Source organism: Bacillus rossius, chromosome 7, assembly GCF_032445375.1.
Source record: "Bacillus rossius redtenbacheri isolate Brsri chromosome 7, Brsri_v3, whole genome shotgun sequence".
NCBI lineage: Eukaryota > Metazoa > Arthropoda > Insecta > Phasmatodea > Bacillidae > Bacillus > Bacillus rossius.
Genome location: NC_086335.1, coordinates 40851158 through 40974666, shown reverse-complemented (window position 1 = coordinate 40974666; position 123509 = coordinate 40851158). Strand labels below are relative to the sequence as shown.

The 123509-nt window shown below is 37.9% G+C and overlaps 2 protein-coding genes across 24 annotated transcripts; one reads left to right on the top strand and one right to left on the bottom strand.

Moving 5' to 3' along the window:
- The first annotated feature begins 48773 nt into the window (after positions 1 to 48773).
- On the top strand, positions 48774 to 66612 carry LOC134533882 (adhesive plaque matrix protein-like). The gene is made up of 6 exons (XM_063371643.1): positions 48774 to 48850; positions 55745 to 55811; positions 57733 to 57899; positions 60258 to 60393; positions 62095 to 62290; positions 63782 to 66612. Exons 2-6 carry the CDS (start codon positions 55787 to 55789, stop codon positions 65121 to 65123), a joined length of 1866 nt encoding a protein of 621 aa, XP_063227713.1. The 5' UTR covers positions 48774 to 48850; positions 55745 to 55786; the 3' UTR covers positions 65124 to 66612.
- Positions 66613 to 71888: 5276 nt separating this feature from the next.
- On the bottom strand, positions 71889 to 122340 carry LOC134533881 (cytoplasmic dynein 1 intermediate chain). Of its 23 annotated transcripts, none has more exons than XM_063371618.1 (15): positions 121941 to 122340; positions 117985 to 118113; positions 113517 to 113725; positions 111180 to 111298; positions 109494 to 109529; positions 103686 to 103751; positions 96951 to 96971; positions 84526 to 84573; positions 82143 to 82328; positions 80939 to 81095; positions 78431 to 78685; positions 78140 to 78257; positions 76910 to 77141; positions 75254 to 75681; positions 71889 to 74566 (listed from the first exon to the last, which is right to left on the bottom strand). In XM_063371618.1, the coding sequence occupies exons 2-15, from the start codon at positions 118081 to 118083 to the stop codon at positions 74399 to 74401; spliced, it is 2142 nt and encodes a 713-aa protein (XP_063227688.1). In that variant the 5' UTR covers positions 118084 to 118113; positions 121941 to 122340; the 3' UTR covers positions 71889 to 74398. The 23 variants fall into 23 exon arrangements, with proteins under 23 accessions (XP_063227688.1, XP_063227690.1, XP_063227694.1 ...); XM_063371620.1 differs by having other exon boundaries at positions 82143 to 82304; XM_063371624.1 differs by lacking the exon at positions 84526 to 84573.
- Between the last annotated feature and the right edge of the window lie 1169 nt (positions 122341 to 123509).

The following is a 123509-nucleotide window of genomic DNA, read 5'->3' as shown; positions in this document are numbered from 1 at the left end:
GTAAAACGATATTTATTTTTTCAGCATAAAGATTTACCTGTAAGTAAATATTGTTGAAGTTTAGTTTTGTAAGGTTACCGTTTGGTTTTCCGTCGTGAGGCACGACATGACGAAATTAGAAATAGAATCTACTTCTTGCGGGACGTCGCGGCGCGTATTTCATTGTGTTGACGTCACAGAGCCCTTGAATTTCATTGGCTGACGAGCGTGTCGGGACTGTCGAGTCGTGTTCGTCGTGGCATTGTGACTCCAGCTTTACGAATTAAAGTGTAAAAAAAAAAAAAATATATATTGTGTTGGACGTAAATTATTACCTGAAAGTACAGCTTAACAACCATTACTAACGTATTCCTTTAAAATGCGCTATTTAACTACGAAGTATTTTTATTTCTAATCCGACGTAAATCAATACCTGAAAGTACAGTTTAACAATCATTACTGACGTATTCCTTTAAAATGCGCTATTTAACTACGAATTGTTTTTATTTCTAATTCTCCAAGCGAATAATCCTGGGTACGCCCCTGATCAGTTCTTAAACTTCCTCAGCGTGGTACTTGCAGTAGTTTGACCGGCTTGGGGTTGACAATATGGCGATGACGACGTGACAAATGCCGTCTCCTGGCAATTTCTAACTCCGTGCACAAAACAGTGAAGTTTTGACAAAGGCTTGTTTTCTTCACAGACTTCTTTCGGCCTTCGTCTGTGATCACGCTAGGTGACCCTTACGTCCTGCGAGAACTCATTCACAGAAGCCACGCAGATCTCCCGCGCTGACAGCGACTCGAACACAAAGGCTTGTTCATTACCGCGATGACTAGAGAAGAGTGAGGCTGGTGTTTGGAAGTAACTACTCGTCACGAGGCAATGACTCTCCTCGGCATAGTTCCGAGCACCTAACAGGAGGGTGACTACCTTCAAGGTACGCGCGTGGCGTTTGTTTGGACGAAGCTGAAAGGAATTCGTTGGCTTAGGTTTAATGCGGTGGGTAATTACTCACTTTTGCCTCCACCTACAGCAAAAAAAATTTTGCAATATTTTTGCGCAGGAGCCAATCACAGTTTAAATCTAAAGGTAATGAGCCATGGGAAGAGAAGTTGGGTAAGCACGTTCTATAGGTAAGATTACGACGGCCTTATAACTAAAAAAAATAATTAAAAAATAATTAAACCGATTTCTCCTTACTTCACTAAATTTTGTCAGGCATTGTGGCCAAAAAAAATATAAACAGTATGTAAAAGTGTAAATCCTCCTATTTAAAGTGTATTATCGTAGGCGATGAGTTCTTGCTGGTTTTATGTTGTTATGTTGGCTACGAAATTATATTGCCAGAAATATAAAATTCATAACCATAATCGTTTGGAATAATTAAGTGATTTCCAGTTTTATTTATGTTTTAAATTTGCTAACCTATTTTAGGAGTTATACTTAACAACAGAAAAGTGTAAAATGTCCGATGTTTTCAGCCAGCTTATTGCCGACATTCAAATCAGTAATGCACAAGGATTTTCACCTGAGACTAATAGTGAATGGTAACTTCACCCTGAAATCTACGTAAATGCTCCAAAAAAAGAAAAACTGTTTCAAGATGATTAAAAATAATAGCGGGTAGTAGTATAGGTAAGTAAGGACTGGCTTCCATATTCGAAGTGAAGATTTCCGAAAACTTTTCTAACATGTAGACTTTAGGTGGATAGAACTGGATTTTTTTTTACATGCATCGCATTTTTACTTGTTAAATGTTAGTAGTACAGTTTAATAAAATAACACTTTCAAATCAAATTATTGTTTGTTTTTGTTTTGTTTTCGTGATAAATATGAATTGTCAAAAAAAGCCCGGGGAATAAATGTTATACTCTTGGGTTTCGTGTTTTCTAAACGACTGTAATTTTCTTTCGTTGGTTGCGTGTAACGTTGCTGCGACGTTGCGTTCCTCGCGTGGTTCAAGGCCTATCTACAATGGCGATGTACCAAGTTGTGTCCGACCAACACGCGGTTCACGAGACCATCTGACATCATGGATGGTGTGGACAGTTATATGAATCTCCCTGGTATGAATACATTGGTCAACTTGAAATCTTTGTCCCAATCAGTGTCCTTTCGTATCATAGAAGAAGCATCCTCAAGATATTTTCTGTTTCCCTATTTTAAAAAAATTAAAAAGAACTATCCTCACGTTCTTTGAAAGACTGATTTTCAGAAACAGAAATACAATCGCGAAAAACCAAAAACGGCTTAACACACGAATTCATTTTTGGCAGTGCCATTATAATTATTTTATTAGCATTCAATATTGTCTTACCGAGTAATTAAATACATATTGTCTAACTCCCAAAAATTCCACAAGTAAAATAAATATACAAAACTTAGCTACGTACTCAATTAAAATGCACGAAAACAATCGAAGAACACTTATTTGGGTGCTGTGGTGACTTTTACGAATCGGTGGACTGGGACATCATTCACACTAGGATAAGGACACGGACCATCAAGTTTCACGAACCCGGCCTAACTGCACGGCGGAAGAGATCCGGAACGGCAGGTGCGCGCGCGCCGGATCTTGTTCTCTCAGGGTCGCCGGTGACTAGCTTCGCGCATCGCGACCCTGTCGGCCGCCGAGGCAACTAGCGGCGCTCACCGCGACCCTGGCGGCCGCAGAAGCAACTAGCGGTGGGCACGGTCCGTCACCGCACAGGTGGCCGGGTGGGGACGAAAGACGCCATCTTGGTTCCAACAGTTTTTTTTAAATGTGTAAACATCTTAAGCTCTCGGTGTACGGCATTTGGTAGCAGTAATATCATGAATTGAGCGGAAGTCGCATGGGACGGGAATGTGTAACCACGGTGCTGCCATCTGAGGCGAAATGTGCGAAGTTCGCAAAGCCAAAGGATTACTTTAAAGTATTAACTGTTTAATATATTTAAAAAAAAAGTGTTTTGATAGAATTCCTTTCGTAATTTTCTGAAATATTTTCCGCTTTTATCGGGGCCGTTTCATTATATAGTTTAACCTTTCGCTCTGCAAATCGAATGCGATAGTCGACGTAGCGGCGGGTGCGGAAACTAGGTGTGATTCGCGACCATTAATGTAGCCAAAAACACTATTTGTGTATACTTATCACATACGGCATTATTTCTGCGTTACATTTCGTGTCCGAGGTCAGAGTTTCGTATTATAATTGTATTTGCAACGTGAGAACACATGAATTTGCCCGTTACCGAGGTTAGATGTTACACATCATTGGCGAGTACTGAAATACTCGCTCACTTTTTTTTTGTCATAACAATTACCTATTGTTTGATTTTCTATTTAATGAAATAACTGCTTCAAACCGTTTACTCTGTGATGTTTTTTGCATTTGGTATTGAATGCCTTTTTTTTGTAATGACTACAACTGTAATAATTCCCTCAACAGACAGTTTCTTATGGGTATAGTTTCAATTTATAAGGTTAAAAAATAATTGTGGCATAAATCCCTTATATCAATATGGCGTATTTTGGTCCCTCTCCCTCCCTCTTAAAAGAACGTAATAGGGAAACTCTATACTAACATAAAGAGTACAAGGATGCTCATTTAAATAAATTTATTTTGTTTCTCCGCGTGTAGCAAGCATTAGGTGGTAACCCGGCAGTGCTGTGAACAGAAAGTTCGACTTGCTACGAAAGTCCGAGAGGAAACAAGCGATCGGAAAACCTGCAGTCGAGGACGAGTAGCTACATCCATCGACACCCTAGCTACACCCCACCTCACTCACGACGTAGGTTAATTTAGTGTGTATCTTAGCTTTAAAGGTAGGCTTACCAGATGTTTTCCTAGCCTTGCTTAGAGCTATAGTGTAGTGATGTTCGGGAGGAGACCATGTTGCGGAGGGGTCTGTAGCGTCCAAGGGCGGATCCAGAATGATGGACAGGGGAGGGCCAAATTAAATTTTCTAATACAATTTTAGTACAGTTATAATTGAAATATTTAGTACATTTTATTTGTGGTTCTAAAATGTCACATTATCTTTAGCACTGCAGTAAAATAATACTTTAGTAAGTTTTATAAACTATGATAAGGAATTAGGAGAAAAATTGAAATTATTCAGGGTTCGGGGTGGGTGGGGCATGCCGCTATGCCCCCCCCCCCCCCCCCCTTTTCTGTATCCGCCAGTGAAAGCGTCTCAGGCCTAAGCTTGTAGCAACCAAAATGCAATTGGACCATGACCAACTTCCGTACGCTAGCTCCGGCTGCCCAGGTATAACCCGCACACACACAAGTAACCCCGGGCTCAGTCATTCGGGGTTCAATTATGCAGGCAGGAGATGTAAAGGACAAATATTAAATATAATTTCTTTTGATAGTATTCCCCACGAAAATTGTATGAGCGTAGCTTTAGAGAGAGCAGGGTAAATACTAACATGTGTTTATTTGCCTCGACCACAACCCACTCATTAACTGCCATGAGGAAGTTCAGCCCGTTTAAACTAAAAAGTAATAAATGCATTAAATATTGTTACGAACGTGAGCAAGGCCGCGACACGTGCAGGTGCACAGCTGGCTGACATCATGTGGCCGCGCAACATGAGACGTTCCGCGCGCACCTGGGTCGCCGCTTCCCCTCCCTCCAGCCCTCAGCTCCCCGCGCGGCGCTGTTAGTTTGACATCCGAAACCTGACAGCTGCGGAGTAACGCGAGCCGCCGACACGTGTTTCGAGAGATTTCTGCCGTCGGGTCGGCGCGGAATGACGCGACTGGCCCCAGCCGCGCTCGTGATTTATGGAAAGCGTCTGGGCTGATATATAAGACGAGGGCGCCGGCCTCATAGTCAGAGTTCAGGCGGGAGCCTTCCCGCGGCGGAGTTTCCGGGGCGATAGTGCCGCGGGTTGGGCAGAGTGGCGAAGTCCCTGGACGAAGGTTCCAGGGCGAAGAGTTCAGTTCCGGGCTATTGTGTTGCGGGCGCGGCGGAGTTCCGAGCGAAGTTCCGAGCGAAGTTCCGAGCGAGGCGTCGAGTGGGATCTCGGTGAAGGGGAAGTGCGACGGCGGTGACGGAGTGCGGCAACGGAGGACCACGAGGGGTGTTGCGGCGAAAGTTGCGCCAGAGGTGCGGCCCAGCGAGGTGTGCGGTGTGTAAAAACGAGTGACTGGGGAAGCAACAGTTTTAAGTGCAATTGATTATTTGCCATTTTAGAAGATTATTTGAAAGTGACATAAGTAGTGGCCATCAATAAAACTGTGCGTGATAAAATCTTTAATTGGGCTATCCTTTACGAACCCCGTAAAATCGTAACAATATCATAAACATACAAATTTCATGGTATAAATGAAAACTCACAACCTAACAAAAACTCTAAAGTTTGTATGTAAAATTACTTTCCAACCTACTGATATTCAATATGTGATTGCATATCTAAGGTAAATCAACAATATGTTGGGGAGGGGAGGGGGTTGGAGGGCGGGCAGGGGTCACAAGGTAATTTATGACTATGCATGTAATGTGTAAGTTGTATGAAATATTACAAAACAAAATGACTTTTGACTCCAGTACGCTTTGAGGACCACTGTATTGAATATTTCTGTACATCGAGACCTCCATAATGAAAATATCTACATAGCTGACAAAACCAACCCCATCGAATTCTGTGAAATGATTCAGAATATATTATGGTTTTTATATTCTCGTCATGCGACCATTCCAATCCTCTTAAGGTTTGGTCCCACAAGCCATATTGATTATTTCATTTACCTGTAAATTATGCATGTTATGTTTCGTGTCAAATCGTCTCAACATATATTAACTAAATATTACCTAAAAGCGGTACAAATTCTCGCAAGTATTTGTAATTATGATCACTTGCGTTTCCTTTTAAAGCTAATAATTATTTTTTGGTAAATATTTTGTGAGGACATTTGCGTACCGACAGCAAATTCAGGCGCGCTATCGGAATAGGAATACATAAAAATTCCTTCATTAAACGTGATAACAAGAAAACGATGTAATCTGTGTGTGAGACCGGGCCTTAAAGCCTCAAGGACCCCGTCCAACTGCAGCTATTTCACTAATTTAAGGCATTGTGGCAGAAGACTACCAAGGCCGTTTCTGTCACTCCCGTCAAATGCATCATCATCTTTATCCGCACGACACTGAACTGTCAAGAAGCGCAGCGATCGTGAGGCGCGTGACCCCGAGACAACTGTAGAGGGGGGGGGGGGGAGGGGAGGGAATCTTTCAGCACTCGCCAGTGATGTTTGGGACGCACCACAACGCCAAAATACACTCGCCGAAAAATGTCATTGCAGAACAGCCATAAAGGTTAGGTTAGGTTAGACTAGGTTAGGTTAGGTTAGACTAGGTTAGGTTAGGTTAGGTTCGACTAGGTTAGGTTAGGTTAGGTTAGGTTAGGTTAGGTTAGGTTAGGTTAGGTTAGGTTAGGTTAGGTTAGGTTAAGTTAAGTTAAGTTAGGTTATATTACGCTAGGTAAGGTTAGGTTTGGTAAGGTTAAGTTTGATTGTGGTATTTCGGCGTTAAGGTACATTTAAGAAACACACACAAATTCATTCAGTTGTTATTTCGGCGTTGTGGTACACAGCAGTTTTCTAGCTGTAGGCATTGTGGTCAATTTTGACATTCGGCGTTATGGTATTTCGGCGTTGTGGTAACGACCCATGTGTAAACATCTAACCTCGGTAACCAGCAAATTCACGTGTTCTCACGTTGCAAATAAACTTATAATACGAAACTCGGACACGAAATTTAATGTAGAATTCTTTAAAATAATGCCGAGCGCGATAAATACACGAAAATTTTGTTTTCAACTACATATCTCGTCGCGAATCACACGTAGTTTCCGCACCCGCCGCTAGAATTCCCCGTCGGAGCAGAAAGTTCAAACGTCTCTGTTGCCACATACATTTTGTGTGAAAATACACTTCTTTTTTTTTTCAGTGAGCGTTAAATGTAGACAGCATTCCTGTACGTAAAGCATGGCATCAGAAATAACTATCAAATAAATAGTAATAACTTTTTATCGTTTCCAAGTCATCTTGCGACAATTAGTGTACGTTTACACCTGAATGCGTTGATTTATTGTGTTCAGGTAAAACTACTATCTAAAGTGTTAAAAGTAAAATTGATATGGTTGGTAAATTCAGTGATATATCAATTTACTTTGCCTTGTAGTACTGGACACACATGCAGGTACCGTACCTGGTTTTCTGTTTTCAGACACACGCAAAAACATAGGTTTTCTGTTTTCAGACACACATGAAAATGGTTAACACAATAGGATTTGTTTTTATTATTCATGATAAACAATTGGAGCAATTTTACAATCCACGCGCTACGCTGGCGGTCTGCTACTTAAGCCGAGGCCACACAGAAAGCTACGCTATGTTCGCGATGTTCGCTATGTTCGCGGCGCCAGGCGGCCAGACAGGGTAGTCTAGTTCACGACGTCAGAGAGACTACATGCAGTGGGATTCGAGTGATGATTCCGACGATGATAATATCCTGCTGCCTCTCACAGTATGTGAAAGTAAAATGAAATGGGTTCATGAATTTAATACAAAAACAAAACAATTTGAAGAATTTTTCATAATTTGATGAAGCAGTTGCTAGTGAGGACGAAACAAAATTTATGGATTATTTCAGGATAAATTCAAGTCAGTTTGATAGCATTCCCTTGGAATCAAATCCAGGCATTGTCCTGAGTACCCTGCCTTCTATATTCTTCCATCGATTTATTCCATACCTCTGAATATTTTCTTAATCTTTCAATTAACTATTCCGTCGACTTGACTATTTTAAGCACATTTCTAAAATAAAATGAACTTCATAAAAAACAAATTAAGAAGTACAGTACAACTGCGCGCGAAAACAGATGTTTTTCTGCACATACGCCAAGTCAGCGACGCGACGTTTATAGAAATAGCTGGAAAGCCAAAAACTCGGCGACGTCGCCAGGATCGCCAACATAGCGACCACGGCTTCGTGTGGCCGGTGAAACCTGAGATGCAGCGTAGCCAACATCGCGGACACAGCGAGAATAGCACCCTGCGTGACCGCAGCTTTATCTCCGCACCATAGCTCTTGTCATGTAACTTGTTTCAGATCTGACAGTCCTCAGAACAAGTACTAGTGAACGCTTATTTCCCAACTGTCACTCATAAAAAAATAACGCGTTATTTGTTCGCGAACACCATTGACAGAACAACAGTAGTAGAAGGATGCGCAAGACCACTGGTTTATACTTTTGAGAACTGGGACAAGTTTCATGACACTGGCTGTATCCGTATACTCAGGGATGCGTTCATTACACACACATTCCTACATCCCTTAGAAATTCAGCCGCAATGTAAATGACGTATTTCTAACGGATGGCTAGTATCAGAATACATTTTCTGCCAGCATCACATGTTGGTAGCTGGTCGAGATTAATGTGCACGTAACCATTTTGAGTAGTGATGTATACGAATATTCATCAAAACGCAAATAATGACCAATTTAATAATAATAATAATAATAATAATCGAGCATGGATCTTATAAATGTTAGTATTCAAGATAAAAATTTTGTTTTTAAACTTAAAATATTAAAAAAAATACTTATAAAGAGCGTTAAAAGTTTAAGTTCACCTTTTGGTAATTTTCATTAACGTTTTTATTTGTCTCTATTTGAGTTATTACTTACGATTATAACGTTTCAAACAAACACCATGCCAAAAATGTTAAGTAAGATTATATATGTACAAACAAAATAAAACGCGATTCCGAAGCTAAAGGCTGTAGGGACGCATACCGAAGTATCTCGAGTTTAGTGGACGCATGCAGACATGCATCGGCATCCCTTGTGGGAATTCGGAAGCAACGCAAAGACGGCCGCGGAGCATCCAAGCGAGCAGCCTTCAGGCGCTGGGAAAGGAGCGTCACAAGAACAGACGGAGTCCAGCAGCACGACTAACGACAGCGGCGGTGAAGGGAGTCCCACGGGACTGCTTGTTCATCTGGAGTTACACGCGCTCACGCAACATGCCGGTCTCTGCGATCATTCCCACTAAATCCGTCGTTTTTGCAAATTTTACACGTCACAGCATTGTCAACGATATGTAACACGAAGGGTATAATAAAATAGCATGCGTGGAGTTAGGAATCGTCAGAATATGGCATGCTGTGACGTAGTTGAAGTCACTTTTTATATCACCATCGTCATATTGCAACACCCAAAACATCGTGAAAATGGTTTTACGCGTCTTACGTCTTAAATGTTTTTCGAATGCACTGACAACGGATGAGTAGTTCTGGTTCCGTATTTTGTGACTGTGGAAATGGCTAAATGTCAGAGTAATGTTCAGGCATGAAACATTCGGAACAGATTCTTGAAAGCACTGAAGGAACTTGCATTACACGGCTTTTATTGTACAATATTATATTCCAGCGCACTATTAAGGTGGGTATACACATGTTGCAAACGACCGTTACGTAACCAAAATGTGCACGTGTGGACGGGACTCGTTGCAGTGTTGCGTGTCAAAACTTGACACGAAGATACGCAACGGACTCGATCTGTCATTTGTCTGTCTTTCGCCGTCACATCAGAGGAAGTCACAGCTCGACTGAAGAACCAGTGTGGACAGACGGCATGTATTTCTTCTTCATTTTTCGGGCCAATCGAACACAGAAAAAAAAATTCGAATTACGTCGGATATGCATTCTCGTAAAGTTCCTTTACGGTCCACTGCCTGAAACTTCAAATAAGCCAACAAACTCGAACCACCGTACAGCTTCCTACTTGCAAACCCACTTATGATGTGACTTTCTCTTCTTTTCGACGTGAGGTGAATAAAACGAAGGGCGGCCGCTGCAACTTAATCTGCGCACATGGCTACTGATAGACTGCCCTTCTGGCGTATCTACGGGACGAAAAATTTGTTTATGATACGGATACTCTGTAACAGATGAATGACGCGGTACACCATGTATTGCCACTCGGCGGATAGCATGCAAAATGTGGATACCCACCTTTATGTTGCACGTCGCATATCACGATAAGGACTGTGGCGGCCGGGGTCAGCCAGAGTTCGGACGAGACGTGGCAAATGCCACCAATAACCGCCGCTGTGTTTCGCAACGTCGCGTCGTGACTACGCAAGGCCGTTTCCCCCTCCCCCCACACACGGTGCCGCGTCTTCATCGGCGCCTGACCCGACCGGGAAGCAGCCCTGAGACACTCGGAGGTCCGGGAACGAACCGACCACAAACCTTATTCTGCGCTTATAGAAATGCGAGTGCGGGGAAAGGACAGCTGCAATAGGTCAACCAGGTTGCAACGGTCAAACACCGGTACCGGCAAACAGACTCATATGTTAGGAATTGTCAGGAGACGGCATGCTGTGATGTAGTTGGGCTTTTTTTTTTCTAACCTCACAATCTCCATATTGCAAAGGTGGAAACACTGCGGAAACGATGCTTGGCCACGCCAGATTGATGGTTTTAGAATTTCTTTCGTAGAAAAAAAAAACAGTAGAATACAGTTATTTTAAAAATGTTAATTTGTAAATTGAAAATAAATATTCAAATAAAATTACAGAAAATTTTATCTTTTACCTGAAAACAACTGCATAGCTACACCACGCGTAGGCATTAAAAATAAAACTTTATAATAGTACAACACTATCTTTTAATACCGTGTGTCATTTCGTGTTAAATATTTTACTGTTAAATCTTTAACATTAGTCAGCTCAATAAGATTAAGGTTTGTATGTAGTAAGTATTTACAGACTGATTTCAGTCGTTTAAGAAAAACAAATATACAAATACATATATGTTTAGTGTTATAATGTGTATTTTTAAATAATACAGATTAATATTTTAGTCATGCAACAGAAGTATAACTTATGTGTGTACAAATATTTTTTTTTGTATACGAAATATTTAAATTTTAACATACATTTTTCCATTTTTTGTTTTAAAATCAATAATATACAAAATGTTTGAATAAGTAACAAGGGACAGATATGCCAACTATTCTGATTTCATCCGGCACGAAAATGCATGGAAGTAACAACGTCTTACAAGAAGTCGTTCATGCACTCACGTAAACGGAGGTATGTATTGCCAATAAAAGGAAGGGGAAAAAAAAGCCAGTCAGGAAATACTTGAAGGAAATGAAAACAACCAACCGAAAATAATATTACTTAAAATTTAGTAGTGCAATATGTATTAAATATTGGTTAATCATGATGTATATATATTATATATTTTTTCTAATGATTGTTTTTAGCTTGTGTGTTGAATACAGGTACAAGAAAACAGCATCTTAGTTGAGCTGCACGTGGGTGAATAATAACTAAATAGGGAAAGTGTACGTGTTTGAAATGCGGCTATTCAAGCAGCACGTATCCCGGTAGGGATGTGGCCCCTCCCGCGGAGGGGGGAGAGGGTGGGGGGGAGGTCGAGGGAAGGTCGCAGCGCGCGTCCCGGATGCCAGGGGAGACGTCACGACGCGAGCCCTGCTCATCTTCCCTGCACCTCGCTCACCTTCGCGTTGCCACCCGGCACCGCATCAAAAGTCAAGGTCGAACACCGCAGCCTCGCGCGGCCTCTCATTTTAACCACTTTTTTTTTTCTATGTTTCGCGGTTTCCCCATCCTCCCCGCGGGTCAAGATGGTTTATTCCTGAGCCGATGACAACTCCTCGGGGCAGACGGAAACAACGGTGACGCGGCCACGGCATTGGAGCTGAGCTGTTGGCAACCTTGCGTGTTGCGTTATTTGCGGGGAAGAGTAATATTTACAGTTGCCGCCAGGTAATGACAGACCACGTGCCAGGAAAAAAAAAAATCATACAAACATACAGTTGCGGCTTGCAAGAGATTCCCCCCCCCCCCCCTCCTTCCCCGTCAGTGGTTTAAGTTGGCTGCCTGACTGGGCCTCCAGACAGCGTGCAGAATTCCAGGTGCTAACGCACCAATTACAAACCACCTAACTCGCTGAATGAAAAATTTTACAAGGAGGGAAGGGAGGGAGAGAGAAAAATATAAAACTTTAAACTCAATCCTTACTATTATTAAAACTACTAGTGTGAAAAAAACACGCTTTTATGACAGTTCATTGCATTACAATACTTGCACGAACGTTTTATATTATTTGTTAAGAGATTACTAAAATGGGAATTGAAAAATTCTCGGTTGTAACATTCGGAAAGGACACAAAGAAAAAAATTACAAAAAAACTTAATGTAAAAATTTGCAATATTGGAGGTTTGTTAATTAGGTTGACGATGAAATATCAGATTTAAACGTATGGCGGATTTCTATGCACATTCAGACAATAAAAAACATCGTTTACAATAAGTTTACAGTGTTAAGTTGCAAGTGTTAAAATCGTACTGATTTGTTTTTTCTGTGACTGAATTTCACTGATTAAAAGGGCCCCACATGAGTAGCCACTAATCCGCTGTACATATTTCCAGCCCGTGGGAGGGAGGAAAACAAAAATTTCGTACGATGACAGGACACAGCTTACTAAAGAGTACCACGAAAGTCTCCCGCTCGACGTAATTAAATATACGTAGTTCGAATGAACATCAAAGCGTAACTACAGACCACTTGGGGAGCTGTTATGTATCAATAGCCTGTAACACCGGAAAATTGGTTTGTTCAAAGCCGATCAAACCAAGCTTTATCTTCCTAACACTAAGTAGATATCTCAAAATGTATGCTAATTGAAATAAAAATGGAAACAATAAATTGTTTTGTAAAAACAATATTTTTGAGATTGAAAAAAGTAAAAAAAAAAAATTAAACTACACGTTCCAGTTTTCAGCAAGTATATATTGCAATAAATGTTTTGTTTTTTTAATGTACCATAATCTACGTTAGTATAAAATTCTAAGAAACGTTCACGAACCGAACGAAAAACGTCCTCGGTCTGAAAGCAGGCCAAGGAAACCGACGGCACCAGGAGGATGATGGAGTGTCTTCACTCCCCAGCACGTCATGTTCTGTCCGGAGGATCGTGAGCGCCGGGGAACACGACGCCGCGTTTAGCTGCGCAACGGCCGTTTTCCGAGATCCGCCTTCCTTTACACAGGAAAAAAACATTTTCTGCACTTTTACAAAAGATTCCTTCGGTAGCCAGTTGCCAAGAAACACGCTGTTAGAAATTACAGTAAATTTACGAACTTTTCAACGAAGAAATTTACTGGAATAAACGAAGATAAATATATATATATTTTTTTAATTTCAGATAACTGAATCTTCGTATAAAAAAAAAACTACTCCGTTTTCGACTTCCTAGTTTTCTGATCCGCTGTAAACAGGGTAAACAGGCAAAAGTAGGGAAGAACGGCGTTCTTGCTGTTGACTTAATTGTTTCTAAATGTTTTTTTTATTGTTTACCAATATGATTCTTGTAGATTCGTGCTGAGTGTTAAGCGAAATCATTACCTGTTACTTTACAAAGATAACCGCAAATTAACGATAATTAGTGGTAATTTTTAACCAGCGTTGTTCGTAAAATTAAGGTGAAAATTTTTAACACCGTAGATGGTAAAACTACAAGAAATATATCGTAACTTTGTACAACACATGGCTATGATTATTTTTGAATATATGAAATACGTTTTTCGAGATAATAATGAGTATTGCTTACGAAAATTAGCGCATAATTTAATATTTGAATTGGTATTTCATTAAAGCATAAATTTTTTAAACCATGTAAAAAAAATTAATATTCAAACATTTGACTATTTTGTTGTATTACGTATATTAAAGTGTGCAGTCAATATTAGAAAGCTATTCAGGGTACGGTCTACAAATATCTCTAACTATAGGAGGTACTGGGACACCACAAAGCAAAATGCCCGGGAAAGAATCAGAACCCAGTATTACTGAGAAACCCTATTTTGTAATGACGAAATGCAATGCAGCACCTTCAGACACGCAGAGCATTCATGATGCATTACGCTGTGAGATCTCTCCACGAACAGTGGTGAATGCTAGCTAGCTAGAATGCATAGTGTTCATGATTGGACCACAGTTGTTTGAACACGCCCCTCTGCGACCGTGAACCAAGTAAGCGAACGAGTTAGTCCCTATTAATGAGAACAAAAATGTTCACACTTAGAAAGCAGCCAATGGAAATACAAAAATTTGCAGAGCAAACTTGAGGCTTTGGAACTTAGCCCAACGCCAAACTAACTCGCGAAATTCCCGGGTCTCCAGTGAACGCCATTTGAGAAACTGCTGAGGTGCATGCTTTCAGTATCGCCCCCTGCTGGAGCCGCGACAGCGCGACGCGACGGCGCGACGCGACACGACACGACGGCCGCGACGGCAAATATCGCGTGAATGTAAACAAGTGGTTCTCATCCACGCGACAAACAAAAGTACACGATTAAAAGAAAAACAATTCCCCAATACATACGTAACAATCATACAACAGCAATCAACGCTTGCTGATTTTTTTTATTGACATGCTTGAGAGAAACATGTTTAACTCAAATTTAACATTCAAAAAAATCACTGTACGTGAACACATTTCAGAGATTTCACACAAAAAAAGATTTAGAAAACAAAACGTCACAAATGTATGAGTAATAATAGTAGGTACATATTATCAACGCTCCTGTTTAACCATCCATCGGAAACAATATTCTGACGTTTATTTCAGTAACGGTGGGAATAGAAAATATTTCTAACAGAGAAGACTGTCGCATCCCGAAATTTTAAGTCGCACTGACGGATGTGTCGAACGTGATTGGCTGTGAAAATATTCGCGTTCGTCGCATCGTGCCCTTCGCGCCGCTGAAGTCGCAGCGCGATTCTGACCAAATATGAGTTGAACCAAAGCTAATTTAACGCTCTCTGTATTGGCATAAATATTACACAACGTTGATGATAAATATCAAAACCAAAGCTAAGTTTACACAGGCGATGAATGTATCAATTTTATATTTAGAAGCTGAAAAAAAAACTCACGAAGTTAAGCTAAATTTACAACGTGGTTCGTGTAGCTTAACACCAAGTCAGTAGTGTAGTTATACATCGATTGGTGTGTTAGAATACACATACGCATGTTGGAGTGAATAAAATAAATATTTTTTTTGAGGTGATTTGTGCTGCCACCAATATTCGTGTAAAAATTTCACTTTTTTACGGTGTAAAGTGAAGCCTGCCTGTAGTCGCAAGCACGATGCAGTTGTGGGAACCACAAGCCTGACTACGTGTTCGTCCTCTGCCAACTTCCAACTTGCAGTCGACCTGTCGCGGAGACTGTTCCCCGAGCCAAGCAGATCAGGCGGATAACGGCGCCATTGTTGTTGGCGTCGTCTTCCGGCGGGAGAAAGCGCCCCTTCGACACAACAACAATAACTACAGCCCGTCCGCCATCTGGAAGCACTAGGCCAAAACTGCGTTGGGACAAGAAAGTGGCCATTCTTCCTGCTCGACAAGATTCTTACTAAATACATTCAACTTTGCTTTACGTCTGTCAAATACGAAAGTATTTACACAATCAACCAGCAAACCCCACGTTCTACGCCAATTTTTTTTTTTTTAATATTGAAAGTGTCTGACCTCACCATAACCCAACACTCTTAGATAAAATAAAAATATTTAAAAATAAAACATTATTTGGATGAGTAGGGAACGAGAATAGCATAAAAAATGGTAATACTTAAATTTAGACGAGTGTCTACATAAACAAAATTTAGGCATGTGGATGTTAGCAGAATATCTACTTGGCTTTTGAGACTACACACAGTCCAATATGGAGCAGCAGCCGTCAGCAAGACGTCTGAGAAGACTGAGATGACGTCTCCCAAGTTTCAATGGTAAATGAGGTTAGGGTTTGGCAAGGTACTGATTGTTAGGTGTATGAAATGATACCTGGTAAACCCGTCTGCCTTACATGTCAGAACATGATTTAACTTCTTCGGCCAACCCGCTACCCGTGCCTTACGCACTGTTACGAGTGGGGGGAAAAGGGTTCATAAGGATTGCCCAATTAAATTTAAATAGTTTTATTTGTTGCTAATATTTACATTACTAATTAAATCACCACACTTAATGTGTGCTCACAAATCACTAAGTATCTGTCAAGTTCCACAGTTCGCACTCCTCACTGGAGCTAGGCTCGACAGTGGTTCGCCCCTTACCACCCGCCTGTCCACACACAGTCTCGCGCCACTCGGTCGCACAATCACGGTCGTGACGGGCACTCCACTCACTCGAACACACGGCGGCCGAACTAGGGCTCCCTCGCTGGCCGTGATCATCAAGGACTCCGGCACGCCGCGGAGGTCGAGTCGAGGATCGTCCGATCAGCTACACCTCCCTCCTCTCATGTTACACTGCTACACTCACCACAATCTAAGGCACATCAGCTTATTCAAATATTAAGTTTCCGTGGCGGTACAACTTGTCTACCAGTCCTTGTCCTTTTCCCCTCAGTGAGACTGACACCTGGACTAGCAGAAAAGGCAGTAGGAATCGCAAAGAAAAATAATAACTCGCTCAACACATTGTACTTATTTGAGACGTGGTTCCTGACTGCGAGAGGTCCTCGGTGGCCAAGGAGAAGCGCTGTGACGGAGCATCCCAGCACCAGCACGAGCGCCGGTTCGGTGTCCTGGGCCGGTATTCCAAGAATAAGCACCGGCACCGCATTGTTGGGATGCAGCCGTAACCTAACTCGCGGGCCGTGTTCCAGAACGTGTACTGCCCGTATCCCTGTAAGGTATCAGATCGGCAGCAGTTTTAATAAAAGGTGCCCTGCGCGAGGCTAGAAACTGGTCCCATCGCATTCTAACGGACGTTTGGCAACCATCGATACACTTGTTACGGCAAATCTCCTATATATATAGCACGAATTAAATGGTGTTATTCTAATTTTCTCAAGTACTTTTTTGTTGCTATTATTTCTCGTTATGACCATTAAGTGTACAAAATAAATTCCAGGATAGGTTCGCCACCTAAAGTTTCATATGGCACAACAATAAGTTTGGTACGTTACCCGATATTCACGAAATTGAATATATACGAGTTAATGACACAAGACGTGGGACCGCCATCTGGACGAAATCAACTAAATGAGCTCTTCGCATGCGCGGAATTTGAACAACAAATCGGCAACAGATAGCACACCAAAATCCGTTCCCTAAAAATAAGGGTCTGGCCGAGTCCTATGTGCACTAGGAATACAGATTATGATTTTACGTTTCTTTAGGAGCTTCGTATGTGTTTAAAGAAAAACAATGACATGTAATTTTGCCGCATTTGTAAATAAATTTGAAGTAGCTGAGAAAGTATAACCCAAACAAAGGCATTTGTCCCATAAGAAAGCATGTTTTAAATGTTAAGCGCGCATTTTAATCCAGGATATTCGTGCGTTATACATTTTATTCTTCAGGCAAGGTTTATTCTCTAACATTTTTTTATCCAGTATTTTAATTTTATTTTATGTAGATTAAGCAGTTTAATATAAACAGTAAAACTTTTACTAGTTTATGAAAGTAAAGAAAACAATTTTTTGCACACTTTCATTAAATAATATTATTGGATCACATAAAAATAACAGTTTACAAAACTAAATAACAATGCTTGTATATACTGTCTTTAATACTCACTTGACATTTGATACATGCTTTCGTATGGGCGAAATACACTTGTTTAGGTCCCGCGTTGTCAATTAATTTGCCAAATGCGACAAAATTACAAGACATTGTCATGTATTTAACATACATAAAGTTCCTAAATAAATGGAAAATCAATATCTGTGAATGAAGTTTTAAAAACGTGATGGAATACGAATAATATAAATTATGTACGTAACGCCCATCCAATACAATGTTATGATTGGGTGTATCGACTACTAGCGCCGTTAGTTCAGAAGCCGCCGCGAGCTTCACGAAACTGACAGATAATGAAGGGAAGTTGCCAGTCCTCTCTATAAGACCGTGCTCCAACGAACGAGATAGTGTTTCATGGAGTGGGTGTCTGTGCTAAAACTGAAGTCAGTGTGGTTAGATATTGGCCAGCCAAGCATACAGTAGCTTTATGAAGGCTAATACTATTAGTTCAACAGCTTGTAAGGAACTTGCTAGGAGGAACCATAAACATGTTATCATGAAGTGGATAATTGTTAAACAAAGATGTGAACAAAATATTAGCAAGGAATTGTTCAACTTCATTGTAACCACAAAAAAAATTTAGCTGTCGTTCTCTTTCTAACTCCAGTCATCAACATACCAAAGACTGCACACACTAACCTTCCAAAATCATCTTACCACCAAATTCAGAGTTATTAAATTCAAAGCATCAATTTGACGCAGAACATAAGGTAATGTGTTTCCGATGGTAATTTGGGCAATTAAGCTGTCTAATACAGGGCCTAAAAATATTTAAACTGGCAAACCCGCGCGCTCATTAGTCTATGAGCGAGCGATGGAAGCTGATGAAGTAGAAGGGAGAGGAGGGGGGGGAGGCGGTCAGCAGCCAGTTGGCGGGGATAATGTCGGCGGCCGCCCGCGGCGAGACGAACCCGGTTGGCCGTGAGATAGCGCCTCGGCCCCGCCGCTCATCCCCAGGGACCGCTTTCACTTTCCTCGACCCTACCCCCACCCCGCAACCCTCCTTCCCCTACACTGCCCCTCCCCTGCTCCCTGCTCGCCTGGCACGCACTCCGCCACTCCGCGGTGGGTACAGCGGGCCAAGGGAGCGGTCCTGTGGGAGCCTTGTCCATAGGAGGGCATGTTCGTGCTTACTTAAATACCTGCAGTCGTGCGTTCAACTTTTGACGTGAATACGTCTTTAAAATTGCTTCCATAGTGGGAGGAAATACTAAAAACGAATGATGACAAAATCGGGGGATACCGTTTGGTGTCGCAGCTACATATCTTATCATCTCCATCCAAAATTTAATTACACCACAGGATAGCTAAAGATTCAAAGAATTCGTTACGCTAAGTGAGGACTGTGACGCATCGCGCGCGGTGGAGGGCGAAACGCCGCCATTTTGAGGTCACTTTGCTGCGTTTCGAGATTTCCATTTAATATAACTTTTGACTCGGATAAGCTAAGACGTTCGTTTGAGTCAGCTCTCGTCAAAATCTATCGATTTCATATATAAAACTATTATGTAAAACAGTTACAGTGAATATATATGGTGTTAAAATAAAAAAAAAATAGCGTATTTTATATTTTGTATAGAAAATATTACCTGTTACGTACACGTATTCACGTTCAACACACGGCCGTGTCCATGACATAGCCACACCCCATTTTTTTCTTTAATCAAAAGTGGTATTGAATTACTGTTGTTAGATATTTTAGAGACAATAAGTTGTGTGAATATTTCGAAGCCTACCTCCGACTTAGTTATTGTAATTTCTGTTTGTACGACATCTCGCGATAAGTCTTCCTAGAGCAGTGGTAGACACAGAAATTTTATTTTTCGTGGGGGGCAATTGCTTCTACACAGACTCGCTGTGATGTGTGTGCCGAAGGTGTGGGTGCACCTAAAGGGAACTCGACCGTTCATAAAACACAGACGATGCCACAGGCTTTTAACACGCAGGTGGTCTCTAAGAACATGACCCTACTCATCATTGCGCGCAGCACGACGAGAATACTGCACGCCCGCTCACCGCCTTGCTCACAGAGGCGACTGCGTGCTTGATGTGCGTGCCGGAGTCGCCCTTAGCGCTTCCTCAGGGCTGTCCAAACCAAGAGCGTGTACAGTATTTCATTTCGTTGAAAAGGGGGGAGAGTATAGATAACTTTTCCCGCTGTTTGCTTTCAAATTATTTCCATTTGTTCGTATGAATGATGGATGTTTCAGGACTTCGTGGGGAGGGGGGGAGATATAGAACCCACCCCATCCCTTCTTGCGTACACCCCTAAGATGTGACGTTATTGCACGTAACACATTTCATATTCATCTAGTTCGCTCAGTTATCACCAACGGTATTTTACACTAGCATTCTAAATATGAAAAACGAAAATATAAATAACATTAACTCCCAACTCATAACATAAGAGAGCAAAGAATTTTCCAATAATTTTAACCACGATTCTTGCTGATAAATTACCATGATGCACGACTCAAATGCATGCACTGTCGCACGAAACTCTCCAACCTGTTTCAATCTCCTTCCCTGCCGTGACCACATCCTGCCGGTACAGTCGGTCCATTATCACCATAGATACACGATCCCTAGAAATGCTACCTGCATAATTTAGGGCCGACAACAGGTTACTGAATATTTAAGTTTACCTGTCAGGGATACGAGGAATGCGCGAGGCACCACTACGAGAAACTTCTGGTTATTAGTACATCCTCTCTTGTCGCAGCAATACACTGCAACGAAAAGAGCTACACGTGCATGTCACTATATTTAACGGTCTTTAATCCGGGATACCTGTGGTTCGCGTTCAGATGTTTGAAGTGAAACTTCTTTGCTGAGGGGGTAATAATTTTCGAGCATCTGGTGAGGGAACCGGGAGAGGAGGGGAATAGTTAGTTATATGGGGGGGGGGGGGGGGGGGCGATAGAGTAGACGGCATGGCACAAACCTTTGCACCCACTTTTGCACTACTTTTTGCTCACTTGCACCCTTTTACTCACTTTTGCACAGACTTACACACTTGAGCACTTGAGCACTTGCCCACCTGCGCATTAGAGCATTCGCACCCTCGCGCTCTCGCACACTTGCACTCGCACTCGCGCTATCCTCACTCCGGGGCCGTTGGCGCTGTCGGTGATCGCTGGAGCAGCCTTGAGCGGGCTCCACGTGGCGGCATGCGGCTCAGGTTTAACAATGCAATGCTGTAGTGAAACTGTCCTTAGCCCTCCATAACAAGAACAGTAACGTCCCCGATACTCTGTGGGGGGTCTTAAACAACTGGCAAAAATTATAGAAATATTTACTTGTAACTCGCGCAGAAAACCAACTCGACCCAAACACCGCCCACGATCCAAGAGCCGGGCCAATTAATAATAATAGCAGAGATCTTAAAAGCAGAATTAAATTGTAACGCAATGTGTTCACCAAACAACACCTTTAGTAGGGGCTTGCTAAATACTGAAATAATTTACAAATTAAATGTAATTAAATGCTTATCTGTAATATTTTTTTCTATAGGTCAGCTTATTAAAAATTGTTTTTAAACGCCAGAGAATTGTACATCAATTTTTCTTTGGTATTTCCTTTACAAATATGTATATTGAAAGTAAATAATCAGGTAAAGTCGTTAATCCGGGATGGCCGTTGCGTGGTTTTGAGCGTACCGGATTAATGAACTTTCTCTATATTTTAAACCAAATCTGTAGGAAAGCGGTCCGTTGAAACTATTCTACTGGCAGTCCGGACAAGCAACAAGCATCCATCAAGATTCCCAACCTGCTTGATGTTTAAGTCCCTGTCACACTGTCAAACTTTCGCTTCCAATACCTTCCCATATGTTGAGTCAAATAAAGTTGGAGGGTTATGATGTCACCGAAAACGTTACTAGTGCAACCACAAGTTGGATGACTTGAGTTTCCAAAAAATATGTAACACAACACATAGGACGAGTTCTAAAATATGTTGGATGTTAAATGCAATCAGCCAATCAAAATAGTGCCTACTGAAAAAGTAAATAAAGTTCGTTTCCGTCACGATTATTTAAAATAGCGAAGAAAACATTGGTGATTAAAGAGGTTATAAAAGGTGCAATCACTGAAATATTGTTAGTATAAATGTTGTGTGCGAAATATATTTATGTGTAAAAAGGACATTATGTGTCTATAACTTTAAAAAATCACTGGTCATCAATTTTATCATGTAAGGTATTTTTGTGTGTTAAATTCATAGCTATTTGAAAATTTAAAAATGCTCAAAATGCATAACAAATTTAAAAAAAAAAAAACATCCCGCACTGTAATACATTATTTAATTTCAAAATAAGATTACAATTCAAAAGTCCGAAACAGCTCAAACCAAAAATAAACTTTGATAGTGTTACAGGATTTAAAACATATTTGAGGTTATCTGTCCGAATTTATTTAATGGAGAAAAGTTGGAAGCCATTTTCTATCCAATACTACCCCTTCAACTCTATTGACAAATATAGTTTTAGACAACAATTTGACAGTGTGACAGGGTCATAAGCGGGGGGTGGTCCTCATGGGAGGGGCACTGCCCCCTCCTCTTCGCCATCAGCCCCCCTTCCCCGTTGAGCGACCTAGCCTCGCGGCTGCCACGGCTCGTTTTTCCTGTATCAGAATACACGTCCGGCGCGATCGTGGGTCAGGTTTCACAGGCAGATACAGGCAGATCCAGGCTGGCCCCAACACCTGGAGAATACACCAGACCACCAAGTCATGTCGTTCATCGACAAAATAAATTTAGTAATTTAGTGATTCGCTTAACGTCTTAACGTCCAACGGTGCAGGCGAAACATCAGTTGCCATTGACCATAATTACAAGTTCGTAGCTTTCTCTCTCTTTTCTCTCTTTTCTCTCTTTTCTCTCTTTCTCTAGCTCTTGTCTCTCTCTCTCTCTCTCTCTCTCTCTCTCTCTCTCTCTCTCTCTCTCTTCACACACCTACACAAACACATTTATAAATAAAATTAATGAAATGGTACAAAAATAAATGTTAAACTGATTTAGCATTAAGGCACCCAACTTTCAGATGTTTCAACTACGTAAGTTGTTGTAGCAAATGTTTTCAATGCAAAATTTTTCTGCTATACTGCTGTGTGTAGTATTTTGTTCAAACCTAAGACTTTTATCAGTTTTAAATTCATTGAAAATAAAACAAAAAAAAGCATTTAGTTACACATAAAAACACTTTCGTCTCTGTGAAGGAGTTTTTTTTTTTAAATCTAATATAAGTTAGAGAATTAGGACTGTGGTTAAATTACGTAATTTTTTTTTTTTAGTTTTAAACCCATTGTATTTATTATTACAAGCTTTTTATATGCTGCAGCCTACTAAAATTTACTTTATGAAAGTATTTATCATGTAATCACTTTAGAGATATACAGTTTAAATAAATTTACATTGTATCGTATTATAAGAAACTATTAACAGTTAAAAAAATTTTATGTAAATAGAAATGCAAGTGTGTATATGTATGTGTACGATTATTGCGTCTTTTGTATCCCATATTATTCGACACCATGTGAGATCTAAGGAACTAGTTAAATAAAAATAATAACAAAAATATATTTTAAATATTCTTATGCATACAACTGCAGTGAACGTAACGAAAAACTTCCAGCATATAAAATAGTAATCCCGTTGTACAAAGCTGCACACCGCACTACGAAAAGACGATACTGTACCAAATGCTCCAGCGAGCGTCACCCTAAGCGCTCTGCCGATTCGTTGTCACACTCCCGCGATGGCGGAGTTCCAACAAGAAACCACTCGAACTAAAACATCCAACGCAAACGATACAAAAAAAAGAAGAATAAAAAATAAAGACTTGATATCACAAGATCTAATGACGTTAACACGCGCCAACCCCCGAACCACATCCTCACTCCCTCATTCCCTTCCCTGTTGGCTCTATGGTAGGGCAGTAATTGAGTTCGGTGTGTCTGTTGGGATCTCTTAGGCCCCTATATAACACCCTCTTCACACACCGTCTCCAACGAGCAGAGTTCCAGCAGAAGGGTCGGGAATATCTCGACGCAAAGCCTGAAGATATTTGAGTTCCAGGAATACAAGCATTTATCACACCTTCAGTGTTATTTCGCCTAGAGGTACATATTGTCCTAGATATCCTAACTCTTGCTTCGGGACTGCATCTGAGAAGTAAAGATAAAACGAAGTAAACTTTGGCTGAACTATTGGTCCATTTCTGGACACAGCTTCCTTTAGCTCGACACGACAGTGGGCAGTGTCATCGGCGCTGAGAGAGTCCGCGCCGAGCAGAAAAACACTGCCAATTTGTATTGGGGTTACGGGCCGCGGTGCCCAACTGCTGGCGTGAATTAGGTCACGCGTAACTTGAATAAAGTATGAAGTTGCTCTTCGTTTTCTTGGAGATTGACTTAATACTTTAAAATGGTTCCGGTAAGTGGTTCTGCTATGTTCATCGTTCCCAGTACTTCGCTTTCTAGGGCGAATTAATAATGCCCCTCCGCGCGATTCCATTTGATCACTTTTGGAACTCTATTCAGTAACATTGTTTGAACAATGAAGTACATTTAAGTACACGAGTAAAGCCAGCACTTCAGAACCCTCATGTCCACTCTGGAGGAAGCTACTCGCCGGCGACTGTGAAGTGAATAAAGGGTTTTAACCTAAAGCTGGCCTCAAAATTATCCGTCGCGTCTGTCCGTCACTCGTCCGTCCGTCAACAAGCCGAGCGATTCACAATGATCCGGACGCCCGTCATAATATTTTTCTACTTGGATGCTGCAAGGCTTATATTTTTGAGGAATTTTATCTTGCAAAGGTTTGCCATTTTGACGATCATGAACGCTAAGCACATATAAATTATAAACTCTTAAATATATGAATATATATTTAAATATATTTTTGAGTTACCGTGCATTATTATTTAATTTTGTGTTACAGACAATTTTTGTTTCAAATATCAAACCTAAAACGTTTTCGTAAGCAAGTTAAAAATGTAATACGAAAGCAGCTTAACAAACAAAGTAAAAAAAAAAAACTTTTAAAATAAAGACAATGCTTTTCAGACATTTTTGAGGTTTTAATTTCATCCGTCCATCGAAAGTTAAAAGCTTGGCAAGGTTTTGATGGACGCATTTTATTTTTCGGGCCATTTGATCGGCTGAATGTCACGTGATTGACGGACGGATGAGCCGGTTCATTGCGAGTCCAGCCTAATTGTGCAGGACTTGCTCAACCAAAACATTTTCTAGAACTCTTGCCCCTCGGGTATCTCTCAATAACTGTGCAGATAAAATAATTTCCTAGCTATAAATTTTAATAATATTAACTGTAAGCTTTGTAGAGTTTTTGTTCAAGGTCACAATTAAAGAGTAACTCAAACAGTTTTAGAGCATGAGCGAGGGCTGCTTTGTTGTTTTCTCGCTTGCAGTGCCACCTGCGCAAAATGACGACTCCTGAGCGTAAAGAGTTTTGTGTTCTGCTATTTGCTAAGTGTGAATCTGTCATTTCAGCCCTCCCCATTTGAATCTCTTTCTACGAGAATGGTTGAACGTTGAAGTCCCTGACCGTGTGACTGGTCGTAATGGTCGAGACGACAGAGCTCTTTTTCGCTGGCCTCCACGTTCACCTGACATAACGACATGCAATTTTTTTTTCCTTTGGGGCTTTATCAAAGATCGTGTCTACGTTCCACCGCTACCTAAGGATTCGCCAGAGTTGAGACACAAAAAAATTGAAGAGGCTATTGCTTCCATTACTCCGGACTTGTTAACCAAAGTGTAGGAAGAATTGGACTTTAGGTTGGATGTGTGCCGTATAACTAAAGGTGCACGTATTGAAAATTTGTAAAAAAAAAGTTAGTATGCCTTCAATTTGAGGTATGATTTGTCGTAAATAGTGTAAATTAAACTGTTATAATAGGCCATTGTAACTGAGACATTTTTTTACGGTCACCTAGAATTATGGGAGTGTGTATAACACATCCAATCTGCAGAGGTTACCAGAGTGCGAGGAAGACGTCTGGCATCTCGCCAACATCCCCGCGGCTGGGGGCAAAGACCCCTACAACCCCCCTCCCTCCCACCCTTCATCCCTCCGGCTGGCCTTGAAATGTTTCTTTCGCAGTTTTGTTTCTCGTCGTCGCTACAACTACTTCACACCGCAGAAGACACCTACACTGTTAAATTCTCGAAGAACGCAGGTTACACATTATCTAGGAACCTTCGTAAATTAATCGTTATCTTCGTCAATTAACGAGTACTAAGTTTTCACTTTAAACGTGAATCTACAAGAATAAATTTGGTATACAAGCAAAACATTCAAAAAATGGTTCGAACTACTGCAAAAACACAACTACATATTGCCTCCGCGTGAGTGTTAGTGACACCGAACATACACGGATTTTGAATTTCGTTGTTTGTACGAATAATCAGTTATCTGAAATTACGACGAACTCTTTGTTTATTTCAGGCGAATTGTTCATTTAATGGTACATTTATTAAATTTACCAATGGTGTAGCCCAGTCGCTTCTGCCATTTTGCATCTTCACCCTAACTTCTCTGATTTCATTTTAACTTTGTTCATAGTATAGGCTACACAGATTCTAGATTTCGTATTTGTAACTTGCAATAGGTGCCAGCCTCGTCAAAAAATATATTGCCGATAGTATTTTTTTAAGTAAGTAGTTTTCTTCTTAACTTCCTTCTAAAAATTTTTTATTACGTAAATCATAAAACTAATTTTGTCAAACTCTAATGCGAAAACTACGAATAACAGAAAAAATACAAATATCAATTTCTTGTAATATTACAGAAATATTCTGAACATTATTTATAAATGTTATGAGTTTTTAAGTGTATGTTATGTTTTGTTTTGGAATTCACCTATGTGTTAAACGTCCCACAAATTATTCACAACAACGCATCACAGATCAAATTAATAAATATACATATATCCGAAACTGAGTAATCTGTTTTCATCACGATAACGTTATCTTCAGCACAATTGTGTCGATGTATTTATACAATGATCATAAATAATGATTTAAGTATTGTACATGTAACTTAAATAACACAGGCCTGCATTTTTCGAATTTTTGAAAATTGTCTCACATTTGGTGGCTGAACTTTATATTTTTAAGTGTGCTGAATACAAATATGACCATGGTTTTTTTCCATCACGTAAGGTTTTCCTACAAAATGCAAATAAAAATTAGGAGAAATAATACAATTTTATAAATGATCAAGAAACTTCACTTTATTTTTATTTATCATAAAATTTATTGTTCATAAATCACTTAGAGCGCTTTTAACACCATTTACTGTATGATATGACCAATTTGTATGTTTATTCGTCTTCATTATGCCTCATTCTCTTCTTTTTGAAGCTCCTTTTATGGCTTTCTCGTTTGTAGACTTTGTCCGGTAAGTCCCTCTTCAGCATCCAACAGTAGTCAGCAATCATAGTAATGTTCCATCGACCTTGATACCTCCTTTCCATTTCTTTCACGTCTTGGTGAAATCTTTCACCCTGTTCCTCACTCACATCTCCTAGGTTTTGTGGGAAGTAGTCAAGATGGGAATTCAGGAAGTGAAGTTTTAAACTCATCGAACAACCCAGATTTTTCAGTTTAGTCAGCATATTCTCTACAATGAACATGTAGTTAGGGTCCTTATAATTTCCTAGAAACTTGGTTATTACCTCTTTCAAAGAAAGCCAAGCCTCTTTTTCTGTTATATTCATTTTCGTCTCAAACACATCATCTTTCATCAACTTACGAATATCAGGGCCGACAAAAATGCCCTCTTTCAATTTCGCCTCAGACAATCCTGGAAACTTTTCTCCCAAGTATTTGAAACACGGGCCATCTTTTGGCAATGCTTTGACGAATTGCTTCATAATACCCAATTTAATGTGGAGTGGGGGCAGAAGAACTTTCTCTGGTTCGACAAGATTTTCTCTTAACACGTTTTTAACTCCTGGTACTAATGCTTCTCTTCTTGGCCACTCCTTTCTAATCCAATGTGAACTTTTGTCTCTACTGTCCCATTCACATATAAAGCATGGGAATTTTGTGTACCCTCCCTGCTGTCCCAGTAACATCGAGATCACTTTTAAATCTCCACAAATCGTCCACATATGTTCATTATAATTAATCTTTGACAATATCATTTCTAAATTTTCATAACGCTCTTTCAAGTAAACAGAGTGGGCTACTGGTACTGATGCATACTTATTAACATTGTGCAGAAGTACGCCTTTAAAACTTCTCTTTGACGAGTCAAGGAAAAGACGCCATTCATTGCTATTATACTCAATATTAAACATACCCATTAACGCTGTTATATTATGGCAGTAAACCAGTTCCTCATGCTGAGTGAAGAATGGAGTGAAATGTTTTTCACGGTTTCTGTACCAGTAGAAAGAAGTACCTGGAGCTAATAAATTTTTTTCTTTCAGTCGAGAAGATAGCAACTCAGCAGATTCTTTAGATAAACTTAAATCCCTGATCAAATCGTTCAATTCACATTGGGAAAACAGTTGAGGTTCACTTTGAGGTATATAGAATTCTTCATCACCTGAAACAGTGATTTCTTCTTCAGATGTTTCTGGTAGTGATATATCATCTAATGACTTTGGAGCAACGGGTACTGGAATATCTGGACCATGGGGAACAGGACGCATAGCACTCTGAATATTTGGATAAAAAATCTGTTTCTTATTAATCAAATTGTAACCTTGAATATCGCAAGAACAAAAATAGCAATCATCTGAATGATTACGAGGCTCTCTCCAGATCATGGGGATTCCAAATCGAAAAGATTTTTTCTTACCTTGGGTCCACTGACGAAGTTCTTCTACACAAATAGAACACACTTTATGTGGTGCCCACGATTTGTCTTGGTCCCCTAGCTTCATACCAAAATAGGCAAAATACGCTGTTTCACAAAATCAGTAATATTTCTCTGTTGTTTTTTCACAATAAAACTTCCACAAATATAACAAAACTTATCAGGAGAAACACGACATCCTCTGGAGGTCATTTTATAAATAAATAAATAAGTCAGTGGTCAAAAAAACAAAAAACACACACAAACAAAACCAAGAGCAAATTAGATTTTATACGACTGTAAGACCACGTTAACTGTGTCAACACCAAGGGAACCTTCTTCTTCTACCTTGATAGTTATGGCCTTGGGGGGTACCCGTTCAGCCAGAAATGAGCGTGTCCTTATACGAAGCTTTTTTTCTTTTATCATATCTTATCAATAAAATCTCTGTACAATTCGTCCATATTCGAATCATTATCATGCCCTAATCAATCAATTTGTAGCTTGTAAATAACACCCATGCCTTACCCGGGACTCGAACCCAGAACCCCTCGCACCGTAAGCCGGTGTGCATCCGACTACGCTACGGAGGTCGGCACACCAAGGGAAGAATGATAGAAGGAAAGTAAGAAGTGCTATGAACGAGAAGGACAGAACACGAAAAATCCTGTTAGAACCTGATTGAACATGTTCTTGGCTGTCTGGCGGCCAAGAACCTCTTCACCCTGGCTGCTCTCATTCCTCTACCGAAAGTCATCTTTATCACCTGCTCTTGAACTTTAGTAGTATAGGAAAGTATTTCCGGGCGCACGGCGCTGGCGCGTGGAGCCAGAGCCGGTGTCCGCCATCTTGGATTGTGACGTCACGGCGGCCATCTTGGATGAGCGTAACGGGACACAGCGTAACGGGACAAGTTTGACCTTGACCTTTGACCCTCAAAATTCGCCAAAATTGGGCAAAAATTGCCCAAAATTCGTCAAAATTTACATTTCTGTGGAAAAAAATTCCGCCAAAAATTTTCAAAAAATTCCACAAATTAAAAATTTCTCTTTTCGAGGGAAAAATTCCCATTTCGAGGGAAAATTTCCCGTTTTTATTCCTCAAAAATCCCAGCGGCTAGAAATGTCCTGATAGAGGCTTAAGCATCCTTAACTCAAGCCTCAGTTAAGCCTCTGACGTCATCATGGATGATGATGTCACCGCTGCAATTTCCGTTACGGTCGCCATCTTTAACTTTTTTATGTATTACCCGATTTTAATGAAATTTTTTTTAAAAATTATAAAAAAAATTAAATAATAAAATTTTAACAAAATAATTATAAAAAATATACTTTTACGACACGGAGTTCGGAGTCCTCGGTTCGAACCCGACGAATGCAAAAAAAATTAAAAATGGCGACAGGCTCCTTCCTCAATGGTGGTTGCAGGCAGACTGACTCCCACCACTTTTTTCAAAGCATATATATCGTCACCCAGTATGACGTCACGTCCACCATCTTGAAATTTGGACGCCATCTTGAAAATCTTTATTTATTATCCGAATTTAATGAAAAAAATTCCAAAATTCATCAAAAAATTAACGTATTTGAATTCTGTTTGATTATATCGATGTACCTCCTTGGTTCGATTCCCGGCGAGAGTAAACGGTCGATCCTTCCTCCATGAAAGCTACCTAGACTGATCTAACACCAACAATACCAAGGTATATATCGTCAACTGGTATGACATCATGTCCGCCATCTTGTCTTCATCCGCTGGAGACCACCATCTTGTTTTCGTCTGCTAGAGTGTGCCGATACCATGTAGTATAATTATCTGGTCACCATACTTTTGTCCTCAACTGTTGACATTGAACATTGACCTTGACCTTGAACTTTGACCTTGACCTTGAACTTTAACCTTGACCTTGAAATTTGACCTTGACCTTGAAATTTGACCTTGACCTTGAAATTTGACCTTGACCTTGAAATTTGACCTTGACCTTGAAATTAGACCTTGACCTCGAAATTAGACATTGTCCTTGAAATTTGACTTTGTCCTTGTCGACCATCATGGATCCGACATTTTATGTTCAGTACATGCTACCAGGAGCTACCACCTGCTGGAGTACGTCATAGTGTGTGTGTACTTGTATTATAGAGTACATTTCCATCTGGATAATTTTATTCTAACCCGCTACAGTGCAGTAATCATTTATTATGGAGGTGCCCTCCGCCATCTTGAAATTCGGCCGCCATCTTGAAATCATGTAATAATGTAGCTAGAAAAGCGGGAAAAAATCCAAAATTCATTAAATAAATCACTCATTAATTTACATATTGATTCGATCGATTCCCGTCCTCGGTTCGATCCCTGGCCGATACAAAACAACTTTAATTAAAAAAATACTAAAAAAGTGTTAGGTTTGAGAAAATAAAAACACCACAAGTTCTATTAAAAAAAATTTTTATTAAATAAATTCAATACACTACTACAAGTACAAAAAAACACTGACAAATTACCAAAGCCTTTTGGATTCCTCGATTCAAACAGTCTTCTTATTGTACGGACTAAGCCTTTTACATGACTTTAAATGTCTATCCGATCCGTTCATCACCGCAGCCAGAGACGGACTGAAGTTCATAGCACCTATATATAGTCTCATTAGCCGATACAACACATGAGTCAAATCAATAACCATGTTCATTATACTTCTCGGAGCATTTTTTATAATGACGATGTAAGCTGTCGAGACGTGAAATTAGTTTATTACATTTTATGCACTGAAATTGTATTCTTTGAACATTATAAGAACAACCGCTTCTTTCATGTCTGCGAGCATTTGAGGTGATAGTAAATGATGCACCACAGTATTTGCACTGATGCGAAGTACGCTCTTCATTAATTGAAGTATTCAATGCTGATGAAACTTCAGCTGATGGTGGAACAGCACATATCGAAGTCTCCTCCAGTGTAGTCAGAGACGTTGCCAACGGGATCTGCTCCAACATCGTCGGCGCCGACGTCATGGTTCCCGTAGTCGATGGTACATCATCCATCGAGTACGACGTTAAAGTCGGTAAAGATGCCATCGAAGTCTCAAGAACAAGCAATTACACGTCTTATGCACCAGAAGAAACAAACTAGGTGATCCGTACACCGTCGACGGCAGTAACAAACTGAGTGTCCTGCTGTCTAGGACTCGTTTATATACATTAACCGGTTTTAATAATACGCTAGTCAAATCAAGAACATTTTACTAAAATACTAGAGTCAAAACAACATTAAAAAAATAGAAGCACCATCAAAAAAAAGTAAGCACACTTGGAAGCACCTTCAAAAAAGGAAAAACAATAGGAAGCACCGACTACGAAAAGGCAGCACATATGGAAGCACCGACTACGAAAAAGCAGCACATTTGGCAGCACCGACAACGAAAAGGCAGCACATTTGGAAGCACCGACTACGAAAAGGCAGCACATTTGGAAACACCGACAACGAAAAGACAGCACATTTGGCAGCACCGAAAACGAAAAGGCAGCACATTTGGAAGCACCGACTACGAAAAGGCAGCACATTTGGCAGCACCGACAACGAAAAGACAGCACATTTGGAAGCACCGACTACGAAAAGGCAGCACATTTGGAAGCACCGACAACGAAAAGGCAGCACATTTGGAAGCACCGACAACGAAAAGGCAGCACATTTGGAAGCACCGACAACGAAAAGGCAGCACATTTGGAAGCACCATCATCGAAAAGACAGCACATTTGGAAGCTCCATCAACTAAAAAAAGGCAACAAGGAAGCACAAGTTACGAGATCTAAGTCTTAGTTAGAAATCAGAATACAAGAAATAAAAACATTAAATTCTTATAATTTAAATTATTTATTTTATTGCTTTATATTATACAAATGCAAGTAAAACAAGCCATTATTGTATGTAGCCAGCATTCCTCAGTTCCTTGAGTATGAAGGATATTTCTTTGATGCACGAATAGTTTCCTGCACAAAGCGAACCATGTAGAAGTCTTAGCCGGTCAACCAATATGTTTGGATCTTTCCATGATGTGTAATCAATCTCTTCTACCACCATCTTCCTTGCACCTTTATAAATATTATGATCTCTGGTGTCTTCCGTTTTACCACTAACCTCAGGGTAACTTTCATGTTTGAGACGGTGATCATCACAAGCTTGATCAGATTTATTTAATATATCACGTCGTTTCCACCGTTTCGGTCTCAGGACACCGCCACATTCTTCGATCTTGGCAGCTTTAGGTGCTTCATCATAGTCTATGTCTTTGTCAACAGCCTCAGAGTCACTGTAACAATCACCGTAGAAGGAATCGTCTTCACCCAATTTACCGTAATAATTCGATGTTGATGATGTTGAAGTGTCTTCATCGTCTTCATGCTTCCTTTTTAGGAGTCCATAATTTTTACAAAGTAGGAAAGATCTACTTGAATTCGGCTGGAATATATTCTCACTTTTCACGTTAAGGATTCTTCCATTGTCTTCATTCTTCCGTAAATCATCAACCTCCTTAAATTTAAGTTCTTTGTCGAGATCGGAAGAGCCAAGAAAATTATTGTCGTAATGCAGATCACTCTTCCTTAGGATGATAGATTCATCGTTGTCCTCTAGCTTGTACGCAGGCTTGGCGCTACAAGTTCTGCCATGTCTTTTTAGGCTCTCTCTCCGCGTAAACGACTTGCTACATCGAACACAACTTATCATATTGCGCAGTGGATTTTTAACACAGTCATTCTTTTCGTGTTGTCTTTTATTCTTTCTCAAGATAAAATCTTTACTGCAAAACTTACACCTATGTTCTTTCGATACAGCGTCAGATCCCAAATCAGAATTCATATTAGTTACTGAGACTAATGCCAGATACCAATTGAGTGTTTTAAATTAGATCCAATACTTAAATAGAAATTTTTTCATATTTCATCAGCGAGAATTAATATATCTCCTGCAAAAGTACTTTATGCATGTAGTTCTGCTTTTCAACAACAGATGTCGCCACATGTTGCTTGCAGGTAAATAATATTTAGTTATTTTATGCGGGATGCGGGATGCTCACTAACGATCGCAAAAGAAGGATGGCTTCGCTAGACTCCAAGGAAAAGGAAGTTCGTCTTGCATGTTGGTGCTCCACAGATGTCTCATGGCATAATATTAATTTGACTGAGTAATGATATGTGTTAATTCCACCTTATAAAAATATTGCAAGTTTTGATTTAGTAGCAGAAATTATCGAATTAAATGTAACTCCAAATAAAATGACATGTCTCATTAGACAAAAAAAAAATCCATGCAGAGAGCGGTTTCTCAGAATAGTCAGAAACACTTGAAGAAACCACAGGAATGATTGCAAGAACACGAGAAAACCCATCAAAATACTGACAAGAATAATGAGGAGCACACAGAGAAAACCATCAAAATATTGACAAGAATATTCAGGAGTACACGGAGAAAACCACCATAATATTGACAAGAATAATCGGAAGCACACGGAGAAAACCGCCACAAGTTTTCTTTGTTATCATAAAATTACAGAAAAAAATTAAAAATAAAAAAACACAACAAATTCAAAAACTGATTCTGGCTTGGACTAGAACTCTATCTTTGCTCAACAATGAGAAGTTCACAAGCTAGCATAATCAGTTTTTGAATTTGTTGTGTTTTTTTATTTTTAATTTTTTTCTGTAATTTTATGATAACAAAGAAAACTTGTGGCGGTTTTCTCCGTGTGCTTCCGATTATTCTTGTCAATATTATGGTGGTTTTCTCCGTGTGCTCCTGAATATTCTTGTCAATATTTTGATGGTTTTCTCTGTGTGCTCCTCATTATTCTTGTCAGTATTTTGATGGGTTTTCCCGTGTTCTTGCAATCATTCCTGTGGTTTCTTCAAGTGTTTCTGACTATTCTGAGAAACCGCTCTCTGCATGGATTTTTTTTTTGTCTAATGAGACATGTCATTTTATTTGGAGTTACATTTAATTCGATAATTTCTGCTACTAAATCAAAACTTGCAATATTTTTATAAGGTGGAATTAACACATATCATTACTCAGTCAAATTAATATTATGCCATGAGACATCTGTGGAGCACCAACATGCAAGACGAACTTCCTTTTCCTTGGAGTCTAGCGAAGCCATCCTTCTTTTGCGATCGTTAGTGAGCATCCCGCATCCCGCATAAAATAACTAAATATTATTTACCTGCAAGCAACATGTGGCGACATCTGTTGTTGAAAAGCAGAACTACATGCATAAAGTACTTTTGCGGGAGATATATTAATTCTCGCTGATGAAATATGAAAAAATTTCTATTTAAGTATTGGATCTAATTTAAAACACTCAATTGGTATCTGGCATTAGTCTCAGTAACTAATATGAATTCTGATTTGGGATCTGACGCTGTATCGAAAGAACATAGGTGTAAGTTTTGCAGTAAAGATTTTATCTTGAGAAAGAATAAAAGACAACACGAAAAGAATGACTGTGTTAAAAATCCACTGCGCAATATGATAAGTTGTGTTCGATGTAGCAAGTCGTTTACGCGGAGAGAGAGCCTAAAAAGACATGGCAGAACTTGTAGCGCCAAGCCTGCGTACAAGCTAGAGGACAACGATGAATCTATCATCCTAAGGAAGAGTGATCTGCATTACGACAATAATTTTCTTGGCTCTTCCGATCTCGACAAAGAACTTAAATTTAAGGAGGTTGATGATTTACGGAAGAATGAAGACAATGGAAGAATCCTTAACGTGAAAAGTGAGAATATATTCCAGCCGAATTCAAGTAGATCTTTCCTACTTTGTAAAAATTATGGACTCCTAAAAAGGAAGCATGAAGACGATGAAGACACTTCAACATCATCAACATCGAATTATTACGGTAAATTGGGTGAAGACGATTCCTTCTACGGTGATTGTTACAGTGACTCTGAGGCTGTTGACAAAGACATAGACTATGATGAAGCACCTAAAGCTGCCAAGATCGAAGAATGTGGCGGTGTCCTGAGACCGAAACGGTGGAAACGACGTGATATATTAAATAAATCTGATCAAGCTTGTGATGATCACCGTCTCAAACATGAAAGTTACCCTGAGGTTAGTGGTAAAACGGAAGACACCAGAGATCATAATATTTATAAAGGTGCAAGGAAGATGGTGGTAGAAGAGATTGATTACACATCATGGAAAGATCCAAACATATTGGTTGACCGGCTAAGACTTCTACATGGTTCGCTTTGTGCAGGAAACTATTCGTGCATCAAAGAAATATCCTTCATACTCAAGGAACTGAGGAATGCTGGCTACATACAATAATGGCTTGTTTTACTTGCATTTGTATAATATAAAGCAATAAAATAAATAATTTAAATTATAAGAATTTAATGTTTTTATTTCTTGTATTCTGATTTCTAACTAAGACTTAGATCTCGTAACTTGTGCTTCCTTGTTGCCTTTTTTTAGTTGATGGAGCTTCCAAATGTGCTGTCTTTTCGATGATGGTGCTTCCAAATGTGCTGCCTTTTCGTTGTCGGTGCTTCCAAATGTGCTGCCTTTTCGTTGTCGGTGCTTCCAAATGTGCTGCCTTTTCGTTGTCGGTGCTTCCAAATGTGCTGCCTTTTCGTAGTCGGTGCTTCCAAATGTGCTGTCTTTTCGTTGTCGGTGCTGCCAAATGTGCTGCCTTTTCGTAGTCGGTGCTTCCAAATGTGCTGCCTTTTCGTTTTCGGTGCTGCCAAATGTGCTGTCTTTTCGTTGTCGGTGTTTCCAAATGTGCTGCCTTTTCGTAGTCGGTGCTTCCAAATGTGCTGCCTTTTCGTTGTCGGTGCTGCCAAATGTGCTGCTTTTTCGTAGTCGGTGCTTCCATATGTGCTGCCTTTTCGTAGTCGGTGCTTCCTATTGTTTTTCCTTTTTTGAAGGTGCTTCCAAGTGTGCTTACTTTTTTTTTGATGGTGCTTCTATTTTTTTAATGTTGTTTTGACTCTAGTATTTTAGTAAAATGTTCTTGATTTGACTAGCGTATTATTAAAACCGGTTAATGTATATAAACGAGTCCTAGACAGCAGGACACTCAGTTTGTTACTGCCGTCGACGGTGTACGGATCACCTAGTTTGTTTCTTCTGGTGCATAAGACGTGTAATTGCTTGTTCTTGAGACTTCGATGGCATCTTTACCGACTTTAACGTCGTACTCGATGGATGATGTACCATCGACTACGGGAACCATGACGTCGGCGCCGACGATGTTGGAGCAGATCCCGTTGGCAACGTCTCTGACTACACTGGAGGAGACTTCGATATGTGCTGTTCCACCATCAGCTGAAGTTTCATCAGCATTGAATACTTCAATTAATGAAGAGCGTACTTCGCATCAGTGCAAATACTGTGGTGCATCATTTACTATCACCTCAAATGCTCGCAGACATGAAAGAAGCGGTTGTTCTTATAATGTTCAAAGAATACAATTTCAGTGCATAAAATGTAATAAACTAATTTCACGTCTCGACAGCTTACATCGTCATTATAAAAAATGCTCCGAGAAGTATAATGAACATGGTTATTGATTTGACTCATGTGTTGTATCGGCTAATGAGACTATATATAGGTGCTATGAACTTCAGTCCGTCTCTGGCTGCGGTGATGAACGGATCGGATAGACATTTAAAGTCATGTAAAAGGCTTAGTCCGTACAATAAGAAGACTGTTTGAATCGAGGAATCCAAAAGGCTTTGGTAATTTGTCAGTGTTTTTTTGTACTTGTAGTAGTGTATTGAATTTATTTAATAAAAATTTTTTTTAATAGAACTTGTGGTGTTTTTATTTTCTCAAACCTAACACTTTTTTAGTATTTTTTTAATTAAAGTTGTTTTGTATCGGCCAGGGATCGAACCGAGGACGGGAATCGATCGAATCAATATGTAAATTAATGAGTGATTTATTTAATGAATTTTGGATTTTTTCCCGCTTTTCTAGCTACATTATTACATGATTTCAAGATGGCGGCCGAATTTCAAGATGGCGGAGGGCACCTCCATAATAAATGATTACTGCACTGTAGCGGGTTAGAATAAAATTATCCAGATGGAAATGTACTCTATAATACAAGTACACACACACTATGACGTACTCCAGCAGGTGGTAGCTCCTGGTAGCATGTACTGAACATAAAATGTCGGATCCATGATGGTCGACAAGGACAAAGTCAAATTTCAAGGACAATGTCTAATTTCGAGGTCAAGGTCTAATTTCAAGGTCAAGGTCAAATTTCAAGGTCAAGGTCAAATTTCAAGGTCAAGGTCAAATTTCAAGGTCAAGGTTAAAGTTCAAGGTCAAGGTCAAAGTTCAAGGTCAAGGTCAATGTTCAATGTCAACAGTTGAGGACAAAAGTATGGTGACCAGATAATTATACTACATGGTATCGGCACACTCTAGCAGACGAAAACAAGATGGTGGTCTCCAGCGGATGAAGACAAGATGGCGGACATGATGTCATACCAGTTGACGATATATACCTTGGTATTGTTGGTGTTAGATCAGTCTATGTAGCTTTCATGGAGGAAGGATCGACCGTTTACTCTCGCCGGGAATCGAACCAAGGAGGTACATCGATATAATCAAACAGAATTCAAATACGTTAATTTTTTGATGAATTTTGGAATTTTTTTCATTAAATTCGGATAATAAATAAAGATTTTCAAGATGGCGTCCAAATTTCAAGATGGTGGACGTGACGTCATACTGGGTGACGATATATATATGCTTTGAAAAAAGTGGTGGGAGTCAGTCTGCCTGCAACCACTATTGAGGAAGGAGCCTGTCGCCATTTTTAATTTTTTTTGCATTCGTCGGGTTCGAACCGAGGACTCCGAACTCCGTGTCGTAAAAGTATATTTTTTATAATTATTTTGTTAAAATTTTATTATTTAATTTTTTTTATAATTTTTAAAAAAAATTTCATTAAAATCGGGTAATACATAAAAAAGTTAAAGATGGCGACCGTAACGGAAATTGCAGCGGTGACGTCATAATCCATGATGACGTCAGAGGCTTAACTGAGGCTTGAGTTAAGGATGCTTAAGCCTCTATCAGGACATTTCTAGCCGCTGGGATTTTTGAGGAATAAAAACGGGAAATTTTCCCTCGAAATGGGAATTTTTCCCTCGAAAAGAGAAATTTTTAATTTGTGGAATTTTTTGAAAATTTTTGGCGGAATTTTTTTCCACAGAAATGTAAATTTTGACGAATTTTGGGCAATTTTTGCCCAATTTTGGCGAATTTTGAGGGTCAAAGGTCAAGGTCAAACTTGTCCCGTTACGCTGTGTCCCGTTACGCTCATCCAAGATGGCCGCCGTGACGTCACAATCCAAGATGGCGGACACCGGCTCTGGCTCCACGCGCCAGCGCCGTGCGCCCGGAAATACTTTCCTATACTACTAACTTTAATGCTTTTATACCAGAAATCTTTAAAACAATTAAAACTAATTAGACCCCGCAATTATAATTATAAATATACAAAATCAGAAAACATTAGTGTATGCATTTACTCCTGAGGGGAAAATTGTAATATAACAATTGTACGGTAAGTATATTTTGTAAAAAAACTGTACGTGATGGACTTTTTAAAATATTTTTCCTGAATTGAGCACACTAAAATACTTAAGAATCACCCTTTAAATTCCAAACAATTTTTTCATCGCAGGCCTGTGTAATTATCTTTAGTTTTTACAAGCTCCTATCAATGCTTTGGTTGGTAAATAAAGTTGCACATTGAACTTAAAACGTCTCAAGCTACTGTGCTCTTGTAAGTATTTTTGTCCTATGTTCACTACCTCCAGAAGGTTACGTTACGTCATGTACTTGCCACATGATAGACCCGATACCTTGTTCCCACTGAGTTGCTTTCTTTCCCATGACCTCATCGAAATACTTGAACCAGAGTGACGTCACTGAAAAAAATGGCCCCATCTGCGGAACACTTGGCCTTGCAGAACGACCACAAATGAGCACAGTAATCGCGAAGAGATACTATTTTTTAATAGTATACTATTTATTGTACTATATGTTTCTGACTTGTTTTAATTTACAAAAAAAAAAAAAAAAACCTAATTGATAACATGGACAACTCTGCCCCATTAAAAAGGTTGAATTCCAATAAAATAACCGTCAACCGCTTTTCGGTTTTGAGCTGGAAACACCCTTGGCTCAAAGGCGGCTCAATGAAGACTTTTCGGAAGGGGCTATCATACAAAGAAAATAGACAGTTGCAAAACATGATAGACAGGGAGGAATTTGGATTTTTTTTTTTACAAATTGTGGTCTCAAATACTGAACTTCAAAAAGTTTCATAAAACAACTGACGAAAAGAATTTTAACACGTGAATTCAAGTTATTGAGTTAACATTAATATACACTCCAAAACAATTGAGCAAATAAAGTTGTGGCTCGTTGAGCTCGGAAGGGGGGGGAGGGGGGGGTCTACCGCACTAGCGCCCCTGGAGCCGCGCATGTCTTGGCTGCACAAGACCCGTGCTGGTGCATTACTGAGTAAGGAGACATCGAGGAATACAAACAATATAAAATATATGAAATATTTAAAAAATTCTGAATATAAAAAAAAATAATTACATTACCTTGTGCTAGCTTGTGAACTTTGTACAGCAAGGATAGAGTTATAGCACAAGCTAGATTAAAGGTTTTTTTTTTCTGATTTAAACATTTTTTTATTATTATTTTATTTACTGATCTAGATTTAGGTAAATGTGAGTTAGTTTTCTCAGTGGGCTCCTGCTTATTCCTGCCAATATTTTGATAATTTTCCTTGGTGTCCGGCGGGCCCGTGGCGGCCAGCGCTCCCGCGTGTGTGGACGAACAAGGGGAGGCGTCGCCGGCCGCGGCAGATGATGCGCGAAGGCCGCCGCCGGTGCCGCAACGCGCGCGCGGAGGGTCTGTTGGCCAACCTGGCGGGAGATCCCTCCGCGATGCTGCGCCTTGCCCAACGGCGAGGACCACGCGGGGTTCTCACGCCGCCTGAGTCATCGCTCCCCCTCGCCCGGGGCTGATCGGCGGGGGCGGGAGTGACGGATGGGGAGGGCGTGCCCAGACCGTGGGAACCGCGGCGGACGTCCTGCCGGCTGCCTGCCGCGTCTTCTCCTCCCGCCGAGCCCGCGTCACAACCTCGCTGCACGCTTACTAATCCACCGGTACTTAAGCCCACCCCACACGATGCCCATTTTCTGCTATAACTTCTGTTATACCCATGGGTATAAAAATTTTCATAAAAATTTGTATAGCAGAACCGCAGAAAGATTTCTTAACTCCATACACACGATACCTAGAATGCTAACAGAAAACCAGCCAACGCAGTTGCCGACCAAAGCAAACATATCAGGGGAGGATAAACCTGTCGTAGTCAACTTATCAAAATACTGAAAAAAAAGTGAAAGTTACACCTGTTTGTGTTAAAAATTATGTAACTTGCGGAAATATTATTTGATATTTTATCTTATATTTTTCATTTGCAAATAAATAACAAAATTGGTTTAATATTTAAAAACAAATTAAGAGCAATTTTGGAATTACAAATATATTTTTAAGTTGTAGGTTAATTTCAAAATCTAAAAATATATAAATTTAAATGATACAAGGGACATTGGGTTTACTAAATGTAGTTTATGTACGGTTTAAATTCTAATATTAATTTAATTATACAGTTAATCAAGCTAATTTCATTGTAATAGTAAAAAAATGATTCATATATGTTATATATAAGATTTATTGATTACTTATATATTTAACTACATAATTAGAGGAATTGTAACTAATATTTTTTGTAACCCAGTGAGACAAATAAACACACACACATAGCGTAATAAATTTAAATCTTAGGTGAAGAAAAACATTTTGCATGTTTTTTTTTTACCCTCACAGGTGTGTCGCTATGAAGTATCAGTTTATTCATTATTAATTTATGGACACTCGTTTCTTAATAAACGTTGGCGTTTTAATTATAAAATTAACTTTTGGTTTAAATTATTTGTGAACATGTGATTTTACTTTACTTTTTTAAAAGTAAAAATAAATCTAGGTACGTAGTACTATGAATAAAATCAATGGACTGAGACACCTAAATGTAGTTAATAATATTATATCATAAATTAATTCTAATAATTTATATTTGCAGAAAGCACAGTATGTACAATTTAATTATCTGTTATTTAAAAAAAAACTAAAAAAAAAATTGGACTGATGAGGATTCGAATCACATTCAAAATCACCCTTCTACCGCTGCCATCGTGCCCTTCGCCACTACGCTACCGCAACTTCTACGAATGTAATAGGAGATAATGGGTAATATAGAATGCAACGTATTTTCATAACGTATTTTAAAATTTCCGATTACTTCTTTCTGTGGCAATTTCAGCTTAACAAATATATTCCATAGTAGTTTTACTATTATAAAGTTTCATTTGGCATACCATTACATTTGTTACGTCCCTTAATGTTGACAATACAGACTATATACGGGGTTATATTGCAACACGTGGGTCCACCATCTTGACGGCTCCAACTCGTGGGTATAGCAGAAAAATAGAACACATTCTATTACGGTTTTGGCTAAGACTTCGGTTATGAAAACTTTTATACCCAGAGCCAGACCCTTTGGAAGGGAGCTGAAATGTTACCCACACGGGAGCAGGCGCGCTAGCATAAAAATTACATGAAAACTGCTAAGGAAATGGGTGTCGTGTGGGGCAGGCTTTAGGGGCATGCATATTTCGCGAAAAAGATTCCCAGACCAGTTGAAAGTTAAAAAACACTGTAGCATCATCTGTGTTTCGTGATTGGGTTGATCCTATTGTCGATCGTTTCATAACCGATCACAGCACTTCAGTGCTCAAGCAAACGCGTCCCGAGTGGCTCGGTCAAACGTGGCAACGACTTCTCTCTCTCTCTCTCTCTCTCTCTCTCTCTCTCTCTCTCTCTCTCTCAGACGGTCGCCAAACACAAGGAAGAAACCGCTGGTGCGGGTACACATTTTTTTGCAGCCTATTAGACGTTCAGATGTTTTCGCGAAAAATGCCTGCTCCTACCAATACTTAGTCCGGCACCTTCAGGTCGCGGTACCGCGCTGCCGTAGTTCCTGGCTCGCCCTGAGTTCACCCTCACTGATTTCCATTTCAGGACAGAGTTTCCTGTTCGCTGGCCGGTTACATTTCACTTTTCCACATTTTCCACTATATTGACGTTCGATAATTCGGCAAATTTTCTAGTACGGCATGAGAGTGGTCGTGAACAAGCCGCACTGAAGACCTTCCAGTGTTGTTATGACGCTGAGAACACTTTTGTCTTAGTTGGCAGTGTTATTGATTTATTATCGTCTTTATTGATGGAAAAATTATGGCGATACGCCCCGTTTTTTTACACTTAACCACATTTTCCGCTATTACATCAGAAATTGAAATATTGCAAAAATAAGCATGACATAATCATAATAGATGATAAAATAGGTAATAAGATAGAAAGCAGAAATTAAAAAATTTAACCGAAAAGCTAGTTTATATGTAACTAAAATTTATGCTTTATGCCTACACTTGTTGAAAAGTAATTAACACCATAGGCGTGTGCAGGACTTCAGTAGTAGTGGTGCCAGATTACACAACAGCCCTATCATTCACGGACCCGAGCCTAAAGCGGGTAGGTCCGGGGGTCCTCCCCCGGAAAAATTTGGATTTGAAAGCGCAAAATGGTGCTATTTAAGGTGTTTCTGAACAAAAACATTAAATACACAGATGTAAAAATTTTAACATTTTTAATGACAAATTATGGCTTTGAACGTTATAATCGCCAGGAAAACTATTAAACTATTTACAGTTTTAAGCTTTGTTGAGCCATAAAGTAAATTGCACTAATTGTTTGCACGGAATTCATGCTGGTGGCTTTGAAAAACCGTACTTACATGTTTTCTGAAGACGCCAAATAAATGCTAGAAAAAACATTCTCAAATGTTAAGTTTTAAAATCAACAAATCAAGGGAGTTTTTGTAACATACCTCAAATATGTAAAATATTAAAATAATAAAAATACACAAATAAGAGTGGGCAAAAGGTTTAACTTTTGGAATACAACAAAAATGTTTTGTCGGCGACTGCATATAAGTCATCGAGTAATCCTTTTCGGGATCAGGCTTTTCAATTGTAATCACCTATTTATACATCATACAGACATATATATATACACACACACACACAGCAATTAACTAACCATAACAACTGTCAACTAGTGAAAATAAAATGATAATTAATTAATGAGTGATCATCGTAACAAACACAGGCTGTACTCGTGTACTCATTAGAACAGTAAACTGACGAGTAAACAGTAAGAGTAAACACTGCACAGTAGTGCTACCTGGCGGACGGCGGCTATTATTCCGTGCGCCTGCCGAGTGGAGTGAACAGTGGACACCGAGCGCGCATTCTATGTAATTCGAGGAGAACTAGGAGAAGTATTTACATTTCAGAAGTTTTGCAGCCGCGGCCCGCGTGTACAACACAAGTAATTGCACCTGGCTTGTTTCCGTGTGTATAGTTGGTTCGATTGATATACTGATGTGTTATGAGCACATATATGTAACTCGACACGATTGTAAAACATATTTTTTTTTTGGAAACAATACTTTTTTTTTGTAAATATGTATTATTTCTGCTTGTAAAAAATAAAATAACGTTAAGCCTAATGGTGGTGCCAAGGCACCTGTGGCACCTACCGTGCGCACGCCTATGTCACTCCAGCGTTGTCAAAACAAGATAATAATAAGTAATGTTACATTAAAACCTGTTACACACACTTTCACAAACCGATTCAAGCAGAAAGTAAGTGGGAAGTAGGTGTTCCAAATATTTCTTTATTCGGTATGGAATCGCTTTGTCAGCTTGGTTCCACACACTCTCGCCCTGTCAGCTCAACCAAGTGTAGTTCAAGAACTGACAGCAGCACACCCTAGCAGTTACCTGGCACGCAGTATGAGGGGAGTCCAAGCCCGGGGTCGATCCCGGAAACCAGTCGTTACTCGTCATGTTATGAGCGCTGGGTCGGTGTCCAGGCGGTGCGGAACGGGGACGCACCACAACGCCGAAATACCACAACGCCGAACGTACAATAACGCCGAATGCCAAATTGACTACAACACCAACAGCTAGAAAACTGCTGTGTACTACAACTCCGAAATACATTAACGCCGAAAAATGTCATTGCAGGACTGCCACAAAGGTTATGTTATGTAAGGTTAGGTTAGGTTAGGTTAGGTTAGGTTAGGTTAGGTTAGGTTAGGTTAGGTTAGGTTAGGTTAGGTTAGGTTAGGTTAGGCTAGGTTAGGCTAGCTTAGGTTAGGTTAGGTTGTGGTACATTTTTCGGCGTTACTGTATTTCGGCGTTGTGGTACACAGCAGTTTTCTAGCTGTCGGCGTTGCGGTCAATTTGGCATTCGGCGTTATGGTATTCGGCGGTATTGTACGTTCGGCGTTGTGGTAACGACCCGTGCGGAACCACTGTAATCTTACAGGTCACTTCGCCTTAAGCCTGCGAGCATGACCGTGCAACGTACAACCCTGTCAAACAAAACCTTTCCCACTCTTTTTCTATGGTCGCAACGAGCTTCTGGGTTCGCCACTGTATTCAGGAGGTAGGAGTAACAATTTTATTTTACAGCATCAATTTAAAAGTCGCATATAGCGAACTAAAAAAAAATTAAGCTTATTTAAATTGTTTTTACACTGCTGTAGGCAACTGAAATTTGCAAGTCATGGGCCCAAAAATGTTGTGATTTTAAGGGTAAATTAAATGTGCCCACTTGTCAGTACATTGAAGAGAATTGAGAAAGAAAAAAAAACCAAACCTTCTTGAGCTGATTCAACATTTGAGATTTGACTGTAAAAATTTCATCACGAAATTATTTTATTCAACATGGCGTCGAGTGTAAGTAGGTTAACAATTTCTTGTGTCTTATCAGTATGACAAACGCTGCGCTATCCCTGCATTTCAATGTTAACTAAGGCTTGTCAAAATTGTAAGACGTATTTTTTTAGTTGTAATTATTTATTTCTATTACTATCAATTGTAACATTAAGTGTTATAGGATATTTTTGCTACTATAAAGATTTATTTTTTAATAACTATGCGCGGTGTAAATTCTGTGGTGTTCACGAAAACTAATGGATACTGATGAATCACATGGGCCCGTCATCTTTTCGACATTCCTGAGACTACCACAGACGGCAGCATCGCGGTTACGCATTTACGTTAATTTGACTTCTATTCCATTTATGAAATTAATCCTACCAAATTCCATGCACTAAGAGCTAAGATTTTTGCACATAAAAATAACTGCAGATAGAGGGGGGAAAAATCGTCAGAAAGTATGTCGTTTGTTTATTACAGTGCAAACATGGCTGAAACGCAAGTAACAGTCCTGTATTTCATTTAAGCTCAGCAAGGAATTTTCCCTCTCCATGCCTGCAACAGCATTATTTGAGGCAGGCAATTGTATTTTCCCTCTCCAACCCCATTGCCCTACGTTTTCAATGCAGCTACCATTGTTTACTTTGAGAAAAAAAATGCACATATAGGGTTTACGTTGCAAGGTTATGCGCATGTGCTGAAGACAAATGGGCCTCCAAAGTTATAAGCTGTGAACCACTTAAATGTAAACTCTGAACTCATGAAATAAATTTAAGTCACGCTTGGCAGCACCATAAGCAGTCAGTACCGTCTAATTTCAGCAGTATAGGAGTTTATTGATGTGTAAACACTCTCGATATACGGAATTCGTGAATGGAACGGAAATGCGTAATCACGGTGCTGCCATCTGTGGTGGATAGCGCTAATTAATGTTTATAGAGACAAAGGGAAACGTTAAAATATTAACTTTTTAATGAATTTCAATAACGTGGGCAGTAGGTATGTTAATAAAATTCCTTGTCAAAAAAACAGGTCCAAAGTCAGGGTTGAGTCATTTTTTCAAACCTTTTTTTCGTTTTTATCGGAGCCATTTCTGGTATAGTTTAAAATATCGCTCTGAAAATAGAATGATTCGATAATCGACGCAGCTGCCCCGGAAGCAAATTCCAGCGGCGGGTGCGGAATCTACGTGATAAATGTAGTTAAAAACACAATTTGCGTGTATATTTAACACGCTTGACATTATTTTTAAGAATTATAAGTTAAATTTCATGTCGGAGTTTCGTATTATAAGTTTATTTGCAACATGAGAACACATTAATTTGCTCGTTACCGAGGTTTAATGTTTACACATCTCTGGCGAGGACTGAAAGAATCGCTCACATCCATGGTAGCTCTACTGGCGAACATGTAATTTATTGCTGAGAAGCAATTTTCTTTTCTGCGAACCTGCATAGAAGTCATAAACCAATGCTGAGACAGACGACGCCTGCAAAATGCACGGTTACACGTTTTGGGCCCACCATTGGACGCCATAACTGACAAACATGTGTCATGGCGCACATCGTGGGAATACGGCTTCATTCCGCAGTTTTCCATTATTTGTTAACCACAAGTGGTTAACTAGTGAATGTTGAATGACTGTGAATTTGAACTTACCAAACAAGTTACATAACTAGGATGACCATTTCGAACACCGCCATAACCATGCAATTTCAGCCAAAAAAAACAACAAACAAACAAAAAAAAACACAATCAAGATTGCGCACCATAGAGATTACGTAAACATTTTCTCTCGTCCACGTAGTTTAAATTATGTTTATCCTTCACTATTTTAGTAACCTCTTTTCTTTATTTTCCCCACGCATTACTGCATGAGCTTCTGCAGAATGAATACTTATACAAGTGCAATATTCTCACCTACTATGCATGAGTCTTGTTCCTTCCCAATTCTTCACGAGCAGCCGCTACTCCCGGACAGCATTCCTCGCCACGCACAACTGCCAGTGCTGCCACACGTGCGACATGCAAGCTGTGTGGAGTGACGTGTCGAGTCGCGAGTCGAACAGGGTGCGTGGGGGGTGTTCCGTTTCACGCACCGCTCGGCTTGAGGCAGTGTCCCAAGTTAGCTCCTAATAGTTCATGTTTTTGCACATGATTTTAAATTAATCCATAATATAACCTTATTCAATCGTTTAAAATAGGCTTTTTCTATAGTAGACAATTCTTTATTTTATGTTTTATATGAACTTATCTTTTATGTCTGCCCTAGCATTTAGCTACCTAAATCATGTAATCATGTGGTATCCAGTTTTAGAACACCTTTCATGTGTAGCTTTCGTCGTAAAACTCTTTATTTTAGTATATATAGCATTCATCAAAATAAATTTAATATTAGGTTTTTCCCAGAACCACAGAAACATTAATTTTTTAAGGTTTTTGGGTAATCCTCATCAAGGGTGTACCTATTTGGTGTTAGTGAGGTGGAATGATAATTGCGACGGTCGCTGGTGTAACCGTAACACTATATGGCAGAGCAATACAGATGAAGGTGTGCTTTCAAGAATCTGTACCGGATGTTTCATGCGTTAAAAAAAAATATTTGAAAACACACGTTTTAGCCATGGTCATTCTTCTAGAAATAGGGACAATTTAGAAACGAAATAAGGAAACAAAATTACTCATCCGCCCTCAATTTCGTAAACATGCCCTACTCCGCAGGGGCGCAACAACAGGGGGGGAAGGGTATTTTGCCCCCCCCCCCCCCCTGAAACCTTGAAGTGGGGGCAAAGGGGGTAAAGAAAGTGCTGTGTAATCAATTTTTAGATAATAAAACTGCTTAAATAGCACAATTTTCCACCTTGAAATACAAATTTTCCCGCGCTTCAATAGGGGGGATCGACGATTCTTTATAAAAAAAAAAGGTATATTACCCCCCCCCCCCCCCTTTTGAAAATTTAGTTGTTGCGCCCCTGCTACTCCGGTATGTTGAGCAGTTTTTAAACAGTACAGGTGTTTTTTCTGAAGCTCTGCACACCGTACGTGTGCCAAAATGCAAAGACACGCACGTATAGTAGTTCTTGCACACCAGCTCATTCCTGCTGATCTCATGTGCAGATCGCGAGCGAGCTCGGAAGACCCGGTCTCCAAGAGGCTGGTGACGTCACGGCTGCGGAGCGGCGAGGGAGATTACGTCAGCGGTCCCCGCAGGTGCGCGCTCCCAGCGGTCGGCTGGAAGCGAGGAGCGATGGGTCTGGACGCGGGAATGTGGAGGGGAGTGGGGGGACAGTGGGAACGCGCGCGGGGAGACGGTCCTCTGCCGCGCTTGGAGGAGGGGGAAGAGGAGACGCTATACCTTTCACTATTGTTCGCGGCCGGGCTATAACGCACTCGGCCCGCCAGCCCATCAGTCGAGCGTCCAGTGTGGAGGAGCCCGCGTCGTCGTCTGCGTCCAGGTAAGTGGCTCTCCTCTACTCGCGTGCGCCTCAGTTCCACCCGCCAGCTATTACAACGTGGTCTCGTACGTGGTTCACGACTTCGAGGAAATCGTGATATTTATGTAAACTATTTCCACTAATTGAAAACGAAAGTCTTATTTTGAGCCGTACTCGTAACATACGTGGGATTTAAATAAAATAAAAAACTATTAATGGTATCATTTATCGGGAGCTTTTAAAAATGCTAGCATGTTCGAAGACTATAAATGAAGCTTTGCTAGCTTCTCAAGTTGGTCTTGTTAATGTTCCATAACATGGTATAAGGCTAATCAGAAGAAGGGGGAAGGATTAGTTGTATACTAAAATAACGTAACGGAAAAAGAGAGGTACCAAAAATGTCATGCTATTGGTTTCAGCAGTTTTTATGTTTTGATAATTTTTTAATGTCAAGTATTGAAAATTTGTTTTCATCAAGGCAGAAAAAAAAACACATTTAGCTATTTTAAAAGTCATTATATTCTATTCTATTACTGTTGTAGTCATTCCCCAAAAATGAATTCAATTCTAAACGACGACTCCACAGAGGAAACTATTTGCAGCAGCCAATCACTATTAACTTCTGGCATATACTTATTAATATACTATGACATAACGAAGCCATATTTATGAAAATCAAGCAAAATAAAATTGTAGTGACCTAAAAACTGTTGAAACAAAGAGGTCGTCTCGGTTCCTAACTGCCGGCCTAAACTTTGACATAAAAATTGCAATACATAAAACACGAAATATCCAGGAGTCGAACCATATCCTAGCGGTAAAGCTTTTATTACTCCAAAAGTGGAGGCCACTTTCTTAATTTTTAAATAGTATTCACAAAATTTAATTCGCTTAGCATAGTAAGTGTGAAAAAAATCATTTTAAGTGAATCTTGTTTTAGTTACACAACCTTTCGTTCTCTAAATTGCCCCGACATTTTCGCACAATTTTAAGACCTCACTCGAAATCGGAGTGGGACTTTCAAACTGGTTGCCAAGAAATTGTTTCTTGATAATACGTGAAACAAGCCAGGCAACGTTTGAAATATTTGAATGTGAACGCTAGGCGATATATCGCATGCTGGTTTCTGAAACCGCTAGAGGAACTGGGTCGCACGACCGCTACCCCATCTTGACGTCAATGAGGCCTGATGGGCAACCACCACTTTCGGGGCTTAATAAATAGTCTTTGCTGTTGAAAGTATTGTGATGGTGTTCGCTGGTAATTAGCTCGCAGGTTGCTGGGCTCTGTGGCCTCAGGTAGCACGGTGGGATCACGACCGCGAAGCAACTGGCTACACATGTACTTAAAAAAAAATATTGCGAGGCGGTTACCCATTGCCTTCGTAATGTGGATAAAGACCACCTCAACCGGTGTTGTATCCTAAGTATCGGCTCCTTTGTGCTCACAAGTCAGGTTACCTCACCACAATTTTTTTTTAAATTTAGTAGTTTGTCATTTATTTGGGTCTTTGTAGTTTTGAATGATGATTTTTAACAACGTTAATTTTATATACGTGCATCAGGAGCTTGCACAGGATTTAATTGGGGGCGGGGGCTTGAAGAAATTCAAATAACGTAAAACTACCAAATTTTAATTTCATTTCTGAGGAACGCATATCTCACAAAAGAAAAAAAAAAGCCGATGATCTTCCCTGGAGAAAAAGTGATTTCAATGTGCAAAATAATTATATTCAAGCATATTTCGTACCTAAACATCTAATAAACATAATACAAAGGTTTATATTGAAATATTTTATTTTGAGAAGATTTGTTTTGTAAACAGTTTTACGAAATATTTGCAATTTAACACAGACCCACAAAAAATTATTTATTTTAATATCAGGTGAAACGTAAGAGTTACGTACTAAAATTTAAATAAAAAATGCATTTTTGTTAAGTATGTATTTAAAAAACGACTTAAATATACTCAAACATCGATTATTCTATAGAAATAAACTGTGATAGCAGAACCTGCAGCGCTAAAATTGGTTTGGTGTTTGTTTTCAATTTTTTTTTTTCCTTTTGTTGGTGGGAATGTTAGATTATTACTTTCTAGCGTCTCGAACCCAGAACCATTAGCACTGTTCTGTTAGCTTCTGGTGGGCTACTCAGTTGAAATCATGACCCACTTATTCTGAATTTATAGCAAATAGAAAATTTATAATGTTTTAATTGGTAAAAACAGAGAAAGTTAAAAATAAAAACATTATTTAACAGAAATTTTTTTAACGTGTTGAATGGGTAGAGCACAGAAATAAATGTTAAAATGCAGTTATTATTAGAGCTGAGCACAACTATAAAACAACTGTAAATATTAGTTATATTACAAAAAAAAAAATTGAATCGGTCCATGCTGAAAGGGCTTCATTCACTAAAAGATTTTTCTCAATAACGCATATTTACACAAAACCTGTGTGATTTTTTTATATACATACATACACATAAATATACAGTTCTATACTTACATGGCATTATAAGTATTGGACATATCGTTAATGAAAACTGTAGAATAATTTTTTTCTAGCGTCTCACCCCCAGTGCATTAACTTATTTAATAACTAATTTGATCGCGTCTTTATTCCTCTCTCTCCTGAAGCCGTGTGAGGCCTCGGGGACTTCACTGGCTAGAGCGGCGACTGGTAGAGTGGCTGGCGTGTTCACGACTGCCCACCATTTATGTACTTGGCTGTACGTGAACCGTTTTTTTCGTTATGATTCAGAGTTTTGTAGAGTGCATAAAAAAATCATTCACTTCAATTACAAGTAGTAGCAATGGAATATGCTGATGTTATATGCACGATTTACATGAAATGATCACCCCCCCTTTTTTTTTTCCGCAAAAGTATTAATAAGGATAAAATTAACCCTTCCCCCCTCACCTGCTCATACCCACTTTACCAGTCGTCACTGCTTACTGTTGTATAGGCCAAGGCTGAGACGCACTTAGGTCTACCCAACTCGGACCCATCTCATATATCACCACAATATAGAAACAATGTGGAAAATAATAATAATAATAATAATAATAATAATAACCCGGGAGTCTCCCGATTGTAAACACGTAGCTGCTAGCGCCTGTAGTGCCGCCACCCGCTCAGCACAAGTGTTGCGTTTCAGGTGACATTCAAGGCGCTGCAGCTTAGCTGGACAGGGCCAATAGATGTTTCATTCAACCCGGACTGATTCTGGTTTTGAATAGCAATATCCCGGCCTTCAAGCTGTATGTAATACATGTTATGATTATACCAAACTATAAAATACTATACGAATTTGAAATATATTATTATTCTTCACTGACTTTCGTGCAGAAAAATGCTTGCTCCTCGCCTGCATATAGAGGCCTATTCGTTTCAAATTATATCAAAACATACTAAAATCATAAATATAAATTGAAAAATAGTGTTTATGTATTTTTCCCGTGGCAGCTCCAGCAAGGGTATCGCTCATTTCTGACATCTAAATTCGTTTTACACACACAAAAAAAAGTTAAAATGTTTTCCCTTTGCCGAATACCACCTCGCCAAATCAGCTGATCAACTCGTGTTTTTTGTACGTGCATTACCGCCACTAGGTGTTTATAAGTTTTCTAATTTTCTTAAATAAGACTCTTTTAAAGATTTGCACCTGGAATTTTCATTGAACATAACGTAATTATATGTTAATGGAACATCGTCGGAATGAAACGTGCGGAAGGAAACCAACGGCTCCCGGCAACGCCTGCCATGTTTCCGAGTTGCTGTAAATTGTGGTTTGACTTCACCGAGTAATCGAACCCGGGTCGCCTTGGTGGGAGGCAGAGAAGTGACCGCAAAAGTCTCCAATGTATTTATCCCTTTTTAGCAAAAAAAAAAAAAAAAAAAAAAACACGCTGTTAACCCACATTATTTTAGTATCATTATATAGATAATTGTTTTATTATTGAGTTTAAAATAGTTTCTATAATATTATTATTGAATATTTGTCTGCTTGTTTGTTCGAGTATGGCTCAAAAAACTACTGGACCGATTTTGTTGAAACTTAAAAAAAAAAAAAAAGCCTATGATTAAGAATTAAAAACTGGTGTATATTTTATCTCGTTGCGATGACGGGAGCGAGAGATATAACAATAAAACCACAATTTTGTTCCACAACCAAGTGCAGCCAATATAACGTGAGCTGCCATTTCCACCAACACCCACTACTATGTGCCACATACAAAATCTAATTTATGTGTCCTATCACAATCAACAACTATTACACATTTGGGGATAACTTTTTTTATTACATGATGTGGTGATTAAAGAAACAAAATTCACCGTGTCTTTATTCGCGCGGGGACGCACACTAGTTTCAGTTTCATAAATTCTTTTATTTATCGGAAGGAGAGTACAAATGGCGGAAGCCAAGAAATACAACAACCTTAGTAGACGATGAACACTATAAATACACACGAGAGCTCCAATGCCAGACGCATCCATTGTCTCTTCTTGCAGTACTTGACACAAGGGATACCATAGCACACAGGATTACAATGCACGATGAAATATACATAAAAGCATGGGGGGAAATCAGACCAACAAACCCCACAAAAGACGCACACTCGTGTTACTCTGCGGGTCGGACCGATGGTGGAGACAGCGGGGCTCGGGGCTCGCGGCCCGTACAGCGGCTAGGGCTTATCTGTCTGCGCGATCCCGGTTCTCGAGTGTGGCGCCATGCCTGCTGGGGTCGAAGCGGGCACAGAGCGCGCGCGGACGGGACAATGGGTGTTGCGCCATCTCTCCCTTGTGTAACGGCCGCATTAGAATAGTGCAGCGTGTTCGAGTAGCCTCGACCGCTCCCCCCTCCCTCAGCACCCTTACGTGTTTGTCATTCGGCGTGCCAGTCTTTTTTTTTTTTTTTTTTTTTCGGTTTGGGAGTACTGTACTAAATATACTCCTAATAAGTACACAAAATAGTACACAAAATAATTTAAACTGCCGTGTTTTCTTAAAATGTACGAAAATGATTCTTTAATGGTTTATTGTGAGAAAACTTAAGTTAAAGGATGTGTCTGTAATAAAATTACATTGATGTTAAATTTTTTGACGTGACAACGTCTAATAAATCGATGAACGCTGGCTGCACGCACGAAAAATTGTCCCACTACGGATGTGTCCTGTTTTTTTTCTTTTTCCTAACCTAACTAAAACTAAGTGTATTTTGTTTGGGAGGGTTCTGGGTTAGGGAAGACCCTAGGTGCGTCCCAGGCCGAAGCCTTTACGCCTATTCATGCTGGGTTTAAGCCATGCAGACAAGGTATGCTAGTTAAAAGAAATTCAAAAAATATCGTGCGTGGAATATTATTAATTTAGAACATCTGAAACACTAATTTCCAATATGGCCTCGTGGCTGTGCGGTTAGCATAGCTGACTGCCAATCCATAGGATGACGATTCGAATCCCGGCCGAAGCGAATTTTTTTTGTACTTGTAAAAATAAATACGACGCGCCCTACACTTCAAAAGTAATAAATATATTTGAATTAATGAATGCAAATAAAAGTAAATTTAATAATTAAATTGTACATTTCATTTCACTCCTTCTTTGTATCCATACAAAATAGTGATAATTCAATAAAAATTATTCAATTTTATTCATAAAAGTATGCAGAGGTAGATTTTATCATACAAAAGATAGAAAAATTTAAAAAAATTCTTCCTTAAAGAATATAATATTTTTAATGCCTAAATGGTTTGTTTGCAAAAACCTATTACGGCTCAGTCTCAAGACGAATATGATATTTCCTTTTCTTCTGGATCAATCATTTCATCAATGTTTTGTTATGACGTCACATTAAACTATCGTCCGTAAACCGACTTTACAGACAACCAATTTTTTTTCTTTATTTTTAAACTTAATTTTTTATGTTGAAATTTCTCAACCACGCCATTTTTTTCAGTGGCTATATTCCTCGTGTTCTGTTGCTTCCCCCCTCCCTGCTCGACGCTAAGGCCGGTGTGGCGAGACGTCCCGCTGCCGAACATTTGTCTCCGACTGTACTTGGCAGTATAGTTGGAGGGGGTTGTACTGGACAACAAATGGCTAGAGACCGGAAAAATTCGCGAGTTCATTTCGCGATAGGCTAAAATACAAATAGTTATACCTCAGTGCTGCCTCTGCTATTGGCTCACAACTCACCTGGATGACTCTATGGGCCAGTGAGAAACACCCGACCAAAGCTTTATAGAATCACAAGCTGCTACGCTGGGACGTCTCACAAGACAGCAGCCGATGAGTGGGTGGCATTTGACCGAGTGTACGTAGAACTGTGGAGTTCATCCTGCAGGTCATTGAACCCGCAAATTTTTCCGGTCCCTACAAATGGCTTCCAATTTTATTTCCCCTCATTAAATAAATTTGGACAGATGAACTCAAAATATGTTTTAAACCATCCTATAATATCAAAGTTTATTTTTGATCTGGGCTAACTCAAACTCCAATTCTAATCTCATTTTGAAATTAAATACACATCACAGTACTTGTTATGCTATGCACTTGAACTTATGCTATTTGTGTATACATAAATTTGTTTTAACAAACACACATATATATATATATATATCTTACAGTAATATTCGTTACGTAATAAAAATAAAATGTTCAGTGATTTTTTTTTGTAAAATATTTAAATCCACGCTATACGTATTCTATTTCTTTGAATGCATATTACTGCATTCTTAATAATTACAATAATTATCTCAACCAATATTTCTCTTCATTATCCAACCCACTGACATGTGTATGACCTCTGAATTTATTTCGACCAATGCAGCATGCACAAACATGTTTATTTTTCTAATGCTTGAGATGTGTAACATTGATGTATTAATTGTAACTCTTATTCTGTATTTCAGGTTGTGATTTGTTTGATCAGAAGCAAACAGCGTAAAAAGACCATGAGGTCGTTAATATTAATATTAGGTAAGTTTACTGCTAATATTTGTACCATAAATTAAATTATCATATTCAGTTTTAAGGTGTCGACCTCTCTGTCATGGAATAAAGTATTTTTGAGAATTCATTATTTAAAACGAAACAACTTAAAATGTTTGTCTGTGTTTGTAAATAAATGACACTCATCTAACACTAGTTGTAACAACTTCTATAAACTCTTGCATAGCAAATTAATTTAGGCTAGTTTCTACAAGCTTATAACTAATTTTTGATACTAATTTGATCTTTGAGGTAGATTTTCCACCAATAAAATGAACGAATCACCAGTTTACCTCACAATTAATAAATGTCGCAGGCTTTAAAGTTTACATTTAACTATGTACTAATTAATTATCTTTAAAACCAATCCACATATAGATTTTAATTAACAACATTCGTAACTATTTACCCCCCCCCTCCCCTATATTTTGGATTCCACTAATAGTAGCTAGTACAAACATCACATTTGAAGTTCCAACACATTTTTTTTTCGATGTCCTAAATTATATTTGTTCATTATACTATCGAGTATTTTATGCAACATCATTACTTATATTGTAGAACATTTTGACATGAAAGCAAGTACAGCTTTGGTCGGGGAATTTCCTGGAACGTTGATATCAAAATTACTTCGATCATCAGGAATCTATGTTTGTATTAATTAATAGTATTTATGTTATTTAGCTTATTGACAAATTTTTTATTTAATTTTTTTCTGCTAGGTAAGTCCAGAGGGGCAGCCTACAAACTAAACTATTCTACAAGATAATGTTCGCAGGCTTTCACGGCCATTGTCTGGAGTAGCTTGGCTTCTGGGTTGTAGCCGCGTCCTTGGCGAATAATTCACCAACGTTTCGGTCGACATTGCAGTAAACCATCATCAGGGAGCAGTTGCCTACTGTAGGTAACTGCTCCCTGATGACGGTTGGTGAATTATTCGCCAAGGACGCGGCTGCAACCCAGAGGCCAAGCTACTGTTCTACATGACTATTTGAAAAGCCAGGCACGTGCATGCCCAGCCGGGATTCGCACCCAAGTCTGCGCTGCAACCGAGTGTCCTGCGGAGGTCGGTGGCCGTGGTCGCTAAGGCGTCACGCTCGTGTGGCGAGAGCCGTGGGTTCGATCCCGACCCGCTGGCACGACTCCAATCCCCGAGCACCGAGTCGGCACGCAAGTGGTTGGCGACGAGCCATTCGCCCGTTCTTCCACTGGCGTACACGACTTGTACGACACGTGGACTTTATCCAACTTTGGAGTGTGCGAGTCAGTTTGTATATTCTAGTGATCACCCTTTATATTTATGGCAATGAAAAAATTTATAATTATATATTATAATATAATAATAAACGGAAGAGCTCAGCATTTCCGAGCTAGTGCGTATACGGGCCCGTCTCCGTCTGCGTGCCATTTGTAGAAACTACTGCGTGCCATTTGTAGAAACTATGTTCCGTGAGATCCGTCTCTGCCTGTTTCCGTGCCATTGTTGAACGGGCCTCAGACCGGTTTACAAACTACGCAAGGAACGTAACGTCACAGTAACGCAAACACGCAACAAATGGAGAAAAATTAAGATCGTTTATAAAGCACGCAAGTCGCAAGATGTTACCAACCCTTAACTAAAAAAAAATTTTAAAACAGTAGGAAACAACACATTTCTACCCAGGGCTTCTTTTGATAATTATATTTATCAAATTCATCAAAAGATACTGTTAATAATTTTATCTACGTGCTTATTTTACTGGGTGAAACGTTGTGTACCTATATAATAAACAGAACATCATGGACAATAAAATTGTGCGTCTTCAACAGTTTTCGTAACACTTCTCACCGAAAACGCTGAGAAGTGGGAGGCTGCTGGTAGCCTGGAATGTGTTACGTGGTGTAAAGCAGGCGTGACCCCTGGCTGCAGGCGCGGTGCTGGCCGCGGCGGCTCAGAGGCGACCGCCCAACTACAGTCAGGAGTACATGCCGGACACGAGCTTCGACTGCCGCGACAAGATCCTGGGCGGCTACTACGCGGACCTCGAGACCGACTGCCAGATGTTCCACGTCTGCGTCAAGGTCCCCGGCGTCGGGGTGAGCACCGCATCCGGTAGCCTACAACTCACGTAGTTTCGGGTTCCCTAACACGTTCGTGCAACTTCGGATTTCTCTCCAAAATTTAAATTTAAAAAAAATATCGAAGGGTTAGGTTAGGTTAGGTCAGTCACAACATGCTTGTTTTCATTGGAAACTTCTGATTTAGCGGCTGAAGTGGCGTTGATACCAAAACGCAAAACTTCGGAAATCTTCGGAAATTCTTGCAGGGAACCGAAACTACGTGAGTTGTAGGCTTCCCGCATCACATCACCCGGGCCGCGTCCGCCATCTTGGCGTGGCGCTCTCGACCTACCTCGTCGCCATGGCGCAATTAGTCAAACGAAAACGGAATTTATGGATACTTGTCTGAATAACTGATAGCGTGTCATGGGTGCAGTGGAAAAGGGAAGGACACCCCGGTAAATTTTAAAAAAAAAATCAATAAAACGTTTTTTTTTTTTTTTTTTTTTTTGCTAGCCGAGGACTCGTAAGACCCTCGCCTACCCGGGAACACACACGGTCTGCAAAGCTTCAGAAAAAAAACACGTGATTTAAAACTGCCCAAAATATCTGTTTAAGATATTCATTTAAGAATGCGCTGAGAGCAGATGAGAAGCTATGTTTCCGTATTTCGTATTAAATTTTTTTTAATATGAGAGTAAAAATGGTTACCTTGTTTTTTTTTTTAAAGATTTTTTAGGCATGAAACACCCAGAAAAAAAACCTTGAAAGCACTCATGAGACTTTTTCATCATTTCTCCGCCATATAATATTGTGGTTACCACTCAAATATCACAGTTGTCCTAAGCACGACGATAAGACTGCGCGCCAGTTCAGATTTGGACTTAGAGGATATACCGTGCTAGAAGCACCAGCGAGCGTCACAATTACCATCCCGCCTCACTGACACAGATACACCCCTGACTAGGCGGACCTCTGAAGTGGTTCTTCAAAACCTGACATTCTTAAATAAAGATTGCCACTTATGAAAGGTACATCCTTGTACTGCAATTGCTAATTATTATGTTTTGATAATTATTTAAAGAGGAGGCTACTCTCAATTCTACATGTTCAGTGGTCATAAATATGGAGCCAAACTTTATTCATGTTAAGCTGATAAGTGAGGTGCATTATTATAAAAAAATCTGTCTCTAGGTGGGAGGCCTAAATCCGCCCTGCCCTTTGCTGACTTAGCCCTTGTATCAAGATAGCAAGATAAGCATGATTGCAAGTTATATGTAACGAAGCGTCTTTATATATTGCCCCTAAAACAAACTTCATGAAAAACAAAACCCCTACCAAACAAAAACTAAAAATTTGTCTAGTCCAGCAGCTGTACTAAATGGATACCATTGCAGGTAAAAATAAGTAGTAGGCCTATATTTGAGCTGACTATTAGACAAAAAAACGCTCGACTTCTGCATTGTGAAAATAAGGGATGGTCCAGTCAAATCCTTAGTATTCAAAGGATTCAATATTCGAGGAAAAAGGTTCAAAAATTATTGGAGGAAATAAAGTAAACTAACAAATTCAACACTGATAACCTCTGTGTTTACCAGGTCAAATTTTCTTCATAATTGTCCTGTCACCAGTCCCCAAGATAGTGTACTTTTAACATGTAATCACATAGATAAAAATACAGTATGTATTGATACTGGAAACTCAGCTTGTGAAACAAACATTTGAAGTGTTGACTGTTTCAATACCATAGTTAATATTTTTAATTTCTTACACATGATTTAATTTTTGACCTTTTTGAGGCCTAGAATCGGATTCGAGGGGTATATCGAGATACTCTTTGGGATTCGAATTCGAGATTTAGATTCGAGAAAATTGGGATTTGGCCCACCACTAGTAAAAATATGACTGTAGCAATGAATTTGGGTACTTGGGCGTATAATTCTCATCAAGGACATTAGAAACCAGTTCGTATTATATTGCTAATGAACTTTTAGCACAGAATTTCACTGTTGCAATGTTCATCTTAAATTTATTAGGAACGCTGGTTTACCCAGAGATCTTCGTAATTTTATGAGTATTGAGTTCACTTCCTTTTTTTAAAATGAATCAATAATAATATTCTTAGTATGTCAACAAAACATTCAAAAACGTTTAAAGTCTACAGCAAAAAAGAAAACTTTTTTCCTTCCGCGTGTCTGCCTTGTTTAGAACGAAACACACAACTTGAAAAGTAGAACCGAGCATAGATTTTTTTTACGAAGATTCAATTACATATCTGAGATTACAAAGAACTCTTGATTTATTTGAGGTTGATTCTTCGTTTGAAAAGTTTGTAAATTTACTGTTATTTCTCGTGCCGACGGGACAAGCCATTTTCGACTGTTGCTCTAACAGGTGCAAGACTTCCGTTTCCTGTGCCCCAACGACACGTCGTTCGACCAGGAGAACCAGATCTGCGCCAGCTGGTACGAGGTCAACTGCGACGCCAACATCCTCTTCTACAGCGACAACTTCGACCTCTACCGCATCGGTGAGTTCCCCTGCCCCTCGGTCCTCGCCTCTCCCTGGTGTCTCCCTAGGATCACGGTAGCGCGAACATTCCCAGCCAGTCACGTTCGACACATCTGCGACGTCAGTGACATGGATGCCGGAAGCGACAGACTTTCTGTTTATAGGCCTAAATATTTTCCATTCCATCGCGGGTGTTGCGGGCGCCAAATCACAGCATTGACGAACCTGGTGGGTTGGTAATACTATTGCTATTTGTGTATTCACAAGGGTTTTGTTCACAATATTTATCCGTGCAAGTTCTGAAATGTGTTCGTGCACAGTGGATTGTTCCAATTCAATGTTAAATTAGTACTAAACATATTTCCCTCGAACATGATTTGATAAAAAAAACCTGCCGTATGTATGGTACGTAAGTAATGGCAAGAAACTTTTTTTATTATTTAATTTTCTATCTTCGTTGGTCGCGCGAGTGAAAATCGCATGTTCGCATTAACACATTTTGCTTTCGCGCGTCGCAACCTTTGCGTTGCAAGGAAAGAGCTGAATGTTGGGTGGGGTTAGTGAAATGCCAGCAGGTAAAAAAGTTGAATCATTAAAACTACTTTCTAAGAAACGAGGACCCCCAAAACAATCCACGGTTGACTCCAAGCTGATAAGTTTTGATTTCAGGCTCTAAGTAGAATGGTTTTTGGCAGTCATTTTGCTTAATTTGACAGTTTTTATTTTCCACTTTAACATACTGTTAAAAATTTTCAACTTCAATTTACGAAACACGCTGGTTACAAATCATCAAGAGATCTTCGTAAATTCACTGCTTTCTTCGTAAATTTAAGAACACTTGTGTTCATTTACTTTGAACGTGGTTTATTAACAAAACATTACAAAAAACTTGTTAAGTACACACTTATTTTGTCAATGTGTGTATTTACCTTATTGACGTGACAACGTCTAATAAATCAATGAACGCCGTCTGCACGCACGAAAAAGTGTCCCATTACGCACATTGTTCCGTTACGCTGTGTCCTGTTACGCTCATTGTTCGTTCTGCTGTGTTCTGTTCCGCTGTCGACGAGTGCAGTAATAATAGTTTATGTTACAATTGACTAAAAAATTATGGTGATTCATATAATTGATGATAGATATTCGATTACAGTTAATTTATATGGAAACTTGTTCATAGTTATATTTAAACTTTATAGCTAAACGCCAGTTTTTAAAATTAATTACAAGTCATCTACACGTGAACTGTTTCGTCGACTGTTTATAAAGTGAAGTGAAAAGTTAATGTGGTTTTCGTTGCTTATTACAACAACAATTTCGGCAATAAAGATTAATTATTCTTGCATTTAAAAAAAATCTGATTACTGAAATAATTTCAAGTATTTATTCTTTTATTATTAAAATAAAAAAAATGATTCAATTTTATTCATAAAAGTATGCAATCATTTCATCAATGTTTTGTTATGACGTCGTCACGTTAAACTATCGTCCGCAAACCGACTTTACAGACAACCAATTTTTTTTTTTTTTTTTTTTTTTAGAACGAAACATACAACTCGGAAGTCGAAATACGGCGTAGTTTCTGAGAAAGATTCAGTAATTTGAAATGACGAAGAAGAAGAACTCTTGGTTTATGTTTCGGTTAAGTTGTTGTTGGAAAGTGAGTTCCGTGGACGCCTCGTGACTTGTAGCAGCGCAGTGACGTGCCACGTGCTCGCAGGCTACTCGCCCAGCGGCGCCGCCCAGCCGAGCAGCAGCGCCGCCCCCATCGCCCTGGGCCCGTCGACGGCGCGGCCGGCCCCCAGGAGCCGCCCCCAGGCCCGCCCCCAGGCGCGCCCGCGCGAGGACGAGGAGGAGTTCTACCTGCAGCGCAGCGACTCCGGCGACCGCCGCCTGCAGCAGGGCAAGGACCTCAGGTGCCGAGCCAACACCTTTCCCGGCAGCGCCAGCGCCAGCGCCTCGTGTCGCCACTCTTACACGTATCTTTTTAATTCACCTCAAAATATACACAAACAGATTGATACGATTCAAGTTAAATAGTATGCGAGAAAAAATACCAATTTTTAAATATTTGACGATATACCTAGATGTACACATCTTTCACTAAGTACAAATAATTCAGTTAATACGTCCTCCAACATTTTTTTTTCTAACACTACGATATCCAAGTATGTACATAATATATATACATACATATATAATAATTACTCTGCCGGTTTAGCTGCATGAAAAAGGCGCCTAAAGCACATGCCCCATCAGCCACCCCTCCCCCCACCCTTTGCTAGGTATGTCACGGCTCGCCATCTTGATTTAATAGTTTTTTCATTACCTTTTTTAGGACAATTTATATCATTTTAACTACATATCTCCCTCGCATTCGTTGTTCTGCGTCAAATATTTTCAACCGATATTTACTAAGTGAATAGGTATGTCGTGAGTAAAAGAAAAAAGAAACAACACAAGTGTTCGTAATTATTATCACTCGCGTTACATTTTGCAGCTCGAAAATAACGTTTAGTAAATCTCTGGAGAGAAAATTTGTGATCCAACAACAGATGAAAAAAAAGCTATAGGAATAAATTAACAGGAAAATCCCTCAATTAATAATGATGACTTCTGGAGCTGCCTTCTCATCACACCACCACATACATAGCACACAGCATGTCCTGAAGACATGTCTAGATCTTGGGATATTTATAAGATATTCTTAATATCTGTAGTGTGTCCCACATATTCAGATATCCTCTGATTATAAAATGTCCACATTTAGAATGTCTCGAGTTTGTCAGTAAATTCCATGGATGGAATATTTTGTGCTGCATCTATGGACAGCCTACTAGGATATCCTGGATCCATTCTCGAGGTTAGCTTTGTAATATTCAAAAATATCTTCAGGATGTCATGCAGAGTCAGGGAATAGACCAATTCAGGATATACTATAAGATGTAATGTGCTATGTAGGAAATGATCGTACTTAATAAAGTAATATGTTATAACCACTTTTAGTGTACTGAGTTAAAGGATTATAACACTTTTCAAACGCTCAATGAGTAGGCCTGTTTCATGAAAACATTTGACGTTTTACTAGATTTCAGATAAAGTTAACTTCCATAATGAAGACTGTGTCCAGAATAAAATAAGGGCAAAATATGTTTTGTGCCTGCCTTTGCTGAATGGGCAATAGTGTTCGTTTGGCCACCCCTTGCAGTTCCACTCCATCTTTAAGACATGTAGACTCGAGTAGCATACGATTTTACATCCTCATATTAAATGCTCCTTTGTTTTGTATGTGAAGGCATCACTCGTTTTTAGATTATTGTAGAAGAAGCAGGTATAGGTACCTGATGTAAGCCTATTTCTTCACGGACGAGGTTGAAGTCTGAAGTCCTGCTCACTCTGGTTCGCAGGAGCAGCAGCAGTAACTACTTCGGCAGGAACAAGGGCAAGGAGGAGGACTACAGCGCAGACGCCTACCTGAAGAAGACGGCCAAGCCCTACAAGCCTGTCGCCCCCACGACGGCCGCCGCGCCCACCACGCTCGCCGACGCCTACTCCACCGCCGCCAAGAAGAAGGTGGCCGTGCGCAAGCTGCGCAAGCGACCGCAGCAGCAGCAGCAGCCCGAGGACCCGACCACCGCCGCCTACGACCAGAGCGCGTACCGCGGCCAGCAGGGCTACAACGCGCCCAGGAACTACGACTACGTGGCTCCCGCCACCAGCACCACCTCCCAGGCCCCGGCCGACGTCTACAGCACCTACACGCCGCGGTACAACACCGTGCAGCGGAACGGCAGCCCCCCGTCGACCACCCAGGTCTCCGCGGCCTTCGGCTACGACGGCAGCTACCAGCAGGCGGGTGCCCAGAACAACTACAATGGCAACAACTACAACTTCGCGCCGAGGGCAAGCAGCGCCAGGGCCACCGACTACCCCACGACACCTGCGCCCACGAACAACTACCAAAACATCCAGAGGAAGACCCCAGAGTACCCAACGACCACTCTGAGGACGGCCGCCCCGAGCAACTACTATCAAGGGAACGCCAACGCCGCCGCCTCCTACCAGTCGACGCCCAACTACGAGTCCACCGAGTACTCGAACGGCAAGAACTACAACTACAACTTCAACGGCGCCTACACCTCGACGGCTGCCCCGGCGTCCTACGACCAGTACAACAACTACCAGAGCGCTGCTCGCGGCACCAAGCAGGCGTCGCCGAGCTTCCCCGCGACGACTGTCGCGCCGGCCTACAGCAGCTTCCAGACGACCAGCGAGGCCTACAAGTACAACAACTACAACTACCAGAAGACCGCGCAGCCGCAGTACGACGCGCAGCCCGGCTACCAGCCGGAGGCAGAGTCCCTGAGGACCGCGCAGAGCAGCAACTACGGCCCGAGCAGCTTCAACAACTACCAGGGCGCCTCCGACGGCAAAGCCAACGCCTCGAGCGCGACGCCCAAGAAGAGCCCCGTGGCGACCGGCAGCTACGACTACAGCGCCCAGCAGTCGACGACCCCCCAGGCCAGGGCGTCCCCGGCGGCTTACAGCCCCACGGCGCCGGCCGCCCGCAGGCGACCGCCCACCACCGCCGCTCCCGTCTCGTCCACCAAGGGCGCCAAGGACGTGTCCTACGACTACGCCTACTACGACGAGTCCAACACGGAGTACGACGGCCTGGACCCCATCAGCGACCACCACTTCGGCAAGGGCAAGGAATCCTTCAAGGTGGCGAGGTCCGCGAAGCCCTAGGACCTGCGACCGGCTGCCGAGTCGCCGTCTGTTCACTTCATCCGCCCGTCAGGACTATTGTTTCTAATGAAATGACACTGCCTACTGGTTAAAGTCTTAAGACTCATTCGCCAAGTTACATATGTATGTACTTCAGTTTCATGTCATTGTTTTTGTGGTGGGGCAACTCCTGTATTTTCCCATGTAAAATAAGTAATTGAAACTTATACTTTGATGCCGATTTTGGAAATAAATGTGTGTTAAATGCTGTTTACTATCTGTAAAACATCAGGCAATTGTTGAGAATTAATACTTTTGTTTTTACTGATTGCATCATTTTCACTCACCGACTGTTTTCTGTTTCCACAGCTAGATGATTCATATGAGATAACATATAAGATTACATTTTTAAAAGATCCTTGATACAAATATTATATTAAAGCAGGGTAGATGAGACGAGCCATAAGCATATTTCAGGAGCAAGGAGATATCCACATTCATACTCATTTCAGTAATATCATTACTTACCAAAAAAATTTCCAACATATAATGGCCAGTACTTATTGCAAGAACACAAAATTTGATGACTGTTTGTGTTTATATGTAAGTGAAAAATAATCATGTAATTATACAGCCAAATACCTGTGCTACCCTAATTTACAGATGATGAAATGAAAACATATATTGTTGTGTAGGTCTTCCACTGTTATTAAAATAAAATATTGAAATTTCATTATATTGCTTTTATTTTTAAGTTAAATATTCCTGTATGTGTATATATAGAAAACCGGCTACCGTTATTGAGAGAATTACTTGAACTTATTACTTAAAATTATGTTGTGTGTGTTGTTACAATGTTAAGTTAATAAAAATTAAAGTTCCATACCAGAAAACTGATTCTACACTTTTTGATTGTTGGATCAGTAATTCGAACTTTAATGAGACCAAACCTCCAGTAATATGTAAATACAATGTAAACATATTTGTAAAATAAATATTTTGTAAGCGGAACAAAAATATTTTCTGTGACTGTCTGCCTAAGACGACAAACTGGCAAACCATTTTCTGATGTGTTCTGCTCAGTCACAATACATGTAACTTCCACAAGAACTGCCCGTTTAACTCCGTTGCATTTGCCACTGAGAAGCAAATTTTTGAACCTACAATACTGTCTGGGTCTAAAATGAGCAAACACATCTCTCCAGATAGAATAGCCCTACTACCATCTTGTATTTATTGGCACAGTTAATCACAACTTACTATCTTTTCAAGATTTTTTTTTTAATATTATCATGGTCTGGATGAGTAACATACTCCCATATGGCAGGAAACAAGATTTTTTCATGTGGTTGACTGTAGGTGATGTAATTTTGCACGAAGCAAAATGTTGACATCAACAAGAGTACAAAGCTTGGACCTGTTGTTTTTCGAGCAATAAAACCAGCATCTCAATAATTACGAATAATATCAGTCATTTAAGGTACCCATCAAAATTCATTCCCTTATTGTGTTAAGCTACCAAGCAGTCTTTCCACACACAAGTGCTGATTGTCCCACAATCCATCTTGCAATCTGTAAACAATAGGTTACTTTAGCACTTGTGACAGATTTTAGTTAAGTGCCTTTATTCAACAGTTAGCAGCCCTGTATTTTTTGTTGCCTAATTTAAAGTTTTTATTTTCTGTTTAAAAACTTTTGCTTTTTAAATTCTGTTTTAATATATGTACTGTCAAAAATTTAAATTATAATTTACACAAAAAAAACTAGTGAAATGTCTTGGTCACTAGCTGGTTGGTTGTAACTGTATACATGAGCAGCATGTACATAGTACATGAGGGGTACAGCAGTGAACATGAGGAAACTAAACATAAACCACTTCACCGTGTTAAGTGGGATAGCATCATAAGCCAAGGACACCCGAAGTTCCCCTGTAAATAGGTAAGTTATGATACAATGTTTAGTTTTCCAGCACGTGACTTCCGCCAGCAGCACAGTGATTCTTTGCTCATTACTCCTTCCCGTTCCGGCGCCGCCGTATGTCGTACCTTGAGTCTGTTAGTGCATCAGAATGGGAACGGATCTCGGTTCCAGAAATGTCCCAAATGCTTATGTCTGTGCTGTCATCGGGGTGTCACACTATCTGTTTGGTATCATCTATAGGTTTGTCTGTGCATGTGTTTGTTGGGTTGACAAATATATTTTTTGTCTTTATTTACTGTTGTATCAGCAACTGTCTCGTCATTTTCAGCCCCTTGTGTCTGTGCTGAAATCTTTTTAAAAATAATTTCTTCCCCTGAATTTTCTGCTATGTTTTTAATTTTTGACAGTGGCTGATTTCAGCTTGTTTTCTGTGTGCTTGCATATTCATATTTTTTTGTCCATTGTAGAGGTTTCTTATGACAGCAATAGGGCATGTTCCAAAAGCATCTTAAATCAATCCTCTCCATTGAAAGAAAACTATTCAAAGAATGAATTAACCAAATCACAATATTACACTATTCATATAATTATTCTCTTGTGGCCGGCGTGTGTACTGCCCGCTCGGCACACGGTCGGCATGGATCACCTTGCAGCTCTCGTTGGGCAAGTTGTCTACAGCCGTTTTGAACGCATGCATCAAAATATTATTGTCAAATAGGACTTGCCATGCTTCCAGTACAGCTGTTCGTTCGACTCCCTGAATAATTTGACACAGTCTCAGTTTCCGCTTCTTCAACTACCATAAAGTAAACTTGTGTAAGTTGTGTCTGACCGTTTGGCACAGGTGGTGATGACCATATTCTATGGTAAACTTTCTCCTGCACCATAAACGTAGGTGTAAATTCAGGCATGGCAAGAACTCTATCTGCCCCGAATGAGATCAAGTGAAACATGAATTATATTTTATCTGGTTAAGGAAGTGCCATGATTCATCAGTTTCACCAGAAAAAGGATCTTTTGAAGAATCCACAGGCTCTTCCAACGTGGGAATGATTACCTTGCCCCCAAAACAACACATTCCCGCTGTTTCTTCCTTCCATTTTAGTGCTCCACAAAATCTGCATGCCTTATTCATTCTGTCAATTTTGATAGTCTAAAGTTAGATCATAGTTCAGAGTACATTTTTAAAAAACACCCCACCTGTTCATTGCACATGTTTGCTAATGCTGAGCTTGTTGTTGAGCAATAGCGCACCCGCTCACATCTGCCTCTTCAGCCGTCTCAGTGGCACGCTGAGATGCTATGCGACCAGTGTTCTCCAAGGTCGAGTATCCGGATATCTGAGTGTTTAGTTCCACCTGCTAAGTTCTCCGCTGTTCTGCATGAAGCGATGTGTATAGATATGAAGGTCTTCATAGCTCTGTGAGCTGTACAAAAGATTTGACTTGCGATTGCAATGCACGGGCCTCACCGAGGATATAAAGTTACCAGACCTAACTATATGATCGTGAGAAATGACACACACACTTACTGTATGTCTATGACCAATGATTTTCTGTTATAAAATTATAAAATGAATTTACTCCTTTTTCACTCCATTAGGGTTGGAATTTCATAGTACTATGTGGCTGTGTGTTAATCCAGGTAATGAGCTAGCTGCATGCCGAACCTCATCCAAATCCGTTCAGCAGTTCGGGCACCATTGAGTAACAAACAGGGGTCTGCTAGTCTGCTGCTACTCGAAAATTTTGAATTGAATAACTACATTCGATTCATCATTTTGAATTGAATAGTTTTTCAAATTATTTCTTACCTAAGCTACTAAAATAGGCTACAGAAGTTTAGTTTTTATTAGCTTTCACAACTGTCCATAACATCGCATTATAAATCCTGGTGTTTCGTGTAGTAAAAAGTACAGTAGAACCTAATTTTTATGTACCTGGGATTTACAATTTCCCATGATTAACATATTTTTTTCGCAGTAATTTTTCCTTTAATATTAATGCATTACACCTATCCCTCACTTAGCACGACTAATTCGTTCCTAAAAATGCTCGTGTTATTCAAAATTGCATATTCTGAAGCATTAGTTTCCATAAATAGCAAGGCTAATTTATTTAATTCCAAAATTGTGTAGGAAAATATACTTTACGTAATATAAATGCGTTGAATAACACTCAACTATAAATATGTCACACCATTTATCATTATATTCCTCCCATCGCACTTTGTATGACAAATACGACGCAGCATAACGGGAGATACGTGGTTATGTACTTTATCGTCAGTCGGCTGGCTGACTTGTCCGCCCGGGCATGACCTTCAACTCACGTCGCGTACCTTTCCAAACCATCCTTTACTGACAGTAAAACCGATATTACTGTCCCGATAGTTACATTTTAATTTTTCAAAAATTAAAGTCCATATTCATTAACCACCTGGTTAATACCAATCCTGTCAGGCCAATGATGATTTTTTTCATTGCAACATTCATTTAACAACCTTTTCCACATGAATTATCTGTTCATTTCTGTTCCGGTATCTAATGTAAAATATATTCCCGCTAGTACAACCAACAGCATCAGACTTACATTAACTTTTATTAAGAGTCCTTATTTTGTACGATTGTGCGCACAGTTGACTTGATTAAAACTAAAGTGCGACCAACATAAGCGTGGCCTTCATGACAATCTACACTTCGTAATACTCTAGTTTTGTCTCAAATACTTGAACACGATGCTTTAGGAGTGATCAAGCACATACAGTTACCGTCAGCTGAATGGGCAGTGAATTCCCTGCCACTGGCTAGACTGAGTTCACGGCCCGGTTTGTCGCCAGACGACAACAGTATGGCAGGGCGGCATACGCGCGGACGTAAAAACATTTCATCGTTTACACTCCATAGCCCCAATTTAAATTGCCATAGCTGATGTTTGACAACAGCAGATAGTGTACTCTCTTCCCCCCTTGTTTGGCTAATTGTATCCCATGGCACATCTGTTGTTTACATAAGTTGAAACAGACTTCATGGCGTCGTGTTAAGACTTTTTTTTGCCTGCCGAGATTTCGTGCTAACTGAAATTTACAGACCTGCTATTCCAGACTGATGCAGTAAAATTTACATCACGCTAAATTAATCCGCACAATCTGAAGACGTGCTAAGTGAGGGATAGGTGTACTTTCTTGCTTTATGCCAAAGCATTTTCCGCAATTTACATTGCAACAGCGCTGCATTCAATAGCAAATCAGAAAAGTTTAAATGGAACAAGTTGAAAACGAATAGTTTGAAGTTTATTTTTTATATACATTCTGTGTGCGCTTGCTATCACAGCAGATTAAATTTCCTTTGGAAACAACTTTATTTGTGTCACTTGCCATGGCCATAAATCTAAAATTTGGTGACGATGCAAAAATTAAGTTCATTTTGATGTCTCTCCCCTTTAAAACTTTAATAAATAATGCATTAAAAAAAAGTTGTATACTGGGGATTTTTACATAAATTTTTAAAAGAAGTGTTAAATCAACATACAAAATCATATAAATATGGCATCATTGTGCATGTTTGGAACTGTTCTTTTTACCACCTCTAATATTTAGGAAAGACAGACGGTAGCACCGAATTTCCAAAAATTGTATTGTACACGTAATATCAAATTATGATTTATGTTAATTCCATCAGTATTATGTATATTTACGGAATTTTCAGACCTATTCAAATAAAAATTAACTCATTCGGCCTGTATAAATTATGATTTTTTTTTTACATACTTGTGCTATGGGCATGATTAGTTACTACAGAATGCCCTTATTTTATAAATTCTTACTTCTATTGCATTTTACTATACAAAAAATTAGGCCTAAAAGTGTGATTTGTTTCAGTACCTATCTATCTATCTAATCTATATAATCTATCTATCTAATCTATCTAATCTATCTAATCTATATAATCTATCTATCTATCTATCTATCTTTCATTTACAGAGTTTGGAATACTTTTTTCTTGGACTCTTGAGAAGAGTAAAAAAAAATTTAACATAATTGTTGTATTTAGTTGAAAAGTATTTGTTATTCGTGAATAACTTGATATTTGATTCAAATTGGGGGAGGGGGGAGGAAACAGTATTCACAGAAGCCTAGTAACAAACATTCCTACACACTCACTCAACTATCATTCAACAAACCACCTATGTTAGGACCACAAACTTCATGATCTTTTTTCGCTCAGCACCAACGAGGTACAGAGAGACCAAACACTACTGCCAGACTCCAACCGGTCATACCGATCTTCCCTGCCACTGGCAAAACCTTTGAAAAAAGTTAGATGACACATACAATTTTCTTTCCGTTCATTGTTCATCTCACAAGGCAATAAAGTTTTTTTTTTTAAATTTAGATATTTAAAATGTGAAGGAATAAGAAAATAAACAATCTAATTACTCTCTCTCCAGTTCGTTTTAGGATGAATGCTTATAAATGGTGATTTCAGGGGAAAAAATTTGAGTTTTTGTTTAAGAATTATTTATAACTAAGGTATAAAAATCTTTCAAATTCAACTCTAAATTAGCCAAGCATTTCATACCTTAGCTTAATGGACATCAAACAATTTCAACATTACAAATTTAACTGGCCAAGCAAAGTTATTTCAAACGTATACAGAATTAAAAAAAAAAAAAAAAAAAAAAAAAAAAAAAAAAAAAAAAAAAAATTACTGCACTGCTTTCGAAATACCTTAACATTTCAGTATCAAGAGAAATTAATTTTGGATATATTTATAACATTCTATTATTTAATATTAAACTGAGAATTAATTTCATCTACATACAAAACAATAAACTTATAAATACTAATTAACTTTAACAGAGCTCATTTTCAAAATCATATATTTATTAAAACATTAGAAACAAATATACAACACAATTAATAACAAGTATTTAGCAGCATCTTGTGTATGTAGGTATTATATTGGCATCGTAATTAAATATTTAAAACATAAATTAAAAATGCCATAAAAAAAATAAAACAAATATCAGTATACTGAAAATCACATTATGACTAATTAAATGTGATGTTATAATAAAAAGTACAAGAGCAGAATTATATCTTGTTAAATTTACCTGTTTAAATTATGTAAGCAAAAACTGTAATGTTAACTAGGTCCACAAAGTGAAAAAGAAAAATAACATAATAAAAATTAGGTACATACCTACTGATATTCAGATGTTGCAAGTACCCTATCATATAACTGTTAATTAATTATAGGGATTTTCGGCCACACGGCAGAAACCTAACAGTTGCAATAGAATGGCATGAAAATTAAATAATTTAAATATTTTAAAGTATATGCCTACCATAATGGTAAGCACAATACCAGATAATTCAATTTGCTCAAGATGTGTGAGCTGCAAGAACTTCAAAACATTCTTTGGAAAAACACTATTTACAAATTACAGTGCCTTGAATGTAATCAAAGCTTTCTTTATTATTTTATAATGATGAAATTCTCAAAATTTACAGGTCATCTAATTGAAATTAAATATGTATGTATACACACACACAAAAATAAATTTCACTAATTTTCTAAATTTGACTGTTTCTTTGGTGTCCAAACTATACAACAAAAAATTTAACCATGCAAGACACAGTAAAAATATACAAACATATTTTGACATTAAACTGCATCAACTAGATGACAATAAAGTATATAATTTTCAACAAGTGATGTTTATTACTAACATGTTATGTATACATCGCATGAATTTAGCACATATATGTCCGAATATGTAAATTTATGCATTCAGAATTTTAAGCAAAATAAAATTATTTGTGACTGTGGACAATTTAAAGAAACAAAGTAAAGTACATAGCAGGTAACAAAACAATTACAGACTTTAGCCTCTATGTTGTTAAAAAGAAGAGTTTCAGAAATTTCACTAAAGCAAGAGAGAAAAAAACATACTAAAAAAATACTGATGGTTAACAACTAATACCTGTAAGAGAATAAAAAATTATACACGTTTCCATTACTTATTAATCCTTATTTTCTTTTAGGCAATTTTAGCAAGTATAGTAAACATAAATAATAACTTCTAAGTACAATTATGAACTTCATTTGCTATGACTTTACAATACTTCTAACCAGAATAATGTACCATTTTCTGAAACACTCCTGCAATAAATATTACAAAATTATAAATGATTGCTTTTCATTCTTAAACAGGCAATCGCTTTAACAATAAAATAATAAATTTTCCTTAAATGGTGATTGATTACTATATTAGTTTTAGTTACTGCATTCAACACCAACAAATAAATAGGTTTACTACTAGCTGCTTAGAAGTCAGAGGTAGGAAATGATTTATTCGGAGATGAGGCAAAGCAAAACTTCATAAAACTATGTACAATCTAGCTAATAAACATCATATTATTTGCTCAGAATCGCAGAATGGGCAACAGTTATTATATTTCAAATAGCAATTATAGAGAAACAACTACATTCATATTACCTGTTTCATTCAAAGCCTTGACCAATAACATAAATTGACGATGACGGATTCAACAGCAATGTAATAAATTAAACTGAATGTGAATTTTGGTCGTATGCAAAGTATAGTCCTAGACTGTACACACAAGAAACTTTTCAAGGCCAACACTGACCTGCTTATTTGTAGACAGAACGGTAAAAACAAGTGTCATAGCCGACCCAGCTAGCTGGCGTGTTGTTGAAGTTACCTATATCCCACATCACTTTCTATGTCAGAGTTATACTGCAGTAGTAAATATTTGGTATTTTAAAACACTAATGCATTTAAATACCATTGGCATAAAATTACTAATAAATGTAACTGGCCAAGCAAAGTTATTTCAAACGTATACAGAATTAAAAATTCAAAAGAGCATGTTTGTTGGAGTTGCATTTCAGGGCATCCACAAAAATTTGTAATAAAATTTCTCCGATATTCATGACCAAAATTACAAATATCCCGTATTTTTTTTATTAAATTATTTATTTATTTTCAATTTTCTGAAAGAAATAAAGAAAATTCAGCCTCTTCAACCTCCAAGGCTCAGTTCCCTTTTTCACTTTATTTCAAACAAAACCTCACTTGCGCCATTTCATAGTGTGTAAAAGCACTAAAATACCATCTGGAAAAAAAAATTATAAATATTTGCTTTCACGGTTTTGGTGATGGCAATTACATTGTACCCTCAAATTACTTTCAATGAAAGATTTGAATGACTTTTCCAGGATTTCAAGTGAATTCTCTAACCTTTCCCGACCAACTACAACTTGCCCGGACACCCTCCTGCATACAAATGCACAGGACAATGTTGGCGGAGCACAAGACACTACGTCAGTCCGTGGCGAGGGAGAGCAGCTAGCGCAGGGGCGTCGAGAGACTGCCGAGGCTGCCGAGGCTGCCGATGCCGCTCTGTCCGGATGACATGTTCAGCTTGTCGATCTCCTCGTCCGCCTGGTTGTTCTTCAGCTCCTGCAGCGTGTACATGAACTTGGTCCACTCGTCGTGTCGGGGCTGGGCCAGTTGCTGCAACACCACGGCCGATCAGTCGCAACATTGCACGAGCCCGTCCGCGGCAAGTCACTTCACCACTTTGCGAGCAACTGATAAGGGAAGCAGTTAAAAGTATTGGCTTCATTTTTGTGAACTGTAAATAAAATATGTGATTACAGATTTTTTCCAAACTGCAATTAGTGTTGAATTACAGTATGTCCAAAGGTTACTAATTCAAAAGACTTATGAACCGGCTGGTATTGTGCACGAGAACAAAACACAGATACGAATATGCAAACTTAACTTTATTAGTTTAGAGTTAAGTCAAGCTGCCGCTTGTTACATCTTCATTTATTCACAATTCATAAATGATCTATGCCTCTGTAGTATTATAATAAAGATTGCACAACATTCAAGAGTGCCTTTATAACTAAAGGCTCTTTAATTCTAAACTGCCCTAGGATTACATTTGCCTTATATTCAAAGTTATCATGCTTGAGTTTGTCTTACATTTTAATCTAGCATCACTGAATCAAATCAATATAACCACAGTTAAATTTTCTTAACTACTTCTGTGTGGAATTTGATCAAGTTATGATCTGTAAAAATTGTACTGGACACACACCAAAAGGAAACAATAATTTTGCAGCGACTACCGTGAGATGTTGTGAAACACTGATGCACTCATCTGGAAGGTTGAGGAGGGGAGCGTGATCTCACCTCGCCGACGTCGTACACCCATATCTTGCCCTGGTCGTCGCCCACGGTGACGTGCAGGCCGGACGGCGTCCACGACACCCGGTTGAGGGCGGGGTTGCCGTCCACGGCCACCCTCGCCGTGGGCACGTCCGTCTCCTGGTTCAGGTTCCACAGGTCCAGCAGGCCGTTGCCGTCCACGGTGGCGAACAGGGCGGGGTGGATGGGGGACCAGGCCACGTCGTACACGTAGTCCCCGCTGTCCTCGAACGAGTAGAGCGGCTTGCTCTCCTTCAGGCTCCACAGCTTCACGGTCCAGTCGAAGGAGGAGGTGAGGAACAGGTGCGAGAGGTCCACGCCCCCTTGCACCGTGTTGGTGGAGATGCCGGTGACCGGGCCCTGGTGCCCGTCGTACGTCTCCACCACGCCCGCCTTGCTGCCGTGCCTGCACGCTGGGGGACGGCACCGAACAACACGTTGCCAGACGCACAGAGGCGTGCGAACAAGGCACATCAAGTCTCGATCAACAGGGTTCATGTGGACCGTGACAACCTCCGACAAGCAAATCTCAGATAACATGGTTTGAATAAGAAAACAGTCATGGTTTTTCAGTTGACCCAGTGGTTTCATTTTTCAGGGTAACATTTTCCCAGCTTACGTTTGGTGTTGATTCTTTCACTCAACTATCTTTAATGTTAATTATTTTTATGTTTTCGACAACGGTCACATAATTTTTTTTAGGTCCTCAAGCAAATGTTTCACAGTTTTTGCCGGAAAAGGCGCTGTAGGTAGGCTTTGTTAAAACATAACTCACTTAGCCGGGTACCTATGAAGCACAAAACTGACCCATAAAACCATTTAACAGCCAAATCTGCTACACCTTTTTAAATGTTAACAGCAACTACCAGATCTGATACATCTTTTTCAGTGTCTAGGCTACTGAGAAATGTATTGCTAGATATCACTTAGCAGATATGCTGTATGCTACACAGCACACACAAAACACTTAACTGGTGTTTTACTTTGTCCATTTTTTTAACGTTTGTCCATTCACTAATAATCAACATTCTTATTTGTCTATGCAAGATAAAAAAAAAATTCATGATCATGTTCAGAAGAGTTTAGAATGCAAAAGTTTCCAACCTGAACAAACAAAGTTTTTTTCGTAGGTTACACTACATGAAATCAGATTTTCAAATTAACAAATAAATTTGTCAAATAAGTGACTATTTAAATAGCAGTGACAGATACAAAATAAGTGACCATACGTGAATTAAGTGGCCATTTTTGACCCCTGCATTTGCCAAAACCCCAGGATAGACCTCGCCAGGAATCAAACCCAGATCACCGGGATGGGCGGCATGGGATCGGACCACTCCGCCCACTGCAGCCTCTCTCTCATTCCGGAGCTCACCCAGAACGTAAAACTGGAGGGGGAAGGGAGGGGGGTGCACGAAATGTATACGACAAGACACCAAGAGTGTTAATAATGACACAAACAGACTGCCATTCAGAAATCATATCACAAACCTATCTAAGGGCTGCAGCCCTCTTTACTCCCCATGCTCCCAATGATTTTCTGCTCTCTTGATTATTAACGGTTTAACTTTTGATCAATTCTCCACACACAGCACAGTGGGGGAAACTGGAGAATGTCGGGGCACACCCGTGGCTACCGACCCGAGTACACGGAGCCCTCCTCGCTGCCGACCACGAAGTTGTTGACCTCGTTGTGGGGGAAGCCGAGGCAGGTGACGGCGACGGCCTTGCCCTGCTTGTGCTGCAGCTCCAGAGTCTCCTGCGGCTGAGACAGCATGTCCAGGTTCCACGAGCACAGCTTGCCGTCCGTCGACACCGAGATGAGGTTGTGGGCGTTCTGCGTGCCCACCACGCTCACGCAGTACACCGGGTGCTGCCAACACGACCCGCCTCCAGTCCACTCCCGGGCAAACACACCGTCCAACACTTGCATGAGGTGCAGTCTCATCACAAGTTTACAATTAAATAGTTTTCATACATTGCAAGTTGAAATAAGGCTAAATTTATCATTTTCTCGTGAAACTTATTACCAGGGTGTTACTGTATTTAATGTGTTATTAATCAAATACAGAAGCAAAGGGCTTGAGCAGGATTATATTTATAGAGGGCAAAACCTATTTTTTTTAAACTTAGCAGCGTAATTGTTTTTTTTCCCTAAGAATAATCCATTACCCTTAAATAAAATGGAAAAAAAAAGTTTTTAAGTGCGATTTCAAATGCAAACAGTAGCTTTAGTCTAGAATTTTGGGGGATGGGGATATGAATACATCTCAATATCCTACACCTGTAAGACTAGAAACAAAAATGTTCAAAGATACTATGAATAGTTGCCTTCCACACACAAACTAAGCAAAGTGTGTGTGTGTGTATACACACACATACACATACACACAACCCTAATAACACCCAAGCTTCACTGTCTTATCACATCGTAACATACTAAGACAAATACACAAACCCACTATGAAAGACTGCCTTCAAGCCATCCCATATATTTTACAACCATAATGTAGTCTATTTTTCAAACCACTGTGCTTTTTATTCACTCAACCAAAAATCTTACAACCCAGATTTGAATTCCCTTGTACAATACATGTAATATGTTGTATTTTAATTTGTGTTAGTAATAATGATGTAAAAGATGGCTTTAACTCAACTGATGTGTTCAATAAATTTTCAATTCAATGTGCATATGTTTGAAAAATTTTGGCTTTTGGTGTTTACCACAGCTCTGTCTAAGAGCTAGCAAGCAAGAGACCAACAGCAATAATAATTTCATATTTTCAGAAAACTACTTTGAACTACATTACTAAACATGTACAGACAAACCAAACCAAAAATTTGTCCCATATCTTTCACCAACGCACTTACAGTGTGTGCAGTAGCAGATAAGGGAGTTCGTTGACTCGGAGTCCGCTTCTGGACACGATTGTCCCACAACACTATCTGGCCCGAGTAGGTTCCTCCCAAGATGTAGTTGGGATGGAATCTAAAAGGCAGAACAAAGAATATCCTAAGCAGCTCAAAGCAGTTTTTAAACTAAAACCTATATGGTATGTAGAAAAATAAGAGCTAAAAATATATTTGTGGGATATATATATATATATATATATATATATATATATATATATATAACATTAACATATCCACGAATAAGAGTACCTCGCAAATGTCGAAACCATGACAGGTGACTGACAGTGGAAAATGTATTCCGGAGTGGTTTTCTTGAACTTGGTGTTCCACACCAGGCAGACGCCATCGGGATCATTAGGCGAATCGTCATTGTTGTGGTAACTGGCCACGAGCAGCTCCGGGAACTGAGGTGACCAATCCAGCGACGTGACGCACCGGTTGCGAGACCAGCGCTCGTCGTAGAACCAGCGATTCAATGACAATCGAAGGTGAGATTTCTCATCTCTAACAAAAGAACACAAAAAATTGAGTTAAATAGAAATCTTTAACAAAGTAGATTTAAAAATACAATGTTGGAACATATATTAGATAATAACAAATATAACAAATGACCAAACATTTATAGGGATAGAAAATATGTACAAAACATCACAAAAATAACAAAAACACAATGTAAAATATTCATCATCCTTCTAGCTTCTCATAATGCTTCTGTTTCCCTTATACATACTCCTTGCTCTACTTATTAAGCCTTCTTTAAAACTAGCTTCTTTAACAACTTGCCAAACACACTGTTGTATGCCTTCACAATATGCCTTCGGAATATCATTACTAGATCTTCCCAAAATTCATATCTTTTCTCCATCAGCTGTCGTATGGCAAAAATCATGTCTACGGCATACCTCCCTTCTCTGAACTCAGCTGTTCCTCCTGCCATTTACCTGCCTGCCATGCCCTTTCTTATCTTCCTTTCCAAGATATTCATATACACCTTTGGACAGTGGCACATCAAAGTGATCCGCTATAGTTCTCACATCTTCTCCCGTCTCCTTTCTTAAACGTTTAACTACATTCCTCTGGTATCCTCTTTTATCCTAAAATACACATCACTCTATACAGCCAATGAATTCCTACTTCTCCGGCTGCTATTAACACTTATACTGTTAACTCATTCATCCCTAGAGCTTTGCAATTCTTCATCCTTTTCAGTACTTCCTCTACCTTTCGCTATGTAACATCCTCATCAATCAACTCTGAAAATAAATCCTGCTCGTCTGTTTCTTCTTCATTGTCATTTCCATCTTGATTCAGCAGCTTTTCAAAATAATTACCACACATTATTTTCTTATTATTCTTCTTCTTCTTCTTCTTCTTCTTCTTCTTCTGTCTCCTTCATTCTTCCTTTTTCATTCTCATTTTAACTGTATGACCCTTTTCTTTACTCCTACTCCATGCTTGGCATATAACAGTTTCTTATTTCCTTCCACATCCTTTTTTAGCATCTCTGCCCATTTTTGCATCAATTTCTTTTTCTCCTCTTTTACCACTTTCTATGCTTCTCTTCTTTTCCAACGAAGTGGATCAAACAAGCTAACCGAGTGAAGCAGGGTAGTGCATTGTCCCATACTATTTATTATAGTGTTGGAGAGAATTATGAAGATAGTGGAAGAAAAGATTGAAGATTGCTGATGATTTGATGGTGTGGGGAGAAAAGGAAGGTGAGGTGCAAGAGCAACTAATGGCATGGAGTGAGGAAGTGAGGAAATGTGATATGAGATTTAGCACTAAAAAGAGTGATAGTCATGACAAGGAACAAAAAATTAAGTCAGGACATGCATTAAATTAGATGTGGAGTTAAAACAAGTAGAAACCTTCTAGTATCTAGGAAGTGTATTGAAGAGAGGGGCCCAAACATGGAGAAAATAGGAGAGGACAACATGCATTCTACAGGTGTGAGAGAGATTATGTATGGAAGGTGTCATTAAAATGGAAACCACTGTTGTACAATACTTACTACGTGCCCATAGTCATGTACGGAGCAAAGACTTGGACTGCAGATAGATGCTGTGAAGATCAGAGCAATAGTGAGAGAATAGTACTAGTTATCACTGGTTGACCACGTAAAATTTTCCAATTCACTAAATGAGTAAGTTCAGTGATACATTTGAGCAGTTCAGGGGCTGGAAAAATTAGTATCTGTCCCAAAATTAGCATCTATTATTGTGAAATTGGCATTTTAAATGCAACTTATTATAATTACATTTTAAATGTTTATTAAATAAATAATCACATATGCAAATGTCTACAAATAACCCTCTAGTTCAGTTTTGTAAAAACTCCCCTCCCCCCCATCAATTTTTTCATGCCTTCCTAGATTAAAACCACAAAATTATTTTAATTTCTATTTTACTTAAAAATTGACAGTGCTGCTAGCACCATTAAGTTACAGATTTAATTCTGCAATATTTCATCAATCAACTGGATTAATTGGGTTGAGTTATATTTTGACATTATCTCAGAATGCAGTTATAGCGATAATAGTTTAAAAAGATTATTTTTACAAGTGAATGATATTTTAAACAAATTTAGCCAAGAAAAGCATTTATTTTGAAAATTAGCTAAAATAGCATTTATTTTGGAAATTAGCAAAAAATAGCATCTAAAGTATAACTTAGAAAAAAACTCTATAGCAAGATGGTAATTTTTCCGGCCCCTGATGCATGTTACCACACACCCATGTCCAAGACGAGTACTTACAGCCCTTCTTCACCATCGTTAACACCTGTGTAGTCCGTGTAGATGTCGACAGACTCTGAAAGAGCTCTCTCCATGATTCGAGTTGCTCTGTCGAAGAACCGTTGGAATTCTTCAGACAGGATTATCATTTGTTTCTCTTCTTCTGACAGTTCCCTCACTGCAAAGTCACAAACTATGGTTGCAAGAAGCGTACAAAGTTATATCACATTAAAACACTAATAATGGGATTTTGTAAGTAATTACATGGAGGTTCTTAAAAAAAATCAACACACCCAAATTGTTCAAACATTTTAAAAATGGCTAAAAATTTAATAATTTTCAAATAAGAGTTTAAAAAGACATCACTCTACTTTTGTTGGTTTGTTACAATGATTTTAGCTTAGGGTATTCACGATGTTAATTCAAACTAGGTTTCACGAATTTGTGACAACATTAAGATGTTTTCCGGACTCTTTTACCATTTAAAGTTCACAGTATATCACGCACAAGTTTCTAACTTCTGTGCAATGTTAACACATGCTACAATAACTTTGAAAAATTTATTTATAAATCTGTATGTAAAACAAAGTTAAGATGTTATTGGATGCTCTCAAGCATTAACTATTAAACTAAAATATTGTATTAATGACTATGTTTCATAAAATTTAGTTTTTCTTCCTTGTGTTTAGTAGAATGGTACAAATAAGTTAATTTTCTAAAAAAATTAGCTGCAATACTGTAAACTTTGCAACACCTCATATTTCTTTCATTGAAATTGACATGAAATTTATTTGTGTCTTATTTAAATTTATTTCATTTTTATACAAAATACTATTACATAAGTAGTAGCTAGGCTTCTGGGTCGTAGCCGCGGTCCTTGGCGAATAATTCACCGACGTTTCGGTCGACACTGCAGTCGCCATCATCAGGGATTGGCCCACAGCTGCAGCCAATCAGGAAGCACCTTCCCCTCAGGCGGCAGTATACAAAGGCAGGATAACTTGTAAGAACATCAGTAGGTAACTGCTTCATGATGATGGCGACTGCAATGTCGACCAAAAATTCGGTGAATTATTCCGCCAAGAATGCGGCTACAAGCTACTTCAGGCAAGGGCCGTGAAAGCCTGCGAACATTATACTGTTACATAGTTGATTATATATATATATATCATATTCTTTCATTGGAAATTCAGCTGTTTGTACGGGTGAACTAATGTAGCCTCACCCTCCTTGGGCGGCTGCTTGGCCTGCTCCTGCTCGAGCGCGGTCACCGCCGGCTGCACCTCCTTCACTTGGGGCAGGCCGTGGGGAAGGATGCCCGGGGGCAGCTTGCTCTGGAACATCCCTCCCCCGTCGAGGTGCGGCAGCGAGCTCTCCTCGTCCTCCGCTTGCGGGTCGTCAAAAGTGAGAACTGCGGTGAATAAGCCAGCCCCGCCGCGCCCCCGCACACACGCACTCACTCTCACGCCATCCTCGCCCGAGCTGCTACCACGAGCGACAAGCACAGACACGGGACACGTCCGGCCACTCGCTAGCAGCCAGCTCGGCAAGCACCGAGTCCCCGGCTGGAACGCTGCGCGACTCGTGGTTGCCGAAACAGGCGAGATCTACCGACGGTAACTTACGTCTCTCCACCCCAAGGTCCAGTCACAAACACACAAAGCATTCAAAGGACTTAAAAAAAAATTCTCTGCACTGATGCACAACACTGTGTGAGAAATAAATATTGAAACCTTTTATCCCTGGCCAACACAGGCAAAAAATTTTGACACTATTATTTTCTAACTTTAACATAAAATGAATAAATATGGTTCACATGATGCGAACTAAGGCTGACCCATGGATTTCAACATGCAGCTTTCTCATTTTAAAATCGTTAAATAAATTATAGGTCACCAAAAATAAATTTTCGTAACAAATAACATACAAAAACATACACAGTCCTAAAAATGTTGATACGTATAGAAGCCTGACAGAGAATCCTTCATTTTTTTTTTTCCAGCCAGATGTCACTCTCTTGATATATGAATTATAACAAGTAACAAAAGCAATCAATTTATCTTCAGTTCAGTTTCTAGAGCAAAAAAAAAGGCAATTAAACTTCAAAATTGTTTTTTCTAAAGAAAAAAAAAAAAGGATAATGCTCAATGGTTGTATTGGCAGTATAAAATCATGGTTTGTGTGTTTGTGAAAATTTAAACTTCAAATAAACAAACTTGCACAAAAATATTCCTGAAGAATCACACATGTAGCAACTTAAACAAGACAAATTAACGCAACTTCCTGTGTACACTGAGTAAGCAAAAATTTGGATCACAAATAAATCCATAAAGATAAAGGAAAAAGAAAATTAATGTTAGCAGTAAAGAAAACAAAAGCGATGCAAATGTAAAAGCATGATTCTACAAATACCAAGCTAACAAATAGTATGACGTAATCATAATCACCAATGACATATATTAAGCTAAGTCTAAAAAATATACCTCATTAATAGAAATAAATGACTCTAATGCCAAATATTTCATACTAAAACAGAAGAAATGTAAAGGAAATTACTAACAAGCAATACCACTTAGAATATTCTAAATTTATTAACTAAGGCTTTATTGGACCATGTAATTTAAAATAGAAAAACTTACTGACAAACCCAAGACCTTTCACAGTAAATATGCAAAACTTAATACATTTTTAACTGCAACTACTAAACAGAAACTAGGAACCCTTTAGCGAATGTACAAAACTTGAGCTAATAATTTATTACTTTAAAACCACTCTTCCCTTTAGTTAAAGGACTTCATATTAACAACATAAATGATAAAAGTTCAAAGAATTCTTTTTAAATTACAATATTTCATTAATGAAAACTTAAATATAGAAATTTTTCTCTTGGACATTCACATTGTAAAGACAAACTTCAAATCAATCAGATCTGCTAACAAATGTTGCCCAGAGATTTTAGTTGCATTTAGGTATACAGTGATATTGTAAAAAGAATTCCTACACATATATAATTATACCAACTGTTTTTTTTTTTTAAATACAAGAGCATAATTTCTCTGATAATCCCAAAATTACTTGTACATATCTGGAAAACTTATGACATTTCACTTTTATAATTTTAATAAAGACTACTACTATAGCCTTTGGTGAAACCACCAAAATAATATTTTGCTACTGATCTGTAAAAGAAATTTAAGAAAAAAAAATTATATAAACTAAAAATTTTACTTTCTATTCTTAGCCTGAGGTTGCAAAACAGTAATGAATAAAACACCTCCATGATTCAAGAAGCAATGTCAACATTTTTAAAACCACTAAAATAAAAAAAATTTATAATAAGAAAAGTCTTGGGTTTAAAGTATAATGTTCACTGATTAATCTCAATATTGTATGGCAGTTTATAATACTGAGATCAGAATCGTACAGCAAGACATAACAATTACAGGATAATCTAACACACCATTAACTCGAGAGAACCACTGTCTGCCACATTCCCTTCATGCAACTTATGCTAAAGGAAGGCTACAAACTAAATCATCACGCCATCAGTGGAGCATGCTAGCTCGTCTGATCTGTGGCATGCTAGTGGAGACAGACTGTGGACCTACCTGTGAACTCGTCTTCCCATTCTAACCCTGGATTTAGATTGTACTCGTCTTGAAAGGATGGAAAAAGAAAAACCAAATCAATACCAACGTGGATTAACATCAGCCAATATGTTATTAAGATATATAATAAGTAGCTTAGTGAAATTCAAATAAAAACAAACTTGGTCTGATGATGGACCATAGTTTGCTCTTATTAAATTACAAATACAATATATATATATATTTTTTTTTTTTAGTTTCAGAAATAATTTTAAACATTATACACAATTTCTGATATAAAATTTACACACAGCCAGATCAAGAAACAAACAACCAATCGTGGAAACTTTGCGGACGGTATAGTGTTGCAAGAAAGAAACACCATCACATTTTTTACAAAGCAAGTACAAAAGCTTCATTTGCGCTGATGGCATGACAAGTTGCTCAAACAAGATGTACCGTGTTCACATTGCAAAACTGGAATCTCCAACATGCTCTACTTCCCAATTTCAGCCACTACAGGAGGAATCATAATTAACTCAACATCACCCAACATATATGAACAGCTTTACCAGTCACGTCCGAGTAAGTCGTTTTGCAGGTTATGAAACCTCCTGCCTCAGCTTCAGAAGCTGGCTTTATTTTAATATTGTAAGGAACTACAAACACACCACAGAAGCATGCTGATTGAAGCACTATCCAATACAAGAGGGCAATGTTTCCTCTCTGAAAATGTAGCACTTCTTTATCACATGTGCACTACAAGTAGCCACAAAAAATAAGTAGCCTTAATTTAAGAAGCATTTGCAACTATTACCAACACCAACTTTACAAAAAAAAGCTAATAAAGCTATAGTGTAATTGAATTAGTACATAACACCAAAATATTTAGAATATTGTTAAAACAATCAATAAGTTTTGCCTTACTGAAAATTTTTTCTGCAAAATAATTATTTCTGGGAAAAACAAATTTTTAAACAAAAATTGTTACAAGTGTACATAATTTTATAGTTATTTTAAAACCTATAATACAAATAATGACAAAATATTAATAACTGCAAGGTTATATGTATGGTAGCTACTGTTCAAGCACTTACATCATAATTATTAATATTCCTACTCTGTGCAAGCCAGAAACTCCATACCAGAAAATCAATGATAATGAATTCTCTAATAGCATGCACTGGAAGATCATTTGAGGATAAGTACATATTACATGTTTGTAACATCTGATAGTTCAATTTTTATGTGTGGAATGTAATGCTCAATACAAGTAAACTTTTATACTCTAAAATATTAAAATAAAATAACTAAACTCTATTTGAGTCACCATCTACAAAATAGTTTAAATGAATAAATATACAATATTGTAATCTAGTAAACGTTCCAGCAAGAATTAAGCTAACAAATTAATTTTCTAATTTTCCTAAAATAATTTATAGGTGTATTTTAAAACTAAAAACAGGAGAAAAATTAAATACTGAACTGGCGAAAATTGTGCGTTTGCAATGTATTTTACCTAGAAACTTACAAACTACTGCAGCTATTAAGACAAAACCTTTTGATTTGTAACATATTAGCTCTCAGTTACAGCATTTGTTGGGAGTAATTTTGTGAACGTAACAGAAATATTTAACAGGAAATTGCTGTCAATTGTGTTGCTATCTATGGTGGATGGTGCAAACCACAGTGCATAATATCAAAAGGAAACATTCTCGTATTAACTATTTAATCTATTTTAACACAGGCAGTATCTTAATAAAATTCCTTGTCAAAAATCAGGTCCAAAGCTGAGGATTAGTATTTTTTTTAAATTTTATGAGGTATTTTTTTCAAGTGCATTTCAAAACAGTTTAAAATCTATTTCTGATAATCGAATGGTTCAATAGTCAATATAGCAAAAGTGCTGCTCACTGCATGTGATGGTGGCAAGCCACTTTTATGAATTCTTATTGGCAGGAGTGGAAATTATGTTAAATTTGCATTCAGAAATGTAGTTGAAAACACATTTTGTGTATATTTATTAAGCTTTGCATTATTTTTAAATAATTCTACATTAAATTTCGCGTCCAATTTTCGTATCGTAAGTTTATTTGCAACTTCAAGACTAATGAATTTGCTCGTCACCGGTGTTAGATGTTACACATCACTCGCAAGTTCCGAAAGACTCACTTTTTTTATAATTACCTTAATGTATGCAATATAGTTTAACATGCAGAATTTTTCTTCTCGAAAATCATGTGAATTTCATGTGTGGCAGTTATCCCGAAACAAGCAATATTTGTCAAGGAACAAATGACAGGAAATGCAACTCTGCAAAGTTAAAGGAGCAAACACAAGCATGCAAACTTGTATGTTTCACACATCTAGGCACCACTTCAGTAGCTGAGAGGATGCACAATCACAGTGCATTAAGTTTCAAAAATTTTTTTTTTAAAAGACGTATGATTACCCTGAAAGGCGATAGGACACAATTACAAGTCTATTGCTAATAAAATTCCTTGGGAACCTTATAAATTATGCTACATGTGCAGATCACATTTATGTAAATGGCCATGTTAAATTTTAGTCTTTAGAATTTATTTTTATGCAGGGTTTGAAAAATAGAACATTAAGTAAGAGGGAGAGGAACGGACCAAATTATTTGCACCTGGACCCTGGTCTGCAGGAAGCAGTCGACGAGCGAGGCACAGACGTTTATTTAGTCGAACACACTAGCAATTAGCAGTCTGCACAGCACAGTGGAAGGTCGATTGTGGTATGTTTACATGTTTGGCTTTGGGTTATTAGCGCAGTGTATGGTATTATGCCTATCTCCACTTTCTTGAACTCTCTCCTAGAGCTGTTAAAAAATGTGCTACTAACATCTGCCTCTCACTTGGATTGCGGTACAGAGGAAATGGTGCCCACTGTTGCCAGATTGATAGATACCATCCAGCTTCTTAATTTATACACTATAGAGAGCTATAATAAGTTTTAGTATATTTTTAATATTTGTTGATAGACCAAAAATAGTATCTTTTGATAGTATTATTACCATTATATACATTCTGAAAGAAAATGATTATTGATTCTAAACACCAATTATTATTTCAAAGAAGAAACTATTTATAGCAGTAACTATTAATAACACAGCTTTCCATTAATTAAGTCATAAGATCAAACCGAGCCAATTTTTTTTATATTAAACAATGTAAAAAAATTCTGATGAAATAAAACGGTGGCATCCAAGCTGGAATCTTTCAGTTACGTTTTCTTGGAGGTAAGAAATAATTTTATCACATTCTGATCAGGATGAAATACATTTCCGAAATTCTGAATTTAGTAAAAAAAATTAAAAGTTAAGTACAATTGTATTTTTGAATACATTATGTATTGTTTAAAACTTTTGGGTATATCTGGGAACAGAGCAAACTGAAACAAGGACAGCACTAATAGCAGAAATAGTACATTGTAAAAAGAGAGTAAATGCCCATTAAAATGCACGCTGCAATCTAAGGATGAGACAGACACGTGTCTCTGCCCACTTCGCAAGTGCCGTGCGATCGCGTGACCCCAGACCTAAAACCTCTGGACTCCTGTGAGCCCACATTGAAAGTTAACACAATGCAAACAAGTGTTCACATGAGTCGCAGGTTGAGGGTGGCACTTCCAACCTCGGTCCACAAGCCCACGATTGTGCCCAGCAGCCTGCAACCCATGTCACCCTGTTCCCCTTACGCGCGATAGCGCATCTTCTCTGCCACTGCAGTGGCACCTAGAAGTGCGACATTCAAAAGGTAACTTTCCGGGGTCGTGTTTCCGGATAAATGTCCCTAAACAAATACCGCTTGTTTCAGCATTTACGTCCAGCTATTTCTAAACAAGCTGTACAGGTTACAATACATGCCATTACCAAAAGTTATCAGAAGAATTAATTTAAACTTTATCTTAAATTTGGATTGTGTTAAGTAATATAGCCTTTCTATCATTGTAATAATATTATCATTTCAAAATTAGTTATTCACTACTACAGCCATTCTGCATGATTAATTTGGTGTATTGTGTAAAAAAAACTTTCAAGGTAGGCTTCAAAATCATACATAAGGGCTAACAGAAAACAACACACATTACTAGTTGATTTTTCCATTAATGGAAAAGTGACTTTTGTGTACAGTTTTAAAGAATTTATTTGCATATACAATTTTTTATTTTACAGAAAAATATTATACTGTTTTTTTACAAGTTCACAACATCAAGGGCTACGCCCTTCCTAAACCCGATGTACTTCGCCACCTCAGACTACTTCTCCCACTATCACCCTCTGTTCCAAACTGCCCGCCATGCTTGGGCATGTGTATGTGTATGAGAGTTTCAATAGTGCTCCAAAAATTACAGCAGGAGGGCTCAGTAATCTCAGTGCTTCGTTTCGTAAATTAAGTAAATAAATAAATATTTAACTTCTTGTATTTGTTCCCTAGTGTTTTGTGTTTCTAGCAGACAGAGTACCATTTCAAGACTGGTTTTAATTACAATGCAATAAATATTCAGAGACCTGAACATTGCTGAACAGTCCCAAAGCGGACCTTGATTAATATTCTGTTTATTTTAAATAGTTTACTTAATCAGTCTTATTGTTTGCAGCCATTGGGCTAAGTGTAAGTAAGGTTTGTGTGTAGTCATTCCTTTTCTCAGTAGCATGCTTTTCCAAATGTTTGTAACAGTCATCGGCCAGAAATGGGCAGGTAACTGCCTCTACGGCATGCTGAGAGGAGTCCAGCTGCTACCCAAGGTAAGGAGCTCTGCAAATCCATCGTTTTCTACTTTGCAACTCTCTGATCCACGTCCATCGGTTTGCTTAAATTATGTAGATCACTTTTACGTAACTTCAGGGCTTACCTCGGGTAATAGACGGCTTTGCGTAATTATTATTTTTATTCATTTTAATTCTAATTCTGTTCAGCACACACAGTGCCCTGGATCAACTCTTAAAACTATTTGCGCCACCAGCTTTTTAACTGTGTAAAATGATGTGGTGGGAAAACGGACGTATATCGTGAACGAATTCATGAAATAGGAATAGTTGTTTCTTTTGTGAGTGTGACCATGTGCAACAACATCAAGCAGACTGAGGTGTGTGGGCCGCCTTAAAGAGTCTGATCATTTACCTTTTAGTATAAATATAGAGTGGACGTAGTGTTTTATTATAAATTGGGTATGAGCCTTGCTAAACAAGGTCAGCATCATGGCCCTGGGACAGGAATAGCTGGGTCCATATGCTTAGAAACATATGTGGTAGTGCCCTAGGCATAACACATCTAACTTCATTCAAAACGACCCCCCGTGCAATAGCAAGGTTATTAAGTTATTTTTCACTGTGATACATATACATCCTGAACCATAATATACTATACAGCTGAGTGCAAGGGAACCCTTTGAAACTAAAGAAAAAAACTATTTATAGCTAATTTTAAACATTTTTGGTAGTCACGCAGAAAGTAAATTTTGTCACACTAATTTATTATTACGCATACTTTCCAAGATGTGCATCTAATTATGACATAAGACATGTTTTTAAAAGAATTTTATAACTTTGAAAATAGTTTCTCTTTCACAATTTTGTTAGTATCCTACATTCCCAGGTAGTCTCATCTACATGCAAGACTGAATAGAACAGGCAAATTAGTGATGTACCAACAAAGGATATAACACAAAAACAGACATGGCTACATGACTAACAGTGTGAGGAGACGTGTTTCCATCAAGACTTATTTATTTAAGCAAGGTCAAGTGCTTCAGCATCATCATGTAGCAGAGATTACTTGTACCAACTATGTACTTGTCTTATACAGTTACCCACCTTTCAAGCCATACCATTATTCAAACCAAAATTACAGTCACCATGGAAAAATACATTAAATTAAATTTTAATTTTTTTTGCGATGTATTATACTATAGTAAGTACGAACAGCATTAGTTAAAAAGGTTGAGCATGCATCTTGCAGCTATCATATTCCTTGCTGGACCTGTAATGTATGAAAATATTCCAGTCTCACTCTTATATTCAGTGCCTCGCGCAACTAGCAATGCTTAGTTTTATCTATTAAATACTGGACTTTTAAATGTGATAAAACACGATACCATTACTGTATAATATTGGGAAAAAATAAACACAATAAATATAAATATCAATAATAAATTAATATCAATAAATATCAATGTTAATAATAGATTCCCAGCAAATTACATGGAACAGCTAGCCTTGCATGAAGGTACATAATGACTATAAAACAGTACTGGCAGCAAGGACAATGAATGTATAGCATATATGCAATGCTTCTATGTTGTATTATTTATTACCATTTTTATTTTGAAACATTATCTCAATAATATCATAGTTTTTTTTTTATAAATAAAATCAGAGGCCTTGTTAATATCGTAAAAAGATTAAATTATAGATCATGATCTTGGGCACTATTTTTGTTTTGTCTCATCAAAATTTTGGGCATAACCGCAGATGAAAACTATACTTGGTGGGAGGTCATTGCTAACCACCATAGAAAACCACAATAAACATGTGTTTTGAGGGGAGAATTTCATTGAAATTATGATGTGTTTAAGCTAATTACAAAATCAGTTTTTCAGACTCAAAGCATTTAACATTACATACAATTTTTTAAAAAATTTTTTTTATACAGTATTAAATGCCAAATAACTGGAATCAACAAACCAGAAACTACCACTACAAATAGGCAAATCAGAACAGAATAACACTTTGTCGTTTTGGAAAACTGTAAACTTAACTACTGGCATCGCTGCATGCAAAAACCACAAGAAAGAAACAGAGGAATAAGTGTTTAGGGTCTATTGTAGCATTAATTTCAAAAATAACATTCTTGCCATAATTTCCATGCATTGCTCACATACAAATATATAGTACATTGTGCATAAAACTATGTTTGTGCTCCACTAGATGCCATCACAACTTGCCAGCAAGCTTCAACGGTAGGGTTTAACACTCTCACTGTTGAGGTGTGTGCCAACTACTTCAGCATGAAATCTCTCCTCTGTGCTGTAGTTTACTCACTACTCTGTTACGTTCTATTGCCAGCATAACTAAACTGGTTCATTTGAGAACAAACCACAACAAGCCTTACAATTTTTTTTTTGCTGCGCACAAAAGTATTTTAAGTACTTCACTCATTACGTCATTACACATCACTAGTACTGCACTCAACTTGGCTATGGCAAGAATAATGCCTGAAGGAATACGTAACAAATATCAATAGTTTGGACTGACTGCGAGCACAAGTCTTGTGGCTAGAGAATCCCTGGAAACAGTTTGAAAATAAGGTACATTTTAATTTTCAAATTATGGGTAGAGTTACTGTATCACAATATGGATTCCAAAATTATTTTAGAAAAATTAGATATTTATGTGGCATATTATTTATAGTTTCTAAGGCTATCAGTTGGAATCATGCCTAGAGATGCACTATCCACAATCACCAAAAATAACTTGGTTCAGTTCTTATTAACAACAAAGACTCGGAAGGTTACTTTCACAATAATTTCGGCCAATAACGACAATGTAGTCCTGCAAATGGACCCCCACCCAACACTACTTGTGGCTCGCCACCCGAACTGGCCCGATCCAATGTTCCGGGGGGCCCAACATTACAGGTAGCCCACGGTATGGTTCAGGTACGGAAACACCAAAAAGTGTGATTGCTCACAATGCTAAGCGTACTGCCAAAAAGAGCCCCCTGGAATTTTTAAAGCACGTGGAAAATAGAATTAACAGGTGTTGGGAAAATAAATTTGTGTACTCTATTTGTTAAACTGGCCATTTATTAAAATTAAAATACAAATTTTAAATTATCAGGAATGGAGTTTTTTTTTTAAACAGAACTTAAAGGAAAGAGTTTTGCTCTAAAATAAGAGATTACATGATAACACCCACAGACCTCATTGACAAATACACATTGATCAAAATCACTTTAAATTAACAAGGGATAAAATAAAATAAATAAGCAGTAGATAGGATGACATAAGGTTTCCCACTAAAATAAAAAGTTCACGAGATATTACACACACACTTTATGAATGAAGGAATGATCTTAGTGTCTGAATTACATTGCAGAAGATTACTTGCTACTCACCTGCAAAACATCTTGTGCACATGAGTTTGTGTATTGTTAATTTAGCGAGTGACAATTACATACAGAAAATAAAATTTGCTTACTTATTCATGAAAATTTTTTCTCTAAGTTATATTGTTATTCTTTCATCATTTAATTTTTTGATTGATCATGTGTATTAATGTTTAATATTTGTGTATAATAATATCGCACAAAATAAAGGTATTTTTTCTTTCTTTTTTTCTCTAAACATTTCCTATTTCAACTGTTTACCAAAAATTAAATGACAAAAACACAGCAATGAAAATTGAGTAGCGAGAAAAGTAGCCATGATTAAACCATTCATTGAGATTACATTGAGTGAGTGTGTCTGCTACTAGTAAATTCGTAAGGTAAACCATTCAGTGTGACTACATTGAGTTTATGTTTGTTACTAGTGAATTTGTAGGTGAATAAACCACTCAGTGTGATTAAATTGAGTATTTATGTGTGCTACTAGTGAATTTGTAAGTAAACCATTCAGCGTGATTACATTGAGTGCATATATTTGCTACTAGTGAATTCATGGGTGAGTAAACCACTCAGTGTTATTGAATGTGTTCACTACTAGTAAATTCATGTGTGACTAAACTCTGTTTATGTAGTTACTGTAATGTTTATCTGATTATTTTTACTGTTAATTCAAACCAAAAATAATTTTAAGCAATTGTGAACTTTATTTAATAGTAATAAGGTTTATGTGCAATATTGGTTGATTACGTCATTTATAAAATGAATCCTTTCTGCTTTTCTTTTGAACCGTTTAATTAAAAAATATTTTGAAGGGATCTTGGCCCTTATATCCATGTGCATAAAATCTATAAGCAATATCTCGCAAGCTTTTGATTTTAGAGCAAAATGGTAACACAAAAATGTAAAATTGCTGTAAAATAATTTAATAAAATAAGTAGTAAGCAATGAAATAAGAAGGGCAAAAAGGAGTTACTGCTCGAAACTCAATTTACAATAAATCACACTTAGCCCTTAGAAATTAGTGCATAAGAAAAAATTATTCTTTGAAACTTTTGTTATGTCTACAAGAAATAAACTAAGAATAGTAAGTTGTACGTTCAGGGTTTTCTGAAGATGAATTTTATGCAGCTAAGTTTTTCAATGAACTATTCCTATACAAATTGTCAAAAAACCATTGTATAGCATTAAAAAAAAAGTCTAAATGAAATGCTACTCAAGTCGGTGACTAGCAAAGCCTGAAGTGCGTTTGCCAGGATGCTCGTGCCATGCCTGTCTGAAACCAAACTGTACCTGTCTGAAGCTCGACATAACTATTAATGCTTCAGAGACTGTACACGTGCATCAATGAATGCAAGTCAAATGTGCCTGTTCCCCAGAGCACATGGTTGGCTCTGGAGGCAAAGTACCATGTTCCATCTCAGACCCCAGCAGACTGCAAATTTTCCTAGCGGCAAATCTTAAGTTGGTAGCATGGCAGACACTTCTACGGTAATGAAGTTTCCCCCACACTATAATAAATACTGCCACCACACAAACCTTTTTCACTCCCATCTCGCGTGTATGGTCCGGGATAAAACATGTTGTGACTCTCTTGCTTTCTCCTGTGGCAGCCAATGCCCCCCCTCCCAGCATATCTAAGATGACTCGGCCTCAGATGGGCACCAACTAATTTACTCCCTCACCTCCCTTGGCTAAACAACCACATTAACGTTACACTTATTTCTGCAGTCTATATTACACAAAACTCTATGTCTGTGGTAATTAGACAGTACAGAAGATTTAGTCCAACCCAGCCACAAAACTTGTGTTCCAAGGCTTGGTTACACACACCATGCTGAATTATTTTCATTTTATTGTCATTACTATTATTAAAGGGCTATTTTTCTAACGTTTAACAGGATGCCAGCCTTGAACTTATTGTTTTGTCACAAATATTTTCAACAGATGTTCACTAAGTAAGTGTACTATAATGGGTGTAAAAATTTGCTCAAGTGATAATAATTATGAATACTTGTGGAACTCTTTACACCCATCATATTAAATTTATTGAACATCTAAAAAGAACCAATTCAAGGGAGGCAATGTTAAAAATTACAGAAATATCCCTTACATGACAGTAATGATGATTAAATAAAAAAATTGTTATTTAAACTTATTAAATAAAATTAATAAAATTTATTAAATTAAAATTATTGAACATCTAAGAACAAATTCAAGGGAGGCAATGTTCAAAATTACAGAAATATCCCTTACATAATAGTAATGACGAAATAAAAAATCAACATGGCCTGTGAGACTCAGCATTAAAGTACACATTAAGGCAAAAATACTACCCAAATAAATCTAAAATTTATTTTTTGCTCAATTTTTTTCTAACAAGATTACAACTCATCTTTTATGACATATATCATTTATTTTGAACTTCAGAAATCTTAACTGATAATGCTCTCTTCTCTTCGCATAACTAGCTATGATTAAAAACAACAGCTCCTCTTGTTAGAAGTACTATACAACTACCAAGCACTACGTTATGTACATCATGGGTGGACAGTGAGGTCTTGAATGAGGTAACTGGGCTTATAGCATTAAAAAATGTTAGCATTCTACAAATACATGCAACTCAACAGGTAAAATCCTAACAATGTAGCCGACAATGTTTTTTCTATCACATTATAAAAATAGCTATTTCTAAGGTTACAAATTTTTACACTTAACTACGACATGAGAATTTTCCGTATATAACTGCCAGCACAAACTAAAATATTTAAAAGAACAGTAAATTATTTGTATGTATGTCATATGCCAAAATTTAAACTATAGCTCCATTTTAAACAACTAAAACTTATAAGATGCTTAAAACATTTACCATCCCGCTCTTGACTCGAGAATTACCTAAGGCTGAACCTACCTATTGAATTTTCATGTCATTACTTTTGACATAGAGTTATTTCTACATATGTTTCACTATATAAGCACTGCATTTCAATTAATTACTAATTTGATTGCTAGATATTGGCTAAATATTATCTGTCATTTGTAAACAGTCAGTCTAGTATAATAACCACAACTTTATTGTTGACTAATTGCCTCGTGACCACTCGCTAGGAGTTAATTTTCTAGTTTGCACATCTCTGTAACGTGTAAACATTTACTTCTGTTGTTCCACTTTAGAAATATTTCTTCATAATACTTACTCTGGAATCAACAAAAAATGAAACACAAACTCCTACGTGGCAGAGCCATCGATAGGGAGGTGCGGAGGAGATCGGGGGACGGGAGTACAAAATCCCAGGGCCCGCATACCAGGGGGGAGGAAATTGAGTTAAGAGAATTTTTTTTAATGCTTGTGTTTACCCTGATAGGACGAAAATTGCTAATAGAATTCACGAGAAAACTTACAAGTTACGGATATACGCAGATCATGTTTACAGTTATGGCCACAAGTAAAAATCACAGTCTTTAGTTTATTTTCATAAACTGTGGGGTTTGAAAAAGTTGCACATTAAATAACATATTTGCAGCGAGCCCTTGGTTTCCCTCGATCGGAACTTCCCGTGAGTGAGGGCCAGCCATAGCCCAGTTTTCTCATGAACCACGACCACACAGTCCACCACACGCTGGGTATGACAAGAAATACCAGCTCCAGCTGTTAGCTTTGTAACCACAGCACTCTTTGAACAGTATGAAATATCATGTTAGTTACACATTATTACTTAACATAACAAGAGGTGCAAAAACATATACAATTTAAATAATAAAAACTGTACATAAATATGAAAGTTCATAATTTTGCCACACAGGGTCTCGGGAAGATGCGTTAAGTTGTTTCACAATTACACATTCTCATGGAACACACGCACTGGGGCCCAACAATGAGAAATGCAATAAAACACACTAATATTTTTTAAAAAAAAACTAGATTTATAAGAAATCATGGTAAACATTACAGGCCTTAAGGTGAAGAGTGAAACGTAAACAAACAATAGTAATATGCCACTTTATTTAGGTATGCCAAGGATGCAACACAGAGTCCAGAACTCATGTTGGGGAAAATCATGCATTAAATTTCTGTATTCAGGCAACTACATTTTCCAAATGTCTCTTCCAAACACTAAAACTTTTTTGACTGAAAGTCTTGATAATATTTTTCATGCCTAGTGCAAAGGTTGTCTTAATCAACACTAACAATAAAATTATGACATATTTAGCATCCATAGAAATACATTTAGTTTAACAATTACATTGCTTGGCATTCCTACTACCAACAAAGCCCTAAAGAAAAGAAATTATAACCAAAAGTAATCATTAACTTACCGTAGTAGTCGGTTGCGTGAGCTGGAGGGGGAGGGAAAACAGAAAAAAAACAAACGTGCTACAAAATTATTAGTGGAGGTAAACAAGGCATTATCTATTAACAATAAAAAGAAACAAACTTAATGAGAAATGTGCATATGATTAACTATACTGCAATGTTATTTTTCATTGGAACAAAACATATACACATTTCTGAAAGACACTTCTAAGACATAGGTACATATGAAATGATTTTAAAGTGTGAGATTAATCAATAGAAAACCAACCGTGTTACTTGGACTTGTTAATCACAAAAACCCATGCACAGTTATCAGTGAGATTGTCTCTCTCAGAGCTGTTCAATAGTGCACAGTGCATGTTCATAATAACCAATAAAAAAAAATTCCAAACATGAAGGCCTACAATAAATGAATTTCTTTAATGATCCAAAACAAATTATACCTTTTTTTTTTTTTTTTTAAGAAACATTTCCGCAAGCCAGAAGTACTACACAGTAACATGCTTAAAACATTGGACTTGCTAAGTTATGAGTAGCTTATAATGCCTCTGATTTACAAAAGCTGTCATAGGAATATGTATGTGTAGCTCGTCAGGTAGTCATGAATACTACAAAATTGTTACCCATTTATTTTGTACACTTTATGTCAGTTTATGAAAAACAATAAAATTGTCACATTGAACAGCTTCACTACATCTGAACAGTACTTTGGACTTGACTGAATTAAAAACTTAACACATAAAATGAGCGTTTAAAAAATTGACTGAGCAGGCCTGAAGAAACTTACATATTCTCTGAATGTACTCACTCTTAAGATACACAAAATATGCTCACTTGGTTGGAAAAAAATATAACTGTTTACTTGGTGTTTATATCTACACTAAATTTTGCCGTATTTAAATACCCCCCAACATACACAAAAACCATTTGACATACCAATTAGGAAGTTGTGCAGAAGATACCAGTTTTTGCAATCTGATGGTACATTGTATTATTTCAATATTAGTAGAAGATGCCAGTTTTTGCAATCTGATAGTACATTGTTTCTTTAAAAATCATTTTTCAATTAGGTACATATAAAGTAAAGTTGAAACTAAGTTAACACTAATAAAATTCACATTTAATAATCATAAGATTAAAATGTTTTCAAATTATATCACTAAATTAAAACAATACATATGTAAACTAATTTACTGAATCAATTATGGCTACACAATATGTAAAAAAAAACATATAAAAATTAAATTATACATACAGCTAAAAATTTTTAAATATTTTTAGGTTGTTTTTTCCTTCATTTAATAAACTAGCACTTTTACACATACCCTCCAGTAAGCCATCATAATAATTTGTATAACAAAATTAGAGTAATTCCCACAATGTTTTGAGAAACTTGTGCATTAACTGATTATTTCTATAAAAACCTATAATTTCCACTTTTACACACAGTTAAAAAAAAAAAAACAGTTTTTCACCACTAGTCAGAAGTGTGTCATTTCTCAAATCAAGTACCACACAGCTTTTTTTTAAGATCACAGCCAAAATATTTCTGAAAACACTCCAACTTCCAACCATTCAACATGCTCTTGATAAGGATTAAAATTAGAGACAATAGTTCAAAATGATTTCAGTGGAGAATCCATTAAAACTTAATACTAGACTGCGAACAATCCCTGACTGAGCCACTCAACTGCTTGTCAGCACTAAATGTTCAGTACACCTACCTATCCCTCACTTAGCACGTCTTCACATTGTGCGGATTCATTTAACGTGATGTGAATTTTACTGCCCTTGTCTTGAATAGCACGTCTGTAAATTTCAGTTAGCATGAAATCTCGGCAGGCAAAAAAAAAGTCTAACACGACACCACAAAGTCTGCTTCAACTTCTGTAAACAACAGATGTGCTGTGGGATACAGTTAGCCAAACAAGAGGGGAAGAGATGTGTGCGCAGGTTAGTCTATGCTATCGACTGTTGTACAAACATCAGCTATGGCAAATTAAATTGCGGCTATGGAGTGTAAAGGACCAAATGTTTTTACGTCCGCGCGTATTCCGCCGTGCTGTAGTTGTCGCCTGGCCACAAACCGGGCCATGAACCCAGTCTAGCCAGTGGCAGGGAATTCACTCAAACACAAGCAACGTCTGCCCATTCAGCTGCCGGTAACTGTACGTGCTTGATCACTCATAATCAGTGGTGGATCCAGGATTTTGGTTTGGGAGGGGCTTGACCCAGCTGAGGCTAGGCTTTATCAAGGCAAACACTAAAACAATAGTGGACCCAGATGCTTTTGGAGGGGGCTTGAGCCCCTTAGCCCCCCCTCTGGATCCGCTACTGCTCATAATGCATCGTGTTCAAGTATTTGAGAGTAAACTAGAAGTATTACAGTGTGCAGATGGTCATGAAGGCCACGCTTATGTTGGTCGCACTTTGTTTAAAGCAAGTCAATTGTGCGTACAATCGTATGAAATAAGGACTCTTATCAAAAGTTCATATACATAAGTCTGATGCTGTTGGTTGTACTAGCGGGTATATAGGTACCATTTGACATTAGATACCGGAACAGAAATAAACAGATGATTCACGTGGAAAAGGTTGTTAAATGAATGTTGCAATGAAAAAAAAATCATTGGCCTGACAGGATTGGTGTGAACCAGGTGGTGATACGCGAATAAGCACTTTAATTTTTGAAAAATTAAAATGTAATTATCCTGACAGTAATATAGGTTTCACTGTCAGTAAAGGATGGTTTGGAAAGGTACGCGACGTGAGTCGAAGGTCACGCCCGGGTGGGCAAGTCAGCCAGCCGACTGACGATAAAGTACATAACCACGTATCTCCCGTTACGCGGTGTTGTATTTATCATACAAAGTGCAATGGGAGGCATATAAAGATAAATGGTGTGACATATTTATAGTGAGTGTTATTCAACGCATTTATATTACGTAAAGTATATTTTCCTACACAATTTTAGAACACATTAAATAAATGAGCCTTGCTATTTATGGAAACCAATGCTTCAGAATAGGCGATTTCAAATAACACGAGCATTTTCAGGAATGAATTAGTCGTGCTAAGTGAGGGATAGGTGTACTGTTATTTGGCCTCGTTTATGAGCATATAGAATTTTTTTCTTCTGTGTTCTTCATTGCTTCTTTGTTGCATCATTCAGAATGGTTTGCCTGTAGTCAGTAATTAAATACTTGTGACTCATCCAGTTTCTTAACTATTTCATATTTCAGTAGTTTTCCATTTTTTCTCTTTTTTTATTTACCAACATGATCCCATTTTTGCAATTTTAACCTACTTCTTTTTGACGACAATAACTCCCCTGCTTTTCCACAAACCACAACAAACACCATGTCAGTGCCCAATGGTTACTAGTCAATGCAACACCACTATTACAGATTTTTTCTGGACTTTAAATAAAATTTACTTACAACTTTTATAGAACACATAATAATCAGCAAAAAAAAAACATGAGCAAATTTAATAAGAAATAGATGTACTATTTGCAGGAATGTACCCATTTTTGACGTAGAAACCTAAAAAAAATCCTTTCAGAGATAATTTGCTCATGATTAAAGGGGACAGTCTCCAACTAATTGTATTTAATGAGCAACTATAAAGTGAAGGCATCAACAAAACTAAATTAAAGTTCAAATGGCTGGTGGAAATTAAATTTTCACGACTTCAAGCACAGTTACGATTTATTTCTGGATTTTTGCACGACTTTCATGACCAGTATTTCAGTTTCCTTTTTTTTTCCATGGTTTTCTTAACCTGTAGACACCCTGATCATAGTCTGTTCTCTTAGTTACAGCTCAACAGCCTCAGGTGTCTACTGCAATTCACCCAGCAATTGGTCTACAGCCCACATTACATTGCATTATAACAAGTTTTAAAAGCTGAAAAAAATTAAAACTATCTCATACATTTTAAGGGAAATCATACCCCATCCTCTTGCAATTTACAATTTTGTTTGCTATATTTGTTATTTTTAAATATACACCCTAATTAATGGACAAACTTTTATATGCAGTTATTTGCTGCTTCTCAATACTAGCCTTAGCTAAGGGATCCACTAAAAGTGCATCATAGTTGATGCAGCCATCTTTGTGTTGCTTCTGAATTCCCACAAGGAATCCCTACATGCGTCCACTGAACTCGAGATACCTAGGGATGCGACAGTCTCATCCACTGATGCGGCCATAAAGCCATTAGCTTCGGAATAGTTTCACTGTTTCAGAGGTTTGGCATAAGACATGTTGAAAGCAATATAGTTGAATTCATAACTCAAAAAGAGACAAAGAAAAATGTAAATAAAAGTATTAAAAGTACGTAAAACTGATTAGCGTATTAAATGCTCATCACTAGTATTTTTAATATTTTGGAATCCATAAACACATTTTTATTCTCATCATTAACCATTTATAACATCAACCCTACATTCAAATTTTGTGCTTGTATTTAACAATGGTCATCGTTATTTAAGTTTCGCTGAATCTCGGTGGATATCATAACTCAAAATGGCTGTGTTTACATTAGTATGAACAACTATCAACAGGTAGTGCTAGCAGTAAAAGCATTTGTATACCATCCATCCCTCAGAAATGAGTCCTTTACATTGTGGCTGCATTTGGCAAGAGATGTAGAGATGTGTGTGCTATGGACGCAGCTATATGTATTTGGGAAAAGCCTTTGTCAGGTATTAATCAGCATACTAAAGCATGTAACCAAGAGAAGGAAGTAACAGAATACATCACGCAAGCTACAGTTGCATTAAATCACACTGGGCCACGAATCAGAACGTTGACGCCAACAAGCAAACATTCAAAACTGTGGTTTGTCTGGCCACTAATTTCATAAACACATCAGTACTACTTTTAAAATGCAAGATGAATGGGTATTATGCCCCTTAAAACCCTTGCTTCCTGCTTGAGCTCAGGTGAGTTAAATGCAATTTCTGTCGAGAAGATTGGATGCAAATGTTTGAATAGGCATTCAAATACTGAGGTGGCACTGTACGTTATAAAAGTAAGATATTTGTCAGTTTTAGACACGTGCTTCTCATGATAATTAATATATATTAACATACCTACATATAAGATATCTTCTTACCTATTGAACTTGGTGTTTAATTGTAGTAATTGCTAATTGCACATTATTGTAGAAGCACAAAAAGCACACACAAAAAATAGACAGTACAAATTTATTCATACACTGCTTAAATTTTAAAATAGAATTCCCAATGCCAAATTTACCAGATAACACTGCAAGGTATGTGTAAAATGCTACAACGTAAAGGCAACATTAACTGGCACCAAAACATGTTAGACGTGACTGTACAAAATATTAAAGGTCAGCTCATGACAACTTAATGTTATACATGTCCCAAAACTTATGTAGTATGACTATAAAAAATACATTTTTATATGCACAAGCTGTTTCTGAATCCAAATATACAAATGCTAACTAGCTAAACTCTACAGTAGAAAATTCAACTAAAATTACATCTTTTATACCGTATTTTCCAACGTACAAGACAATAATTTTATGCAATTTCGAAAAGCATAAAACTGCTACTCATCTCACATGACATTGTCTTATGTCACTGTTGCATTAAGCTTTTTTTAAACCTGACAGTATTATGCTGTTGTACTAAGGAGAACTGGGATGAGATATATTCGTAATGAACTGACAGTTACAGATGGTGCTTTTTTTTTTCCTTGTAACCACACTTTCAACAGCTACATGATGGCATTCTGTATTTCACGTGTTTAACTTTAAGATATGGTCTCTTTTTCTATGCTGCAGGATTGAAAAGCATAGTAGTTAAAACTGACCTCTAGCCTTTTGTCAATAAAACTGCTGGACAACAAGTTCCAGGCACCAACCCTTCCCAGTGAATAAATAAACATCCCACCCTCTAGCCTCCCTTCCTGTTCATCATTATTGTTTAATCCTGAGAGTGAACAAAACAATAGCTGTCTTTTTTTACTGCTTCCCTACTCACGTATTTCACTCATAAAATGCCACCATAAAATGTTTAAGCTGCACGTAAATCAGCAAAAGTGTGATACTTCCATGCCCAATACTAAGTTACTTTAGATCTAATATGATATGAAATAAAAATTTACAGTAGTCCCCTGCTAATTCGTACCAGATAGGAACGGACCCTGTCCGGACCACCAAAAGTCTAGATTAAACTGCAATTGCCTTAAAATGTCCGTAATTTAATTTTTAGATGTGTAAAACTATATAAAATTCAATTTTTTTTTCATTAAACAACTTTTCATACAGCTTTATTTTAGTTTTAATAGTATTGCGTAGACCTCGGTTTTTAACCTACTAACTGATGTAGGATTTTAATAAAACAAAACATCTTTGTGATCAAAATCCCAATTTATTTATTGAACAGTACAAAAAAAAACAGTACATTTCTTTTAAGAATAATTTTAAAAAAAGATATGTTAACTCAAATAAATCTCATCCAGATGAACCGGATTAGCAGGGCTCTACTGTACTTTCAAATTTTCATTGCTGAAAAGACTGGCCTCGTCTTACATGCTTATTGCATAAATACGGCGGAAACTACGGTACTTGAATACACAGCCACGTCTAACCTTTGCTACGTGGTACGTGCCAATTGTAAATTGCCTCACCTAACATGAAATAATCTGAGACAGAGTAACAAGCGTAGAGAGTATGCAAGCGTCGTGAAGGCAGTAACCCACCTTTGCGAGGCCGCCACCAGTCCTCGAAATAACCTTTGAGTGGAGAGGAAGTCGATGAGCACGATCCTTGTGCCGGCGGTGGCAAAGGAAGGAACAACCACATGTCAGGAGGAACCGTGCATTAGTGCATCGCGGTCGTGCCCTGCCACAACCTGTCTCCTCTACCCCTCTTCCCATCACACACACAGCCAGGCACGTCCAACCAGCACTCTCACACATGTTCCAGGCCCTCAGAGGCCCGTCACTGCATCACGCAACACACTACAGCACTTCTCTGCACACCTGGTCACTTCTACACTGGTTAACTACTCCCAGCAAGGCCTTGCAGCTAAAGGATTGTCGCTTACAATCTCCAACATCAGCAAAAACAGTGAGCGACAAAGCATACTTTGTTTTTATTTGCACTACAGTGCAAAGAAAAGTGAGACAGAATCTAATACAGTAAGTTTCAGGTTATTCTAAACTTTCAGTTGATTTAAATTAATTTTTTTAATAGCTTAAAACAAATATGCATTTATTAAAAATGAATGCCGTGAAATGTTCACAGCTTTAGTAACTCAGAAGCCACTTCACTAGCACAAAATTTTATTGATTCTTGAATGTACAGTGTTCAAAATGCAAGCGACCTCCTGCTAAATCTTCAATTTGAAATGCTCGTAAATGAAAATGTATTTAAATATGTGAATGATTATATGTATTTAATTAAGTTGTGATTCTGTGATGAGAAATTTAGTCAACTTAACAAACACACTTAACTAGGACATCAATTTAATTCTTTTAAAGGGAATATTTATGATTTATTACTAATATAAAAAATTCCTTAAATTTTCTTGTATAGTAATAATAATTATTCCCAAACTAATGTTTATCTGTAAAGATACTTTTTAATGTATTTCCAAAGAAAAGAATACCTTGCGAGATGTCCCTCACAAAACACTACCTAAAAGCAATTAATAGGTAAGATTAGGAAGATAAATATACAACTACATAAATCTTGCACTATGTTTTAGCGAATGATGTTAGCATTTGATGGGAATATTTTCTGCATTAGAAGTGTAATTTTCTTTATGTCCTAAACTGATGTCCATGTTTTGTGCTAACTTCTTTACCAATACTAAGTTTTAAATTAAAATAATATAAACTACATAAAGGTTAATTTTAATTTCACAAACTTAAAAATGAAAATCATACATATAAATAGGGTCGGGCAAAGCTTCTAAAAATAAAATAAAAACTGAACATTTTTGCTACTAGACTTTAGATTTAATTCTTTTAAGTGATAATTAAGATTGCTGAATTCACCAACAGTCTTATGTAACAAGCATAATTTCACTTCAGTTTCTGCACAACTTCAAGATGAAAAAAATGTTTTGAATAAAACATAGATACTAATTGTGATGTGTTTAAATAAGTCCTATGAAAGTCATTTTTAATATTACATTAGCTCACAGTATGTTTATTTCTTACTCATATACATTTTTTCTACTAAAAAAAACTATGATTCTAAATTCTACTAAAATATTTATTCTACTTCAAAATGTTTTGGCAGTATTTGCTTAAACTTGGCTTTAAATGAAAAATCCAGCTTCACACACCCCTAGTATATTAACAAATAAACATAATCAATTGTTCTATAGTTGAAATTAAGACTTCATAAATGCATTAATGATTTTATTAAATTAAATTAATATTAGTAATATATTTCAGCTAGACACACAAGTGAATTTATGCTCCGAAATAAGTCCAAATATTTATGCAAAGTTTTAGTGTGAAATTTGGAAACATACTTCCAGCACTAAGCAAATTAAGAACAAAATTAAAATTCTATTTTGGCAATAAAACTTAGAAAAGTGAGATTAATGTTATTCTCCATTAAAGTTCATACACTCCATCATTAGTTAAATATTAAATACTGGAATTGACACTGTACATTCACAGAGTCTTCACAAAAATTTTGATGGATAAAAATCATCCCATTTCTTTTCTATGACAGCCAAAAATGTCAGTGGATACATCATAACTGTAAAATGATCCATTCCATGTAATTTATGTTATATAAGACAACATATTTCAACTAATTTTGACTAGGCAGAGTGTGAAGCACAAGTTATTCATTTCCTTCTACAAATATTAAAAGCTATAGCAGCTGCAAAAAATTCACAAACTGTTTCTATCACAATCCCAGCACATTGTGCTAACCTAAAATGAATCCCATGAATTCACACTTACCTACAGCAACAAAAATTAACGCACAGTGACATCCAGAAATTATTTATTCAAATAACAATTTTTTCCCAAATAGCATATCTGGTGAAATTAACATATTCTAATAAATTTTGAATATAATAATTTTTCATACATAAAGGTAGAGTTTATCTTCTTTAGAAATAAAGTTGAATATTTTTTATGTTTTTATATTTTTAAGGTACAAAAATTTAAGATGGCAGATAAAAATATCAATTCATTCTTTTTCTTTTCCTCCTCATATATTTAAAATTGTCATAACACTGTGTCTACAAATACCCAGTGAACCAATCTCAGGACGTTTTCAAGATGTTCTGAAATATTTTCTAAAAACTGTTTTTAGATTATAAGATATTATTACTATTATTATTATATTAAATGTAAGCAAATGTAATATTAAATATATCTACTATACATAGGAACACACAGATATTTACATTGGAAAGCTAAACTTTTTCCGTGTTAATCTTCCTTTTTTATAATTAGGGACAAGATCATATGGTGAATTGCTGTAATATTGAAATAACACCACAAAGCATGTCCATACAACAAAGTATAGGTAACTAAATTTAAAAAGAAAATTTCTGTGGTGACAGTTCAAGTTAAAATCTAAGTGGACAAAAAAATTATTTCTTTGAGTGTTCAGCTTGCGAGTCTGACATGCCTATTAAAACAATATGTACATACTAATTTTGCTAACTCCAAATGACTAACATTTCAAACAATAGCAAAAAATTACCAAAATGAAGACAAAATTAACATTTCCAGTTTTTCTTGGATTCAAGGTTATAGCTTACCATCCTATGAACAATTTACTAAAGAAAATAATAAATAAATAGAAAGGGTTACTTTACACAGAGATGTAGCCATGCAAATTATCCTAAGTAAACAGAGCAGGCATTTTATTCAACAAGCACATGATTTCCTTGTAATTCGCAATAATAAAATGGCATTTTCACATAATTACGTGACAGTGTGAATTGTTAAAAAGAACCATATAATTTAATGAAATTCTTTGGTTATTAAAATGGAATTCACTAACTATAGTTATTGTATTCAATAAGTAAAAAAAAAGTTTGTAAAATTGTACTGTATGTATACAAACCTATATATTCAACATAAACTTCAAGTCATAATTTCTTTTGTATAAAAAGTAAGGTTGTAAAAATTTAAAAACTGGCACATCCTATAAGATAAATTCTGTGTTCTGGATGTCACTGTATCTATAAAAGCATAACAACTGAAGCATAGCACATTCACAGAATATGTAAGTTTCTAATTAAAATATGGGTGCTCGCAGAAAGAAGAAAAAATGATAACACATTTCAAGCAAAAAAAAAAGTTGAAATTTTCAAGCATTTATGCCACATCCTATACATCACTTCTAAGAAGGTAACAAGAAAAGCATGCAAAGAATTCTGAAAACATGCAGGTTTGAAGAAAAAGATGGCATGAGAACAAAATAGACACTGCAACAACAATAACAACAACTGTAAACAATGCTTCATTTTATTCTTTGTGTGCATACTGAGAGATCATGAGAAACCAGTACAGTGCATCATGCATCACACACTAAAAAACAGGAAGACGACAACCAAACTTTCTCCGGCTGAACAGAACTACGACGAAAGAATCCTGAAGGTTAGGAATTCATGTATTATGCCTTTAGCACGATCGACAGCCAAGGCTCTAGGCCTGTCAGCTTACTCACTTTCTTTGTCTATACTTACAGTAGTTGTATATTATGCATTTTTTGACACTTGACAACCATTAAGGGCCGGTTTTACCACCTTCTGTTAAATCTAAAGGATGGCCAATCTTCAAGTTAAGTTACCTCGGGTCGAAGGTTGGCTAACAATACTGGCGAAGCATGAGATGTAGAACTGGATGTATTGGTAGTAAAATGAACTAGAATTTGGTTAAGTTTGTGTTTTAAGTGTTGCAAGACAGCTCTATCCTGTAGTATGATAGCTGTTAGATTGAATTACTTGCAAGGCAGAAAGATAGTATAGGTTTTTAAGATAGGGAGGGGAAGAAAGAATAACCTTTATTTTCAAAATTAATTAAAACCGGGCAAAAGTGACCCATGTCTGGAGTTGTTTGAAGTGCATTTCAATCACGGAATAAGATTACATATTTACGAATAAATGTGCATATATAATACCACGACAAGTTCCGGTAGTTCATTTACAAGCTATTTCTCATGAAAACACAAATTTTATAAGTTGGAATGACCCTTGTCTTGTAATTTTTAAATGCAGTAAATTACACATGTTTTTAAGCCATCACATGCTTAAGTTATATGAATTCTAGTTCCTTTGGGATTAATTAAAGACAAATATAATATATAACTCAGCGATAGGCCTACCTAAATTATCATCACGTAGTTTTAACCAAAGTTTGATGAATGGAAAGAAGCATTTTGTGTGCAGTAATAAATTAGTTCATCGAATTTAACTCCATTGGAATTTCACAAATAGCCATCCTCACTATCATTGTCAACAACTAACCTGGCCTGATCTCTCTCACCATTTTATCTTCTGGTACTGTTAACTCCAGGTTAACCAGCTAGCCACATGTTCATCCACGGTAAACTTTAACCGAAAGTATCTCGAGAGTCAGACGTTAACCGGGGGGGCCATAAGCCAAAAATGAGATCTATCTAGCAGTTAAATTTTAGCATTAGGTTTGACCGAAGCTCTAAGTAAATTATTTTTGTTACATACATATTTGTTCCTGTATAAGGCAAAAAAAACACTACCTAATCTATATATATATATGATATAAATAGAAGTGTATGCCAGTATATTTCAACTTGCAATCACAACTACCCACTAGAGAGAACTGGTTGTTTGTATGTGGTAGTAACATCGAGTCTCCCATCATGCACTGTGGTGGTCACGTGTCAGTAGCTGTGGTAGTGTGTGAGATATGGTGGTTGAAAGTAGTCTACCTCTGCCATTTTCAAACATTTTGACTTAAGTGTTTTACGAAATGTTTGGAATCCCCTACACTGTTCAGCAGGATTTCTCCAGTTTGGTGTCTGTGGGCTTGCATGTTGACCGCCCGCGACCGAACAGCTACCACCGATCACCACGCATTGAATGAATTAGAATGTACTAAAATAAACTGGACCACTGGACCAGAAAGAACTACACAGATGTAACACTGCGAAGCATGGTGTTGTCAGACAGCAGAAAATAAAAGTTCTCAAATATCCTGTGATATACTGTATGTGCATATGCCACAAGCAAACTCATAATCAGTTTAAGGTTTAAAATTTTTACTAACGTGTTCCAAACCAATAAATTCATAATAATCAATACTATTCCATATAATACATCAATTATTTTTTTTATTAAATAAATCTGGTACCGCTCTCATTACGGTTAAAGACCACAAATTTCACATCCAAATAACATCAATATTGGTAATTAGAATTCCTACTACATATCTACTTAGATTACACCCAATGCAATGTAATACCTTACAGCCCTGGACAGATATTGAAAAAGATAATAAAACTCATGATCTTTCATTGCAAGATAAACAATTACAACTCACCTCTGCTGAACCAACTGCCACGTCCACTTTGTATGCCTACACACACATTTTGTTTCATAGTGAAATGCTAAAAATTAATTTAGTTAAAGTGTAAAACCTTAAAGCACATCAACAACTACTGCAAACATTAACAGTTCATTTAGCTGAGATAACTCATAAAATAAAGCATTATAATCATCAGAACTAAATAATTTGCTTTCATAAGCTATCATTTGTGGTATCTTCGGCAATAAAATTTGAACATTAAATTATACTGCAATATTTTATACATCTTTACCTAGAAACTTACCAGAAGCTCTACACATTATGAGCATAAGTTGTTGTTCAGTATTTTTTCTGAATTTTCAAGTACCATTCTATTCATAAATAAATATTAATGCCAACATAATATTTAAACGCAGAACATACTAACCGAAATTAAATACTTTTCAATCTCTAAGCCTTCTACTAAAGAGTTCCCTAGCTGTAAATTTAATTATTTAAAAAAATTAACAAATTAACATGAACACAAGTACCTGTAGGATGGTAACTTGAAAAGTGACACACACACACACACATGACAAAAAAAAAACATTTTAACATGGATGTGCATCTGCACAAAAAAAATTTTTATGCACAAGTTTGTTTACGAGTACCAACCTGCCAGTCCTTGTGTTCTTGTAATTATTTCTCTTTTAATTAATAGTCTTGTGACCTATGTCAACCGAACCAGACTGTCACCAATGCCAACATGAACCGCTTCTTCCCTACTAGCTAACTAACATCAGACACTGTCCAGCCACTTCTGCTATTTCAGAAGTTAACTTCAAGCAATACATACACCACGTGCTGTCTCTCTGACTAATGAATTACGCAATGCCAGACTATAAGTTCCCAACTTCTCTCAGAGGGTTTAGTTCCAACATCTACTGTATATTCCTGGAATTGCTGGCTGTCACATCCTATTCTGCAACAGGCTGACTTACAAAAATTAAGTTCCTCACACACTTCTCTAACAATCATTGAACTGAAACTCGTAATGCTTACTGCAAAAGTTTCTCATGATCTACCATTAACTCATGAGTGTAGCTTATTGGCAAGTTTTCTTGGGCTTGATATTTAAGTAACAATTTCAATAAAGAACAAATCAGTACCACTAGTAGGCATTAAACAACTATATCTATTAACAAAATATAAATAATGAATGACTGCAATGAGGATTATTTCCAATCATGTAAGTTACAGCAACCTTACACAAGCAACAAACACACAACATTCTGACAACGAGAATGAGGCAATTGGTAGTTAGCAAAGAAATAGTTAAGAACACAAAGACAAAGGGAAAAGATGATTAACACAAAAAAAAAAGAAGACAAAACCAAATGTCAATGCATTCCAGAAGACAGTCACAGAAAAAAATAACTAGTTTAAGTCTCACTAACTAAAAATTGTAGAACTGCCTGAAAAAAAATTTATCTTAGTTAAATTTGTCACATACTTTCAAAGCTTACAGGACTCCAATTTGGTAACCGAATAAATTTGGCAACTGTATCCTGCCATGCGCAGTAACGTATTTTATTATAAAATGCAGTTAGATTGCTAGTAGTTGAATTACTAATATAATTCCAGTGACAGTCGTAGCCAATAAGCTACACCCATGTGCACGAGAGTCCGGGCGGGACGGACGCATACTACTGGTGAGCTCACCGTCCCGCTCGTGGCCGGAGGTGGCCGTCTGGGTCTGCTTGGTGTAGCTGACCATCTCCTTGGGCGGGATGCTGGTGCTCTGGACCGTCACCACGCTCAGCTGCGGCAGCCTCCTCTTGCTGCAGCACGCCAGCGCCACAATCACCACACACACATACAGCTGGGCTTTAGTCTCTATGGCGACCAGCAGAATGCACTGCTGCTGCCGTTCTCTTTGGGAGAAACAGATGATTTCTTCATCAGCTTAATTAGAAATACTTGTAACTACTTTGCACCAGTTTTTAAATTTTTTCATTAAGTTTCTCAAATTACTTTGTGTGTGTCCTTTCCAAATTTCCCGATGTAGCAAACCTCTTACTCCAATGGTCAAAAAGTGAATTAGCAATCCTAGTAGATCCTAAAATTAATGTTATTTAATTATAAATGTAAAATGTAAAGGTTTTTTTTACAGTACGCAATAAAAGTGCATGTTAATTCCGACTTACATAATTAGTATTTCCCACAAAAATTAAAACTTAGGAGTTACGAGATACACATACAGTCAAAATGAGTAGTAAAAAATGTAAAATTTTTGATTTTTCTCTGTATTGTTAAATTTATCTTCAGGGAGTTACGATGTTTGCTAATTACACAGACAAAATGCTCTTCAGTTAGCCTGTTGCTGTGTTTTATATGAGAATCATTTATACTTAATAGTTATGATAAATTTTAATATATATACCTTTATATTTTGTTTTGTACAATCTGAGCTACTGGAAACAAACATCAACCAACAAACGAAACACCCTACACAGCTACGCGTGGAAAAATTTACAGCAGCAAGACCTCTCTATTCGTCTGTGGACTCTAAGTCTGCGCGTACTGCCGCAGATTGGAACTGAACCATTAGCCTTTGCCTCGCTTCCCGAGCGTGAGGCCTTTAAAGTATCTTTTGTTTAACATAACTTTGCGGAACAGTCAAGGCAGAAGATGCACAGAAAGGTAGCTTCTCCATTTCTGTTGAGACCATGCTCTTTGCACAGTAAAAAAAGTACACCAGTTTTCAGTTATTTTTAGAGATTTTAACATTATCGGAACATATTTTTTGGTTGGTGCTTCTATTAAGATAAGTCAGATTTTTATATTTCAATCTAACAGAATCTTTTAAACATCATTTCCTTTCAGAGTTTTAGCATCTAAAATTTTATCTAATCTATTAATTTCAAATATGGGATTAAAAGAATATATAATTTTCAATATATTTATTAAAAGAGAGCAAAGAATTCACTTTACTTTCCCATAAACTGTCAAAAATAACAATATATATCATCAAAAATATTTTAAAAAATGAACTAAATTATACAAGAACACAAGAATTGACTTACTTTCAATTTCTCGGGTTTCAGCCTTCAGTATTGAATCTGGCAATGTTATTCAAATAAAAAAAATCTCTCTTTGTATTCAAACTATCTATGTAATATGAAATGGTTGTATCATTGATTGATAAGAATAAAAAAAAACTATATTTTCTTGTAATTTTAAAATTTCAAGTTGTAGGGTTGGCTAGGCTACATCTCGCAAATAAATTATAAATTAGGCCTTATTGCACAAGAGAACTGTGACCTGGAGGTAATTATTAAGTTTAGGATTTTCAAACAAAAAAAAATTATTTTCTAAGTAATTTTTCATGTTGCTAATCTTTATTAATTATACTATGCAAAGAGCCATTATTAAAAAAAATTTGCCTCAAGAATGATGATGACAGTATCCAAAAACAGATAAATTATTTTGTTGTTAATATGATTCCTCTTAATTTCCTTCAACTGTCTGACATCAAACTGTTTGGGAGGTGAAATATGTTTTGAGTTGTGTATTAACTGCAGGAATCCTCGAAATTCAGTATATTTGCGAAAGTTAATAAACAGCTGAACTGTCACGAACGTCAGCCTACGATAACCAGCTTCCTTCCGAAGACAGACAAACAGTTAACAGGGGAGGCTGGCCAACGCCACAGTTGGCTACGGCAGCATGCTTCAGGGGGTGGGATCAAATAAAACGTATTTCCCAAATTCTCATTGAAAAATGTTTCTCCACAAAATAAATATGAAGTCCTCCCCCGGGAAAATTTGGATTTTAAGGTGTAAAATAGTGCTATTTTAGCAGTTTTCGGTACTTAAATTTAAATATTGTAATGGTAAAAATTTTATTAATTTTTAATATGAAATTTGTTTGAGTGATTAATAAGAAATTAATTAATAATTTGGTGCTAAGGGGGGGGGGGGGGGGTTGGAACCCCTAAAACCCCCCCCTGGCTACGCCCCTGTTCGGGTGTGTCCGGCAACGGAGCACTAAGCTGACCTGCCGGCAGCGCTGCCCTGCTGGCCCGTGCTGACCAGGCTGGTGTCCGGGGTGTTGTTGCTGCTGTGCTCCGGCGTGAGGGACGACATGCTCGACAGGCTGGACAGCACCTCCGACACCGGCGCCACGCCCATCGACGACAGGATCTGGTCCAGGTCCTTGCGGCTGTCCTTGTCCGCGCCGGCCACGCGCAGTGGGGACTCCTCCACCTGCCGTTCACAACCATGCCCACCGTGTCTGAGGCTTCATCGTGTACAGCTTGTGCAGGGACGAAAAATAACACAATAATAGACACTATAACAAAAGACTTTATATTATATTCTATACGTAACAATATCAGAAATTACACTCTTTGTGTAGAGAGGAATAGTCAAAAAAACAAGAAACTCTTCACGATAAAAATTCGGTATATGTCTTTTGACCAAAATAGGATATCAGAACTGGTGATATCGAATGTAACTTGATAAAACCGGGTTTACGTTGGGCACGTTGGTTTTTAACAAAAGCTCGCTATCCCTCGTACACTAACTTTTTTCGGATAGTTCCAGTTTTAATACTCGCGCGTGATGTAGAATTTAAATAGGTGTTCCTTTTAACTTGCTACGACTAGTTTAGATGAGCCCAGGGCATCAGATCTTTTTCCAACAAGATCTCTGAGTGTACAACAGTCCTCACTGTAATCTAGATGAATTATTAAAATAAAAATATTTTACTCTCAATTTTTTAGAATTAACATCAAATATAGGCAATAATATTCAGTTTGTAAAAATGTTTACTTCAGATCAATAGGACTTGCTGTTATGTAATAACGCCCCTGGTGTCACTTAGGCTGTTTTTGCTAGATGTGATGGGTATAGGAGGAAATAGGGACTTACAAAAAGTTTTTTAACACTTGAAATCACTCCTAGGTACATCATTGGGCGCTGCCTGTATATATCTAGTTTTAATTTACTTAGTACTTGTCCCTAGCCATCATAAAGGCGATGGATGCTTATATATTTAGCTTAATTTTGCTGATTTCCGAAGTACTTCTGATGCTACATTATATCATGTCCCAGCACAGGAGAACTTATTTAATTTAAATTGTTCAAAAGTTCCTCTTAGGTATCGAATAAGTGACGTTCATTGGTGCACTGCTGTGCTAACGTCACAGCGACAGATACAGCAGCCACACAAATGGAAACGTAAACAATAAGGATAAAGTTGTGGAAAATAACCGTTTTAAAAAAAATTATTGCCAATATTTATACTAATAATAAAACAGTAAATAGAAATCAATCATGCCAATACTTCTTAGATAGGTCTCAGGGTCTCAGTAAAAATGGATGGAGCAGGACACTAATCAAACAATGATTAAGTTCTTGAATAGAGTCGACTTAAGTTCAGCACAAAATATTATAGATAATGTCCAAAAAAATATAATTGTCAATAAATTAATAATTAAATGTTTAAATACATTCTGTGCATTTGTATCTGCATAACAGAAACTACATTTACTTAATCTCTAAGTTTTACGGATTAAAGCTCAAATGTTTTCAGCACCAGATGGTTGGAAAAATAATTATTTTCACTACAGATTGCAGGAGTAAAAATTTTCTGGTCTTCACTAATTTTCAACACCCCCAGGCTGGGAGGACACCAAAATACCCTAAATTTTATTCTTATAAATTGACAGTGATGGAATCAATCAAATTCTAACTGCACGTCGAGACAGCACTAATAATAAACATAAAACAACATGACGAATTTTTAATGTTATACAAACTGGTCAAAATATTCTCAATTAATTCAAAACACAATGAACTGCAGATTTTTCATAAAATATAGCTTAAAAATAATAGGATTGTAATTTTAAAATGTACAATATTCAGGTATTAAAAGATCAACAAAACAAACCCTTCGAGAAGGTACGCGCTTGTAGATGGCATTTTCCTATATCATAACAGTTTTTTTGTGGTTTGTGTTGCAAAATGACAAGTCACTGTTCACAAATAAATACCATATTGTTATAGGTGGGAAAACAGGTTCGAAAAGGATAACCCAACCAATTAAATACAGTTTTATTTGTTGACTACTATTTACACTATTACAACACTGAAAATGTCTGTTCACAAAACAATTACGCCATAGTTTACTCTCCCGATTGGGGCTCAACTCCGACAGTGGCTCTTCCCACTGCTCGTCTCTTACCTCACACCTCTGTCCCAACACACTGCCTAGCACTACTCTCTCATCCGTCGCACACAACACAGTCCCAATGCACAAGTCTCTGCACTCGAAGCCAGTTGTCATGATCAAGGGGTCACTCGCCCTCTTCACTTCACTGCCTCAGAGGCTGGTGTTACCGTTTTTATACCCTCAGCCCCCTTCTGGAATAGTCTCGCACCCCTTTGAAGTGTCACGTCATCAGGGTTGACTTGACACCCAAAACACCCAGAACAATGGTGTTCTAATTATGCCACTTCATGCAGGCGGGGCTCTGGGAAAGTTCTGAACCCTTCAGAGCCTTAGATAGTTCAACGAGATAGCGCTGAAGATTGGAGAAGGGGGGGGGGGTGATAGGGGAAGCGGGGGAAGGGTGTAGTGAGACGCTGTTGCTAATTTTACTGGGGGTATAGTTAATGGACCGCGCCCCACCCACAGGCTAATGGGCCAGATGGTTGGCTAGTCGGGCCACTAGGCAGCCTTGTGGCCTTGTCTGTAGTATACTCGTAACATAAATAATAAACAAACTATTATCTCTCGGTAATGCTGTAGCATACAATGTCTTTTTTCTCTAACAAAGTCCCCAAAAACCATCTAACTCCTTGTAATGTGGCAGTTTGAATGTTTATTTGCAGTTATACATACACTACAACATTATATAATTTCAAATATTGCATCCAATTGACGTCGACCAGGGCTACGCCCTCCCTAAGTCCGATGTGCCTCACGCCACTGCCGACACCCTCTGTTTCAAACCTCCCGCCAACAAGTGCGTGTGTGCGTGTGTTCAGTCGCCCTGCGCGAACCCTTTCAGCACCCACCCTAACTGGAGCAGTGGAAACTGCATGTTTTTAAATAATGTATTTCTTAAATATCTGTATTATTTAATCCTTAAATCTTAATTAACTTGTTATTTTTAAAAGGTTTTAATAGTTATGTTTAACTGTATTTAATATTAATGTACTAACGGTAAGTTCAGCACTTCATGCAGCCATGACACCCGGGGCCCGGGGCAGTCTCTTCCGTTTGCAGTGCGGGGTAGGACGCATCTCAGCACCTCGTCGACTTCAACTTTTGCTTGTAATCGATCCGTTAACATCTGCTGTCGTAACTATTTTTTAAACCTTTTTTAATCAACCTTCGAGGCCTACCCCGGCGGCAAACTGTTTAACTTAATTAATTAAAGTTCCCTGGAGCGTTTTCGATTAATCTGCGGACTTATACTTGCGGGGCCAGGCCACACGGTGTCCTGGTCAGCATGAAGGCTGGGCTATGTGCTGTTTTCTGTGTGCGTCGTCAATGTACGTGTCGGCGCCAATAAAGCTCAATATTCACCCGACTCGTTGCACTTAATTCTCGCCCACGAGTTTTCCAGCACAGAGACGGAGGTGTGTGTGGCGCCTCAAGACCCCACCAGCAGTAACATAGCATGCCTGCCGCTGAGAGCGGGCCGGTGAGTGCTAGCAGGGGGAAGTCGAGCCTAGATATACATGGGTCATGTCATGGCCCTGGGACAGAGTCGGTAGCCGGGTCCACGTGCCCATCCACACGGTGGCGCCCAAGGTATAAACGTGCGCCGATTCAAAAAAAACCTCGCGACACAATAATTACAAAACCCACCAATATAATGCTATTCATGTAAGAAACAATTGTGGGATTATTAAGGAATAGCAATAAAAATGTAATTTACCAAAACTTATATAGGTAAACTGATTACAGTACTATTTTTGTAAAAAATAATTTTTCCAATAATTATGTAATAAATATATATTTCCTAGTTTAATTCTGCTAGCAAAGAAAAACAATTGTGTGTATGTATACATACACCTTAGGTTGAGTAACTAGCCTAACTTTTGTCCTTGTGGCATACGAACGCAACCAGTTGTATTTTCTCTCTCTTATGCATACACCCAACCAAATAACCCCCCCACCCTTTCCAACCGTTTTGCCCTAATTACTCTTTTACATACACAAAATAATAAAACCATTTTCATGTGCTGATGTGAAAAAAATTAATATATTCTTAAATAACCTGATATAAAATTTTGAACCATTCTTAAATAAAATATATTTTCTTAAACTAGGTTGTGTGATGTGTTTGTGTGTGTGTAAATGTGTGTGTGTTTGTGTGTGTGTGTGTGTGTGTGTGTGCATGTGTGTATATATATTCCAGCCTAGTAAAAAGCATCCTTAGATCTAACAAATGTAAAATAATTCAGTGATAACAAATTATATACTCAACCGTATTATTAAAATTACTCACATCTTTCTGTTCTTTCTCTCTGCGACGACGTTCTTTCTCTTCGCGAATAGCTTGCAGCTTAGCTTTCTTTCTTTCCAGTTCTGCTTTACGATCAGCCATTTTCAGTAATACCAACTTTGGTGAGTATACCTGCAAATATATTTGTGACACAACAAATCAAACACACAAAAAAATATATAATTAAGTTTTTTTTTATAATCATGAATATGCACGACACTGATTTTCTGAATGCAGCATTCTCTCTTATTTGTAATCTTCATTAAAAAAAAAAGTAACAAACGGGAACAAAGGTGAGAGTTCCGAGTGAAATCAACCAATAGGCTGAACCTTACCATTTCAGATTGACAATTTTTGGTACACTTATACCCATGGAACAATTAAAAAATTTGAAATTTAAAATTTTTTGGGGTAATAGTTTTTTTAATAAGAACTGTTTAAAAATGCAAAAAAAAAAAGTTTTTTTGCAATATTTAGGTACAGTAAAAATTGTATAACTTAAAAACTATTCGGCATAGAGAGCGCAAACTTTTTTTATTCTCTTCAGCTTTTAATGGGCTCTAACCTAATATATAACATGACTGTCTTTCATCAACTTCTTCAGTTTTTTCCAAAAAGGTTAAAAAAATTTAATTTTTTAAAATCTCAAAAACACCCCTTTTAATTTTTTTTTCTTCAAAAAAGATAAGTTATATATATACAAATAGGCTACCTAGATACCAAGTTTCATAATGGACGAACAATGGACTCGTCTAAAAAAAAAGTCTTAAAGTGCTTAAGCCAAAACTTGGAAAACCATTTCTTCTCTGGAAGAAAGTAAAGAAAGAAAGAAGAAAAATGTGAGTGAAATTATTGAAAAATAAAAAAATATTTTGCCCAAACAACTAAGCGAAGTGAAAACATGACTATTTTATCAGTGTTACCTACCCAAAAGTTGGAATTTAAAAAAAATTGAAGAAGAGTTTGGTTGTCACTAATTATATGGCTCGAGCTGTAAAAAAAATTAGAATGTGAAAAGGGAGTTCTTTCATCTCCGAATCCAAAGGTTGTTAAAGATTTTTATCAAGAGGATGAATTAAGTAGGATTAACCTGGTAAAAACGATTGTGTTACAATGGGGAATAAGGGATTGAAAATTAAAATGCATAAGCGTATAGTTTTATCTAACCTAAAAAAAAAATATCAATCTTTTAATGAAAAACATCCAAATAAACATATTGGATTTTCCAAATTTTGTGAGTTAAGACCTAAAAATTGTATTTTAGCTGGTAAAAGTGGTTAGGTTCACGAGGAAGAGGAAGGTAACGAGGGAAGTGTACATGTGAAAGGGGCGGGGGGATAAAGGAGGCCGAAGTGTATAAGTACCTGGAGGTGACCCTACAAAATAACCTGGGATGGGCAAAACAGGTTCAGCAGGTGGTTTTAAGGATAGGAGGGTAAGGGAGAAAGCATACTACACATTGGTCTGTCCAGTGATGGAGTATGGGCCTGTGATCTGGGACTCCCTACCCAGTGACTCAGGTAAGGGAGCTGGAGAAGGTGTAGTGTAGAGCAGTGAGGTGGGTGATGGGTATGTGGTAGAGAAGGGAAGGGCAAGACAGAGAACTGCATAGTCCTACTGAGGTAGAGTGGGAAGCAATACAAAGGAGAAGGGTGGAAAGGTTAGTCAGACTGTATAAGGTGATAAGCTGGGAGCAGCTGGGGACTAGGATACACAGAGGTGGGTATAAAGGGCGGAGAGATCACGGGGAAGCTCCAGAGGGACTGGAGGCCAACAGAAAGGGTTAAGAATGCTTTTCTTGGCAGGACAGGAAGGGAGTAGAATGGGTTGGATGAAGAGATGCTAGGGAGTGAAAGATGCAAAGGATCTGAGGAGAATGATAAAAAAATGGGGGGGGGGGGGGAGGGTTGCGTGTGTAAATAAAACAATATTAGTATTACTCAATAACCTTATTAAATATTTTTTTTCACAAGATGTTTTAAATTCCAAAGTTACTACAGCAGGTTCATGGGTGTTGAAATCAAGATCAGTAGCACCCAAAAATACCAATTTTGGGATTGTAGTTTTATGTTTTCAGAAAAGCCCCTAAATTCCACAAATAACATGTAATCAACAAAATAAACTAGTTAAGATGGATGAGGAGCAAAATAATGTTAAGAACAGTATTAAAATGCATTGGTGGGAGAAACAAGATGAGTTACCCTATAAAAACCCTCCACTCAACTACCATCACCCCAATATACTTGTATACCAGACTTCTTCAGGTAGCCAATCATGAGAGACCTCCATTCATTGGCTCCCCTGCCATTGATATTTTTTTTATTAGTCAAGATATAAAGCCTTATCTCTATTACTTGTAGGTAATTCTGAGTTAGAACTTGTATAGCTTCTCTCTTTTATGCTTTCTGCTGTTGCGTTCTTTTCTTAAGGGGGCCGTCCGGTCAGGATGTATGTATGTTAGTGAGGCGGGATGATAAGTGTGACACTCCCTGGTATTTCTAGAGCGGTATAGCCTCTAAGAGCAATGCTCTGAACTGATGCACAGTCTTCTCGTCATCACAGAATAACTGTGAAATCTGAGTGGTGACCGTAACATTAAATGGCAGAGAAATGAAGATAAAGGTGTAAAGCAAGGCCATTAAGTACTTTCCAAAATCTGTACCGGTTGTTTTACGCCTAAAAATTAATCTGAAAACACATGTTTCAGACAATTTAACTCTTCTAAAACTATAGTTTAAAAACTTAATCCGTAATAAAAAGTACTTTTTGGCACTCTGTGAATTCTTAAATGTTTTTCGTAAGTAGACCCCAATAGGATATCTTGAGTAGTTTTGAAATCGGGTTGTTTCTCTTGAAGCTCTGCGCACTGTATTTGTGCCCGGGTAAACGGCGCCCTTAAAGCCTAGTCCACATACCTCGTCCTCGGACCGTAGTCCGCGGACAGCTAACTGCTGATTGGTGCACGTGACCCTCTGACGTCACGTCCCCGTGTCCCAATGTCCCATGTCCCAAGATCATTCACAATTTTTAACTTTTAGTCCGCGGACGAGTCAGAGATTTGTTTGACTCGCGGGAGCTGAAAGAGTTGGGAGCAATTTGACCTGAAATTAAAAAAGAGTTGGTCGCGAAGAGAACGACTTGAGGTTAATGTTTGTTAACATTTTCTTTGTTTTACACTGTGGTTTTACATGCAGACGTCTTGAAAACTATATGAAGATTCGTCTGAAGTAAAAACTGCTTAGGCAATAATTCACCACGTTGTACCACGTATGATAAAAGCTCAATTATATTATGTTATAATATTTATGTATTTAACATATTGTCAAAATTAATGTACAAAATATAACCTGCAAACTTAAATTTCAAAACAATTGAAACAAAATAAACAATGCATATGTAAATCTAGCAGACGACTTTAAATGAAAACAACTCGATGTAGACAAAAGCAAAGCCTCGCACATTTACTGCACTCTGGTGTTATGACTGCTAAGCTTCACTTCGGACCTGCTTCGGACCAGCAGCATGTAGACAGCACAAATGTGTGCATTCGTCCGCGGACGTTGGGCGTCCGCGGACCACTGTCCGAGGACGAGGTATGTGGACTAGCCTTAAGTGGTGGCCATGTGTTACTCAGCTTATAACTACATCCTATTGTTTCGGTGTTCTACAAAACTGAGAAAGTTGGTTGTAGGTAGTGACAAATATATAATGCGGCAAGAATGGTTTCCATTCTCATTTTATAAAATACTAACAAATTTATACACAATTTTAGAATAACAAAACTACATCATCATTCAAAAAAAAAATTTGTCTTAAGCCACAAATTTAAAATAAGTTTATTTGATGGAAAATGAAATTACTGGAAAGCCATGTCATTCATATCTAGCATATCTGTATTTAACATCAGTGTTTAAATGATTGCAACGTACAAAACAAATATTGATGTACGCCATACTTACTTTTAACAGGGTAAGAAGGCCTACACCAAATGCATATTATTCCATTTGTATTTCAGAAACGCGTTGCAGGAATCATAATCATCACATGTGAACACATATTCGTAATTAATGAAGAACGCAAAACTGTCTATTATGACAGATGACACACAAGGTGTACACCTGACACACGGATCACGGAACTGAACTGCGATCAATTATTCGCTCTAAAAAATATTTGGGCGGTGTCTCAAAACGTTCACAACGCTGCACTGGTTTGCACTCTGTACTAAATTATTGAAAGAAACTGCTCGAGAATTACATCCTTGCACCTAATGCATTCAGAATTTTATAATTTGTAAACTATAGGTATGTTAACGACATCCACAGACAGGCCCATAGACAAAGGCCTTCAATTCGCACAGACAGCTATGAGGCATCGCCGCCTCACCATATCGTGTGTGATCCGAACGCGCCCTCAGCAAAGCAAAGGAGCTGATTAGTGCAATGCCAAGAACGCCAACCACCACCACCGACGTATCGATTGACGCCAGTACGGCAATGAAGCAGTAATTTTGCTCCTCGTAATATTATGTTGAGTTAATTAAGAAATTTTTTTACAATGGTGTTACAGGGTAAGACAAAGAACTAATAAATGACAATTGATATTTTAGCCCGACTAGGCTGGGAAGAGGACTCAAACTACACTTTTAGCATGTTTTCGCGGGATGCCGGGCCGTGGAAACTACTTCAAAAACAAAAAAACTAGGGTCTCAGTTTCGGCATTTACAGTTTCTCCCCCATTATACCAGATGCTTATCGCCCTGCAGGGCCCACCATAATTTGTCTATTGATACCTTCACTGCAATAGCGGAAGTTACAGAATCTTTGTGATTCAGGCCCTGTGATTGGCCTGCATTGCATGGCCTACTTGACTCATCTGCTACATAACGTAAATATGTGTGCTCTGAGACCTTTTATCACGTACATAATTTAATAGTTTACTCAAGGCACGGGTCGCATAATAGACCTCATATAACGTTTCATAGTCATCACAGGTTCAGTGTCACCCATGCAGGGCTATTGGTTAGGCGATATGCGCACCCACATGTTATTTTCAGTTAAGACTCATGACATTTGAGACCCATCTGTCCAGTGACGGAATTAGAGAGGAGACATGATGGCACATGCCCCCCCTTCCCCCTCAAGAAAGGTAAAATATGCACTGGATAATATGACCATCAAAGTAATAAAACAGGTATCTATACTATTCCAGACTACCGGTGCCCCATTTAGAAGTCAATCTTGGGTCCGCCTCTGCAACTTTTATTAATCCCACGTGGCTTATTTATAGTTTAAGGCCCGGCACCACCATTATTTACTGTGTACTACGTATTTCTTAACCACCTACCATGTGGATTTTCATGTCTCGCCAAGTCATGTACATTGTATTAGCAGTAGTGTGACCATTGGTGGATGGCCGCTACTCGTAATGTGTAATTGTAATTATATTAAGTCGTGTGTAGCTTACAGTTATCTAAGTATGCCAGGACTTTGTCTGCAATTCAATGCAGGATGCCGAGAAAATCTACC

What these genes read in the sequence shown, in the direction of transcription:
- LOC134533882 (XM_063371643.1), top strand. Translation starts at nt 55,787, where the DNA reads ATGAGGTCGTTAATATTAATATTAG. An exon ending in GTCGTTAATATTAATATTAG is followed by an intron (nt 55,812 to 57,732) that starts GTAAGTTTACTG and finishes CCCTGGCTGCAG; the next exon opens with GCGCGGTGCTGGCCGCGGCG. An exon ending in CAGCAGGGCAAGGACCTCAG is followed by an intron (nt 62,291 to 63,781) that starts GTGCCGAGCCAA and finishes TCTGGTTCGCAG; the next exon opens with GAGCAGCAGCAGTAACTACT.
- LOC134533881 (XM_063371618.1), bottom strand. Translation starts at nt 118,083, where the DNA reads ATGGCTGATCGTAAAGCAGAACTGGAAAGAAAGAAAGCTAAGCTGCAA. An exon ending in AACGATGGTGAAGAAGGGCT is followed by an intron (nt 78,686 to 80,938) that starts GTAAGTACTCGT and finishes TTCTTTTGTTAG; the next exon opens with AGATGAGAAATCTCACCTTC. An exon ending in ATGGTTTCGACATTTGCGAG is followed by an intron (nt 78,258 to 78,430) that starts GTACTCTTATTC and finishes TCTGCCTTTTAG; the next exon opens with ATTCCATCCCAACTACATCT.